The sequence below is a fragment of the Balearica regulorum genome, chromosome 1 (genome assembly GCF_011004875.1).
Source record: "Balearica regulorum gibbericeps isolate bBalReg1 chromosome 1, bBalReg1.pri, whole genome shotgun sequence".
NCBI classification, from domain to species: Eukaryota; Metazoa; Chordata; class Aves; order Gruiformes; family Gruidae; genus Balearica; species Balearica regulorum.
Genome location: NC_046184.1, coordinates 8567861 through 8678982, shown reverse-complemented (window position 1 = coordinate 8678982; position 111122 = coordinate 8567861). Strand labels below are relative to the sequence as shown.

The following is a 111122-nucleotide window of genomic DNA, read 5'->3' as shown; positions in this document are numbered from 1 at the left end:
AAAGTTTGCACTGAAAATAAAGGCATTGTGTCAGATGAATTCCACCCCCTAGAATCTAAATTGGCATCACTGAAGCTAATTTATAACAGGTGAGGATCTTACACTTCTGGAGTTTTCATTCATTTTGATAGCACTATTGAGAAACTGGCCCAACATCTGTGTCTGAACAGGTGTTATGAATACTTAGGTGGTTTGAAAGCCTCTTGCATGTGGATTTTCATCAAAAAAACAAACAAACAAACAAAACCCCAAAACAAAAACCACATTTGGAGCTCTGGATTTTCAGCCCCACCAAATGTTCCTGACATTCTTGTACTTTAGTCGCTTTTATCTTGAAAGCTTTTCACTACTTTCCATTGGATGTCCAGGGATGTGTATTACCTGATATTGCTTGATTATTCAAGTATCCAGTTTCAAAACACAGCAAAACAAAGAAGAAAAATATCAAAGTCTGGCAGAGGCTTTGCACACCTTACCGTCATTCAGAAGCCATAACTTCAGAGTACCTTAGCTCTCTGACACAAATCAAGATCACAGAAAGGTTTGTGAAAAATTGATCACTTTTTATTTATTGGCTGAGTGGAAAAATAAGACTCAAAAAGTCATAGCCGATCAATCTGAAGTAAAGAAGGTTTGAGGGTTTTTTCTCTTTATTCTTGGTATTGGGGTGGATTGGTATTTTTTTGTAGGAGAGGTGTTTCTTTTTTAAGCCTTGACTGAAGTTTGAAAGCAAAACCAAAATCCACCATGGTAAAGCAAAAAATTTTATTTGTCTTCAAGTGATTGTTTTTCCTGAATTAATTGACCACAACTGGTTTTAGTCATAGCCAAAGAAATTTCAAAAGGAATTGACTTTTCAAATTGAAAAACTCTAGCACCTGTTTCAAAATTATCAAAACCTATTTAAAAATATCATGTTCTACCTGAACAAAACAAATCCTCCAAAAAAAATCAGTGCAAAATATCCTGTCTCCACCCAGAAGTCTGAGCTCTGGTTGAAGAGGTTTCCACTGCAATCCTTCACCTAATGAAGATGAAAGGTAGAAGCTATTTATCCAGAGCCACCTCAAAGCTTCTCAGCAACATAAGAAAAGCTGAGTTTTGCCACTGCAAGAAGAAAAGTGGCCAAGGCCAGGCTGGGCTGTTCTTGCAATAGGAAGGGGATGGGTAGGAAGCAAAGGCTGGGGGAGACCTAGTGTGCCAATCTTATTGCTTCTCCTGCCTCTATGGAAATGGCAGTCAGAAAAGGGCTTCTCCTCAGCAGTGCCACTTCCCTACACACACCAACCCCTCCTTTAGAGGCAACAATGACGACTTCATCACTGCCTACAACTAGATGGAAAACAGAGCACGTTATCAAGGCCAGGTCAGATGGGGCTTTGGGAAATCTGGTATAGCAGAGTGTGTCCCTGCCCATGGCAGGGGGGTTGGAACCTATGATCTTTGAGATCCCTTCCAACCCAAACCATTCTATGATCCCTAAAGAGACTGACCTTCTAGTATGTTGACATTTTAAATACAGAAGGAGGCGAGGACAAGAATGGGCTGTATATAACATCAAAGCTCTCAGAGGCCACTCTTGCATGTCTTTTATTCAAGCAAACAGCCACACAACCTTGCTTTGGCTTTCAGGTGTTGGTAGAGCACCAACCTCACAGTACATGGGACCTTAGTGTTTTCTTCCTGATGAGGTCCAACTCTATGCATCCAGAGAAATAACCGAAACATGGTGGCTGCTTATTATCAACTCAATTCTCACATCTCCCTTGTTCCTGCTGCCTGTATTCAGTGTGGGTACATACAACCACGTGGCTAGGGATGTCACCATACATTGTGAAACACACTGTATATTTTAAGATGAGCCTGACCTTTTATTTCCGTTCCTATCTATCTCCTTACATTCTTGCCAAAGCAGCACAGTTCACAAGCATTCAAAAGCAGCAAGAAATAGAAACAAGGGGATTCAGCGAAAGAAGTATACAAGGAGAAAGACTAAGAGAGAACACCAAAGATAAGCAGAACTTCCCAAGATTTCCCTTGAAGTTATCATTCCCTGTTACATTACCTAGAATAGCTCTTTAAGGCCTCCATGCTTCATGATGGCTGGGGAATGAAAGGATTGAGAGCAGCGCTGCTGAGAAGGACTTGGGGGTACTGGTGGATTAAAAGCTGGACATGACCCAGCAATGTGCACTCCCAGCCCAGAAAGCCAACTGTATCCTGAGCATCACAAGAAGTGTGACCAGCAGGTCAAGGGAGGGGATTCTGCCCCTCTGCTCTCATGAGACCCCACCTGGAGTACTGTGTCCAGCTCTGGGGTCCTCAGAACAGGAAAGACATGGACCTGTTGGAGCAAGTTTAGAGGAGGCCATGAAGATGATCAGAAGGATGGAGTACCTCTGCTGTGAAGACAGGCTGAGAGTTAGGGTTGTTCAACCTGGAGAAGAGAAGGCTCCGGGGAGACCTTATTGAAGCCTTTCAATACTTAAAAGGGGCTTATAAGAAAGATGGGGGCAGACTTTTTAGTAGGGCCTGTTGGAATAGGACAAGGGGTAATGGTCTTAAACTAAAAGAGGGTAGATTTAAACTAGATTTAAGGAAGAAATTTTTTGTGATGAGGATGGTGAAACAGTGGAACAGGTTGCCAAGAGACATGGTAGATGCCCCATCCCTGGAAACACTCAAGGTCAGGTTGGACGGGGCTCTGAGCAACCTGATCTAGTTGAAGATGTCCCCGCTCATTGCAGGGGGAGTTGGACTAGGTGAGCTTTAAAGGTCCCTTCCAACCCAAACTATTCTATGATTCTATGATTATACAATTCTATGATACAGACCAACCAGCAGCATTCCTTGCTTAGGAAGAAATGTCATCTCCATTTGCATGTCAGCACCAGTTGTAGCTGCTTTTACATTGAAGCATTTGCGTTGGCCACTGCTGGAGATGAGTCAACAACCACTGGCTCTTAAATGGCAACATCTGCTGCTATCTTGTCTGATTATAATTAAGTATCTCCATTTTATGGGTACTGCTGGCTCTTGCAGGACAGACAAACCAAAACCTGCAAATTTTCCCTCTTACTAGCTAAGAGTCCCAGAACCTCTTTTTCAAGAGCAAATAGTCAAGTCCTTTCTTGTAGCTTCAAGTAGCTCCTTGAAGCTACTCAGTAACTTCCATTGTGGCTCTAAGACACTTAATTTTCCCAAAACCTAGACTTTTAATCAATCGTATATTACAAACATCAATGAATGTAATCAGAGCCATGATAGAATACATTCTTTGCACATTTCCCCCGAGCAAGCACTGTCAAAGCTGAGACAATAACATTCTGCTAATTTGCCAATAATTTATACAGAGACACCACTAAAATGTGCTTAATCCTCAAAGAGGCTCAGTTGCTTGACTCCAGATTTCAAAGAAAAGCATGCAAATGCAGCAATAAAATGCATTCCGTTTAATCAAGTGAACACATAACAGACTGATTCACATTGTTTTATGGCATCAAATAACAGTTTCTGATGTGATTCCATGTGGGAGAAAAGGAGGGAGGCTGCTGCAAGTATATTTTGGCAGAATACTGGAAGAGGTCACAGACAGCTGATTTCTTAATGAAATGTTAAAGGCTTCCAAAATATGTCTCTTATGGGAAATGGAAACTTCCCCTCTCCACTATGTCTTTAACAGAAAGAAAAGTATAGCAAAAAGTCAGCTAAAATATACCCATTTTAACTTGCTTAATTGTTGGAAAATGCAATTTTCTTATTTTAAGGTAAATAAAGTCTATAGTAGTGGTTTGCATCCCACTAAGCTAGCACTGCACCACATGATACGCTATTAGATTGGCTGGAAGAATTTTGAACAGTATAATGAGAAACCATTTGGAAGCAGAGCTGAGAAGGGTCATACAGCAAAGTCTGTTAGAGCTGACAAGAAATGCCACTATCTGTTTTATTTGGAAAATAAAAGAGAAAGGGAAGGGAACTAAACAAACACTCCATGGTATTAAGTAAAATTACATATAGTTCATAATACTTAAGGCATTTTGACATTACAGAGATATGGGTCCAATGATGAGGGAAGAAATCATGTTCTGGAGAATGAACTGTAATTATGGATTGGAAAACATACGGAGAAAGAAGGGAAAAATCAAAGGAGATGTAGACAGAGGCTATTTGATGGCAGTGAAAAGCTCTAGCCACCACTGCAGACCTGCAATGTTCAGAAAGGTTGCAGTTCCACCAAACATCTCAAGTCCAAAATTTCAAATATATTTTCACTTTATTTTATGAATGCCCATCAGATATATATCTTCAATGCTACAGCACACTAGTTGAATAAAAATCAACATAAAAACCCTCTTCATAAAAGATCCAAGAAGTGAAATCCCAAAGCCATAACCATTTACTCCGTGAGCATATCATCTTTGACAACCATATATAAATGACATCATGACAACAAATACAATGTACAATAATAAGTGTGCAATGGTACAAAATATACAAAAAGGAATGTGTATTTAATATACATTCAACAATACCCCATAAAAATCTTTGTTGGGAAAGTGAAGTGCCTCTTCAAGAACAACAAAAAATGTACACCACTTCAGTTAAGATGCCTGAAGTATCTCCCATCAAAAGAGTAAAGCCTGTGTTCTTTGACTGGAGATATAAAATAACTGAGCTGAATTTTCCTTAAAGAAAAAAAAAGAATCTAAACTTCATAAAATTTTTGTCCACATCTATAGTATAATAAAATATTTAGAGTGCAGAAAATTCAGTTTAATTTAAATTTTACTTAAAAGTGGGCCCTCTTTTATTGATAGATCTAGCTCAGTCATATAAAACCAAAAATCTATATTTCTTATAGTAAAAAGACCATTTCTGCCCATGTGTCTTTTCTGGTTTTGATGCATTCCACAATTCACATAATTTTGCTATAATGGAAATATGAGTCTGACCGGAGGTCAATACAATAATCGTTTCTCATTTTCTCCTGGCTTTATACAAGTCTTGCATAATTTTACTCAAACATTTTTTTGCCTAAGTTTCAGATTCCTTTGTGTTCGACCTCAATGGGAATTTCAGGAAATTATTACAGTGGATATTACAAAGATCACATGCTTATAATGTGGCTGATTTTATGAAAAAGTCCACCTAGACTCCAGTTTTCAAGGCACCATTTTGTGCCCTCCTTCCAAAGCTGGTACTTGCACTGGCAGCAGAAAGCATTTAGATGCTGAGCTGCACAAGTACATAACCCACGCTCAGCTCTGCTGGGCATCCGTCCTCATTCCTTGCGTGGGTCTAGGAATAAAGGCGGCTGAGTATTTCTAATAAGCCTCCCAACTGACAAAGCTGATCCCTGATCTCCAGACGTAGAGTTTCTTGCTTTACCTCCAGAGTTCAGGCTTTGTTGATTTGCAACCCAGGGAAAGGTGACATATTGGTAGCCCAAGGGAGGGTATTGAAACTGCCAGCAACCTCTCTTGAAAGGACAAGCTTCCACAGAGAGGAACAAGTGCAACTTGCACTGTAGGTATCACTTTCCTTCTCTTCATAGAGTCTGAGCCTGCTACTGCCTACTAACTCATGGGCCCAGACCTACAATTCATACAACAGCAGTTAACACATTTAAATTCAATAGCACCAGGTCTTACCCCAACCCTGAAGGCCATGATTTAGGTATCAGAATGGGTTCAACTTGCAGGTGCAACACCATGCCTCTTGTATTAGAGGCCAACACAGACCATCCACCCCTTCTAAGCATTAAAATCAAAAGTATTTTCCAAAGTTCAAAACTCACCTGAGGCTCATTCCGAGTACCATTCACAATTTTGATTTTAAGAGAGACTCGTAGTTATGCTACTAAAGGACAATACGCAACCTTTGCAGGAGGTTTCAGGCCTCTCTGAAAATCATATTTTATGAATACGCGTAGAAGGAGTGATAGGAAATGAAAGGTACCTATAAATCGTATGGCATGCCTGAGCAATGCCCAGGTGAATGCAAAAAATTTGTGTTATTTGCAGTACATATATCTCTTCCTGAGTTGAATTTCATTCCCAGTATGGAATCCAAGCATCTGCTTTCTTTTTTGGCAAGGTACTCAATCACATGGTAAGGCAATCCAATTTTCTGGTTTGCTTCCTGTCTTCTTTCCTCCTAAATAGCCAAGCGTTTCTCACCAAGATTACCACTACAATGTGTGCCAGAATATGTTTAAAATATGGTCCTGTAAAAATAGAAAGTAGGTTTGTTTCTTTGAAGGCAGCATTAATTCTTCATATATTCTGGGATCTTGAAGATTTCAGCTGAACGGATTCGAAATGATCTTCCTTTTCCTGCAATGGAAAAGACATGTTGCCATCAACTGGGATTCCTCAAATCCACTCCAACAGTTACTACAGCCACTTCTTCTCCTAATACCTCACAGCAGCCTTTGCCAAAGACTTCACTTCATTTCTACCACAGTCATTAAGTGCACAGTCTGACCTTTTCTTATTTAATAACACTAATAATTCTGCAAAAATTTGTGAAATCACCAAAAATCTGCCATATGTTGTTCATACAACACACACATATGTTGTACTTACTTTAGAGGGTACAGGAAAAGTTTGCATTTCATACTCATAGTATAAGACAGGAAATCAGAGCTGGGGAATTGCAAGGTAATCATATCTATGGTTATTATTAACTATTAATATGTTTCCTACATTAAAGACAACGGAGCAAAGCCTGCGAATGTGAACACTGCTGTCTCACTCCTGAATTCCCATCCCAAATCCTCCTCTGGGAGGCCCACAGGACAAAAAAAAATCTACAAATTCTCTGCTGTCTTAGAAATCAGGGTTTCCTTCTGGTTTTACTTGCTGGGTGACAGCCTTGGCCATCTGGCCGGCAGGCATCAGGGTGAAAAGTGTGGACGTACGCGACATTGCGTGTGTGAACAACCCAATGGTCCATGCAGAAGCAATGAATGAAGGAGCCCTAATAAAACCACTCACTAAAAAATGCTGGTTCTTGCTTCATGTACCTACCTTTTATACTTGCTGATATACACAAACATTTTGGAAACTGTTAAACTAACCTCATGATCTGATCTTTAAAGCCATGTCCCTCAGAGATCAGGACAGCCTGATGCAGACGTGAGAAAGAGCAGGGGAGAAAATTGTCCCATGCTAGCCTACCGCAGAGTCTATAGTTCTTGTTCTGAACGACCTGGTATTGTTATGCTGGAGACAACAGATGGAATTAGAACAGCCTCCATTCTGAAGCAGTTTCATAATTCTTTAACTTCTATATTCTCATTAAAAATAACAGTCATTTCTTTCTATATTACAGGCCTAGACCTGAATTCCTTGGGTACTCAAAACCACTAATAGCTTCATGAGATGTTTTGCTTCATAGAAATGCCATTGCCTGAAGCTTGAACATATAGTTAGGATATTTCAGATTTTTCTTTATCTCTCAGTTTACATTTCTCCTCTTTTTCTCCCCTGTTTTCCTCCATACATTTTTTTCTGTATTTTACATGCATATGCAGCAGGAGATGAATTTCCTCATCTTTTGCATAAATGAAAACTGATGCCTGTAACATTTGTTTTGGAGAAAGATATATTAAATTCCAGTTATCTGCAGGGATACAGGACACAGATTTCTGTAAGCTAATGAGGTACTGGAAGCTGAGTTTGCCAGCTACGATTATCTAGCAGGAAAAAAGGAGAGAATACTCAGGGAGCCTGCTAAAATGGATATAGGAACTTTGAAAAACTCTTTTTGAGTCCAAATAGACATTTGAGAGGTCTGAATACCAAAGTACTAAAGCTTACTTTAAAGAGATGGGAAAAAAAAAACCCACTTCTCTCATGCTCTTGTCTCTATACTTCTAATCAGGAAGGAGCCAGTGGTTGGTGCTGCAAATGGAGTCAGCAAAGCTTTTACAGTTATCAGGCATACAGTAAAACATGACCCTCACCAGCAGCACTGGTCATTACACTCAGCCAGAGCCAGACAAGCTATTTCACGGACAAAAAAAATATCATCAGTATTTCAAAGTCAGTCCCTATAGGATTCAATATGAAATCAACTTCCATTTTTGCAATACAGCCATAAAATTTGATGCGATTTGATTTTATTTACATTTTCAATATTCTTAATATTGAATTAAGAATTAGTATTGAATTTCTGCCCCTTTCCACAAGGAACAATATTGATTTTGCAAGACAAATAGTCAGGCTGGGGTCAAGGGGAAGTTCCGCATATTAGCTGTGTAATGGTGACATCTCCTAGGAGGGAAATCTGGGAAGCAAGTAGCGTGGAAGGAGGACAGCAGTCTAATAAAAAAAGTAAAAGAACAAAGAGAAGAGAAAAACAAGAGAAAAGAAAGGAGGCACACAGGTTTTAATTACATTGCAATCAGTCACAGAAAGGAAAAAAGGAATAAAAGAAAAAAATCTTAACATTCAACATTCCGAAATACTATTTGGACAAGAAACAAGAGAGGGACTTTAAAAAAAAAAATGCGATCTTTTAAGAAACCTTCCTATTTTGAAACAATCCTCTTCAGCAAAACTGTTTGAAAGGGAAAATGTCATCCACCTTTATGCTGATCATAATGGATGCCCCAGCTGGACTCCCTTAAAGAAAACACTACCCTCCCCATTGACTGCAAGGCATTTGGGTTAAAGACCAAAGTGCTTGCAGGATCTACCATGATGGTCCTCCTTTGCTCCTTTCAGAAGTGTTCGAAGGACACCAAAGACCTTTGGGCTATGAAATCAGGCAGAAATCATCACATGTGCTGCAGAAGAAAATGCTTTTTGAAGTTGCTTCCCACTGAAATGGAGGAGGTTGCTGTATTGGGTAGCAGGCTGTGGCTGATGCCTCCTCTTCAACTGAATCCTTCAGTACTCAAAATTATGGTTCCCAAGTCAGCCATGAAGCCAGCCCAGGTAAGCTGCAAGCAGCTGGCTGGTAGCTATGTACCCGATGTTAATTTGCTCTATCTGTAATAGCTGTGTTTGCCTCAGCAATGGAGGTGGCTGGTAGGAACCCAGGAAGAGAGGTTCCTCCCACCATTAACCACTCTTTTTAGGTATTACCCATACAATAAAGAATGCTATTGAAAGCTCTCTGCAGAAGAGGGAGTATTTACTCAATACCTTGCAACATTTCTTATCATTCTCCATACTGTGGATTTCAGCAGATCGGCTATGGACTGGGTGATGTGTGCGTGGGAGGCTGCACAAAATTAGCATCACAGCCTCATCACGTCCAGTAATAAATAAAGGTAATAATTATTTTTAGAATTAATAGTAGTAATTACTACTCACCTTCGTTGCCAAGGACTTGAGCTTCCCCAGCAGTGACTGCTTATTTGAATATACTATTTCTTCTTCATTATCTTCTCCTTCCATTATAGCACAGCTGTCAGCAGCTGGCAGCTCACACTCTTTCGAGTTCGCTGTCATCACTAATTTGGAATATTTATACTCCAACCTGAAGATATAAAGCCAGACAAGCTAGATTTTTTATTTTTTTTTTTTTACAAATGTCCCATATTCAAGGTTTTTGTAATTTAGATTATCTGCAGTCCTTCCACATAGTTACTTCTGAGGTATTTACTGGAAATTAGATATTTTTTAATCATTAAAAACATGTAACTAAAATAGTATTAAAAATACATCGAGCTCCTGCTCTCCAGATTAGCCCTCTATCCTTATAAAAGAAGAACCATGTTTTCCCAAAAGACCACAGTAAGTCGAGAGGATTTCCTGCATGAGGAGTGTAATCAGTGTGCTGGCTGGGGCAGCAGCAGGTCTGACTTCAGCCTGTATCAGGATTTGCATCACACCCCTGTCCAAGGGGCCTATGGGAGAGAGGAGAGATATGTAACAGCGTGTGGTAGGAGGCAGCAAGAGGTGGGGACCATGATAATGGAGTCCAGGTTTGGTGAAGCTGGATGTGCTATGGGGTGATGAAATCCCATGGAGGTGGAACGATGTTTTGAAAGTTTATGGTATGAGATTTGGGAAGCAGAGGACAATGGGAATGGGAACAGTCAGCATGTTCAGTCTGAGAAGCAGGGATCTCTTGGGTGTGTACCAGACGCATCCTGCCAAGCAATACATGGTCAAGAACCCTATTTTAACCCAGCTGAAAGGGACTAATCAGACTGAAGAGATACCCTTTTGGTCTTCAGACCTTGAGAAAGCCATGTTGCTTCAGGATATGAAGTCAACTTCAAACTCTTGGGGGTTAAAAAGACAGTTCCTGTTGCAAAATTATGCCATAACAAATTACAGCATATTTCCTGTACTTTCCGCATTAGCATTTATGATAGCCACTGTTGGCAGAAGACACCTCAACTTGGTGGATTAACAGACTGATCCAACATAGCATTTCTCATCAACATTGTCATAAGGTCAGATCCATGAAATGTCTTCCTATTCACTATATCAAGCTTTTAGCTAACTTTTATACGGAACACAATTTGCAGTACTTACTTCTGGTTCTTCTTCCAAAAATAGCAGGTCAAGGCTATGAGCAAAACGGCTGTGAAAGCACCAACACCAGCTCCAACTTTTAGCCAAAAGTCCACTGTTTCACAAGTGCTGGTCCTTTTTTCTGGCAAGGAAACCCCTTTAATGCAGTGCTTTGGTTCATTCCATACATACAATGTTTCCTTTCAAATGGAAAACAGAAAACACCAAAAAGTAAGCTGCTTATAGGGAAAGAGATAACTATTTAGAGTGGAAGCAAACAAGCTGCTCTGAGGTAGACAACCTAGACATCTTTTCAATGAAAGCAAACCAAAACATGTACTTCAGGTGTTCAGACTCCAGATTGAGTCATATTGTCTACTCAACTGTCCTCTTGATTGTGCCTGCAGATTCAGACATGCCAAAAGGATTTCCTCTTCAAAATCGCTCTTCACCTGGCACAATACAGGTTGGACAGCAACTGTGAATGTGTTGTGCCTGCATTGGAGCTGTTGATGAACAGGACAGTTCTGAATCTGTGAAAGGACTTCCTAATATTTGACTAGAGAAGGCAGCAGCAAAAAAACTGCAAGCAAGGAAGGATGAATTTCTGAATTGAAATTCTGAATCCTTTCCTAGCCTGCCCCTCATGTTTATGGCTATTAAAGGATTGAAGTCCTTTGGCACTCCATACTTCACAAATAACTTGCCTGCATGTATAAATGCATGTAGAATTAACCCCCCTACCCACATAGCTGGTCAGCACAAGCCAAGCCAGGTATTCTCCAGGAACCATGCTGCCATTGGCACCAATATCCCTGAGTCTCAACACAGCACCTCGCCAATAAGACTTGCACCCAGACAGTTCAGAGTCTGGGCTGACATTTCCCAACTCTACCTGCACTTACATATCAACCTGCACAGCAAATTTCAACAGAGTTCACGTTATACCCAAATGAACCCATCTGACTTGGAGACACGGGTCCTGTACCTGAAATCCTTTTTTGCAGGCTCCCTCAATCTCATGGTAGTCATGCTCCGTGCAGAGAGGGCAAGCTTCTGCACTTTCCCATACAAAGTAGAAAGTGCATCCATCACAGGTGCCCGCGGGGCATGAGCTAGGAGGAGAGTAAAGCTTGGTTAGCACTTATGAAACGCTCTGGGGTTTGCACCCTCACTCCACATTCTGCTGCTGAAGATTGTAATGGTAAGAACAACAAATGGGTAAACATCCAGCAAGTCAGCAGATGGAAAAATCTGGGGGAAGAATTTTTCCCAGTTTGTAAAATGCTTTCTCAAGTGAAAACAGAAGTTGGGCTGTCAAAGATCTAAAGTAACAGTGCAGTTCCTGGCAGTGAGTGCTACTCATGCACCTACGATGAAGAGAAGAGAGAAGAAGAGAGAAGAGAAGAGAAGAGAAGAGAAGAGAAGAGAAGAGAAGAGAAGAGAAGAGAAGAGAAGAGAAGAGAAGAGAAGAGAAGAGAAGAGAAGAGAAGAGAAGAGAAGAGAAGAGAAGAGAAGAGAAGAGAAGAGAAGAGAAGAGAAGAGAAGAGAAGAGAAGAGAAGAGAAGAGAAGCAAGCCTTGGAGACCAGCAGAATTACCCCAGGGTTTCATCAACACAGGCTAGCCCACGTCTACTGCTGTTCTCCTGCACCGAGTGACTGTTCCACACGAATGCTACTATCTGGTTCCTGCTGTTGTCCTAATGATGTCTGGGTGATTTCGTCCATATGGAATGGACTTGTCCTGTCATGGTTAATTACTAGAAAGATGTTCACCAGTTAATGCAGAGATAACAGCTCATCTTAGTCTAAGAAATACTAATGACCCTATTTTGTATTCAGCCTGCAGAGGAAAGTTGCACTGGCAGTGGCAGGACATTCACGCAGCTTTTGTAACTAACAATTACATCAGATCTAACAGCAGCAGTGGCCAAAAGTTCATGCAAGAAGCTAGGTGAAATATATCCATGCAGAAAAATTGATTTAAAAGTTTGTTTCTATATCATCTGGAAATCTGTTATTCTGATCTGAAGGACTGAAAAATCCACAGCCCTAAAAGCCCATTCTGGCTTATCCTGATTTGAGTAACTGTCAACTATCCTCTCTGGATTATGGAACATTTTTTCAATGTACATGGCAAGAGCGGTGACAGACCTTTCTCTGCAGCTTCTTTCATCTTATACTGCAACTTCATATAATACTAAACATCATGTTTGGAGGATCAAGGAGTTACAATATTATCTGATGTGTATCAGATATCTCACTGTTTGAAAATAGTTCTCTGTCTGCTGAGCTAATCAAAGGGGGCTAGGAAGGGAGAAGTCAACAGGAACTGAGAGAAGTTACATCATGTCAGCTGTGTGCCATTTCTGCCCGTGCTCACACTTTTAAAAGCAAGGTAGATTACTCCTCCCTCACTACGGGTGAGTTATCACAGCTCATATCATGTTTAACCTACATTAGGACATCTGAAGGATTTTCACATGGCCGTTGATAGCTGGTGGCTTGTCACCCAGCATAATTTGTAGTGTCAAGTCCCTAAGAAACAGGGGTGAATATCTGCAAAGGCACAAACATCAATCACTCCTCTAGCACCTGCGAATCAGATGCCTCCTCGCCTTCATTCAGGTGAGCACGGTTTACCTGTCCCAAGAGGGACAGGGATCAAAGAGGATCCCACACTTCTCACACTGTTAGCTTTCGGGAAGGGGACTTCACTTTCGGGAAGGAGAATCAGTGAAAGGGTGATCAGCAGATTAATATTACTGTTCAGATGGACTAAGGAGGGTTATAAGAGTTGAGGGTAACTTCTGAAAAATCACAAGGTGTTGCTGAAGGGTAAGAGAATTAATTATTTTATTGTTTTTTCTCTGTGAGTTTTCAGGTGCAGGAATAAACAGTACTTTGGAAAAAAGAAGTTTTTTGGAGTCACTTGAAACAGAGTGAAGGGAAAAAATGTCAGGTAAATTAAACACAACTGGTACAAGGCGTTCAGGATAGAAACTCGAGTGATGAGACGCATAAATAAATACATATAGAACTTGAACTAGACAGAGTCAGGGCTCATAGAAGCATTGCAATAGCCAATTTCATTGTTCCTACAACAGGTTGCTCTTTTTCCAAAAAAATCACCTTGTCCACGACCACTGCTGTAGGTCAAGGAAGAAAAACCACCTCTCAAAGCTCAGATCAGGCAGTTTTAATCAGGAGGCCAAAGACCAAAATAAGGATATGAAGTACAGGAGAAGTGGAGACAAGAAAACATCACTACATTTGCTTTTGGTTTTAAGCTTGGAACAACCTGCCTGAACTCTAACCTCTCTCACTGCACAGCCTACATACACAGCAGTTAGACTGCTGGGAGGAGGTGGACACGTACATCCTTCACCTAGGAGAAACAAGTGAGACCTCCTGGGTGGCTGATGAGGGAGACAGCACTCTTCATTGCTGTTAAGTGTAAAATTACTAATGAGTTTTGTAAAGATTTCCTGAGGAGAAAAGGTTTTTTGGTGCTTCTAGGATATAAGTACTTAAATACCTGGGCACAGAAAGCTCTCCTTGGTCTGGTTTGTTGGGGTTGCATCTCATTGTCACAACAGTTGCACGGCCATTTTCACAGGAGGTTGTCACTGTTGAAGACCTAATGTCAAACAAGAGGAGAACTGTAATACATTTCCACTACAGGAAACACATGTTGCTGTTTCATAGGTCTCTGTCTATTCACGCAACTGCAATACTAAAGAAATGCCCTTTACCACAGCACTTTTGCCTTTGTCAACTGGAAGAAAAAAAAGGACCAACAGAAGCAGAGTAGGTTTCACCACTTCATTTAAATCTCAAAGTGCTCTGAGATGCCACTCAGGAAACTGCTCTGTTTTTCTAGTTAGTTTGAATTCTGCTGAGCCAAGGAATAAGCCTACCCTCAAAACAGAATAGAATGATTAAAAAAAGAGAATTGCTGGTGCTGTGGTTGGTGTGTTACTCTGCTGGACAGTTTGTTTCTCCTTGCCCAGGAATCTGAGATCACCACTGTCCTGAAATAGCACCAGGCAAGGACAATTTAAAAAATGGACCTTATTCCAACATGATAGACATTGTAAGACAAGTTCATAATATACTCAAAGTAGGGTCACTGGTGTGGGGTTCAGTTTGCAAAAGCAGACACATAATTCAAGTGCTTACATATGCACCAAGTATTGATATCCAAAGTGCTATAGCCAGTTAAGATCTATCACTAAAGCCAACATAATCTAGAGAGACAATCAGTAGAAAAAAATAAAGGTATGTGCCTTAAGATAAGCTGAATAGGCCCACAGACTCCAGAGTCCAAGCTTAAAAGCCCAGTTCACATGAAGACACCAGCATGTAGACATCTTAATTGAGGTGATCTTTGAGCTAATTCTTACCCAAGCTGAAGTATTCTTTTTATGGAGAAAAATGAAAAGGAAAAGGTTGGAACAATTATTTTTAACCTTGATGAGTTCATTTTTGTAACATCAAATTAAATACAAATGAATGTGAAAGAAAATATGCAACGGGAAGTGGACATGTCGAAGCCATATAGGAGAAATTACGGAAAGGAACATGACACTGTAAGTGGCACCTGGATGAATCAAAGCTCTGGTATCGCTCTCTACAGATCAAGTGTAATTTAGATTTGAGTAAAAAGTGTTTTCTGATTTCATAAGATGTTCTTCAACATGCCAATCAATATCAGCCAGATACTGATTGAAGCGATAAAGATTAAAGGTGCATTAAAGAACTCCCCTCACAGTTTTAGTTTCCTTTAAACAAATTTGACGTGCCAACAAACAGTATTTTTACCTACTTGTAAAAGAAATGCACATCAGGTATTTTGCTTGGAGAGGGAGGAAACATATCTGTCTTCACGCTGATATTTTCCAGTATTGTTTCAATAGTAGCTCCTAGAATTTGAGGGGGGAAAAAAAAAAAAAAAGGACCAAGCTAAGAAAAGCTAAGAATAGATTTCTGAGGGGTTCACATATAAGATTTTCTCAGTCTGCAAGGTATGGTTCTCTCTTAATAGCATTTAATAACATTACTATACATTATACACTTTCTTCTAGTCTAACTAAACTTTGCAGATTTGTATGTTGCTCATACATCTGATTTCCTCATACAGACATAACAAAATAAAAAAATTAATAAAGCAACATGAGTTTAAATAAGTTTTAGTCTTTTGTGTGAATTTAAAGCAATCATGGGGTATTACAGAATCATAAAATAATTTGGACTGGGAAAGGACCTCTGAAGGTATCTGATCCAATCAACTGTTCAAAGCATATGCCTTGAATGTATAGCCCTTACATATCATAACCATGTAACATCCTGAGCAATCTGCAGTATTGTGGGAGAAAACCCCAAAGATGCAATGACAAGAATCAGAAGGATTACGGAGTCATAGGCAAGCCTTGATGGCACATTTTGGAACAAATGACAGGCTAGTGTGTAGAATAACACAGCTTATACAGGTCTGCATAGAGTTTGGAGAAGAGCTGAAAAAGAGGAAAATTCAAGGAATTCAGGTTCTTAGAGATCCTTCCAATCCCATGGACCAAAGAGGACAGAAAATATTGGTGCTGCACTGCAACATTTCAGAAGAAAAGGGAGCTGTACAAACAGAGCAGGCTGCATCCTTCTAGCAAGGCAGAAAATTGCTAAAACAGTAAGACAAAGTGGTAGCAGCAGCAACTGGTGGGAAGATGGAAAAGACTGAAGAAAAGAAGTTCTCCGCTTGCTCTTGCAACAGTTCAGACAGCCTAGCTGAATTCTTGGGACTTTGATGTAACTGGCATTACATGTGGGAGGACGATTCACACAGCTGGAAAATCCATGTCTGGTTATAACCCTTTTAGGTAAATATAGTAGATAACAAACGTGACGGTTTGCACTAGACACTACTGCCTGGTGTAGTAGTAGTAGGACAAGTCAGAACATGGGATTGCACAAACACATGGATCAATGTACTCAGTAACATTTCCCAGGAGAGCTTGCAGGTGAGGGATGGCTACAGAGCATCACATCAACACAGAGAGCAAAACGAGCTGTGCCACAGCAGTCATCAGGAGCATGTGCAAAAAGATGACAGGTTATTGTGGAGGGGCATCCGTTCTGAGAACATGGGCTGACATCACCAAGGATGATCATTTCCTCTTATCAAAGATATAGAATCGAACACAGGGTAACTTAAATTTGGATTGCAACACAATGGACAGAGATCAGTTACTCACTAGACTGGAAGATGATAGCTCCTAAGGACCTTATTATATTCAACAGAGACAATGAGAGAATATTCCCTTCTGATATGCAGTACTGTAGAGATGACATCTCAAAGTGCAGTTTCTCAAAAATAAGAACACTAGAAGTAAAATCAAGTGTGAAAAAATATGTCATTCTTCAGAGGATATTAATTATATGGCTAAAAAGCCACAATGACTCTCTCAGGAATGACAATAGCTTTGACTAAGAATCCACCTTGGATCAGAACAGTGGTAAAAGAGCAATTTAAATAAAAACATTGGCACAAGCTTAATGGAGGAGGAATGGTGAATCAAATAAAATAAAAAGTTATGAGTTACAGAAAAATGATAATGGATGCTAAAGACTTCAGGGAAAAGCCTGTGTTTGGCAGCACTAGAAAAAAATGTAAGTTTGGAGCTTTTTTTAGAAACATTAGAAATAAAAGTAGATCTTATGGATAGGAAAAGCAAAATTTAACTATTTTAAAATGTAACAATTGTGACAAAGAAAAGGCAGCAGAAAAGCTTGATATCATTTCTCTGTATTAGGAAAAAATCAGAACTATCTCCTTGCTTTCCAAGAGAATGACTGAACACCTCATTCCTTCAGTGGCAGGAGAGGATATTGGCACCTACTTGGCAGGCATGCTTATAAACTAGCAAACTCAAACCTAAGAGTGACCTTTAATAGAGCTTTTAATTATAAGGAAATGTCAGAAGACTAATGGAGAGAGGATATGGTGAGCCAAATTAAAATGTGGCTAACACAATGAGGGCAAAAAAAACCCAGAAGTGGTGAGTGGAAGATACGTTTCAGTTAATGGCTAGATACACAATGAGTGACAGTCAACAGGAATTTATGGAGAACAGCTCTTGTTGAACAAATTTGATTTCATTCCTTAAGTGCTGATGAATTTGGTTGCTAAAGAAAATTAAGTAAATTTATCAAGTATTTCACTAATTACCACATGATATTCTAATTAAAAAGTTAGCAGTGCAATATCAATTAAGCGCACACTCTGGATTAAAAATTATTTAAGTAACTAATTATAAAATTATCTGGCCATGGGAAATTGTGATCAAATGTGGTATAAATCCAGGCTTCTCTAGGCATTGATATTGGAGTCCTAAAATGCAAGATTATCATCAGGGATCTGCAACTAACTGTATAATCAGTGTTGGTAAAGTGCGTAGATGAGACAAAGATTAAGAGGAACAGGAATACAATACAGAGCAACTTGGCTCACTTGGTAAATTGGTCCCAATCAAACTAAACATACTTTAGTGCAGACAAGTGCAGCAAGGGATGAAGGCCACTCCAAAGGAACAGAGATTTTTCCCCTTAGAAACTGTAACTCCGAAAAAGATCTAGAGTGAACATCAGATGCAAGAAGCCATCATGAAATCCCATGAGTCTGGAGCAAGAAGGGCTCAGGGATTCCATCCTTCCACATAAATACAAAGAGAGGAGTGATTTTTATTGCCATTACAGTGAATTAAATACTGGAATAGTATTTCATTCTGATGCCCATGCTTTAAGAAAGTGTAATAACAAGTTACAGAGGCTGCAGAAAGACCCTCAGAAATTATTCAGATGCTTGAGAGAACTCCATGATAGCAAGAGACTTAGAAGAACTCGGTCTACTTAGTTTATCAGAAGAGCAGACTGGGGAGGGTGTAATGATTCCAGCACACAAAATATTTCTCCAAGGAAGAACATGTGGGTGTGAAATGAAGAATAACAAGAAGCAAGAGCTGAAAACTGAAGCCAAGGCAAATTCAAACAGGAAACAAGTCTGTTTTAAAACAAAATACGGAGACAGTGTTTGACCAGTGGAAAGAAAAATACCCATGACCGTTGCAAAGCTTTTATTTCTTACAGTCTTAAAAGTCCAGGTTGAATGCTCTTCCAAAGATGTGCTTTTGTCAAACATGAATTTCTGGGCTCAGTGCCAGGGAGAAAGTACAAACACTCCGTGCCTGTAATAGATAGGTGAGCAGACTAAATGACTTCATTGTCTAATCTGGCCTCAGACTCTGGGAACTTGTGAGCCCGAGCAATGCAAGACTTAATGATGTGCACGGTCTCATGCTGCCCTAAGCCTCCTCCTTCCTCACCTAATTATGTCCCAGCACCAGCTTCTTCTGATATTGTCTGAGTGGGGACTTGGCATGGGCAAAACCACTTGGACTAATCTGTCTACCACCATGACTGGTCTTGCCCTGCATGAAGTGGGTAGGAAACATGAAAGAAAACCAGTGCTTCTTAATTACATTCTCCAGATTTTTGTGCTGAAATTCTATGCACCATGGGACCCACTACACCAAACATGGGGAAGAGCGAGTAATACAGGCATGGAAAACAATGAACGGAGCCCTTACTCTTCTCTTGCAGCCATCAGCTGAACTGAAACAGCAGCAAAAAGCTATGGCACCTGTCCAGACCTGCTTCACAGCTCAGGAACAAAGTGGAGCTGAATCATGGGCTGCCCCTTCGCTCTTCCCCAAAGGTAATGCAGCACGGCTGAGCTGAGAAGGATTTACTCTGCAGCTCTAAATATACGAGAGTACATCCATGATGACAGTAAGCAGAAGACAAACCATGTACCTAAGAACCTGTCAGCAAGGCTGTTGGACTGCAGAGCCAGGGCTGTTCGGAAACCCTTACTGTCCGACGGGATGATGGTGGACTGACAGACAAACGCTCCCACAAAGTTGGAAAAATCTTCTGATTCTGCAACCATGTCCTTCAGCGTAACATCTGTGATATTGTCAGTGCAAACAGCCATCTTCTTACCCTGCGGACAATTAGGAAAAAGGGAAGCTATTGGTGTTGACAGGACATGAAAAAGTTTGGGACAGGAGAAACTGCAAACTTCCTGATTACAAGCTGGATGAGTTTCATTCCTCCACCTTAGAAACAACTTGATGTTTCTATCATGAGAGGGAAAAATTGCAACAACAAACTGTGCCATTGTGAAAGCTCTGATTAGAGCCTTGTACAGACCCAGAAACACGGTGTCACCTCTTGTATGTGTCTTATCAGAAACCTGTGCTATGAAGCACTCTTCTTTGTTTATCTTGACAGCACAATGTTTACTTACAGAGCATAACAAAATGGCTTGCAGAGGAAAAACTTATTTCCCTTGCCTTTAAATAATATACTGTAGAATACCTATTTTGGGGGGGATTTAATCTAGATAAAATATTTTCAAAGCACAAATACATGAAATCCCTAAACAGATATATAGCCTTCAAAGCTGCATTAATGTCACAATGTCAAGACCAGTGCTAGAATCTCAGAGCAACAGTACTGAAAGACAACTCACCAGGCTCAGTTGCCCTGACAAAATGCCAAGCACTTACGACCTAATCATATGGTTGGTACTACTGTAGTACCATCATAGTAGTTTGGGAAAATGAAGACCAGATCCACAGGGGAGTGAACATATCTGTACCTTTGTGGATCTAGTTGTCAGCAGCTGTAAGCCAGGTGGTACCTAAACACACATTTAAGCCTAAAAGTATGCAAAGCACTATAAAGAAATGTGTCTACTCGTTTGCCTCAATTCACGCAAACCCTTTGGTACATGGGAGACTTCAGAACTTTACAGGGCTGAACATTAATGTAAACTACCTGCACTGGTTTTCATGGGACAACGCACACCACTGGTACTGCTCCAAAACTTCAACTTATGTATGTGACAACATGCTCTGGTACAGTCCAAGCCCCAGACAGAAAAATCTTGACCTGGGGCAGAGACTGTTTGCACTCATGGACTAAACACATTTTCCCACCACTTTAAAAGGCTGCAATCAAAGTCAGCAACGGGCACCTCAGCCAGTGGCAGAGAGCAGGGTGACCAGAGGTTCTGCTGACAGCAACATCTCCAGCCAAGTCACGAGGGAAACATATAGAAAGAAGTTGGCAACAGAAAGACTGAGACTCTTCACTTGAGTTCCTTGGTGGAAGCACAAAAAGGTCAGGGTTGTGACCCAAGCGACTTAAAGGCACAAGAACTAAGAAAAGGTAGGTGTGTGATAGGGTTTTTCTTCTGAGCACTATTTATGCATAAAACACTGTCATCTCTGCTCTGGAAAATCACTTGGCTACTCAAAAGCCCTCTTGCACTGCCGAGCAAGCTCCAGAGGAAAGTGTCAGTGTGTCAGTCACAGCTCAGCTGTAAGGAAATCCTTGTCCTATCTCAGTGTTATCCCATAGAGCATCAACATGGGCAGCAAATGCCCCCAACCCTCAACACCAGCTGAGCTCACCTCGTTCCCACACAGGCTGATGTTAAAGAAGTGGAAGAACTTGGTCCCTCGGGAGGTGAAGCTGGGGCCACTCATCAAGGAGCCCACCTGGCTGAGGTTGCTAAAATCGTAATTCAGGCTCTGGTTATCCTTGATGTACGACACCAGGCAGTCACTGAAGCAGGCAGAGTGGTCCTTCAGAGAAGGAGAGGCATCCATGAAAGAGCAGTTATGGACCAGCAGTAAACCATTCACCTGGGAGTTAAGGCAAGTAGGTGCAGGCAGGACTGCTCTCCTTGGTAAGGATGGAGGGGAACTTTGTCCTATTCCTGTAATTCACCTTTCCCTTGGGAGAATTCCCATTCCTGTTTCAGTTCCTTGCAATTAAATATCAGGAATTTAATGTTCTCTAAGCCTGGCCTTTCTGCTGACCACTGCAAAAGCCAAGAAGATGCAGTTTCTTGCTCTGTTTTGTTGTGGGTGCTTTTAGGATTCCAATGTCTGAGCTTAAAGCCTTGTAGATAGACCAGAACATGGTCTCAGTTACACTTGCATCTTGCAAAGGAAACACAAGAAACAGCTCAAGAAACAGGGACAGGATATGAACCCAGCTGAAGACAAGCAGAATACGAACAAATTGGAGCAGTTCTTCAAGTCCCTCTGCAGCTCCTTGCCAAAGGATGCTGCACATGATAAATGTTTATTTAGGCTTAAGGGTAATTTCATGTAAGAGGAACTTGTTACAGGTTTCTAAAGGCACAGAAACATCATCCAGCTGAGGAAGTCCCCGAGTTTAAAACAGCAGGAGTCTGAGACAGTTCTAGGTGGAAGTAACGTATACGCTTCCCCTGTTCTTACACTGTCCTCAGTACAGCTTCTTGAAATGAACCTTTTTTTGAGCCACTGTGGTCAATTTTATCTTCTTATTGCATATTTACAAACAGAAATTAAACTAGGGACATATTTGGAAGAGTGGGATCGTTGGTTATAATGATACTCCAACACTCACAAGGCATATACCTGTAGCAAAGCACTAAAACTGGCCCTTTGAGTGCTTATATACCAACTTACTCTGTCTTCCCATCGCTCAGAGACACAGTTTCTGTACCTTGGTGCTCTTGCTGCCAGGCCCACATGGGATGCAGGCCTCCCTGCCATAGACCTGGTGGATGGACAGGAAGGTATTGGCTGGACACTCCTTGCACTGGCTGGTCTCCTTCTCAATGTAGTGTCCCGCCGGGCAGGGCACACAGGATGAGCCAGACTGCTCGGAGCCCAGCGCACAGGCCCGGCAAGAAGAGGCCACTCCATCCACTGCGTTGGTCACTGTGATGGAGTAGATCTTTGCCATGTCATTGATGAACTGTCTGCTCTGGAACGAGAGCCAAGGAAATCACGCTGGTGTCATCACATCACTGCATTTGGACACTAGCCACAGCTCTGTGCACAAGCGCACTGATTCAGGGATCGACTTATGCATGTGCCTGTCTTTCAACATGGATGGTTTATCCACAGCTGCCTCCCAAGGGCTACTATATGGTGACAGCCAATCGCCCCTTGCAAGTTGCCTGTGAGCTTCAATGGAGGGCAAGAGCTCTGGCAGTGAGTGTCCAAGGAAAGCTGTGTTGTAAAGCCCTGTACATGAAGAAGTACTTACATCTTGGCCCTCGTTTATTCTCTGAAAGGCCCAGGTGAATGTGAAGGAAGCATTTTTGGAAATGATGTGAGTGTAGGATTGTTTCTCTTTACTTCTCTCCCATGATTCCACCACGTTGGTATTTTTCCTATTAACATCCTATAAAATAGACATAATTTAAAAAAAAAAAAAAAAGTGCAGCCATACTACACTAAGCACCAGTGTTTTATAATATAGAGATTAATATATATATATATATGGGACTTTACAATTGCATTTAACATTTAATAAAGAAGAGCAAACATATTTATTCTGTTTTCCACCACTGGCAATTTTGTAATTGGGAATGGGTGTCTATTCCAAAAGATGCCCTAGTTCACACCACAGTTAAGTTCGAAGTCTTATAGCAGCTTACAAACATTATAAGGACAGATTCAGCACAGTGGTTCTTTCAGATTTGAAATTCTGTTTATGTATAAAACATGTGGGTACAAGCGAACAGAAAGGGGAAGGCCAAAATTCAAAGAAAAATTGTATTTTCCGCCATCTTCAGATACCCACTTTGTTGGCGTCTCTAGTGAAACAGAACCAAGGCCAATAAGACAGCATCAAAGTTGACACAAGAAAAAACTGTTCAATCTATGTTCGTGCTTCTTATTCTCCCTCAGCTGTAAATGTTCCAGTGAAAGACGCTTTTCCTTTAAAACAGATTCCTTTAAATTATCACTAAAAGCAAGTTTCTTTAAATTATCAGCTAATTTCCAGTTAATTCTCTTTAAATTAAGAGCAGATTCCTTTAAAGTACCACTAAATAAATAAGAAAAAAGGAACAGCTTTCCTTTGCAACGGAAGGGGTAAGGGAATCGTCGCAGATCCCGCCACCTTCCTCAGCTGATGAACTTTCAACAAGCAGACAAGGAAAGTGAAAAACATGGCACTCTGCTTTCACAAACAAACATCTGTCTGCTGCCCTGCTGATTCCCCAGGTCACTGACAGGATCAAGTTTAAATTTCCAAATTTTCTGTTTCCCATCCCTCTGTCCCACATCTTGACCTGTGACTCTATTAAACTTCTGGAGGCTAACTCAACCGCATGAGAGACACTGAGAATGTTATCAATCGGTTTAACGGGGCAAAATTTGGCTCTTTGGTGTGCAATGATTTCTTTTAAATTAAACAGATAACCAGGCACCGCAGATATTAAACTAATGTCATACTTAATCTTAGCCATAATAAACCAAGTGCAACTGATCACGCCTATGTAGAGGTATTAAAGTGACATGTGCAATACCAGGCTCAGTCGTCAGTCATGGAGAGAGAGGTCTCACTTACCGCCATAAAGTACAGCACACAATCTGCTGAACAGATGGTCTCAAAAATAAAAGTAATCCGTCCTAGTTCTGACCCAGTTGCTCCTGTCATCGATGTCGGAGGTCTGTTTAACAGAGAAGAAACAAAACATTTACAAGGTGCTCTCCAGACAGGCAGCAGTCAATCCTTCAAATTGCTTTTCGCACAGTAGTGAAACCATCGAAGTCTGATCACATAAAACCTGCCCTTGCAGAACTGCGGAAGCCGGGTTTGCACACTGGCTCTGCACCGGGTATTGGGCACAGCAGGATTAGTTTTTAGGTGTCCGATTTCTTCATGGTACAGTTCTCTCCTGATGACCAACACCCAAATTTGACCGTATTGGTAGGGAGTCTTACCCCTTAAATGCATTACGTGCTTTAAGTGATTTACACTGATTCAATTGCATCTGCCCTCCACTGGTGGGAGACACAGTCAGGAGTTTCATGGAAACCAAAAGTATTCAGGGTGCTCCCCCGTAAAGTACTAAACAGTAAACTGGGACATGCCGAGCTTTTCCACGGATATGTTTCTTGCTTCTCTTTTATTTTCATTGCTGTTTGCCCATATGGTAAAATAAAAATCAGGGTTTGCTCACTGGGTGTAAGACATCACAGCCCCCCTCAGCTGAGATACAGTAAAGGGAGGGTGAAGTTCATTTTGCCACACCTTACCTGTCTTAATATTTGGCACCTGGTCTGAGCTAGGAGTTTAAGCTCGCTCTTTTGACAAAGAGATACAAACACCTCAAGCAGCTAATTCATCCTGTCTGAGGGTCCAGCAGAGATGAGATGTCCTGTTCTCCTGCAGTGCCTGCATCTCCAGGGGAAGCACAGGTTGTGCAGGCTGGTTGGAGCCACAGTGCAAAGTAACATGGGGATCTGTAAAATACCTTCAGGGCAGGCACGGGTACCTACTCCATGGCAGGTGAAGCTGGTTACTTTGGGATAATTCAGAAACAGAGGAATAGGAATATCTTTTCTCAGTTTCCAGACAGCCAACTGGCTGGCATCTCAGACTGGAGCAAACATTGCTAAACCCCAAAGTTTTACAGAATTGTCTGCTGCAATGAGCTGACTGGGGACACAGGAATAAAATCCGAATTTCCTCTTGTCTCTCATTCATGACATCATTGCACTTCAGAAAGGAAAACTCGGTTCATTCCAAGGGTAATGTGAAATAGGTGTAAGAGGCAGAGATAAATGAGAAATAGATGAAAAAAAATCTTGTTCCTTACTTAAATCCTGGGATGTGCAGGTTCAAGATAAGATAGTCATTGTCAGAGCCTCCTGCCCCACTCTGGATGTGGTCACCAGCCACCTCCCAACCTTCACAGGACAAAAAAGAGAAAAAAAAAATATTCAAGAAATGGATGGGGTTTGGGTCATATGGCTAAAAAATATCTGTGTTACCATCCTGTTTTAAGCAATTCAGTACTTCAGTACAATAATGCTTTTGAATGCAAAATATTAGTAATTGTATGAACTGCTGATTTTATAGGCAAATGTCACCTTGAAATCAGCAAAGCCATTGAAATTCCCTGACCTGTGCTGTGCAGCTCAAGGTGGACAATCCATCTGATCTCTTTCAGCCTTAAAACAGATGAATCAATGAATCTATGTGTTAAACATTAAGCATATACTTCAGCGTGCCTCTGCTCAACAGATATAATTCAAAGCTTGAGTTACATCAGCCTGACAGGGCAGATCAGACTGAGTAAAATCTTTGAGAAGGCTGGAGGTGGGCGAAGTCCTGAAAGGAACGATTTTCTCCAGTGAGCTGTGACTGCTCTCTGCTGCAATCTTAGCACACGTGCAGAGAGAAAGCTCCAAGTGCTAAATGAACAAAGATCACAGCCTTTAACTAAGCTTTCCAAAAGAATTATGTGTGACCTAAAAGGGCATAGTTATGACAAAACGTGAAAGGAGATAAACTAGAGAGAAGTCAAATAGTTGTTGGGGATATTCAGATGCATCAAAGTCTATGGTGGGATAGGTCCTTGGCCGAGGGCACATCACATAGGCTGCAGCTCCTGCCCTCTTCTGGTATACAAGAGGGTTTTTTATTTCTTTTTTGTGCTATTTAGTGACACTCTATCCTACAGGAATATTCAAGCCTGGTGCAATTAAAGAGAAGGATGGAAACTCGGTGTTGTGACTCACACAGTAAAGAGCATACTCATTTTGACGGGTGCTCCATTACAGCAGTGATCAGTGCAGGAGAAAGACAGGCACATAACACTGGGAGTTTGGCTCACCGTTCATCCCATCGCACTTTGAGTTGCCGACATTAAAGCAAGACGTCTTCATGTTGCCTGGCAGGATGTTCCACCACTTGTATTCAAACCCAAGAGTGGGTTCAGTCCCAGCAGGGCAGGGTCTGCACTCTACAGGGCGAGAGGGCGGGAAAGGTAAATCACAAAGCCAAAGCACATCTCAAACAGTGTTTTAAAGAACATAGACATTACTTTTTTACTCTCTGTGGCAAGTAATGAGCAAAGAAAATAATTTATTTCTTTATAATTAAACAGCCAAAGACTTATCAGGACCAAAAGAGTGGAAATGAGATCAGTATTTTATAAAGTGCAGATCATAACCTCGTGGTAAGTAATCTGCAGCTGATCACCCAGGCCACACTTCCTTTTTAATGGCTTCAGCTGAAGTTTTGATCATACTGGTAAAAACGAATTCCCACAAAATGCTGTAGGTAACCAATAGGTAGCTGCGGTAGGGCCAACACATCTCAGAATCAACAAGCCAGAGTTTAGGCAGTGTTGGCAGGGTACTCATTTGACAGAGCTTAACATGAGATTTTCACAGGGAAGAACTTGGCACAGGAGAAGGGATGAGGAGGAATTACTGACTGTAAAATTCCTCCTCAGGATCCCTTAAAATAACCCTCAGGATGTTTATATCAGCTGAGAAATGTATCCAGTACACAGCAGGTCAATTTAGAGCAGCAATCCCTGATAAGAAAGGACCTTAGAGAGAAAACAGATATCCAACTCCCTCTCTCCAGTGTTATTAAATAAGTATTTTATGCAAAGTGAACTCTGGCTTAAGATTATGTGTCATTAAGCTAAGTCACACACAAGCAAACAACTGCTTTTGGGGACACAAGCACTTTTTTTGTGGACTCCTACCCTGTGTCCCATCCGAAAATGTGCCCGGTGGGCAAGGGGTACAGGAAGATGAGGCGTTGTTGTGAAAGCCAGGATTGCAGGGTGGACAATCCTTCCTCTCTCCAGAAGGAGGTAGGGCCAACGCACCAGGGAGATCCTCTCTGCAGATCTTGGGTTCGATCCATTTGTACATGATCTGAGTCTGGAAGGAGAAGACACTGAGCTCACATGGTGTGTTAGGATGCTTTAGGACTAGATGTACCAATCAAGGTTCCCCCTTGTAAATGAAATTAGGGTATTCCTAATGTTCTAAGCTAAAACCAGATGTTGCATATCCAGGACAATAAAGGGAAGGGCAGAGAAGGGAAACAGAAGTGACTGGGTTCACAAGTGATTCCAAGATTTCAGGCCTTAAGAGCAAAGCAAAAATGTGAAACTTGAAACTATTTCTACTGTTCACTCCTATTTATCTAGTGGATTTTCCCATGAAAATGTTTCTGAGGAACATCAGAAAAATCATTCTACCTGCATAATCAATCTCTGCATTTTAACCATACTAACCCTAAATATAACTTCTGCTTTGTAAAATCCCTTTATCGGAAAGGCACCTGTTAGCAGAGAATATCAGAAGTTCTGTATTTTCTCCATACTGGCCTGTTGTTTGCAAAGTCCTCAATTTCTCTGCAGCCATTTTCACCAAATGAGCAAATGCCAAAACCACACAGGAACTCTCCCAACCCCTCTCCAGTTCCTCCATATTACATAAGGAGCAGTCTGTGAACACTAACATGAGTCAGTCCTTGGTGTTACCACATACAATGGTATCACCTCTCTGCCATCACCTCTCTTTGACAAGACACAAGTTTTCTGACTTCAGGAAAAGGCTTAGGTGAGATGCATCACCCATGGGGTTGGGTTTCAAATGTCATCTGACTTTCAGTCTATCCCTGAAAGGCTTTATTATCTCAAGACAAAAGTTAGTTGAGTTCAAGAGCTGAGAAACCCACCTGGCAAGACTTTAACTTGGCCAGAACTCTCCCTCCAGGTACTTCCACCCTTTAGTCCCAGCAGTGCAATCAGGGATCCTTGAGGTCAGAGGTATGGGTACAGAGGTCAACATGGGAAATTTCACCTGATGAATTTGGTTCAGGGCCCTGAGCACATGCCCCTGCCATCCCAGGCATTGAGCTGCTTGCGCTCAAGGGTAGCCCTCTGATAACACAGAGCTGTTCAAGAAGTATTGACCCACTTTGAACCTGTTTGAAAAAAAAAAATCTGGAAGAAGCCTCAGTGCAGGCTCAGGCCTCAGCTCCTGGGAGATGCAATTAAGCTGAGGTTCTCGCCCTTTGTCCCTGCCTGAGCTGTGTTGCAGCCATGCCTATGCCAGGCCATGTTGATCCAGACCGACCCAGAGACTCGATGTCCTGGCTTGACATCGGTCCTGCCTCGTGACTATAGACTTGTCTGTCAACCTTGGCTGAATCTGGCCACTGACACTGGGTCTGCTTTGCCTGTTTTGCTCAGGCACTGTGGGACTGCTCCTGTGGTCAGAGCGGCATCTGCCTCTGCTTGCCTTGCTGTCACACTCGGCTCCTGGCTCGCTGTCCCTTATGGATCAGTCTGCCCTTGCTGCTCCCAAACACTCACAGGATGTTCTAGAGTATTGCTCCAGAAGTGCTTCAGCAGCATCAGTGTGCACAGCATTCAAAATAAAAAGGATCAGAAGCTGGTGAAGCACCTGTGTGGCTGCCCAGAGCCCAGACACATTGTACACACCAAAGCAATCCTACTGCATCTCAGCAGAAAGGGGTCAGGCAGTGCCCACAGCCACGCAGGTGAGGGTTTCTAAGACTAGGGCTGAAGCAATCAGCCTGGGACTTTTAAAGCAGCAAATAGGTGAAAAGTCAATAGGAGTCAAGTGCCTAAATCTCCTGAGGCCTTTTAAACACACGGAGTGGGGACAGCAGGAGAGAGACAACAATCTAATATCCAGTGAAAAGCCTGGCTGGTTTTAGTAAGCCATGGATCAATAGGCCTTTAGGCTGGTGCTTTACAGCCACTGTCCACCTGAAGATGGGCTGCAGAGTCAGGCCCTCTCACTGCACTGCATCCCATGGAGAGATGGCTGGGGAGTACGGCAAACCTGGACTGATGTCCAGAGATGCAGAGCACTAAGTGGTGAAAGCAGTCCTGAAAATCCAGCCAGTATCTGTGCATCTATGACACATGTTCTTGTTGCAACTGGAGGATGAAGGGGGAACCACAGAAAGACCCACTTTGTATTCTGATGACGTCCATCAGTGAAAGGAAAGGCCACTGAGGAGGCAGGATGAGGGTCAACAACGGGAGCTTATTCAGTGCCAGGGACCCTTGAATTGCAGAGCAGTGACAGGGTAATCCGCAGGAGGCTGCGATTAAAGCAGTACCTGGGGGTGTAGCAGTGAACGCTGCTGCTAATTCCTTGAGTCATTACAGGAATTTAATAGAGCAAGAATCAATGAGTCAAGACCAGGTTGCAGAGTGTGCCTGCTCTGGGGCTAAACTCTTTGATGCTTCGTTATTAAAGCATATGAACTCTCAGCTGCATTTTGGAACTGGCTGACCAGGAGACTCCAAAATACTCCATCCTGCCAGCAAATATTAGGCCAGCAACCTACAGGTGCTATGGATTTTGACTACTTGCCATCCCATCCGGATCTAATAGAGATGGGAGAGGGAAGAAAAGAGACAAAACAGGCCTGACCATGTGTCCACACCTCTGTGGGCTCCATATCCCAGTAAATAGGAGTTTCTTCTCCAAATCCCACCAAAATCCCCATGTGACTGCTGGGACAAAAGGTAGGAGAGCTCCAAAGCCAGGCTGCTCCACCAGCAGGTTCCCCTGTGAGAGACCCAGACCTCTGGGTATAATGGTTTACTTAGAGTCCAGGTATTTTGAGGCATCCCATGAGGCAAGCACATTATTAGCTGCTAAGTTGTGCTGCTGCACATGAACAGGCTATGTATATACCATTATTCAAACAGATCATGGACTCTTCTTTGACACTAAAGTCAAGGGACATGAAACACATCACACCTATGCAGCCAAACACTCTTCCACCTGAAATATGTATGGTCATGTCCGATGTTCCTGTGCCATGGAAGCACCTGAATCATGCCAGGGCATTGCTGGCACAGGGTAAGTTGGCATAAGGTAAGAGTATGCCAGGTAAGATTGCTAACAACTAAACAGCTGGGTCTGTTCTGGGACAATAATTCAGCCTGTGCTCCAACCCTGCTTTTTTATGAGCATGGAGGTATTTTTATGAGCACCAGTGGCCCAGTCCAACTAATCACAAGTGCAAGGAGCTTAGCATTTCACAATGACAGATCCCTTAAGCAGACCCAAGACAGGCAGATTCTTACAGATGGCTAAATGTTGGAGAGAAAGCAGCTAAAGGACAAGTCCAAAGCCTCAGAAAGATTCAATTCTGGAAGCAAAATCAGGAAAGTGATTCTTAGAATCCCTACCTTGTTTTCAAATCAACAGATCACAGCAAGCTCAATGAGGTTAAAAACAGTATCATGCCTTCTACTTACTTTTCCTTCCTTATCACATGGGGTATGGATCTGGAAAAAGTCTTTGTTTGTGCATGGAGGACGCTCTATACACGCACTGGATCCCTCATCTAAAAAGAAAGGGTGAGGAACACGATGTTAAACTATCAAACGGTCTCTGGAAACAACCATAATGAGCTTAAAATCTGGAGAGTAAAGTGAGTCAGCAGAGAAACACAAAATGAGAATGAAAAATCAAACTCTTAATGGAGTCTACGTGAACCTTCCCCTGAACTGAAGGAGAGGAACAGGGAGAATACCAGCTATGCTTGTAGTGTCACACTGAAATTCAGTGATTCACTGTAACCAGGGAGTCACTCAAACCCCCACCCCACCCCTTCAGCTTCAAGCAGTAATTTGTGTGGTTTGCCAAGCATGGAAATATGTTCTCACTTGATAAGGAACAAAAACACTCTAAGTCATTAGAAACTTCCTTACAATATTACCCCTATTTTTCCTCTCCCCAGATATTTTTGCAAAATTCCCATTCCCATCATAAGCACAGGCACAGGTCCCCAGGCATTTGCCATAATCTGTAGTAGCAGATGTTATGGTTGATAATTGATTCTTCAAAAACTTTCTTATAGAACAGTTACAAGGAGGAAAACTGAAGACATTTTGACCCTTAAGAATGTATTTTGCCCGTGTTATTTGATGATCACCAGCTAACCACAGCTGGGAATGCAGAGGATTTTGGGGACTAGGGTTTGCAACGAGATCACCACATCTTGCAACCACAGAGGAGGCAGGGATGGGCCAGGAGAGGATCTGGAAAGGAGATTCCTCGAAACATGACAAGTCTGAAGGCAGGGATGAAGCCAGTTCAGGGCATCACCAAACGATAACAGAAATTACCACGAGAGGGCACAGCACGACTGTCATTATCCTTCAGCAGCGCTCATAAAGATCTCCAACTCTTCACGTCAGCATAGATGACCTTAGCCAAGATCGACTGTGGCCCATTATGTATATATGTGCCCTCTGCAGCTTTTGGGAAGTCCCATCTTCATTTCCCCTTTGCATATCAACTGGAGACTAAACTTCACTGCTGGATAAAACCATTCTCACATCTGCGCACAGAAACAGCTTATGATCTTACGTACTCAGACTCTCCTGGTTTTGCTTAACCCATTTGATTTATGTACCTGCATAATACATTTCTTCTTTACACTCGGTGCACTCTTTAGCTCCTTTTTCAGAATAAGTATTTCTTGGACACACCTGGCAGCCAGATGAACCTGGTTTGTCACTGAACGTACCAGGCTTGCATGCGAAGCATTCAGACGTATATGCAACTCCTGTAAGATAAATGACAGGTAAAGCACTGAAATACGGAGAGATGTGCTCCATAACTACTGCCTGCCTGCTTATGGGGGGAAAGCAAGCCAGCTTGATAACAGAGCTTAAAAATCACAGACTTTCACCACTCACTGTAGGCACTTTGGCTTTGCTGACTCATAGTTTAGGTCTTTAATCTGTTCTCCTTAATGCAAGTCTCACCCATTTAAGAACCTTATATGACACTCTAAGTTTGCTTACACTTAGAACAGGACCAAAAAAGCAACCCCAGATTAATTAAATTATTTAAATAGTAATTTAACTGTCCCTGTTATGATATATATGTATCTATTTATCACTGTTGAGAGGCTTACCAATAAGCATGGTCCTTCTATACTACATTAAAGAAAACCTGTTTATTCCTTTTTCTCTCTTTATTTGCTAAGCCAGTCTTCTCCAGTAGACGGCATCATTTAACAGCTAAATTAATTTTTCAACCTTTCCCTGACAGTGTGAAGTTTTGCTGTTTTGTTTCTACACTTCAGAGGAGGATTCAGGGCACAAGGGGGCTAAAAAAAGCCACTTCAGTGGCACACCAGTAGAAATGGCACTTGGCAAACACTGTGATGAAGGAGTGAGATAAGACCTAAAAGGTAAATATCACTTACCTTCAATTGTGATGTTTTTCACCAGAACTGGTTTTACTACTTTGGATCCCATGAGAATCCCTGTTGTTCTCCAGTATAATATATTGCTACCTGATTTCAAAGTTACCTGCAATAATATATATGACAGTTAGCAGGCATCCCCTCACCAAGAAATTGTTTTATTTCTTACTTCCATTACTCAGATTTCTTGCATCCTACCAGCAATCCTGGCTTTTCCTGAGCTGCTTAGTGAGTCAGAAGTAACGGGGCGACAGCTGGGCAGGTGTTGTACAGACATCTCTGAGGAGTGCCGAAGTGTGCCTTGTAAAAAAGCTTCTCAATGCCCCAGTTTTATGGAAAAACACCAAGAGCCGTTTCTGACCTTGTTGTAAGCAGAACTGGGAAAAAGCTGTTCCTGCCTTTACCCAGCTGCCCCTGGCACTCAGGAGCTCTTATCTCTAGCTCTGTTCAGACATAGTTGATCAGTTTGTTTCAAAGCCTTGAGATACACATGCATAAAGAAACCCAGCATAACCCAGAGTTCAAAAATCCAGGCTCACAAGTGAATTTTGCTTATAGGCTTTAAAAATCTAGGTCTGCTGCATCCAACACTACAGCATCATGATCAGTAAGCCAGGCACAAACCATGAATGTCCCCAGCAGCAGTCCCATCCCTCCTGCTCATTTCTGACCCCAAACAGCGAATGAGATGCAGAAAACAACCCAGTTTCCGACTGCTTTGACCTACTTGTCTTCATGGTGCAGTTCAGTAAGCGGCTGCACGACTCCTGTGCTGACACAGCAAGGGTGGTGGGTTGGTGGCACCATGGATGGGATAATGGGAAGGAGGAAGGCAGGACCACTTCTTTCAGCAGCAGTGTCGGTGCCTGCTGCCTTCAACTCACCTGTGTAACTACAGTATCACCCTACTCTCTAAAAGCAGCAGGTCTGCCAAGACCCTGCCTGGCCTGCAAAGCTGTACCATATCTGCTAGCCCAGTACAATATGACTGCTGCCAACACAGTGATACTGGCCTGAAGGTGTTGTATTTTCACACAACAAGAGGGATAAACTCTACCAGCATAAGGGTCCAGGATAATGAGCAGTGTGGTACAGACCTGGCAGGATGATAGTTTCTGTTCACCCAGGATAGAGTCCAAAAATTCAACGGAGTGGAAATACAGTATATTGTATCTTCCACTCCCCAAACAGCTACTATCCGGGGCACAGAGGAGAGCTGGGTTACCCCAGGTAACGGCCGAACTGGGACCATATTGAATGAAACATCACATTGTGTGGTGTAGAGACACAAAACATCAGCTCCGGTGCAGCAGGACTAGCACGCTGAAAGCAGAGGCTGCAGCAACTGGAAAACTGGGCTTAGAGGAGCCAGCATGACAGGATTTGCAGTGCAGACAAAAGCCTCAGGGAGAGCCAGACTAGTCATCTCACCCAGCTCGGGTGCCTACATTTCAGCCAGGCATCCAAGCGATCTTCATAGTCAGTGGAGACAGTTGCACATCCCAGATGGCACCATCTCCTGTGCAGACACTGTCTACATCTCCCAGCTCACCCAAGTCGATGCCCTGGCTTTGGATCTACCTCTCAGCCTGTGCCACTCACCCCTCCTCTCCCAGTTCTCCTGCCTCCTGCTGTGACTCGCACAGGGCTTGCACCTGAGCTAACAGGCACTGCCAACCAGAGCTGGCTCGGGAATACGGTTTCTCTCCAGGAGAGTAAGCACACCACGGGAAACAGAGACCAGGCTGCTGTCTATGACCATAAAACGCCTTTATCTTCTAGCATAACGTCACCTATGCTGGGCCTTTGCTGGAATGGCTCTGGGAATTAGGATGCGAGGGTATAGTGGAAGCCAGGCGTCACCATGAGCTAATGAGTTGGTTTACACGTGGTCTGTGCACCGAGCAAACTCAGCCAGCTGGGTCACAGGCCAGCCAAAAGGCTGCTGCTCCCAACGTGGACATGCTGGTATCAGTGCTGCAGGAGCCACCCTGGTGCTGCCAGCTTGCTTTTTAACCGGGTCAGTCACCATGGAGCACAAGCTGGGTGCAGTCCAGCTCTTCTGCACACACTTGAGAATAAAATGCCCGTCCTGCCTGCCTCCACACACACACACCGCTCCCGCCGCTCTGCTGAGCAACAGGGAATAATCTCGTCTTCTCATGAGCAAACAACTGTTGTGGAAGATTTCAATTACAATCACGCGGAGTGACTGTGGCATGCGGATTTGCATAAATCTATTTAACCTCATAAAGCACTTGATTCAAAGCCCAGGGAAATCAATATGAAGTCTTGCATCTATATCGTTTGCTTTGGGATCAGCCCCTTAGAGATCCTGGTGGCTTTGCCCACAGTACTAGCAAAGCTGTGCTGCTTCAGATGCATTCACAGGATCTGGCCCTTATGTGCTCTCTCCTCAGAGGAAATCACAGACATTTATAAATGGGAAAAAAGCTTCATGAAGGAATTTTTTGCACACTTACAGAATGAGAGCCCCATTCCCCGTTGTCTGTTAGCTTCACCCACTTGTCTGCAGTGGACTCCATCTCTTTGCACTGGTCATTTTGTATCTGTTAATTGAAAACACAAGATCAGTGACGACAATCAGATGCATCTCTCTGTCAACATAATCACTGCTGGCAGGGAATGATAAGACTCAGCTTTGTTCCTGTTGTCTACATATTTAGGAGAGCAGCTGCCTTATTTGTGGCAAAAAACCACCAACTTTCAAAACCTGCTAGCAGCTTAACAGTGCCTCCAATGACCACCTCTGATGCAGATGGAAAAAAAGAGCAGGAGGGGAAGATCTCAGCCTTGTCCTCTCTGGTCAGACTTGGATGCTAGGCATCTTGCCTTGGCTGCCTCCTCCTTCTCCTGATCCCGCCAAGACCCAATTGTCCAAAATCCAGAGGCTATGGGCTTCTAAGTCAGAGGGGAGGTAGGAGTGGACAAGCCAAAGCTAGAAGACAAATTGCTTTTCTGCACCCAATATCTGCTATGTCTTTGGCTCCCTGCCACCTTGTCTCACTAGGGATGATAGTGACATTATGAAGGGAGAGGCAACACGCCATGGAGTCTGCCCTGGCAGAGGTGTAAGGTTGATTGTCCCTCACCCAGGTCCAGCACAGCTCAGCAGCCTTTCCTTGCAGCAGGGTTTGGTGCATGGCCTCACAGCGGTCCACTTCTTACTTATCATAACTGTCTTCTCTGAAGAAAAAGTATCAAGTCCCTTTGAGGTATGAGTTCAATTACCCAGCTGTTATTCCACCAGGGAGAAAGGCCAGTTCTACACTTTCAGAAGACCTGGGGTCAAGCCTCCTCCTCAAAGTTGCTCCATGTCAAGTCTGAAATAAGTTGCTTAACCCTACATCCTCCAAAGCATCTGTGCACTTAATTCCCACCTAGATCAACAGCACTGAGGAAAAGACATGAGAAGAAGCATCTAAGCAGAAGGTAAATCCCTAATTATCTTGTGCAATATCTGAGCTACAGCATCTTTGTGCCTCAGCTCCCATTTGCAAAACGTAGATAAGAATATATAATCTATTCTCACAAGGTGTAAAGGGCTTCAATATGTGAAAAGAGCCTGGGAAGGGCAGGCTGCAGAAGCACTGGGTATCTAACAAGACGCATCTACACTTGCTTCCCACACTTGAGGGCATCTCCTCACTTACCCTCAGACTAGCAGTGCAGCCACCTGTGCCTGGCAAGCCCCAAAACTTCACCATTTCCTGGCAACCTGCAAGCCACTGCTACTGAAATGCCACTGTCCAGAGCTAAATTGTCATTGTTTAATATATTTAACCACAAAGACATGCTGGAGAAAAAAAAATTACTTTTAGACGAGTGTTAAATATGGTTTCCTGGAAATACTGAGGCTGACTAGGAATTATTTACACGGGCATGTCTATAAAGGACTGCACCACTCACTGCTTCTTGAACAGGGAATGATAAATTTAAGGAAGTGAATGAGTAGGATATAGATAAAAGTAATAATCAGAAAGCCATTTTCAAAGCCAGTGCTCAGAGAAACAAAATATTGCTCCATTGCAGGAGCAGATCAGTCAGTCAGTCAAGCAATTGGAGCTAGGATTCATAATCCTGGTACATTCATCTGACAGCAGAAATCACATTTGCTGCATTCTCTCCATGAAGGCAGGATAGTCTAATATATAACTGAAATGCTAAATAATATTGCCTGCACTGCCTGTTATCAAAGTACAATAGATTGCATTGATGTAGCAGCAAGAGGGCCCTTCCACCATCTTACTTTTGTCTTCCTTTCCCACCTTTACTAAGGATAAGGATTCTTTGCACTTTTCTCCAAGCTTCAAAAAATATTAACCAACACCAGCTAAGGCTTTGCACTCTGGTGAGATACCATGAGCCATGTTTTTTGCAAATGAAAAACAGAGCTCACCAGACAGGGAGAGAGGCAGTAACAGAGAGGAATGAAAATTTCCAGTCATCTTCTGCTCTGAGCTTCCCTCCCATTAAGTTTTTTTTCTGTCCCAAATGGCAGGTACACCATGCCAGGGAAAGCAACGCAGCTTTTGGTGGAAACTTCCAAAGCATCTCAGTGATGTGGGTGATCTGCACTGCAATGGGGAGCCTAGTGCTGGGGATCCACGGGCTCCCTGGACCCCAACCAGTCCATCCACGTGGGCAGAGCAGGGCTGTCCTTCCCATTTAGGTCCCTGCTGATCAGATTAGTTTAGTAACTTGGGTACAGCATGGTGTAAGCCCAGCCAGGCTGCTCCCATTTCACAGCTAATGACCTTCAGCCCCTCCATTTCGCAGTGTAGACATATCCTCAGAGCCTAATTCCTGCTGAAAATCATCTGAATTTTTACTCCTAAATCTCTATGGAGAACTGTTGTTTCTGGCTTTTTTTAAGGACCACCTTTTTGTCTCTTCTCCTGCTTTTCTTTTCATCTCAACTGCTGTGACCCAAATTAACCTAAAACTAAAACTAAAGCATACTAATGCCTTGGACCTCCTCAGGTCATGGATGCCTACCTTGGAAGAAGTCTTTTTAAACTTCAAGTTGCCTCAAAGGTATCTCAAGTCAACCACCCCCAAACTGAAGCACCTACCACCAACAGTTGCCTTGTGCAAGGCTGGACGAACAGGGGCAGTAATGACCCCTAATGGAAAAATCCCAGCGCATGGTAGATAGGATCAGCTTAACTTGAGTTTTGAAGCTGAAATTCATTCCCAAAAGGCAGCATAAGTAGCAGAAAAAAAAAAGATTTTTTTTTTTTTAATTATGTTCAGCAGTAGCAAGCTACGGACATATGGGGAATGTAAAGGGAGGAAAAAGCTGTTTCCGATAGCCTTTATCAGGATTGAATTCTTACAATATAAGGGTGGATTCATCATATAAAAGGCCTTACAAAAAATTCAAAGAAGATGTTGTTGTCAATATACTGGTATTCGAAGAAGACAGAACCGGATTTCTTCAGGTGCACAGCGTAGATGAGAGAAACTGTACAATCATCCCTGTTTGACTCTATGTAATTCCCTCGAGGTGTCCACGAAGAGCTGATGAACATAAACAAAACAAGCCTCAGCTGAGATCACAGACACTGAGGAGACTTTTCTTACACTACTATACAAACACATGTTACTTAATAAAGAACCCAGAATCCCACAATAGTTAACTGCAGTGAATTTATAAATTTATTTCTAGATTCCCATTTATTTTTCATGTAGATATAATATTTTTCATTAAAACTGTGCATGGAAAAAGATAAGGTACTAGAAATTTAGGACTCAGCCTATATAGGAAAGGTTCATTATCCATAGGTCCAACATACTTACAATTATGGTCAGAAACAACCTTCTGCAACCACCATGGGTCTCTAAATAGGCTGTGAAAGTACCTTTTAGCCACATTTACTACACCATGACCCTGGAGCTTTCCATTTACAAATAACAGCAGCTCCAGGCTGGTCTTGACTCATTAGCTGCTGATGAGCCCGAGGAGACCATGATGACAGCAAAGAGATGGCTAAAAATTTCGCTTTCCAGACACTCTTGTTTGCCATTAATAGGGCTGGTCACCCTCTGGAGAGCTTAGGTGAGCCATTAAGCTGGCTTTGTGCTGCTGAGCTGTCTCAGGTTCACCCATGGCTACGTAACCCAGATACAAACAGAACTTACTTGTTGCAGCTGTCGGCTTTATTCTCAGCCGAGCCAACCGCTGTGTCCATGAAAGTCGCCACGTTGGAGAATCCTGCCGGCAGCTCATCCCACTCGTCAAACTTGATCCCACTGCCCAGTGAGTAGGTCCCCTCTGCACATTTGCTGCACACCTGGTTCTTCATCTCCAGGTACTCGCCAGAGGCACAGGAGAAAGCTGGGGAGACAATCATTTCCAACATATGAATGGGGAAATTAACCCTAATTAATTTCCATTGATTTTTTTACCACTCAATTAAGAGTGAACTGACACTGAAGGAAACCGAACAGGAATGCCCCAGTCCCAGGAACACAGCAGCTGAACTACCAGCGTTGGCTGCAAAACTGAGATATTCACCAGTGCCTGTTTTTTCACCGACGCAGCAGCACTGAAACCAAATCTCAGATGACAGCTCCTGATTTGTGGTTTGTCTCCATTGGCAAAACAAGGTTTTAGAAATGAAATTTCTACCCACAGACTATGTCCAAAAGCAATTTATGAAAATGAGGACTTGTAATACAGTTCTCCTCACCCTTGCTCACCCACCTGTTACACCATGAACTCTATTAAAATCACCAGCACCTGAAAGCCAGAGCAGACTCTATCACCCACCCATATAGTAGCTGAGAAGAGTGCACAGCATCACACTGACGCTAAAATAACACTACAAACCTCAGCTGAGAGCTGCAGACCTAATCCAAGGCTTTCTCCACATTTCTCCTCACACAGGCTGCCTACAAAGCCTTGAACATCTTCCCTGATAGACCAGGTGGTCTTTTAAAACACCACCAATGGGCCTGTGTGTTGTAAATGAGGATCTTTGACAGGGCTGATATTAGCATGCTGAGAAAATAAACACTGGTTGCCAGCACAGAAAAGACAGTACTAGGGGAAATGTAATTTAGAAGGAATGTTCACAAAGCGCATTTTTACTGATGTCTCAAAAATTACTTACTCCAATTAACTATATGTCCCTGGTTCCAGTCTCTATCTGTTAAGGGAAGAATATTCCCATTATATAGAGGAAACCTGGACAGCAGCTGAAGTCCTGTATGCCCATGGAGCCCTGTGTCCGTGACGGGATCATAACTCCTGCCCGGATGCTCATTTCAATGTCCAACCATCCCGCTTTCCCCCAGCCCCATGCTGTATCATGTCCTCTCCGAGACTGAACATCCTGGATGGAAAACAAATGAGCGCTTTCTGCAGAACATAATATTTCCTATGTTGCTTGCAGATTTTTAAACTTAACTGTGCCAGTCTAGCCAAAGCAGGATTCAGAGCAATGCACACAACTCGCATCCCAAGAAATGGTGGGATTTTTTTATACTGTTTCACGCATGCCACATTGTGCAGTGCAAGACATTTCATGCACTCACTTTGAGAAATACAAACTCACTAGTCTGAGAAACTGTAGGACGAGACCAGACTGCTAGCCAAAGTGGTGAAACTGGCCCAAAACAACTGAAGCCAGCTGAAGTCCCAGCATATGCAGTTCCATAGATATGCTGATATTTATCTAACTGCAGAAGAACTTGTTTGATTGTAAGTACTTTGATAAAGTCATGGCTGCCTAACACCAATTTCCATCTGAATCCAACTGCAGTTCAGGCTCCCATTTCTGTGCCAGCTCCCGCAGCATTTCTTTGTGCAATTGTCCTTGACGGGCAGCACTGGAATGCAGATAAAAGGTCCATTTTGATGCAAAGATCTGCCAAAGGGTCATTTTTCCATCTTGATCGTATCAGTGTACTCTGAATTTGAAACAATGGACTTCAAGCCAACAAATCTGTTTTTCTAACCCCATTGCTCACTGGTGATGGACCAAGAAGGAAAGTGGGCAGGAGCCTAGCGGGGACGGGTGCTGGGGTGGGGTTACAGAAGGAAAACTTGCCGCAATGGATTACTGTGAAAGACTGACAGGCAACAAATCCACCCTCAGTGGGGGCAAGTGGTTTTCTGTGGGCAGTGGCACGTGATACAGCAGTACAGCCAGCATCCCATCTGGCTACCTCTGCGAACTCAGCTCAAGCTGTAGGATGTACCTGCAGCTGGGGTCAGAAACACAGGTTTCTTCAGAGACCCGGAGAAAAGTAGCGAGCACTTCCCCGTGTGTCTGAACTGAGACCGCATCTTGTACAGCTTTCCACCTTAAATGCGTAAAGACGTCCTGACTCACCGCCTTAGCACTATTAATAAATCCTGCTTTATTTTTTTCTTTTGAAGGGTGCAGAGAGAAGCCATCAGGAAGGGAAGCAAAAAAGTGAGCTCTCTCATGACATATTCAAATCCTTTAACAGTTTCAATGTTTTTTAAAGAAAGTTAAATAGCAAGAAATGGAGAGGGCTGCTTAACCACATGTTCCAGATTTGTGAATTTCAAATGAGGAGCCACTAACTGTGAGCTATTTGCTGCCATAATGAAGACGCAGAAGGCAGCAGAGCCTCCTCTTCGATTGCAGTGAAGTTGAGTGGAGATTATTGCTTTAACCAAACTAATGTCTTTTAACTCCTTGCAGCCCGATCATTTTAGAGAAAAAAAAGGGTATAAGAGATCAGGCAGGCTGCCACACAGGACACTGCCGTCCATCGCTCACCTTCCAGGAGACAGATGAACCTTTCTCTTATTTAAGTGGGGAATTACCTTCTTTCTCTTTTCTAAGAATTGTATTTCAAAGGCAGAAGCATTTCCCGTCAAAACACATAAGTCTGCAAACAAACTAGCTCTGAGCATGCCAGCTGCTTGCCAGGTTCAATTTGGGGCTGAACGTGGCTAATAGCAACATGAACCACTTTCGACATTGGAACAGATGCATCGTTTGGTCTCGTTCCAGGCAGTCAGGAGCGGCTGGAGGGGGATGGGGAGGAAACACGGTGTGTGACGAGCATGGAGATGGTCTCCTCTCCCAGTGTTGCACAACTTCCTCTTCCAGAAAGGGGGGAGACCAAAAGCTAGGCTAAACCCTCTTTAATCTAAACAGCATCAATTCAGGAGTCTGTCCCAGCTGGAGAAGGGCAGGTTGTGGCCATGCCCAGAGGGACCCTGCAGAGCAGATGTCCCCTGCGATGGGCCAGGAGGCACTTGCCCGGGGTGGGGACAGGGCACAGACAGATGATCCATCCCAGGGCATTGGCACTTTGCCTTGCCTGTGGCTGCTCCATCTCACCAAGACGTAGCTGAGCACAGATCCAGCACTGACCAGGGACCGCTTGTGCACAGAAATGTTTGACATTATCGCAGCACCGCTGTATTTGTGGGGGTGACACAAGATACTGTCACTTGGAAGGATAGCATCACCCCATAGAAGGTTAACGTGTGATATGAAGTTTCAGGGGTCTAAATCATATATTTTCAGGTGTGTGCTCTGATTTGTCCTCCACTAACCCCTCCCTTTTTCTTCAGACTCCAGAGGAAAAGTTAGTCTCCCTGTTTAGCAGTAGCCTTTGTGAACACCAGATGCCCCCAACCCCACAGACCATTTGTTTAAGCATTTGATACTTAATTTTCAGAAAAAAAAAACCCATCTCTATTGAATAGCTGCTTATATGTCTACCCTGTTTCAGAAAACAGAACTAAGGCTGCTAAATTATGTAGGCAATTCTGAAAATCTTTCCCAGAATCAACACTATTGATCTTGTTTGGACAAGTGCAAGGTCCTGCACATGGGTCAGGGCAATCCCAAGCACGACTATAGGCCGGTCGAGGAATGGATTGAAAGGAGCCCTGTGGAGAAGGACTTGGGGGTATTGATTGATGAGAAGCTCAGCATGAGCCGGCAGTGTGCGCTTGCAGCCCAGAAAGCCAACCGTGTCCTGGGCTGCATCAAAAGCGGTGTGACCAGCAGGTCGAGGGAGGTGATCCTGCCCCTCTACTCTGCTCTCGTGAGACCCCACCTGGAGTACTGCGTCCAGCTCTGGGGGCCCCAGTACAAGAAAGACATGGAGCTGTTGTAGCAAGTCCAGAGGAGGGCCATGGAGATGATCAGAGGGCTGGAGCACCTCTCCTATGGAGACAGGCTGAAAGAGTTGGGGTTGTTCAGCCTGGAGAAAAGGCGGCTCCGGGGAGATCTAATTGTGGCTTACCAGTACCTGAAGGGGCCTACAGGAAAGGTGGGGAGGGACTGTTTATCAGGGCGTGTAGTGACAGGACAAGGGGTAATGGGTTTAAGCTGAAGGAGGGTCGATTTAGATTAGATGTTAGAAAGAAATTCTTCCCTGTGAGGGTGGTGAGACACTGGCACAGGTTGCCCAGAGAAGCTGTGGATGCCCCATCCCTGGAAGTGTTCAAGGCCAGGTTGAATGGGGCTCTGGGCAACCTGGTCTAGTGGAGGGTGTCCCTGCCCATGGCAGGGGGTTGGAACTAGATGATCTTTGAGGTCCCTTCCAACCCAAACCATTCTATGATTCTATGATTCTATGACATGACTATTCCCTCTTCCTCTCTGACTGCAAACTTTCCTATTACACCTTTCAAACGTCAGTTTGGGTGCTACACACCGACTTACGCAGAGCAACACACATCGTGAAGACTGAATTTGATCTTTCTCTCTGTGAAAAAACTGTGAAATGCATTAAAAAGTTTCATGACTTGCCCCATCATGGGCATTTTTAAAACTGGGAGAACCTTTTCAGAGGCAGTTAGGAAGAGGATGACATACTATGGTGCCAGATAGATCGGTGCCTTCAGTAGCTCCACTGAAGCTAATGTAGTTATTGGTGGTTTGCTGCTGCAGCTTTTTTAAAATAAATACAGAAGGAAAAAAGAATGTTGTGGTTTGTACAGGCGACCAGTCTTGGTCACAAAAGATGCTGTAAAGTACTGTTAGATAGTGCCACAGGCAGCCGCACACATTCATACAAGCAGCAATAAAGCTGACACCGGATTCACTTCATAAAAAATTAACAAGAGCTGCAGTACTAATACCCACCAAAACCGTTGTATAAGTCTTGTCAAATAGACCTCATTTCATTCTTTAAAAGGATTACAAGTCATTGATAAAGGTGACTGAGTGGATGTAATAGACTTAGGGTTTCTAATACAGTTAACTTAGTTTTGCATGTCATTCTGCAGTACCACACAATACCAGTACGGCACATCTTAAATGGACTAACAGATCTCAGAGAGGCTGTCGGTGGGAAGCCATCACTGAGTGGGGAGGAAAGGGGCAGTTGTGATGGCTGTCCACATTTTTATCAACGATCTGCAGGCAAATAGCAAAGGAATGGTATTAAAATTGGTGGGTGAGAGACTGTTGTCAAGTCTAAGCCCACTCAAAGTCAGTGTGTTTTAACAGACCCAAAGGTAAAGACAAGGTGCTGAAGGCAAGGAGTGCTGGCCCTGCCTGCAGAAGGCTGAAACGTATTCCGGAGAGCAGCAAGCCAGAGCGTCAGAGGGGACCCGCCATTCATCAAGAGCTTCCACTGTCAAGATGTGCAAAAAGACACTAGTGAGATCTGTGGAAAAATTTGGAGGTGGAGGTAGAGATGTGCAGGATGAAATGTGTGTGTTACAGGCAAGAAGATTGTTCTAATACTGAATATAGTTGTGATTTGGCATTTTTAAGAGGTCATCGCAGAACAAAAGGACTTAAAATGCTTTTAAAATTAGGGGTAATGTCTTGCAGTGAAAGATCTGAAGTGCTAGGTCTATTTAGTTTATCAAAAGAAAATTGAGAGTCAACTTGATTAATATATAAGCATCTCCAAGGGGAGAAAACACAGGATCCCACTGGACTCTTTAATCAAGCAGAGAACTGCTTAAGAACTACCTCCTGGAAGCTGAACCCAGACAAATTCAAATTGGAAATAATGCACACATTTTTAGTAGGAAGAATGACTGATTGCTGGAACAATCTGTCATAGCATGTGATGGACCATTTGTCTCTCAAGTGTTTCGTACCATAACTGGACACCATATGGAAGAAAAGCTCACGCCAGGTATGAGTTATCAGCCTCAGAATCAGCCTAGCTATACGCATTTTAAAGTGAGGTCAAGCTAGCGCAGCTAATTAACCCCCCTCTTAAACTCTGTAAGTGGAGACCAACAGTATCTTACCTCCCTCCTGGGACACCCCAGGGAGGTGGGGCATCCTGAAGCAGGAGCCTTGCCCACTGTGTAACCACTTTCCAAGGAGTGCTTGCTATGGATTACTTTGCAGATCTGATAGCACTTTACAGTCACTTTGCAGACATGGAAACAGCTCCCCAGAGGGCAAAACAGACCATAAACAAGCTTGCCTCATTTGCCCTTTGACTGCAAGGCTCCGGGGTCACCTTTTTCCTTTTAGTACAGATGGGGCTCTCCCAGTGGTTTTGGTGGACTAGGATCACTTTTAGTTGGCACATTTCTAGTAACTGACCCTAACAATCTCATGTTGCTTAACTTTCTGACGCCAGAGGTCAAGGCGAGCTTATCATGAACATAGTTGGACTAACAGAGTAGAGCCTAACATGTATATGACTACTCAACTTCTGAGGTCTGAAACCTTCTTCTGGAGTGTTTTCTCATGTTGAATATCTGCCAGATATTGCCACACTGTGAGAGGGATCAGAATATTTGTGATTTTACCAGAGGATTAATCAAAGTTGCCTCAATGCCCTGCATCCTCCAACACCAAATCTATAATATATTCAATTGCTTTCCTCCTTTATGCAGCCCCGGCCACTCAGTCTTACACCTTCCCTCAGCTGTCTACCCATCCCACACCACTTGGACCCACTACTTCCACCTCTATCAGTCATTTCAGCAGACATTTTTCTCCAGACATTTCCTACTTATGATACCTAAAACCATTTCAGCTCCCCTGTTTATTCTGTTGCCACTGACCATATGCACATTCATGTATATCCTTCTGTGTCCCCCTGGCTCTCAATACACTACAACTTAAAAAAAAAAAAGATACAGGACTGGATTTTGCCAGATTATAACAAGGAGGATAGCAATGGAGCAATTCTACCCAAACCAGTGAAAATACACAGGGAAAATAATCTTGGACACTGGCTTTCCATCTCTCCCCCCTCCATTGCTATGTTGTTCATTCAAAGCCCCACTGCCTGGGATTCAGGTGTGATCCTGCCATCTCCTGCAGGCAGAGTCTGGGCTGAATTATCTCAGCCTCCCATGGCTGAAGGTGAAAACTGTAGCTCAGAAAGGACATAGGAGGATGGCAGCATCACACAGTTGTCCCTCTGAACAGCTGCTGGGTTAAGCAGACACATGCCACAAATCTGGAGAGGAAGATGTGGTCAAGGATAAATACATAGAGGCATCTGTTTGGTGATTCTTTGGGACATTGTGGTCCACACAACATGGAATCAAGGACCAACCAAAATATGGGACAAGGAGAAAAAAAGAAAGCCAAAGGATGAGAGGAAATCATTGCTCCATTATTAACGTTTCCTATAATCTCAGCCAGCTTCAGAATGTCTTCCGTGAATAATTTATATGAGGCTTCTCCAATAGACTGTGAATAATTGATGTTCGTTTTCTTCAGTCATTATATCCCAATGTGTTACCAGGAACCAGACTGAATCTTAATTTAAGTAAAAAAAGTCTGTCAAGGCTGTTTAGGCTTGAAATGTGATCACACTGAAAGCTGATGTAACTTGGGGAAGAGTACCTTCTGTGGAAAAGACCCTTCCTTTTCTTAAGAGTAAATAATTTTTCCTTTTATCCAAGAAATTACAAAATAGAGCAACACTTTTTCCAGTTCACCTCTGACAGGAACAGTACAATTTTCCCCAGCTGGCCTGGCACATAGGACAGTTTTATCATCACTTTTATTTCATCATTTGGACACTGAAAGGGGTAGTTCTGGAATGGGAATACTCAATAAATTCATGAAAATGTAGCATAGAGTGGAGGAAGGCAGTCATCACCGAGAGGCTAGCAAGCACATTTGCTGCCAGGTTTACAACCATCCTAGTGGCTCAGTGCTGGAGATGGCAGGAAACATGCCTCGAGGTGTGTGAGTAGCTCTCCAGGCCCCACTGACTCCATCAGGTTTATTTTCATTGCTCACCAACCAAAGCAGTTGGTGCAAATGGTTTCTTGTGCCATTTGAGATGTCCTCTGCACGCATGGACACATGCACACACACACAGTGCTTGCCTCTCATCCCTCTACCAAGCCATAGCAAATCTCAAGGTCTTGCCAGCTGCCTTCCTGTTGAAAGAGAAATCAGTGACTCAGAGGAAGCTGTGTTTAACTTATTTAATTACATCGTGTACACAAATAGAGGGAAGAAATCATCAAAAGACACTAAGGCCAACCTTCCTCTTAGAAGTCCCAATACACACATCCACATGCAGTTCCTGGTAACTTGCTCCAGGAAATAAAATCTGTGGGTTCAGTGCAAACTCTTCTACTTTTTTAACTATTTACCTAAAAGAATCTGTGCTTAAAAAAAAGCCAACAATGGACTTTTTCTGCAAAGACAGTGTATTGCTCATGCACAGAGGAAAAAATCTTGTAAAACTGGGTTATCTCTCAAGGTAACAATATACATTAGGAAAACATCCGGATGGAAATGCCATGGCAAAACGTAGCCTCCAGCCTCAGTCCAGATGAGAAACCTCATGCCATCAATAGGACTCACCTACCTGACTTGAGTTAGGAACCTGCATTAGCAGGGATGCCATAAGAGGAATAGGAATAAACATCTGCCTGAATGCTTTGCTAAATCACAGCCTTTTAGTAGCAGCTCCCAAACTGTGCCATGCACACCACTGCTGCCTAAATGTCTTTGTTTCATGACAGCCTTGCATTAATTCCTCAGCTTCACAGTGTTCCTCAGAGCAGCCTCTGCTGCTGTTTGCTAGCTCCCTCCCCAGTGGGAAAGCTTTTGCTTTCAGAACAGACATAAAAACTTTCCTAGGGATACAAAAGAGACTCAGGTAAAACTGAGTTGCCCAGTCCTGCAGGCAATACACATCATACAGTGCCCCTATAAAGATCATGACTTTGAAATCTACTTCTTGCACATCTTGCTGTTCATGTCAGAGGTGGCTCCAGAGACAAAGTTATATTATGTTTTTCTCTGTCAGACATCCTTAATTGCTAGATAATACATGACAGGTCAAGGGCCAAACCTATAGCATGTTGAGAAATTCTCAGATTCCCTGGATTTCATGCCCACTAAGAATCCACTTTTTTGGCACTGAGGTTTGCGAGAGCAACCTTCCATATGTGCCTCTTATATGTTGACAGGCAGCTTCATGGGAGCCATACAAATGTTCAAAAGAGAGGGGAGAAGGGAAAGTGTTGGTCAAAATGATGGAGGACATCAGCATATACCATTCAAGCAATCTCAAGGGAGAAGGAATGAAAGGGGAGATCTTCTGAATACCTTTTTTTGAACATTGTCTCAAAATAGGACTTTCCTACAGCTCAGGATACCCAACAGCATCTGTCACCTTATGTAAGTATATCTATGTGCATATGTCAGATCTAAATGACATGGTTAAACACCAGCAGCCATTAATAGCTTGACCTCATTGTTTCTTCCAAGGTGAATACCCAAAGAAACAATGTCTGAATGACATCGAAAATGAAAAAAAATACTAGTACAAGGTTGATGAAGACAAAATCCAATGCTTTTAAGCCATGAGAAAAAAATGAGAATGGATACATGCCTAGTCATCAGAGCTACGTTGATGTCACCATATTTCCTCCCTTCAGTTGAAACAAAGAAATCCAAATCACTTCAAAGCCCATTAATGAGACCAGAAAATAATTTTCAGTGGATGTCAACTAAAAAAGGAAAAAAACCCTCCCTGATGATTTGTTAGGATTCACGTGTTTGCTTCAAGAGGCCATAACTCTGGACTTATTGAATGCCTATGAAAAGTAGTTCTTAAATGCATTCATCTATGAAGACAACAACACTGTGGTGATAACTTTTTTTTATTACATAACAAACTCTCTTGAGATAACACAAATAAATGTGACCGTGTAATAAATAGCACCGTTCTCATGGGATTATTTGTATGTACATTCACATCCACATATGCGATAATGTAAACATTAAAGAAACTACTAAAACTTATCATTGCTATTTTCAAGTCTCCACCAGCCAAATTTCAAAATTCTAAGTAAAGCTCCAGAAGAACCAATTCTTTAACACAAAGACTACACAGAATTTGCCTGAATACAAATCTAGTTGACAATGAACAGATGTAAACTTTAAGTCAGAGGGCTGTAACACAAGCACACAGTTTTTGCCTGACGTATATAATTCATTTTATATTATCCATCTACACAAATATGTGTGTGCATATACTGTATGTTATAAAATTTGCAGATGAATTCCAGGGAGTTAGGAGCAGACCCACTTCTTACCTGCTTGGTATACCCAGTCTTAGTAGAGACCAAGACAACATCAAACTCAAAACCTTCCATTTAAGTTTTCTGTTATGAAAGCAGAACATTAAAACTCCTGCAGATCACTTAAATTGTCTTGAAGCATTATAAAACCTACACGCCTTAAAAAGGTCATTTGCCCTAATTGTGTCTAAAGTGCACTGCGATTAGCAGGAAGATCCGTATCTCCTCCTGTGGTATCCTAGGAGCAGATTACACAAGTTAGAATAGACTCAACAAACACAGCTCAGTAACAATAAATCAGGACAAATTTTGCTCTCAGGCCCCAGTAGGGTCCATTGTAATTAAGGACAGTCTGTTTTCTGAAGTCACTGGAGCTTTTCATGTGCTTACCATTTGGCACCTGCTCCCACGCCTCACCTCAAAACTGATTTCTGATTTCAAAGAAGTTGCTCCCGCCTTGGTGGCACCAGGTGAAGGTGCAGTTTGCTAAGCAGAGCCATTAATAACTCCACAGCAACTCCATTTGAAATTGCTCTCTTATTGTCACTATAGTTTCTTTATTATAGACATAAAGCCACTAAAATTAAGATATTTATGAGATAAGGTGCAACTTATACTTGTTTAGGATGGCAAAAAAATACCTCATATTCTGTGGAATAAGAGAGCTAATATTAAAAAAGAGTGTGAGATCAAAATGTGAACCCTTTAAACCCTTTTTGGTCACAAGCTCTGCTGAGAGGAGCGTATCAGTGCTCCTGGGCACAGCAAGGGCACATTCTGAACCAGATATTTGGGTTGTACTTGAGTGAAAGGAGACAAAGAATAGAGGAAGGAAAGGAGACATGGAAGGAAGGAAGGCTCCAAACTCAGACTTTTAATTTGAGCGTAAAACATGCAGCATATGGTCAGGCTGGCAGAAAAGCCTGACTACGGCCACCGAAACAGACTGCAGCACAGTGTCCATGAGAACACGATGCCAAGTCCTGCTCCCACTGCCAGGCCCCAAAAGGTCCCCATTAGACATACAGCCCCTGCACCAAAGCAAAGGGGTTTCAGAGACACCAGCCATAAGGGGGTGCAGGCAAGGGCTTAGCCCCCAGAGCAAACTGCTCCCATTGACTGCCACAAATATTTTCCATTTTAAAAGCCAAGCAACTGCCCTGATGGCAGTGATGCTTATCAGCTAAATTCCCTTCCTGCTTTCAGGCTCATGAGGAGATCAGACTGAGATCTGTAGTAATTAAAAATGAAAAAGACCAAATTAGTTAATCGCATTCCCGACTGTCAAGAAGAAATAGAGTGATTCAGAGGTCTGGATTTCGCTGAGGGAGGCTCTCTGCCCACCACCCCCCAGTGCAACACTCCTTGCCTCCACATACATACCCTACCTCCAAAACGAGGGGACATCTTAAATGGGAAGCAGAGGAGAGGCACACAGAGTAGCTTTAGGCGTAATCAATATTGCCTTTTTCCTAGCCAAGATCTTTGCTGCACTTTTAGTGTGTCTCTTTGCAAGATCCCTTGCAACCATGATGTGGCAGCATCAAAAATGTGACTCATCTCTGAACAAACACAAGCCTGAGAGAGGTGGCTGAGCAGTCTGGCATGGTCGTGCCATGGCTTGTCCAGAAGCAGCCCGGTCCCATGGGGTGAGCATTGAGGTACCACATCATGCTGAATGGCAAAATGCAGACTGACACCCTGATGTGAAGTATGAAAGTGGCGATGGCCGCAGCCCCACAGGGCAAGGACATCAGAAAAAAAGAGGGGAGTGAAATATAGAAAGCAGCATGTTGTCCCACTGCATTGCAAGCGAGCTACTGTGCTGCAGAGCTGCTCCCGCACCTTCCCTCCCATATCCATGGTCACTGCATAGCAGGACCTCCTACAGCATCATAAACATCTATCATGTGAGGTTCCTTCTTTCTTCCCAACTCCCACCTGGATGGGAGAGATGTGGAGGGGAGGGTAGCAGGACAGGAATGTGAGTCATCATGGTGCTCTGTGCTCATGGCAAGATAAAGGAAAAAGACCCCTTCTTCTTATAACCAGGTCATAAAGCAGTCAAAATATGACAGTCCTTTCTACTCTGAACCCCACGACTATTTCTCAGAATCATTTACCTGTCTCCTCTGCAGGTAAACTTTACTGATTAAGTTCTTGAAGACTCAAAAAAAGGGCTGAATCTTGACATGTTTTGGACACTACGGCCATTTTGGGTAGCACTGGCAGTTACTCTTGGTGGGTCACAGTCAGCTGTGCTTTGCAGGTCGGCGTGCACTTCAAAATGCAGCAGAGCGCACACATACCCAACATAATTTTAAATGGGTTCATTCAAATGAAAAGCAGTAAAACACAGCCTCCTGAAAACGAGCACATCTCGAGACACTGACTGAACTCCGGTGCCACAGTTAGATTGCTCCAGATACGTGAAGCACCTGAGCTAATACATTTTTAGCAATCTCAAGTGTCTTTCCACTCCACTGGAGACCACAGTCTAGACATACTTACAGAGATGATTGGAGACATTTAACATATTGTTATACCACCTTTCGAATTCCTTGTTCAGGCACAATTTAAAGAGAATGACTGCTGAGCATCTGGAAGCGGGAGAGGTTGGCACAGTATTCTACAGATCCAAAATTAATGACAGCCTGCAAGTCACTTCTGTTTTCAGGGAGCAGTAAAGATCGATAGCAGATATTCTCAAGTGGCAGGCATTTCTGAATGGATCAAAACAACTGCAAACAGTACATTGTGAAGTCATCAGCGGTGGCAGATGTGTTCCCAAAAAAACCCACTTTCTCGCCCAGGTTCCTCCATATCCATTGTGTCCTAACTGCCACCAAGGACCACTGAGGGCTCTGCCAACCTCAAGGAGACAAAAAAAGCCCTAAGAGCTCATGCTGCTATAAAATTGCAGCCCTTTTTTAAGAGCAGACACATAGTTGGCTCACTATATCTCAAGACTAGTAGCTACCAACCAAAACTTCTGAAGATAACAGATCTCTAAAGCCGGAAATCATCCTACCTGAGGTAATTGTACTGTGGTCCCTTGTTCTGCTGGCTGAAGGACTGAAAGAGATAACTAAAGGAGTCCAGGACTCCACCAAATGTCAAGATGAGCCCCAGTGTCAGTATGCTCTGGCATAGGGTATGATCTACAAGATGTAGGAGAATCTGAATAAATTTGTAGAATGTCCAGAAAGACTCATCTCAAAGGACATGGCATAGTTATGGTATTTCTTGATAGGCCTTGGGATAAAACAACACTAGTCCTATGACAAAAGGAAGGCATCTCAAGGAGCCATTAATTACTTGGTGAGATGCGTATGCAACCCCTGGCCAAATCTGTAGCACAAATCTCACTGTACACGATCGACTGAGAATGTGAGTTATAGCAGCCCCAAATACAGAACCTTTCATTTTCCTCAGGCTACAGAAATTTGTGCTCTTAGTATAAGACATCCTTGGTCCAGCTGCTGTGTTGACAGATGACACAGAAGCCACCAGGTCAGAGAATATGACAAGTCAGGAAGGAGATGTCTGTCAGCATTTTCAATACAACTCATCATCAACAACAGACACCCACGTGCAAACTCTAGAGCTGGAGGGCACATAATTGTCAAAAGCTGCCTCTCCAGTATATCCCACCCACTGAAGAATGGACCGTCAGCCAAACTCTACTCTGGTTCAAATATTCTGCAGTCAAAACCACCATGTTAGCAAAGCCGAATGGGATGGGTGCTCCCTACACATTCCTGCAGTCATTGACTGCTGTTGACAGATTCATGTTTTCAGCCTGAAAGATCGGTTGTTCTTAAAGAAAAAGGTGAAAGGCTGAGAGATGAGAAATCTAAAATTACTTTTGCCATCAGAATACAGCCAGACATCTCCTGAAGCCAGATAATCTACTACAGACACACAAAAAAGACAGAACTACATTAACACTGCTGCACTCCCCAAAGTTGAGAGAGATGAGATACGAAGGGTTCAGTTAAAAAAGTCAAATATCCAATTGCTTCTCAAACCAGCTGAATTGCCATGGGACTTAACAGCAACACTAAAAGGAGGAGAGACAACTACTGAGATGAATTTTCCAGTGTATTTTACAGAATCCTGCACTTTGGTGTATAATATCACAGCCAATCTACCAGGTAAAGTTTTCCCCTTGTCTAGTAGGGTGCAAATACAGAGAAGCCAGAGATTCACGTATTGTTATAAACCAGTTGAATTTTCATTGGAACTGATTTAAGACCAGGAAGGCACACAAATAAGAGGAGATGAAGAGGGAAGTGCACCATTTGTAGAAATCTGTAACAGAAAGTTGAAGAGAGTGTAATGTTGTTGGACCTTAAACCATTTATCACAAGATTCAAGAAGAAATAGTGTATATCAGAAAAAATGACATATCTATGTACTCCAGAGTACACCAAAAGCGGTTGTGCAGCAGAAGGGATAACACTATCTGCTCCTTTACAGTGCAGACAGCAAAAACTAACAGGCTTGAAGTATAACAAGGGAGATTCAACAGCAGAAAAAGCTGTAACAAGAGGGAAAATGCAAAGAAGAAAATAGATGAGCAAGTACCTGGAGAGCTTGCGGGCTCTTCATCACCGAGGTCCCTGAAAACAGTCCAGCCAAACATCAGCTGTGAATGACAAAGTCATTGCTACTATAGCTATTTGGGCTGGAGAATGAATTATGGGATCACCTGAGGTGCTTCCCAGCTCTATATTTCTGTAATTGAAAAACACATCCTAAGGATACACAGAGATTCCACATTTAAAACCTTAGAAAATAAACCCAAATGCCAGCAATGATACAGGCGACTTCTCACATGATGCTTGCAAATATTAAGACATCTTCCAGTGGTCAACGCTGCTACAGAAAATATATATGTGACTCACACTGGAATGTATGTATGTCATAAAGAAATGAACAATAAACCTTTACAGGAGGAGAGTCAAACGTGAGTAAATCTCACTTCTGCTACAGTAGAACTGAAAGAGGAAGTCAGGCAAAAACACCAGGAGGCCTGCATGCATGAACAAGGAGCTCCTGGACAAACTCAAACACAAAAGGAATCCTACAGAGGGTGGAAGCAAGGGCAGGTAGCCTGGGAGGCATATAGAGAAACTGCCTGAGCAGCCAGGGATTGGGTTAGGAAAACTAAAGCCCTGAGAGGGTTACATCTGGCCAGGGACGTCAAGGACAACAACAAAAGCTTCTATAGGTATGTCAGTGATAAAAGGAAAACTAGGGAAAATGTGGGTCCTTTACGGAAGGAAACTGGAGACCTGGTTACCCCGGCTATGGAGAAGGCTGAGGTACCCAATGACTTCTTTGCCTCAGTCTTCACTGGCAAGTGCTCTAGCCACACCACCCAAGTCACAGAAGGCAAAGGTAGGGACTGGGAGAATGAAGAGCCACCCACTGTAGGAGAAGATCAGGTTCGAGACCATCTAAGGAACCTGAAGGTGCACAGTCTATGGGACCTGATGAGATGTATCGATGGGTCCAGAGGGCACTGGTGGATGAAGTTGCTAAGCCACTATCCATCATATTTGAGAAGTCATGGCAGTCTGGTGAAGTTCCCAATAACTGGAAAAGGGGAAATGTAACCGCCATTTTTAAGAAGGGAAAAAAGGAAGACCCAGGGAACTACAGGCCATTCAGTCTCACCTCTGTGCCCAACGACATCATGGAGCAGATCCTCCTGGAAACTAAGCTCAGACTCATGGAAAATAAGGAGGTGATTGATGACAGCCAACATGACTTCACTAAAAGCAAATTGTGCCTGACAAATTTGGTGGCCTTCTACCACAGGGTTATAGTGTTGGTGGACAAGGGAAGAGCAACTGATGTCATCTAACTGGATGTGTGCAAAGCATTTGATATTGTCCCGCACAACATCCTTGTCTCCAAATTGGAGACATGGATTTGATGGATGGACCACTTGATTGGTAAGGAACGGACTGGATGGACGCACTCAAAGAGTTGCGGTCAATGGTCCAAGTGGAGACCGGTGATGATTGGCATTCCTCAGGGGTTGGTATTAGGACAGGCACTATTTAATATCTTTGTCACCAACATGGACAGCGGGATCAAGTGCACCCTCAGCAAGTTTGCTGCAACACAAACCTGTGTGCTGTGGTCAACACACTGGAGGGAAGGGATGCCATCCAGAGGGACCTTGACAGGCTGGAGAGGTGGGCCCATGCGAATCGCATGAAGTTCAACAAGCCCAAGTGCAAGGTCCTGCACGTGAGTCAGCACAATCCCAAGCACAACTATAGGCTGGGCGAGGAATGGATTGAGAGAAGCCCTGAGGAGAAGGACTTGGGGGTGTTGGTGGACAAGAAGCTCACCATGAGGCAGCAGTGTGCGCTTGCAGCCCAGAAAGCCAACCGCGTCCTGGGCTGCATCAAAAGAGGTGTGACCAGCAGGTCGAGGGAGGTGATTCTCCTCCTCTACTCCACTCTCGTGAGAACCTACCTGGAGTACTGCGTCCAACTCTGGGGTTCCCAATACAAGAAACACTTGGACCTGTTGGAGCAAGTCCAGAGGAGGCCACAAAGATGATCAGAAGGCTAGAGAACCTCTCCTATGAGGACAGGCTGAAAGAGTTGGGATTGTTCAGCGTGGAGAAGAGAAGGCTCCGGGGAGGCCTTAGAGCAGCCTGCCAGTACCTAAAGGGGCTACAGGAAAGCTGGAGAGGGACTGTTTACAAGGACATGGAGTGATAGGACAATGGGGAATGGCCTTAAGCTGAAGGAGGGGAGATTTAGATTACATATTAGGAAGACATTCTTTATGATGAGGGTGGTGAGGCACTGGCACAGGTTGCCCAGAGAAGCTGTGGATGCCCCATCCCTGGAAGTGTTCAAGGCCAAGTTGGATGGGGCTTTGGGCAACCTGGTCTAGTGGAGGGTGTCCCTGCCTATGGCAGGGGGTTGGAACTAGATGGGCTTTAAGGTCCCTTCCAACCCAAACCATTCTATGATTCTATGAAATGATGTTGCTGTTGTTCCTCCTTTTTTCAGATACAATAATTTATATCCCCTAGTACAAATTACTGAGAAAATAAAGCACTGCTGAGATCTTTTGTGAAGAGAATTTCTAGAGCAAGGAGGTGTGATGGGAAAGAGTATTCAGACTGGGAAGCTACAAAAGAGTGAGGGAGCAGTTGAAATGTGTTTGCAGAGCAGCAGTTCACTTATGTCCCCAGATGCAAAGAAGTGTTTTAACATTGAAAAAATTGCAGGACCAAGTGATATGAGAACACTTCAAGTTGTTAAAAATAAATACATAAATAAATAAAATGCAAAAGCTTCATCATGAAAATAACTTGGGCAAATAAGACAGATACATTACTTATGCATTCAGCTTATTAATTAGCTAAATAATGCAAGTAATGAGAATGTGGACACTATGCAAATATAATTTGGTCACTCCTGGTTACCATTTTGGCCAATACAGCTGCATGGTGTAGCTGCAGATGTAGGAATGAATAGGAGAGCTGCAGAACTTAAGAGTATGGCAGCTCAAGACAAGCAATCACATCTCTTCAAGGGGTGTTGTAATAGACCTGCCTTGTCTGTGACTTAGCATACAAGGGTACCTGTAGCAGATATTGAGCTATACAACTACACTGCAAAGACAATCCTTGCTCCACAGCTCCAAGAGACAAGAAAAAGGATTGGAGGGGAAGGACTAACTCGAGGACACTCAGGACATCAGTGACAGAGCTAAGAAGCGATACAAGGGTAAATAGCACAAAGAGCTGATAACGGTCTGTAAAATGAAAAGTGTCAACATACTGCATTCCTTCCCTTTCACCGGGTCGGGTAGTCCAGAGCACTCCACCGACGGATTTGGGACAGCCACCCTCCATCTGGAGCCACTGCTGTCGCACTCTGTGTACTCGAAGTGGTAATCTGTCTGCAAGCAATTACAAAGAGTTTCAGTTTCATCATAACATTTGCATATTAAGCTCATTAATCAAGACTGGGATTAGCAAACTCAGTTATAATTAAACCAGAAAGGAAGTAGCTGGCATGGAACATACTGTGCAGCACTCTCACTGCTTTGATGATCACTGTGTATCATCACAGAGCAAGCACAAAGCACATCGGATGCTGCGCAGCACAAATGCTAAGGCACAGGGTGGGATTTGCAAAAGCACTTGAGACTTGGGACACAGATTCCACTAGAATTTTTTTCCCAGTCTGTTGGAGCAGGATTGATCCCAAACTTCTGGCCATCATGGTGTCTGATCTACAGCAGCCAGCCAGGATTTCTTTTTGGTCAGTGGAGCAAGCCATAGCAAGAGCACAAGTCATCCCATGTTAGGCTGGCTGTCTACGATGGATGGGATGAATCACCTTCTGTGAGTGCCTTTCCCTCTTCATTGATTTCAGAGGAAGACCAAATTGGGGAAGATAAACCCAGTGCTGGGATACCTCTGAAAATGCCATCCAGGGTCAGCTCTGAGGAGTGCCTCAAGGCAGAATGATGGTGTGAGGGGACATCAGCCCCATGGTCTCTGTGACCGAGATAAGCCCTGAGCAGTCTAAGTGTAAAGCAATAAGAAACTTCCTAGCATTAGCTAAGAAAGAATATTAGCTATTTATCTTATTAATAAGATTGATTCAGAACCTACATACAATCTAGACTCATATCTAGTTACATTTTATTTCTGTCTTTGTAGTTTTGTTTCCAAATTCATAGCCCAGAATTTTACTATTAAAATAAACCTCAGCAACATCTCATTCTTGAACCAGCTTGGTATCAAGATAGAGTTTGGGTGAAGCTGGCAGGATTGGTGCATAACTTCCTTCAGAGGGAACTGAACTATATTAATATGACAAATACCAGCAAGCTCCATGAGATGTCTCCACATGGGCAAGGTCACCTCCAGCTTCTTTGGCAGTCAATAAAGGGAAAATGTTGACCACATGCCTATTTTAGACACTTGCTGCAGAGGGTACAAGGAGATAACACATGTTCTAGAAACACCTCTTTCTCTCTACTGGCTACAGAGGGAGACCAGCCATTTGGTTTGGACAGAGACTTCTTCACTTCCCCAGGGGAACCCCACCTCCAACTCTGCACGGCCCTGCGTGGCCCATAAAAACAACACACAAAATCGTGGGACTGAGGAAAATGGAATCAGTTTTAGCCACAGGCTTGAGGTTTACACAGCTTTAGGGCAGGGTAGTGGCGTGGATCCATAAAGTTTGGTTGGTTCCTTTCAATTTAGCTGGCTTCTCCTAGCAGGACTGGCCATGAACCAGGGAGGGGGAAGGCAGTGGTCATGTCTGCAGCCCAAGGCACAAGCAGATGTGCTCCTTAGCTGGCATATCTCACTCGCACTGCAGCAAAACCCACCCATGAAGCAGCATAAATCTGCCTTCCTAAAGATCTGTGCCACCATGACTGCAGACATCAGTCCCTAAGCTACGCTAGCCTAGGAGGAGGTACTCTGCGCACACAAGGATTATTTTGGGGTCAATGTTTTCCTGCTCATTCTATGACCCCTTGCAGTGCCGACATCTCACATGATGGAGCAGAAGAAGGGGAATCAGGTGGATAAGGGTCGGACTATGCTGGCTCTGGAATAGATTAGTTCATCCCTGCCAATATTCAGCTGACTTACAGGGAAAAGACTTGTATTTCTCCTCATTTACTTATAGAAAAACAAACAATACTGAGTTTAATACTTCTCCTACTGTTACCATAGCTCTCCAGAGATGTTCAGATTATAAAGTTCTACCTAAACACCATTAAAGCCTTTGCTATTTTGCATCTAAGTGCAACTAATAATCTGATTTCTCTGGAATTAATATTTTCATGGCTCAATAAATGTCTTTGTGGATCAACCTATGGTTTAGAAACCTATGGTTTAGAAACAGTGGAAAGGAAAAATATTTGTCCCAAAAATAAATCAAGCCATAAGAAGATACTATCAAACCCAGAGCCACACATGAAATATGATATACCACACTCTCAACTCTACAAATACATGCAATTAAAATATGCATTTTTCCCCTTTCATCTCATTATACAATCTTCAAGAAACAGAAAAAAACACTCCTGAATCATCTCAGTATGAAATCTGCCTATAAGGCAACCAGAATACATAAATAACATATCTATAATAGATCCATCTCATAGCTCATATCACATGAGAAAAAAAATGATTAAATTAAATATGTAAGATTGAAGTGAAGCAAAGAAAAGGATATTGAAATGTTCTGAATCTGACTCATTCAGATCTCTTTTCTATTTCATATCAGGTCAAAAAAAATTATACAGAGCAGTTTGGTGTCAACAATCCGTCTTGCTCTCATAACCACCCTCTCAAAATACCCTTCAGGGATGTCTAGCCAGCATGCAATTCCTCTGCAGCCAGAGGGGGTCTCAGAAGTGGTGCAGCTGGGAGGGACACATGCAGTGCAGGATCATAGAATCACAGAATGGTTTGGGTTGAAAGGGACCTCAAAGCCCATCTAGTTCCAACCCCCTGCCATGGGCAGGGACACCCTCCACTAGACCAGGTTGCCCAGAGCCCCATCCAACCTGGCCTTGAACACTGCCAGGGATGGGGCATCCACAACTTCTCTGGGCAACCTGTGCCAGTGCCTCACCACCCTCATCATAAAGAATGTCTTCCTAATATCTAATCTAAATCTCCCCTCCTTCAGCTTAAGGCCATTCCCCCTTGTCCTATCACTCCATGCCCTTGTAAACAGTCCCTCTCCAGCTTTCCTGTAGCCCCTTTAGGTACTGGCAGGTGCTCTAAGGCCTCCCCGGAGCCTTCTCTTCTCCACGCTGAACAACCCCAACTCTCTCAGCCTGTCCTCATAGGAGAAATATCCCCTCTAATGGTTGCCTGACTGTCAACTAACACCGGAGATTCAAAACTCAGGACAGTAACTAAAATTATAAAGAAAAAAAGGTTTCTGCTCTTTTTCCAAGTTCAGGCAAAAGAATCGGGTCTCAATCTCTCCTCTTCCATCCCTCCATGGAAATCTCTCCAGCTTTAAGCAGTCACGTGAGGATTCTGGAGAGATGGACCCAATAGATGTCCCTCAGTCTGACCACCCCATCCCTATGGGCAGCTACCTGTGTCCACAGAAAAGTCCCAAGACTCACAAAGAAGGTTCTACAGCAGAACAAGGGTTCTTACACGGTCCCTTTCCATTACTTTTTTCTCTACTGTGCTCAGTTCCCTTATGGAAGAAGAGGATTTTTTTTGTTTTCTATCTGACCTTCAACTCAATTTACATCTGAAAACCACTCCATGAACTTGGTTGTTCCTCTGGTAATTGACTGTAATGGAAACCCCACAAATTAATTTCTACCCTTGGTCACACACTCATAGCTCCAAAATTATCTTCCAGCTACCAACGCTTAGAATCACAGAATCATAGACTCACAGACTGGTTTGGGTTGGAAGGGACCTTAAAGACCATCTAGTTCCAAACACCTTGCCATGGGCAGGGACACCCTCTATAAGCTCTTCCCAGAGCCTTCTCTTCTCCAGGCTGAACAACCCCAACTCTCTCAGCCTGTCCTCACAGGAGAGGTGCTCCAGCCCTCTGATCATCTTCGTGGCCTCCTCTGGACTCGCTCCAACAGCTCCATGTCTCTCCTGTACTGGGGCCCCCAGAGCTGGACACAGTACTCCAGGTGGGGTCTCAGGAGAGCAGAGTAGAGGGGCGGAATCACCTCCCTTGACCTGCTGGCTACACTTGATGCAGTCCAGAATGCGTTTGGCTTTCTGGGCTGCAAGCACACATTGCTAACTCATATTCAGTTTTTAATCCACCAATACCTTCTTGTCAGCCAACACCCCCAAGTCCTTCTCGTCAGGGCTGCTCTCAATCCATTCTCCACCCAGCCTGGCCAGCATTACATTAACCAGCTTGGCTACTTCTAGTGGGTGCACGGAGCTCTGGTTCAGCTAAATGATCCAACATCTCAAGCTGGCTTAGCAGCCACAGTGACACTGTCCTCAGCACCTGGCATAGCTCTGCTCCATCCCTACGAGCTGGAAGCACGCCTTGACTGCAGCACCACGTGATGTATGCAGGCACTGGAAATCACCCATTAACGCTGCCTTACTGGGCTCTGCACTTCTAATCTACCTCAGCAATTTGAACTTCCAAATATAGAAGGCTGACAGAGGAGTCTCCTCAGCACTGGGACACTTACAACACCTTTGCCTCTCACTGAAAAATGCCGTTGCATTATGTTGGGATTTTTTCTCCTCCCTGACAGAGAAATTTCTTCACCCACCAGTTCTCTGAAATTAATTTCATGGCAAATCCATTGCCAGATGTTATCCGTTGCCAGCTATTACTCTGGTTTTGCTTTCAATATTTTTTCCCCACTATCATACAGACATATAGTATCTTTAAATTTGGCCATGGGCCTGTTTTAATTTTAACAGTAATTCTGACTCTGTTTTATTACTTCTCTGGGCTTGGCCTTAATATTCTAAACATGTCCCTCCCCCAGTTCAGCTGTTATTTCCTATAACATTTCCTATTTTATTGCTCATAATTCCTAGGCTTTGGCAAAACTGGTTTGAATTTCAGACCCAAAGAGTATGTTTCCATAGGAAACTGTCTTTTAGGAAAAAATTAACAATACCTCATATAAGGTTAAGCTTACAAAAAACCAAAACCATTTTCTAAATGGAAAATTGGTGCTGTTCCAAGAAGCCGCTCAGAATCAATGTGTAGTCCTCAGCATTAAATTTCAAATGAAAGGTTAACAGTAACCTGAAAAATGCCGCCAAAAATAGGCAAGTGTGTTTGTTTTACCCTGTGCTGAATTTTGCTTTATTGTTCTCGGAAAATTAGTGAAATCACATCCGCACTACCATGCAAAGCTGTTATAAGAAACTGTCTGACATACATACGCTCTCTTTGAAGGACATCGTGTACAAAAAAGATGCCCTCGTGCATGCACATGACGTCAAAGAGATGGTCTACTGGTCACAGCTCTGCCAGAGGGAGAAAAAACCAACAGAATTTGTCCAGCGTCCGAGGTTCAAAAAGCATCAATACAGGATCGATGGTGTGGGCCAGCCACCTTCACATGCATCCTGTGCAAAACTCCAGCAGACATCTCCTGGCTCCCTGGGGGCACCTGCACCTCCCATCCCGCAGCCCTTCTCCAGCTCCCAGCCCACCATGAGCTGGCTGAGCAACACTTCAGCAAGGCATGTCCCCTCCAGTGTGTCCTCCAATTCCACTGCCCCTCTGCTCATACAACCCTTGGCTTGATTTTAAGTGGCACCAAGTGCTCCTCCTTCCCCAGGTCCCCAGACCCAGTGCATGTAGCGTTAGACATCTCCAGACCTCTACATCTGAGCGAGTCATCTCACAGTCCTTTACAACAGTTGACAGACACAGGCATTTCCAGAGCACAGCTCCTGTCATCTTAAAGTAAATGCCTTTTCAGGGCATTTCTGAAACTCTAGAAGTATCGTTTTCCTCTCCATTGACTGGAGAGCTTTCTCCCAGGCAACCCCTGTAGGACTGAGCTTTCTCCGTGACAAATAACAACACCCACTTCAATGCCTTTCCAATTTTTCTGCATCAATCTTTTCATTCCCTCCTTTCACCTAGATGGGAGATGCCCTGTGGCCCTTCCCATTTAACTAGAACTGAAGGGCAGAGAGGGCACAAGCCCTTACAGCCAGTTCCCAATGCACCGAACACTTGATCTGAGCAGAAAACAATGGATGAAGCCCAAGAGTAATAAACATTTACCATATCTGTTATGAAATATAATAGCAAAAATCTCTTGCAAATTAACAGCTTGCTCTGCTTGTATTGTTTTCCAAGTACAGACATCACTGAGCCAAAAAAAAAAAAAAGCTTCTACTCTACCTGCCACAATATTACTAAACAACAACTCTCAAGAGGTCTGTCACTTATTCCTTCCCTGAACTTGCACTGCTTGTTCCACTGATACTTTTCCTTAACCCGATTAACTGCACACAATGCTATTAAAAGATATTGCTTGCCAAAAGGGGCATCCATAATCTTTGCAGACCCATGTGCTATCTATATTTACATGTGCAGCAAGGATTAGCTGTGTATTTCTAAAAATTTAAAAAAAAAAAAAAACACACACACACAAATAAAAGCCTCTTTAAGGAATGAAAACAGGAGAAGATAAGAAGCAAGTTGAGCCCCACTGAGAACTTTTGTGATCCCCCCAGACTGAAATGGAGACAATATTTTCACTTCCCTGGTACACCAAGACGTGATATCCCAAAAGACCGCAGATGTAGAAGCCCGCCAGTCTCCCTGCGTGGCTGTTTCCCCATGTCTGGCCTCTGGCGTCAGCACACTCAGGGACCACGCTTTCAACACTTTGAGGCTACTCCAGTGCTTTCAAGGGCTGCCTATCAGTCACTTCTCCTAACTCAGGCTTTGAAAGAGGAGATGCAAGTTCCCATTTCTTATTAGTTTCAGGCTTCTAGCCCATCCTCCTCTTTTACTGCACTCATTATTTTTAATTATATCCTCTGGCATCAGTAAATATCCCTGCCTCCTCTCTGTGCTCCTATCATCCCCAGCCCATGCATGAGCAGCAGACCCGTCCGTCAGCAAGGCTCCATCACACCACTCATTCAGACCTAATGCCCCGCTCCACAGCTCTCCTGAACGTGAACACGTTCCTCTTTAATCTCCTTTGAAATTACTTATATTAGCACTTTTCAGCTGAAAACTTGAGCCAGGCTTTCAATTATTTCCATCTGTATTCCTAAATCCCCAAATTCCTAAAGACATTTATGTGTATCCTGTCACATTTCTCTTTCCGGACTCCTAATTCATTTGCGGCTTTTTTGGCAGTGAGAAACCCAGCCCTAATTGCGTTACTTAGAACCCCACAAGGCAGCCGCATATATTCAGACTTTCTGAATATGAGGTTATTTGCATCTTGAGCCTAATTCAAGCACCAGGTTTCAACAACCAGAAGCTGAGGTTGAAACACTGCCAAAGCCATCTGCAAAATAAGGATGAACTGAAGAGGTTTACTGAATGTAAGCCAAAATTCAGCAAAAATGTATCATCAATATTTGTGAGGAATCAGAATAAATGACATTTTAGGTAAGTTATTACATAACCTGTTTAAACATAATTTCCAGGATTCTAACCCAAATGTATCAAAACAAATGTCTAGTCCTAGGCCAGCGAGTGGAGTGACCTGCAGTGGACAGATCTCTGCAGAACGATGGGGTAAGTTCAGAGAGCCATGAGCAGCTCCATCAGCAGGAGGAGGACAGAGACAAGCCTTATCAATGTTTAGAAACAAACAGCTGACAGAAGAGTGTTTGGATGAATATTGTGTCCCAGTGGCAATTACAAAGGTACTGAGCTCTCATACCAATCAGTCAAAGGACTTCCTTTGCCCTTGGTCAACATACTGCAGCATGGATGATGCTCAGCAGAGAGAGGAGGTGCTTTTAGCACATCTCAGATGTCCAGAGCAGGGCACGTGAACTGTACTCATTTCTCCCTCCAGAGCTGGAGGAGCTAGCTAGCCTAGCTTGGACACATGTTTCCATGCAAGCATCTGAGGTTAGGTGGGACAAGTCCTTCCCTGTGTACCTCTTCACCCAGCTGCGACACGCTGGGCTGCCATTTCAATTTTGAATGCATTGGTGCAGCCTCTGAACAGCTCCTAGTCCAACCCACCTCTTAACTGAGCCTCACAGAGATGCTTGTCATAGAAATAATGATTTTTAAAGTAAGGGATAGCAGGGCTAGAAGGAAACTTCAGAAGCCATTTAGTCCATCTTCTTGGACCTGTACCTAAACGATTCCTGAGAGAAGTTTGCCTAACCTCTTAGAAAACCCCCACTCGGCTAGATAAAATGATGATAATGTGCACAGACCATTCATCAGGCAGCTAATGAAGCAATCATCATCAAGGAAGCTAAGCAGAAGAGCTAGGAGAAATATGTGGAGGTGAAGGGTTTATTTGTTGAAAAGTGCAGCCTAAAAGGTACCTTTTCAACATACACAGAGATTCAGAGAGCATGGCTGGCACCAAAGGCTGGCTATGCCCTCCCAAGAAACTGCATTTACTATACTACACTTTTTTGTTTGTTAAGGACAGTGCATTCCCATGTGACACAACATCACTTGCATGAAACCTGAGGGCTGTGCTCTGAGCAGTGTCTTCTCTTGGCCTTCAGCCACCCTCACTCTGGCTGAAATCAGTGGAGATTGCACCAGCCTCACCAGGCACCGACGGGGTCAGGCACAATCATCTTTCAGCAGAGACGGTGTGCTTTTTCACTCTGACATTTCTTCAGCCTTTGCCAAATCTCTTTCAGCAGCAATGCAGTAATGACTAGGAGAGGTTTTATTATCATTATCTTATTTATCCTTTCAGTCACTATTTTCAGTCTGAAAAGGTCACGTCAGCCAGCAGCCCTTTGACTGCGAGAAATTTACTTTTCTTTTAAATAAAACTTCACAGACAAGCAATGTGTAGCCCTAGCCCAGCCATCTTTGAAATTGTCTGGGATTATTTATTTTTGCAACCTCCAGAGACAAGTAGACTTCCGTAAAACAGCGGATCTTTCATCCAGGGCCTCATATGTTGCCCAGCTAAGTCAATAAAAGATATCCATTGACTTCAAAGGACAACAGGATGAGCCACAGTCAACCAGCTCATGTACTTATCACCCTAAGTTTTAAATAACAGAGGATGGGCATTGCCATCCTTGCAAGTAAAACTCTAGAGAAAGCAAAGATCATTCTGCCTTCTAAGATCATCCCATTGAATTTCATGGGTGGAGATACCAAATACAGAATGGTGCAAAACGGCCCTCGAAAAGATTATTTTCAGCCAAACTATTCGTGTGGAGGCATCTCCAATGATGGCTTAAGAAGTTAATAAGGGATATTGGGCAGTTTGCCTGCCCCAACCCATGTTTTTCCTCTCACCATGTGTCAGCAGTACAGCTTAGAAGATCCTGATCGATCATAAAGTCATTTTTTTTCACTGAGTTTCAGCCAGAACAGCTCCCTAATCTGGTTCATTGCACGTCGTGTGACCGCTGCTGTGCACACAGAGGAGAAAGTGTCAATGGGTGACCGAGGTAGAAAGATGGTGAGAGGAAGAAAAGCAGGGAACAGGACTGACCTAATGGCCACACAGACTTAGACTGGGTTAAACTGATGGTGAAAGTGCACCTGGTGTCTCCTCTCCCAGCTTTCACAGCTGTATTATTCAAGGGTTTGGGTCTCCCTCTGGCACCACAGAACAGTTTAATGAATATGGAAATTAAAACAGTATCTAGGGATACACATCTCCACAGCCACTCAACAGAATTTCCAAATGCACATTCTGGTTCATAGCAACAAAGCCTTACAAATCTTCATCAAAGAGAGATATTTTAATGCCAATCAAGCCATAAAAAATAGAGAGTTAAAGAATAAATTTTGTGTTTTAACTGCACCTGACTCCTGTTTTAATATTTCCCACCCACACACTTTACATAAAGCAATTCACAGGAAAGCCATCAGCAAGAAATTCAGACATGACAATACATGCTTGTATGGTATCTTAAGTCCTACTTTTTTTTTTCCCTAAAGGAGAAAGCAGGAGTTAAACCCTCCCACCTTGCTCCACTGTCCTCCCATAGCTTGACTTGGGTAATTTGGAGATGCAGGAGTGAGGGCTGTAGACACATCTCAGATAAAGCACGTGAGATGGAAACAGTAAATGGCACCTTCTAAAAACAGCAGGAGATCTCAAATCCTTCAGCAAACAGGAGGATTAAGGCTCTTTTATAATGCATAGGCAGATTTGTAGGGACCAGAGTCACAAGTCCTCCTCTTTGGTCAACTGCTGGCTTGCTGTGGAGTCTCAAAGAAGTCTTTGTTCAACTGCCCTACAAGTATAATCTCATTTTGCATAGCTGGAGATGATACTAGATGATGGAACCAGATGATCTTTAAGGTCCCTTCCAACCCGAACCATTCTATGATTCCAGGATATAGTTCTCTGCAGATTATTTTGGGAGCCAGACCATTTTTTAGTGTCTTACCTAACATCAAATTATGAGGCAAGTCAGGAGTGGAATCCAGAAGCTGAGTCCTTAAACAGATAATACTTCTTACTCTACAGGCAAAGGGCAAAACCACAAAACAGATCTAAATTAACTAATATAATTCCACAGAATTTCACTGTCTGCATAGCTTCAGAAGAAGAAAGGCTTGGAGCACTTAGTTTCTTTATATTTAAGACTCTGTAATAGGCCAGTTACTGGAGCCTTGAAGAGTCAGGATAGAGCTTGTAAAAACAGTGGGTTAATAATCTGTTGCTGTGTCTCTGACAGGTCATTCCACACATAAGAGTAGCCAAACACCCACCAGAAAGAGGGCATAAGCTGTCAAATAGCATGGCACAGAAAGCCACAGAAATTTCCCCCGTTTCTCCACCAATACATCCTTGTCATCATCTGATACAAGTCTCAATCATTTGCTTGTGGGCTCCACTGCCCAGGACTATGAAAAACAGCACTGGTTAGTTCCTTTGGAGTATGTTGGGGTTTGAATAGTCAAACAGGAGTGGTTCAAGGATCAGGAAAAACATTTTAACACATGCTGATGCAGGACTGGATTGAGGAGTTCCATCTTCTCACCAGAAAACTTTTTATAATATCCATCCCGATCTCTCCAATGTCACCAAACTTTTTAGCTGAAAGTTAATCGTCTCAAGGGTGACACAACTTTCTCAGGTCACAAATAAATTTAAATGATGCTATGAAACTGTCTGGCATGTTTCCAACAGCAAGGATAGAAGAGAAATGAGAAAGACACGTTCAATACCCAGAGCTTCCGCTGCGAGGAAAATCTGCTAGACGTGATCAATTAATTTGTTGTAATAAAGAGCACTGTAACCTGCTATCGATCATTTTTGTTCTGTGCTTTGTATCAGATGAATTTCTAATATATGCACATGTCAGGGGACTGAAAGGAATATTACTCAGCGAGTCTTTCAATTGGCTTTTTTAACTACAAATCATGTGATAATTTTGTTAACAGGTCAGGGATGTGTTAACGATCTGATGACATTTCATTTATGACTGTTGTCTAGGTAGGGCCTCCAAGGTGCACTAAATACAAACAAATAAAAAAGCAGTCACCTTTAACTAGTGCATGGGCACGTACACACCTGCATGTGCATTTTCATACGCACACACAAGAACTCACACAAGGATATCTCTGTCATCACTTAGCCCACAGGCTCCATCTCTCCTTGGCTGATAAAATTTGGTACAGCTCTACTGTCTGCAGCAGAGCTACACTGATTTACACCCATGGAGACTCAAGCTTCTTGTTTATTTTTTAACAGAAAGCCAAAGGGTTGTTAAAGGTAACGCACAGGTCTCAGGTGAAATATGGTGTATTTCACTGCTGCTCCACGAGAACCCCCCGATCGTGCAGCCAGAACTGCAACTGTTTGTCTCTGCTTTCAAACCCTTCCAGCAATGACAGCTAATTAGGTGCCGCAGAATTAACTTTTGTCTTCTACTGTGTGCCGGTGGTGACTAATTGCATTCAAAGAACAAATCAGAAAGCAATTCCAAGCATGCCAGTAAATTCTACCATGAACCAATGTAAGGAAACTCTGTAAGGAGCCAGACAGGATGGGATTGACCTCATCAGGACATGGACGGCAAGGACGACAGAGCAGGAGCTTTATGTCTTTCCCTATTCTGGAATTAAAAAGCAGCTCTGAGAAAGTGCTCCTTTCACGATGCAACATCTCACCACGGCTGGGGCACTGGGCACAAACGCTGCTCCCTTCCAGGGTTCCATCATGGTTGCCCAAGGTCTATGGCATGGGCACATCAAGGCCATGCCCACAGTGCTCCAAAGGAGGGTTGTAGCTAACTTCTGCCTTCTCTGCTTGCTCACACCCACCAAAACCCTGTGGCAAAGTCCATAGCTGGATTTCCTCGTGGGATTCAACGAACCCATTTTCCTTATCCCCTCTCCCCCCAGATGCTTTTATGCTGTTATATATCACTGAAGTGCTGGTACTTTGGGAGGAGTATTAACATTAAATATAAATATAGGCATTACAACCAAAGCCATCTGTTCCTTTCTGTCGATTACAAATCTCTCCTCCTCACCCTGCTCTACCCCAGCCTCATGCTTCTTCCTGCAGCCTGTCTCTGCGACACCCCGACAAATACGCACATACGCAAATTTGACCCCAGTTACCTCTGCGCAAGGATTCAGATCAGCCTGACAAGGGATTGCCAATAGCAAGGAAACAAGTATCTGAGCTAAGATCTGTAGAACCGGATATAAAATATCCTGATGTACATTGAGAGGGAAACACATCACGGGGGCAATGCAACTGCCCATTCACAGCATCCTGAGGGCTTCAGCATGGGCTTTCACCTCAGCTACACGCAGAGGAACCTGGGACTCCAGGAAGATAAAAATCACGCTTCAAGTGAAGCACATGCTGCTCTGAATTCAGGCGGTTGCCAGCAGAATGAGACCTTAACCTGGCCTGAGACAAGTGCAGGGCTTTGGAGAGCTGAAAGGGGTACAGGTGCCCCAGAAATACAGGAGGGCAGAAATATAACTTGGGACAAAGCAGAAAGGCATTCAGACCCGCACAGTAAATCAGGAGTGAAGGAAGCAAGGAGCAAACAAAGGCTCTTTCCCTTCTTTTAAGGATTGTGACCTAAAGCTCCAGCTAAAACAGCTGCAGTAATACTTCCCCGCAAGCTCCACATAATCGCTTTTCCCCCTTTCATGATTTCTATTTCCTATTTCTATGCAAAACTCCCATGGGAAAAGGTCACAAAAGATTTGGACAGAGATAGTCTTCAGCAAGCAGAGCAGAAAAAACAATTTACAACCCTTTTCCTGGGGCGGTGACACCTCTTTTCCCTTCCTCTCAACATTGGAGATGCCAATGAGAGTTTTCCTAGCCTTGTGTCCTTGCCAAGCCAGACCAGCCTCATCCCTCCTGCAAAGAGCAGATGCCAGACTCCCCATCTTGTCCCTGTCCCCTTGGCCACCCCTCAGGATCGCTGCTCATGCCTGCGTGGGGTGGCCAAGCTGCTCAGATCAGCCCCGGGCAGTAACAATAGCTCAGGAAAGCTCAGCTCAGTTCCTCTTCAGGTAGCATGGAGCAACGGAGCCAAAACCCAGCAAACAAAAGCTCAATCAGTTGAGGCCCGAAATAGAAACAAGACCACGCTGACTGTCACAACAGAGCGCAGAAAGAGTTGCACGGGCTTGATTGCATGCAAAGCTAAAAGAAACATAATTTTTGTTTCTGGGGCTGCAGAATTTGCATACGACTCCCTCTGAGTTTATCAGGCATTTTCCCTGTGTGAGGAAATAAATAAGCATTATTAATTCTGACCCAAAAGCAGGAGAAACTCCTCGTTAAACAGGAACTTGTAGAACTGAAGGCTCAGGCTCACTGCGCTGCTCCACAGTCATCAGCAACAGTCAGGCTCCATGTCTTTGCCACGCAGCTGGAGGAGTTGCAGCTAAGACCATAACACTAAACCATACAGGAATCGACCCAAAAAAGCACCAAAGGCAAAATTCAAAGCAAGTCTGAAATTATCAGAACAGAGCAAACCTACTGCTCTCCCCACAATTGGAGCATCACCTGAGGCATGGGGACAGGGAAAAACCCAGTACACGCTTAAGTCGTTCTCCGTTAAGCAAAGTTTTTCTAAGCATGCTGGAAGTTCAGCATCTGAAGTCTTGACCAGCTCATGACACAAACATTGACATTCACCTAGCTTGCTGCAAATTCCTGTCCAAAGCAGGATCTGTCTGCAGGGGTTCGTGTTCCTACTCTAATTGGAAAATGTGAAAATCTGAGGTAGTGGTTGCACCATGCCCAAATATTTGAAATGGGTGAGAACAACCCTGATGGCAATATCTGCTCTGTACCATTCTTAGTTTCTAGATCTGAGATCTGAAATGACAGCCAAGGAAAAATCTTATCATTCAGTGTTTAGCCTATAACACAGAATACCAAAGCACACCTTGGGCGATCTGGTGTCTTTATCCTCATAGCACTTTCTATGGAAGATTACTGCCGTTATCCTCAATTTAATTCTGCATAAGCGATAAGGTCCAAGTTCATATTTATTGCCCCTATCCAGGCACCTATTGCTACAGCAGCTGGGCTCCTGACTAGCTTAGAGTTATGCCCCAAGTGCTGTGACAAGGTGACACACTAGAAAATCAAATGCAGGTCTTCTGAGGGTCTAAGGACTGGATCAATCTCCTCCTTAATAGCATCCTAAATCTGTACTGTTGATCCTGCCTGAGGGACTGGTAGAAGAGAGGTGCTTTCACCACAGGAGGAAATCTCCTTGGAGCAATCCCCACCATGGCAATCCCAACCAGCACCTCGGCAGAGTTCCAAGAAGCAGCAAAATAGGAACATTTGGTCCCATTTCTGTCATTCTGCAAAGCCTTCCTGATAATCCATCTGTCTTCTTGCCAAGGAAAGCTCATCAAATAAAATCATGGGCATGGGCTTCTCCAGCCAATTAGGCAGATAGTGCTGCTAAACGTGCTTTTATTGAGCAAACATGCTTCTCCTTTCGAAGGCAGCGTGTGCTGTTCAAGGGCACTTGGCATGCAAGATGTTATGCCAGGCCACCAACATCATCCATCTTATGAGCATGATGGAGCCAGCACAAGGTTAATGTAGTCTAGATGTAAAAAAAAAAATAAAATAATAAAAATAATACACTGAAAGGCAACGTGCATATAAAGCAGCTGATTTCCAAACACTGTTAACTCTGCATGTCTCAGGCAACGCTGGCATGGGTTTCCACAGCATCTTCCCACCACTGACCATAGCGCAGTTCACAAGCATTGAAGTTTTAAGCGAGACTCAACATTTAAGGAGGGACAAGTGGAAATGAAGAGACATCATACGGTCATCACATTGTACCTTGCAGTGGGCAACCAAATGCATTCTTAACTGGCTCTGAAAATCAGAATTAAGCACAGGCGTAGCATGATTATGTTTCCATTTTTCTCCACAAACTGTACCTATATCAACAGTATCAAATCTGCCCCAAGCTGGGAGTCTGGAAGTTTGCTGTCCTTGTTTAAATGAGTCTAAATGTCTCCCTTCACTGTCCAAGGAGAGAGGCAGGGTCTCCAGAGGATGGTACATGTCATCTCAGAGGAGTCTCTGCCACCTGAGGGTCTTTAAGATGAAACCACTCGGGATGTCAAAGTCATTCACTCTGAAGGCTGGAAGGAGGGAGGGAAGGATAAAGAGTTGTTTGAGTTGTGGGGTTTTCTCAGTTGAAAAGCAAAGGATATTTCATTCTGAAATATCAGTCCAGCAGGAGATGGCTTGCTTTCCAGCTTTCCAGCTCATTTAAAATACTGCAGACTGCAAATTTTGTCAGGACTCAAATATGACCACGGCACAACCCATATGGCAGTTCCACTTCCACATGAGCCAGAGAGAACCCAGCCAAAGCTTCACTGTGTCAGATGGAGATACCATCAGTACTAATTCGTCATAACACCCAATACAGAGATAACCCCAATCAACATGGTTTGAGGGTCTCCTGCAGCACTCAGGGAGACTCCAGGGACAGAGCAGCCCTGCCAAGTCAGCCAAAGCCACCCCATGCCTTTCCAGCCTGCTACCTTCCACGTGCCTTTCTCTATGCAATGTCCTATCTTATTTATTCACAATTTGTCACATACTAAACAACTGTCTGCCTAATGCCATAATTCAGTGTTTGTAATGAATCGTCGTAATTAGTCTGCTCATCTCGACTACAGCAAATCAATATACAACTATGCACCACTAGGCACAGAGAGAGAGAAATAATTATGAGTCCTCCACCACTGGCTGAGTATTTCAGACACATACATGTGGGCACAGAACCAAACACAGTAAATCTCAATTACAGCCCTTCTACGCACCTCACACCTCGGGCAAGACTGGAAAATCCAACAAAAGAGATGACAAAATCAGTGAATCTCCTAGGGGTTTCCTGCAGAAAAAATAGCTTTACATCCATGGGATTCACAAAGAGAAGGAATAAAGCGCTAAATCAAATCCTCCATTAGCAAACCTGGCTTCACCACTCCCTAATCATCTGCAGTCTCCACACTGGTCTCTTATGAAGATCTGTGACCATGTAAAGTTGTTTGGCTTTTGTAGCCTTTCAACTCCAGCCTCTACAGAAGTTTTCCAACCCCACAATTTAAAGGCTGAGACATTTCTTTACAAATACATAAGCACGGGGGAGAGCAAAAGTCACATGCCAGCAATGAGGTTTCTTCCCTTTCCGAAAGAGGAAGTCCTTCTTCTGTGTTGTTCTTTTGGATGAGGGATGCTCAAGTGAAGCAAGCTGTTACAGCCAAGATTCATATCCCAGGAAAACTGTTGTCTCTGATGGAAAACCCTGACTAGCAGAGAACCACAGCTACTCTGTCAGGAGCCATTACGATGAAGGATTACCAGCACAGGCCATCTGCCTGAGCTTGGGGCTTTGCTTTGCTTTTTTTCCTTCCCTTTTTTTTTTTTTTTTTTTTTTTTTTTCACTGTGTGATGCTGCAGTAAATCCTGACAAAATTAAACCCAGGAGTGACCGATCCGTTTGGGGCCAAGCTGCCCCCAGAGCACTGCTATCCCCACCCCACCAGACAGGGAGATTAAAATCAAAAAAACCCAAACCCCGACCTAGTGATTTATGAACGATGATTCAGCACATTATGAACTGCATGGCGAACATATCCTTGTTAAAAAACATAAACAGTGTCAAACAGAAAGGAAGGCTAAATCAATAGCCATGATTTGAGCCGCATTAATTCCAAATCCTTTTCACTGTGCAAATACATTACAGTGATTCACGGAGACAGCCTCAAAGAAGTAAGCGTCTCTGCATTATTGCGCAGCAAAATGTTAGGTGCTTGGGAGTCATCCCAGGCAGACAGATGATGGTATTAGTGATTTAATTGACCCTTACAGATAAAAACGCATATGACGAATGGCAGGGCCATCAGCAAGCAGCGGAGCGTGCAGAAGCCGTGCCAGCAGAGAGCAGAGGAGGAGTTAAGATGTTTTCCCCATGCTGGCAGAGCAACACGGCTGTTTGCTCTGTGTGAAAGCCGTGGCTGGGGAGCAGAGTCACTGAAGGATGCCGCTGGGTTTAGGTATGGAGAGGCATGACCATCCCCTGGGGATGGCCTGGTCCTGTCCACATCAAGGACCACGTGCTCCTCCTGGAGACCACAGGGCTGTGTTACAGCAATGGTGGGTGATGGATGCCCTGTAGAGTGGAAGGAGAGGGTATAATTCCAGGATTATATCTAAAGAAAGGAATTGCTTTGAAGAAGGTACCTGGTGAAGAGCCACATACTGACAGTGCTCATCATGGAGGTGCAACCAAAACCACCACTCTCATGGTTTTGGGAGGTGCCTTACCAAACTTTACCATTGCAATGGAGCAGAAGATGCCCTTGTCCTGCTCACAGACAGGACATGGAAAATGTCCATCATTACCTGAGGGTGGAGATACAGGCATGCTAGAGGGTAACAGTGTACACCCTGAGCCCCCTCCTTCTCCCCCAGCCGCCACGGCTGTGCAGCGAGACCCGGCGTGCTGCGGACCGACAGCCAACTCCAATCCTTGTAATCCCCTGCCCAGAACCAATTTGTAAGTGCCAGTGGCTCGGTCCTGCCTGCGGCCCCTCGGCTGCCGGGAGCTGCACACCCACACGCCAGCTCCCACCGTAAGCAGTCCCAAATGGAGGAACGCTCTGAAGAACCAGGACCTACATTTTGTAAACAGAGGTGGGTGTGACTGGACCATTAAATGTCATTCCCGTATCCTGCACAGAGAACAAGCCTTTGTATTTTGGAATAGTAATAACGCAGCTGACTAACAGCTGTTTGTACAGGGCCATTGCACTTACACACTCAGCGTGGTTTTTAAGGAAGGAAAAATGGTGTGAGTGATGCGACCAGGCACATAATCAAGTTCTAATGATTTTTTTCTTCTCCAACCACATGCTACCCAAATCACAAGCTATATCACGTTAGATGATGGTAGACAGAAGCAGAAAGCAGTTTTTCAGCGTCCTTCCTTGCCCATGGGAAACTTGTCACTTAGCAAGGTCCCACCTTTGGGTTAGCAGTGATAAACTCGCAGCCTGCAAGGCACAGACGACCGCCTGGCTGATTTAAGACATTTCCACTCACAGATGCTTCACCCACCTGGGTCCTGAGCTGTAACAGAGGTCCCACAGGGGTAAACCATCTGAAGACACCCTGTGTAGTGCAGAATGTGAGTTAGCAGCTGAACACCTCAATCTCTGCTGCCATTTGGCAACAAGCGGAGAGCAACATACTCGAGTAACCGATATTGTGGGCTGTGCATCAGTGTAGGGAGTAGGATGGTTTCCAGGCTTGGAGGCAGACACACGTGGAGCTGTGGAAGGTGAACCGTGAGGCTGTACGCAGAGCTGATGGGGAAGAAATTGCCCACCGAGCTGTATTTGGGGTAACGAAGAGGACTGTAGGGCTATACAGGCTCCCTAGGGGAAGGGTGCTCACACAGTTGGGGTGTTTGCCGTGTAATTACTTGTGTCTGGAGCTTATGGACTTATACACCCCTAACTGGGTGGCTCAGAGAGGAAAATTACCTTCCATAATCCTTTCATCCCAAGAAAAAAAAGTACTCTTTTATAAGCACATTCAGTCACATTTAACCAGCCTCCCCCAGAAGTCCTGATGAACCAAGGTGAATTCATGGAAATGAATGTGAGCCTAAACAGCTGAAAAATTACTTTTCATGATCAGAAATTTAGGCAGGAAAGAGAGGGAGGCACAGATTTATTGGCATATCAAACCCTATTAAAAGTCAGGAAATATATAATAGTTCTTAACCACTGGAGCTCAGGTTGGGGGGGTAGATGCAGGAAGATCAGTCAGGGGAGTTTGTGCTCCCTGTTCCAGAGAGACAATCAAATTTCCAGCAATTAAACAATTTAATTTTCCAAAGCAAAGACAGCGATGGGTCTAAATTAGGGTTATGATATATGAGAAAAATGTTAAAGGCAGCAGCTTTGGTGGTCTCTTCTTTAGGCAAATAATGTACTTTCCTTAGCAGAAGGCCACGAGTTTCTAAAGAAAACCCTCCTGGATTTAGACCGTGCTTTCATGAATACCCATTCATGTGAGAGAGAAAAGACTTGTTTTAGAAAGGATTAACTCCTCAGGCCTAACAAGCTTTAACACATGACTTAGGATCCTCTGAAGATTTATGCAGCCAGGAAAGGAAGAGGGGGAAAAAAAAAAATCAGACCCCTGGCTTTTGCAGGCCAATAGGCATCATGGCTGAATTAGGTCTGCCTAACGCTTGGTTAAGATCTGTAGCCTCAGGCAATCATTTTCTACTAAATAGATTATATTCAGCACAAACACAGCACATTTGTAAGCTTAATGCTAAGAAGCTACATATGAAAAGGCAGAAAATAAATTGTTCTGGGAATAGGAGCAAGGGGAGAACTATAGGAAAAATAACCATTTTTAAACTTAGGAGAGGAGGTGCTTAGTATTTACCAGAGACAATGATCATCCCTCAAAGAACATCTTCTTACTCCATAAATACCTCCAGGATACACAGATCCTCTCCTGTTCTCCCACCAAAACGAGGTACACAGTGATGGCAGGGCTTGGGGAGATGCTTTCCCAGGGCCCCACGAGCTTCCAGGGCTCCTGCTGCTGCTGAGATGCTCCAGACCACAGTGGGGCAAGTTTTTTACCCAGGAGGACCTCATCTGGCCTTACACCATGGCAGCAGCTCTGGCTCAGAAAGGTCAGTACGTATGGAAAGGAACTGGCTGGGAGTTTCTGGTTGAAAAAAATGCTGTTTGGAAAAGCATCAGCTCCCTGAGATATTTTGTGGGAAATGGCCACATTTCTGTAAAATTCTCAAACTGAATCATTTTAAAAAATCTGTATTGTCCACGTGTCCTCATTAGTCATTTTATATATAGATTATCCACTTTTTCACTCAATGATACAGAATACTTTAACCTCCAAGTAGACAAACACTTAACACCTAGCATTGTCTTTTCCAGATTTCTTTTTCATTTTTTAGTTAAATAATAAAGCTCAACTTCCATAGTGAACGCGCTGCTTCTGAGCTTCCAGTGCTTTTGCTGAGCAGGGAAACGGCTGGCTCCAGAGAAGTTCAGCTTTTAACTGACTCAGAAAAGGGCCACCATCCAAATCCACTAAGTCAGTAACTATCTTTCAACCAATTTCAAGCAGGCCAACCAAAAAAAAAAAAAAAAACCAACCCTCACTCAGGACCAAACCATACAATACACCAAACTCCCTTCACTTCCACGGTGTAAGAAAGCTGCACCCTTTAAAGGATGAAGCCCTGAAAGGGCACCTGGGATTTGATCCACAGGTCCTCCTGCCAGTGGGGATTTGGCACTCCCGTCAATTAGTAAGAAAAAAAGGTAATATGATCTCTCAACAGAAAAATAATGTTTGATAAAACCTGTGTTACTTGTTTCTCAAATGACTAGAAGAGTCCTCTGTTTTGCTGGAGAAGCAGCTCATGCTTTGCTATTTACTGTCTAACTGCATTTGCCACATTTCTGGAGTCCTAAGTAAGCCAAAGTGAGCAGAGCAAAGCTGACAGCAGTACCCCTGCTCTGTCAACCTATAAATCTAGTGTGGACAAACAAATTAAATCAGAGAAGGAAAAAAAGGAAAAAATCTCTTTTAAAAGAAAAGTTCTCCACACAGAAAAAAAATATTTTAAAATAGACTGGAGCAGGACAAACCACCCAGCCCAGATTTCAGCTGGGCTTTTGACAGAGCTAGAGCCACAAAGAAAAGCAGAGTGGATTGCACTAAAAATTGGCAGTCGTTGTCTGCTGATGGGGAAATCGGTGGTTAATGGTCACCTGTATCTTTTACTGGTGCTCTGTATCCCAACAATCCAGAGTGGAGATGATGAAGGTTATGGCATCCCACCATCGGAGGAGCTCATACCTACTGTGCCAAGTCACATGCCGTGAAGATGCCATTCCTTCACACACCATGAAGATGCCATTCCTTATGAGCCCCTCAGTCAGCATATATTGCTATTAATGTCAACAGGAATTTATGTGAACATATGGGGATGTAGCCGCAACAATCATCAGCCATAAAGTGACAAGTACGGGGAAGGTTGTCCAGACATTTACAGCAACCCCCCAGCACTAGCATCCACAGGGAACCAGCTTCAGGTGCACCAGGGAAAGGGCTGTATCATCTATAACTCTGTGCGATGCTGAGCGTGCCCAGCACCCACCAAGAAATGTCCTGCGACGCCACAGCCTCCCTTCCTTCCCACAGTCTACAGCAACCTCCTTCCCACTGAAACACGGAGCAAAGACTTTGTGTATGTGGCATTAGCAAGGGACAAGAGGAATATGACCCCCAAGAGATTACTACTACGGTGTCTGGGACAGGGGTGTCCGCACCCGTGGAGGGCAAGAGAAAAGGGACCCATTTCTCCCCACCTCACGCCACTAAAAGAGATCCCTCTGTGGCAGGAACCAGCTCCAAGAGGAATCACACAACTGGGGCAAGAGAGGTGAAGAGGAGGAGAGAAAGGTCCATCTCCATTCACTGTTCCTGAAATGCTCTGGTGAAAAGATTTAATAGCAACATGATCTTTGGTGATTTCACAGTAATTTTACATAAAATATGTTTATAAAAGTCGTCAGGTCTATCGCCCACCCTTACTTCTTTGTCTAGCTGGGAATACACAGCATGACTAGACATATAAGGACCGACTGAATACAAGGTTTATTATAGCCTGGAACTGTTCATACATCCTCATAATTTCGATGTATTTTAGTCTTACAGCATCTTATGACACTGGTGCAAAGCCAGCTATAAAAAGAGCAGCTCTGTGTTTTCATCGTGAAAAAGCTACGATGCAGCTACAGAAATGAGAGCACAGGCTGTATGTGAGAGATAGAGGGAGGGAAGGACACGGAGCAGTTCAAAAAACCCCTGAATTCAGTGGAAAAACTTCCTCTGCCTTCAGCACACTTTGAACCTATCCTCCTTCAGTATAAGTTGAGGGCAATTTGCATTTCAGACTTTTTTTTTAAATAAAAACCTAAAAATACTGGTTTCAGAGCTCAGAACTGTCCTGGAGTTCAGCTGAGGAGAGAAGCTTTCTTGTTTCTTATCAACTTCAAGGACAACTTCAATGCTTTTCAGGATTGCCACACTGCAATTTGCAAATATCTATGAATTTCCAGGCTCCTAGTCCAACTTGGCTTCACTTGTGGTTTCTTATCAGTTTCCTGTTAGTAGTAAGAGTTTCCTTCCTTGGATTTCCCTAATGTGATTTTTTTTAACTCCAAAGTATGAGTCAATAAGCAAATTATTCCGTTCCTTTAGCTTGATTTGAATAAAGTCTTGTAAAAGTTAAAGAAATAGAAAATTATACATTCAACACAACACAACCTGTAGCATGTCAGACTTTGTATCTTATTTAGACTAGTGAAAATGTTCTCTAAAACAAGAGTCAACTGTTTACGGAAATCAAGGGTATCTATATTAAGCACATTTGTACATTAAAAAACCCGTAAATGCTCTGTAAATGTAATGTTCTGTGAAAGCAATGAGAGCTTCCAATGTACATCATAGTTTGAGTATAAATGTAAAGGTTTCACTCCACATCTAGAAACAACTTTGCATTTAAATCTTTGGTATTATCACCAAGTTATCCTTCCAACAGAACAGAATCTTGTTGCCAATATTTGTCTTTCTCTATCTTTGTTGCCTGCGTTCTTGTTCTTTAAACAAGAGACTTGCTCTATTTTGATAGCTCCTATCTAGAGTAACAGTCTGCAAAATGACCCCTCGTGCATTTACATCCAACTTTACAAAACTAAATTTCTGCTCCAAAGAGCAAGCAGTGAAAAATGTTAAATCACAAAAATTTCTACAACTGTCTTGATTAAAAGAAATTTCTTTGGTGCAAAGCCACCCTGTTACATCTTTACTGAAGCTACAACTGGTCACAGTGCTTTTTTCCTAGAACATGCATTCTTCAAAGGAAGCTACTGAGTCAAACTCAGTAGCAAAAGGCAATTTCATTTCCACCACTAAAGTCAATGGAGTTTTCTTACAGCTTGATCCAAGGGCACATTTCAAAGAAAAGAGAGGGAAAAAAATCCATAGGCTTATGAATAGCAGAAATCTTCCCCAGCTTCCTTCAGGATTGCTTCTCAAGGTTAATTGGTCTTTTATGTAGAGATGACTTGCAGGAGCTGGCTCTTTATCTCTGTAAAGTTCAGTTCATAAAATCATTTCTAAACCCAACTGTGCTATAGCAGGGGAGGAAGCACAAGGCTAGTAGAGAAAGGAGATAAATGGAAGTATTATACGGAGAAGGAAGAAAGAAGAACTAAGATGGAGGCAGAAGGCAAGGTCCTCGCTGCCAAAGAGAAGGTGGGGGGCTGTTTTAACTCTAGGGAATACATTAGAAAGAAGGAGAAATATATTCCCTATTACACATTCACACAGTAAACTAGGCATAGGCAGATAATATTGCAGCATGGTTATATGAAGTCAACGGGACAGCTCACATTTATGGTTGGCTTCATCTTACAATGCTGAATTTTACATTGAGCTGGTTTTTCTCCAATGGGATTTTTTTTTCCTTTTTTTAGCTTTTCTCTCTGTTTCTGGGCAGTGGACAAAGGCAGCAGGTAGAACAGTCTCTTTGGCTGCAAAACACAACATCCTCACAGGACCTTGGATGCATTTTCATTATTAATTTAATGATCCTGAAACGTAAACACCACCTGTAATTGGCCCTCCATCTCCACTATTGTGAGAGGCAGGCTCATTAAAGCCTTCCTGGCTTCAGACACCAATGGGAGCTGTATGTCAGGAGAGGACAAAGCTTTCAGCCCTCAAGCAGCCTTAGCAACGTGGGGTGCCGTCAGAGCTGGACCTGAATGGGCGCACACTTCATGCCGGCTCCCTGCATCCACCACGGCACATACAGGTGCTTTGATACGGCACCATGAAAAAGTTAAAAGCTGTGTCAAGATTGTGTCAGTATTTGTCCTACCTGCATTTGCAAGAGTTTTTAAAAGACAGCAGTTCCATCAGCAGTGTCCCTCTGGACGCTTGTATTTGATTTAGAAAGTCTAAATCCACCCCATCTTCCTAGGAAAATATTTTATGCCACACCTTTGTTCCCCAGGGAAAAAGAAGAACCTTGGAAGGCCTACATCGTTGCCACCACAGGACGCAGAGCTGGACTCAGGAGCCCAGGAACCAGTCCTGGTCATCCCGGTCATCTCACATTGGTCACCCTGTTAGAAATGAGATGTCTTCACCTCGTGCTGTCTGTATTTCAGGCAGTTCAGCTTCAACTCAGCGCTCGGGGGGCCATAAACAGCAGAACAAAACTGATGCTACATTTTATGCCTCCATTACAACCACTTACAAGTTATTTGAATTTGAATTGAATTTTTGAATTGAATTTGAATTGAGTTTGAATCAAATTTAAATTTGAATTTATTTTTTCCCTAAGCTATTTATTTACACCATTTATTACTGGTATCTTTTATTATTTCTTCAGGAAAAGCCACCAGGAGACAGACTGTCACTGAACTGATCTTTTTTCACTGTGATACGTGACAAATTTAGCCTGTTATGTTGTCACTCTGTATCCCTGGATCTCTTTAAACATTCCTTCTTTCCAGGTTTCTGCTTTCCACTGAACACATCTTTTAGATTATTTTTACTACAGATACTTGAATTATTCACTAGAAGTCATTTTTTCTGGTTAATATAATCCTCCTTTCCCTAAGAATTCATTAGAAAGTCATTTTTTTATTATGGGTAGATATTAGCTAACACGCAGGAACAGAGTCATTTGGGGGAGCATTCTCACTTGCAATTACACAGGAGAGCACTACAGCATGGGTCTACATTTCCATATTCCCCCATTTAAACCCAAAATATAGAGTATTCTTCTAGTACCCATACCGGCCTCTGAACTAAGCATCTATCTGTAGGCACTGAGGGATCAGGCGCTAGGATCTGTACACCTTCTTACCAGTTGCATGCCCTGGTACGTGTTGTATTGGAACCTTTACAGGAGAGATGGAACATTTAAAATTAAAATTATCAAACATGCATGTAGACAAAAAGTTGTCTAAATATCCAGGGATGGCCTTTGAAAGGCATGTAGGAAAGAACTGGATTCCTCTTGCAAATTTGGCCAACACTGGCTCAGTCTCCTTCTGAGTAAAGTAATGCAATTCTGCTGTTAAGACGCATCCAGTCGATGCACTGCGTATGGACAACTCTTTCTCTTGCATAGAAACAAGGAAGAGTTCCATGTAATTTTTCTTGGTGTACACCTAAAATCCTAAACAAAAAATAAAGCAAACACTGAGGATGTAAAAATCATTTATCGGATGCTCTGTCACTATGTTACACATTTAGCGTTCAAATATCTCCATGCCATGAATTCTTCCTTTTTACTCAGTGTTTCCTATACCTACCAGTTTAGTACCACCTACACAGTTTCTGAGGGTAGTTGAAACTTACTCTTATCAAAGGAAATGTTAAATAGAAATGTTTTTTTGCTCTGTGAACTAATCACTCTGCTATGAATCTCTGTCTGGACATGTCACTGCTTTGTTTATAGCTCCTCGGCCACTTACCAATCCACGCGATAGGATTCAAAGCACAGGCTGAATTTGTTTTATGAGCAGGTTTCAGCGCAAGAGTGCTTTATCACAGGACAGACATAAATAACATGAGCTGTAGACACCCCCGTCTACTGATTTGTCTCTATCAGAAAAAGTGATGAAATTTGTCTGACATTATTTGTTCCAGTGAAATCCATGATTTTGCTATTTGCTAGATAATGATTTTCTCTCCTCCGTTATTTGTTACACTGTTTTAGTCAGGTTTATGCATAAGTGATACCAAGACTGCCTTTTTTTTTTATAAAAAGTACAGCACTATTTTTTTCCATTTCTCAGAGTTTTCCATTACTCATTATCGTACCAAACTCCTTCTATACACTAATTGAATATTTGTTTTCTAGAATCAAATCATCCTTCCAATTGTTGTACAAGCTCTTTGCCACTTTCTAATTATTTTCCATAAACGTATTTCACAGGTGAATATCCTTGCATCATAAAATACTTAAGAAATTATCAGTAATGGAAGGAGTGTAAAGTAAACATTATTCTCTCTTCTCTAGCAGTCTAAAAGCTCTCTCCATTTCCTTGATATATTTTGGCCAACATCACCTATTTTATATAATACATATAATTCCTCATTTTTGTTTGCTGTTTTTCCCCTATTAGTCAGAGATGCCTCTTTATTTCTTTATCTGGTTGTTTACCTTTCCCAGTGCAGATATTTTTATCCCCACTGGTTTGACAATACCATTGCCTTTATTTCTTTTTCTGAAGAATTCTGGTTAGCTGGTCCATAATATTTTAGGAATAAAAACTTATGTCCTTTACTGCCACTGCATTTTTTCAGCTACTCCCCAGTAGTCCCAGTCCCAATAAAACCACGGGCAAGCTGTATAGAAATCCCTGATGCTCTGCCCTTGGAATGCCTGCAGAGCACTGGGCATTCGCAGCAGGAGTTACCAACCCAGCAGAGCACTCTGGCCATGCTCAGGTACCACCAAAATCATGACCAGGATCACCAGTGGATCAGGTTCTGCAGTCCAGTTTTGCTCTGGTCAAATTTTTTTTTTTTTTCTTAAGAAGAAATTCCAAGTCTTTCTGAAGCACAGGTCATAGAAAAGCATCCTTTTGGTGCTATCAACTGCATGTTGCAACACTCCAAATCAAAAAGTCCATTGAATTAGATCACCAGAGAAAAAGCACTAAATGATAAAAGCAGCACGACTCAGGCTGCACTCCTTTCCAGCCATTCCCACCCTATACCTCACCATGGAAAATGCACTGCAACCTGAAGAAAATTCATGTCCAGCTGTATGAGAAAAATCTGGAAACATTTATATCACTTGAACATGGCTTTCTTAGCCCTGGTTTTCCTTTTAGACAGCTGTAGGTAACAGTTTCACTATATCCCAGTCGGTCTACATTATTTTAACCTGCCAAAGAAATTATGACTACTGAAATCGGTGGAGTTAGGCTATGAAATCCATCAAAGACCTGGTCACTGGCTTACAAATGAATAGGGCAGAGATTATTATTCATGGCAAGAACATAAATAGCTTATAGGCTAATGGAGACTCTCTTCCCACTGGCCCAATAGCATCTAACCTAATCAAATAAAAATATAATGGGAATTTTTGACGGAAACAATTTCTTGAGTCATGTTTCCTAAAATGATGAAACTACTGAGCAGTGATGACTGCCCACAACACCATATACATAGCAAGTCTGAAGCTGTGCCTTCCTCTTAGAAGCAGCAACCTTCCTTTAGCAACACACGCTTCATTAAGGAGGTACAGAGACAGACATAATGACTAATGGCCTCTACTCAAGCAAGTCATCCCACTGACTACAGAGAAATTACCCATATGAACCAGAGTTGCTGAAAAACACCATTTCTCATCAACTGATGCTTTCAAACATATTAATCTTACCACAGCTGCTCCTTTTTAAAAATTGTGAAAAGATTTACTGATGGTAAAACTGGGTTATCTAGCAAAGATTGAGAGCCTGAAGGCTGTGGACTCCCCTTTGGCCACGGAAAAGAATGGGAAGCCACATAGTAAGGCCGGTCTATAGCACAAGTGGGTCTGAGCATCCCCAGGTTAATAGGGATGAGCAGATCCTTCCTCAAGTGATATGGTCCCCAGATGACATTCAACACTGAAAGCAGCATCCCTTTTGTTAGTGCCTGTCGTGGTTTAACCCCAGCTGGCAGCTATGCACCATGCAACCTCTTGTTCGCTCCCCACGGCGAGATGGAGGAGAGAATCGGAAGGGTAAAAGGGAGAAAACTCATGCGTTGAGATCACAGAATCACAAACTGGTAGGGGTTGGAAGGGACCTCTGGAGATTATCTAGTCCTACCCCCCTACTAAAGCAGGGTCACCTAGAGCAGGTTGTACAGGATCATGTCGAGGTGGGATAAAGATAAAGACAGTTTAATAGGTAAAGCAAAAGCCACGCACACAAGCAAAGCAAAACAAGGAATTCATTCCCCACTTCCCATGGCAGGCACGTGTTCAGCCATCTCCAGGACAGCAGGGCTCCATCATGCGTAATGGTGACTTGGGAAGACAAACACCATCACTCTGAACATCCCCCCCACACCTTCCTTCTTCTTCCCCCAGCTTTACATGCTGAGCATGACATCATAGAGTATGGAATATCCCTTTGGTCAGTTGGGTTTGGCTGTCCCGGCTGTGTCCCTTCCCAGCTCCTTGTGCACCTCCAGCCATCCCACTGGTGGGGTGGTGTGAGGAGCAGAAAAGGCCTTGGCTCTGTGTAAGCACTGCTCAGCAGTAAGGAAAACATCTCTGTGTTATCAACACTGTTGTCAGCAGGAATCCAAAACAGCCCCATACCAGCTACTGTGAAGAAAATTAACTCCACCCCAGCCAAAACCAGCACAAAACCAGTACTACTGTCATGGAACTAAAGTTTCGGCAGCCACAGCATCCACCCCCCCAGAGCCATGCTGCCTGGAGAAAAGGAAAGGAGATCAAATCCCAGAGAGACAGACACGTTTTCCATGAATTCAGGAGTGTTTCTCTTCAGGTCTGTAGGACTGGAAGGATTCCTTACCCACTGGTAGGACTGCTTATCCACTCCATGCTTTTCTCCTCGACTCCTTCTAGAGACACCTAAGATTTTTGCATGCCCTCCTTGCTTTTCCTTGCAATACCATCCAAGAAGACAGAAGAAGAACATGTTCAACCCTACACCCTTTCAGAAATTGAAGCTGCTGTTGAGAATTTAATTATGGACTGTAATCAACGTAGCAAACTGGGATGCAACCAAATGTTAAGATAGGGGTAAGTGCAAAGCATAGGCATGTCTCTTCCTACACTTTACAGTTCACGTGCATCCACAATTGAAGCTCTTCCTTTATAACATAAAGGGATGATACAGTATCACATAAAAAAGATATGTTTTAATTACCAATAAATCACCACTTTGATCCACCAAAAATAATGGTGGGGGGTTTTTCAAATTTTTATCTCCTCCAAACCATTATTTCTACGAAGTTTGGTGCAGCGTAGTAGTGTTAACATGATTTTCACTAATTAGAATGTATTAATGTTTTCCAAGCACACATTACCCTTTAAGTATAAGAGCCATTTCTATTCCCAGAAAAGATCATCTTACCTTGACATTTCTAATTAAATGAAAAACGTTGCTCATAGATAAATAATAAATGAGAGTGCAGATGCTCTTTTCTGCATGGCAGAAGGGAATAAGGAATTACTCATGAGTGTGTTTCCATATAAAACTACTAGACCTGTCCACAATATGCACATCTGGGTACCATAACAACTAGAGATTCACTGACTCATTTTCCACCCACTTTTCTCCAATATCCCACCTAATCCATTGCATGGTTTTATTTTTCATCCTGAGGAGTCCTGTGATGAGTAAGTATGACCAAAATGTACATTTAACAACGAGTGCTGTTTGTTCTTTGAACTGTAGGTAGTTTTGGTAGTCACCTTGAGTTGTGCATTAGTTGTATGCTTTTTCCCTGAACGTGAGAAACTGCTGTAAGTAATCAATCAGAGATATTTCCATCATTTCACCAGCTTGATTACTCATAATGGTATAGAAGAGTGAGTCAGGACTGTGACTCTGTATTAAATATCTGGGAGGGCTGAAGATAACTGGCTTATGAACATTCTCAGTTTCACTCTCTTGGAGATTTCACAATACAGACTTTATGCTTTGGCTTTGCATTAGGAAAAGGCATGTTCATTAGTGTTTAGAGCAAGCACTGGGAATAGAGCTTACAGCTCCTGATCCGCCTTCTGCCTCCAGCCTGATCTGTTGTGTGGCTTTGAGACAACCACTTGGCTTCCCACTTAAATCTCTCCATTGCTAATAGCCTAAAAGCATCCTTTTTTAAAGCCCTTTTTTACAGGACACAGATATCGCAAGACACAAGTATATGTGCACACTTAGGTTTGTTAATGTCCTAATGTGCTAATGGTTAAGAGCTGCAGCATATTGTGTTATGCCTCACTGCTGGAAACATGGAAAACTCAGAAGCGAGGCACAGTTATTTATAGGCTGCTTAACTTCCAGACAGTACTGCAGGTTTCATTCCATCCATCACCCTGTACAGTCAGAGAAAACAAATAGCAGCAAATCCTAAACCATGCACCTATAATAAGAAAATTCAGATGCAGACCCCAATTCTCCCAATCGTGTTGGGAGCTTGCATTCCCCTGGACATCTGACGGTCTGAATCAACCCCACTGCTCTCAAAATCATGAGGGCAGCTCACATGTCCACCGTGGCTGCAGCTGCCTGGCCATGGCACAGAGTCAGGTCCCGCTCCGGTGGGCAAGCACCTTCCCGACGGCATCAGAGGAGGCTGGAGCAAAGCAGAAAATGACACAATGTGCTTCTCATGGAAAATTAAGAGAGAGAAGCCTTGCTCCTAAGAAATGGTAGTAATAAACTGCTAACATTATTTAACACCTTTTCTTCTAGCGTTATTGGCTGGAAAGTTGTTAAGGCAGCAACTTAGGCTTAGTCACAAAAGGGTATAATTAAAATTTCACTATAGACTCATAATAACTGAATTCACTAAGTATCCAAACCACTTCTTATCTGAACGTTCATTCTTGTTCAGATTGCGGAGTTCAGCACTCCTATCGGTAATTCTAGCTCCTTCTTAACTTACTCAGGGAGGGTCAGGGTTTACATTGGACTTTGTGCAAGTCCCTTCCCTCCTCGTAGGCCATGCCAGCGTGCGGGAAGGGAGGGAACACTGATGCACCATCATATCTCCTCAAAATAATTAGCTCAAAGACCTAGAGATTGATTCAAAAGGCAACATCCAATAACGGAGAGAGAATGAGCCATCATTAAGTCTCCGGTTTCAGTATCACTTAATCCTAAAGGCAAAATAACAACAAACGAGCAAACAATTTCCTCTATCATTTCATTGTTATTACTTCTCCAGTAACAGAGAACAGGACCGGATTTTACCACTGCTAACTAACTCTGCTACTCTGGGAAAAAAAGGCAAATACTGTGCTACCCTGCGTAGGAGGCTGAGAAACTGAGATGCCAATTTTCCTCTTTTGTAGAATTAGAGGAAGAAATTATATCAGGCCATAACATTGAGTGAAAATAACAGCTTTGACAGTGAAATTGCCCAAAGGCAGAAAATTGGTGCCCAATTCTAGAGGGGAAACATTTGAGATAAAATAGTGAGGTCATAATAATTAGAGACGAAGACCTCAAGACTGTCAACATCCCTTTTAAAAGCACAGCTAATTAATCCTCTAATGACGAGGTGTGTTGGTTTTGCGTGGCAAGGTTTTGGTAGCGGGGGGGCTACAGGGGTGGCTTCTGTGAGAAGCTGCTAGAAGCTTCCCCTGTGTCTGACAGAGCCAATGCCAGCCGGCTCCAAGACAGACCCACCGCTGGCCAAGGCCAAGGCCAAGCCAATCAGCGCCTCTGTGATAACATATTTAAGAAAGAGAAAAACAGTTAGAGAGAGCTTTTTGCAGCCAGAGAGAGGAGTGAGAAGATGTAAGAACATCTGCAGACACCAAGGTCAGTGAAGAAGGAGGGGCAGGAGGTGCTCCAGGCGCCGGAGCAGAGATCCCCCTGCAGCCCGTGGTGAAGACCATGGTGAAGCAGGCTGTCCCCCTGCAGCCCATGGAGGGAGGATGAGGGGGTGTAGAGATTCCACCTGCAGCCCATGGAGGACCCCACGCCGGAGCAGGTGGAGACACCTGAAGGAGGCTGTGGCCTGTGGGAAGCCTGCGCTGGAGCAAGCTCCTGGCAGGACCTGTGGATCCGTGGAGAGAGGAGCCACCACCAGGTTTGCTGGCAGGACTTGTGACCCCGTGGGGGACCCACGCTGGAGCAGTTTGCTCCTGAAGGTTTGCACCCCGTGGAGGAGACTCACGTTGGAGAAGGCCATGAAGGACTGTCTCCCGTGAGAGGGACCCCACGCTGGAGCGGGGGAACAATGAGTCCTCCCCCTGAGGATGAAGAAGCAGCAGAAACACCGTGTGATGAACTGACCATAACCCCCACTCCCCGTCCCCCTGTGCCGCTGGGGGGGGAGGAGGTTGAAGCCAGGAGTGAAGTTGAGCTCGGGAAGATGGGAGGGGTGGGGGGAGGTGTTTTTAAGATTTGGCTTTATTTCTCATTCCTCTACTCTGTTTTGCTTAGTAATAAATAAGATGAATTCCCTCTCTAAGTTCGGTCTGTTTTGCTCGTGATGATAATTAGAGAATGATCTCTCCCTGTCCTTATCTCGACCTGTAAGTTTTTTTTTCATTGTACCTTTTCTCCCCTGTCTAAGGTACAAAGTTACAACCTCTCCCCTTAGCTGGTGGGCTCAGGGAATACTAGGATTATTTTACGGCAGGTATTACAAACATCTCCCGATCCAAGTGAGGTGTTTCGGTAGCCCCCAAGCACACAAACCCTCACGTGCTTTGCTTAACCTCTCCCAGGCGGTGAGGGGGCTGCCAAAACCTCGGGGATGGAGGGACTGGCACAAAACTGCTCCTCCATGGCTCAGAGCTGCTGATGGTCACCGGGGTGGTGGAGAAAGCAGTGAGAAGATGCCATCCATCAGGGCCCAGCACAGAGGTTAGTGTTAATCATGGGGACATTTGCATGGCTGAAGCTAAAAATGCAGTGAAATGTAACCAAAATCAAAGCTTTGAAGAAGCTTCAGCCGTTAAGGATCTCCCTAAGAACTCCAGTTGGTTTTATTTACCTCACTCTGAAGGTAAAAATGAAAATCTATTTGGATTAAAAATAGATAAACTCTGAAAGAATTCAGAATTTGTCCTAAAAATTGCCAGGATCAGGATAGAAGTAGTTCAGGGTTTTGTCCAAATGAAAAATAACATAGTAATATTTTAACAGGAGTCAAGCATCTTGTGAAATTGCAAACTTGCCATAAGATGCTTGGTTTAGAACTACAAGCCAAAAATTGACCATCTCTGCCTGTACCTCTTGGTACATCTGTCTACTGATTGCAGGCAGCTCCATCGCATCAGGGGATGCAGTGCTCAGGCACTTCGCCACCAGAGAACCCCATCTCTAAGGCCTGGTTTTATAGCTCCGACCCAGGCTCTCACCTGGGTGCAGACTTTCACACTACAGGTTTGGACACCTTGAGGACACACCATAGCAACAGATGAAAAAACAAGGATAAGACTTTCAGAGACCAATCTAAGCCCACACACATTTCAATCAGCAGCAGCAATTCCACCCATTTCAATGGAAACTAAACCAGATCAATATCAACCCCTTTGTAAAACCCTTCCTCCCCATCTCCCCAGGACTCCAGACGTCATTTTTTTCCATCATTAAAAAATGCACCATAATCAAGCCAAATAAAAGGTCCTGAGGAAACTCTAAACCTTGTTCTGACAACATGCTGAGAAGATGCAGCTTTGCAGGCTGGAGTAGGAGAGGGGCCCGGGCTGGTTCCGCTCTCCATCGCATGGGCAGGGATCTCAGCTGCGAGCAGGAACCCTGTAGTACCACGTAGCACCAGCTCAGCACAGGAGTATGGGAACATCATTATGCAGAGGGATGAAATGGCCATTTTTCAGAACCAAACGGGAACAATCCTCTCTGAACTGCAACTGGATACACATAAACATTATTCTTCATCTGCAGAATAAGGCTAGAAGCTATCTATCTGCTCTGCTACAGAGCCACTGCAAGAGAGTACGTACAGCTTACTGTGAGGCACTGGAGTATTGCAGGATGGGGTCCCCATGTAGGTACCACAGACATTCCAGAACTGGTTTCCCACATAGTCTACAATCATTTAAGGCTCTGATAGCACCAAAATCCATTTATTTTTTGTTTAAATTAATTTTAAATTCAATTCAATAAATATTGGTCAGCGGCAATAACACAAATCCTCATGTTGCATAAATGACAAGACTTTCTGCTCTTAAATACTCTGATAACACACTGTGTTTTGGATGTCACTGTGGTAAATGAACAGGGTTATACTCTTCCCCACCTGCTACTCACCTCAGCCATCCCCTTCCAGTCCTCTCCCATCAGCAGGATGACCAGCTCATGTCATCCCTCCTTCACCTGCATCACTGAAGATGAGTCAACGCAGCCCTCACACATTTTTAAACTCAGCCCAGAGAAGGGTTGGCAGAGAGATGGAGATGCCTTTTGCAGCCAGCAAGCCCCAAGCTTGTCACAACCCTTTCTACAATAATGAGTGCTTTGAAATCCAACAGCATTCGTCGGATTAATAGAGAAACTTTAGGAGCAGGGAGACATAAGGGGCTGCCTAGTGAGGAGAATATATAATGTTATATTATATAATTTACTTTATAATATAAATTTCTAGAATTTTGGTGAAAAAAACCAGCCCAGCCTACCTCCAGCCAGCCAGTCTCCAGGATGAGGGAGCAGCTCAGCTGCTGCAATGGGCTGCATTACCCATCCCTACCTCCTCCTCCTCTACAGCCCCTGCTCCTGCCAGGACATGATGTACGCCGTTCTCACCTGTCGGTGTCTTACCAGACATTTAATTATTGTTCTTTCCAATCCCTAACCTAATATTTTGTTAACCTTTGCTAACCTGAGATGTGTCAACTTGCCTTTCAGGATTCCCAGCACCAACTCTGTGTATTTCTAATACACACTCATCCAGTTATAATGCTTAAACCACTTGGGACCTTGCTCTTCCTAATCCATAGGACCTTTCTCAAATGGTTTTGCGGTCTAAATACCACATTGGATTTGACTGTAAGGACAGATTTTACCATTTCTGGCCTTAAATAACAACTGCTTTGGAGGAAGTCAGCCACTTTGACTTTGGTGTGGAGCAAAGAAACTGATGCGATCATTTTATCACAGCTCTCCCACAAAATTCTTTAAAACACTTTACCCTTTGTAAAAAGATGCTGACTGCAATAAGCCACAGCCAGACCTTACTTGTAATAGACTTGTCAGCGGCACGTTGGCTTACTGTAGGGTAGCAGCATGTCATCTGCTGTCTCTGAACTGTAACACCGAGCACTTACACAGCCTTTTATCCTCATAAAGCTCTGCAAATATTAGAAGAGCCCAAAGGAGAGTTCAGAGCCTTCCCTCTTGAAAATTAACCTCTATGAAAATGAATTCACTGTAGCTAAGTCCCTCTCATTTCTCTATTTTCTTCCCAGGAGTGTGTCAGTGAAAGTCCCTGGCACCAGGGCTCTTGGAAAGCAAATAAATCCTTCAGCATGGGGTGGCCACTCCAACACCCTGTGAGAGGACAGAGACAGAGGCAAGCCTGATGTCCATTCACACTGCACCAAGGTTCAGTTTCGGCTCTCCAGGAGTCAAGGCATGCGCTTGAATGTATTCACATAGTGTCCACACATCACACCCCTCATACACCTCCAAGACACAACTTCTCCAGCTCTCTAACTCTGTCACCATCCACCATTGTTGCTGGACAAACACCAGCAGAAGAGGGATGGATCCATCTCACCCAATTTCAGCCACCTACGTGGTGGGACTCCTTGTGTGGTCAAAAAGCACATGCGGAGGGTGGACTTAGTACAGGATAGGATGGGATGCGGGTTGGAGATGGCAGTGTTGCCCACTGGAGAAGCACCACTCAGAGAAATGAATCTCACTCCCTTTCACACACTGAAAGAAGCCACATAACTCAGATTCTAAAAAAAAACCCATGCTGTCTGCACATGTTAATTCAGATTGGGGTTTTCTTTAACAGAAAACCTGACCATTACATTCTGAACAGGCAGAAGTGGTTGACCCTTTCAAACACTGCTTCGAAAGCTTGCTTCACACCTTAATTATCCCATAACATTGTGGTTTCATCTCAATTGACCACTCTTTCTTCTCAGGCAGCTCTTCGGTGTCATTTACACAGGCTGAAGTTAACTCCACATCTAAAGCAAAAATCCTAATGATTTCTGTTATCACATCACTGCCCTTTACTCACCACAGTCATCTTTTCCCTTTCTCACAAGAGGAGGAGGGGTTCAAGACTGCTAAACAGCGTAATGAAACAGAAGACTGTCCGAAACAGCCACTCTGTATAAAGCTTCACAGTCACCAACACCATGTTACAATAGAGCCCAGAAGGTGGACAAGTTTGAACGTGATATTATGTTCATGGATCCAGCCTTCAGAAAAGAGGGCTGCAGTGAGGCATGTCCATCCAGTCAGGCTCCATCCACAGCTTGGAGGGAGGACTCAAGACTTCCCAACTCCTCAGTTTCCCTCTTAGGACAGCCAAGTTGCCTACACAGCCTGTAGCAGAGACTAATAATACAGAAATTAAGATTTAAATTAAGGCAAGCGTCAACAGAAAGGTGGAGAATCCCCCTTTGACCCAGGCTCTCCAGGCGATCAGGAGGACATTTCTGATGAACCCAGACATTCGGTAGTTGTGTTGTGGGGCTTTTAACTCTTCAGTCTCAAAGCCTAACAAACTCACTTGCAAATCTCTACTTTTTCTCAAAAAGATTTTAGACAAGGGTGATTTTTTTCAGTAAGCTTCTAAATCTTCTGAAAAAAACAGTCAGATTAAGTGAGAAAATTGAAATTAAGAACATGGTGGTCAGCAATTTTTATAAATACAATTATCTGTGTTGTCCTAATGTTACTGAGTCATCCAGTCTTTAAGTCACCCAGTAGTAATATTTGGACAGGTTTGATCCTGTGAGTATTTTTCCATTAACTGCTTTGTATGAGTTTTATAATTCTCTTATATTTACAGCCAAATAAATATAGTTTCTCAAAATGAGAATTACTTTTATTACTACCAATCTATACATGACAACTGTTCTTTACTATTCGTGACAAGAAAATCTTACAGTTTAAGGGTTATCCATGAAGGGTTGTTTTTTGCGGGGCTTTTTGTGGTTTTTTTCTAAAAGACCCTCACTCGCTACAAGCATCTAAATGCACATGTAATAGTATTTTAAGGTTAATTAATACATGGTTAAACTTCTTCTATGACACTCTCACTATCTGTGGCAGCACATCTGTGATTATTCCACACTACTCTACAAATATTTACCCCACTGCCTCATACCACTTTGCTTCTGCCAAGTAAGAATCAACTTTTCTAGGAGTTATCAGATCCCACTGTTTTCAGTCTTTTCAGTGATAATGCCTTTTCCTGAGGTTATCTCTTGCAAAGTGGGAAGCCCTATTTCAATATTCAATAAAAATATTTTAAAATAATATTTTTTTTTCATTTGTTATTGCTTGTGAGAAGAGGTTTTTCAGGTCACTGCATGTGCTAGTTTGTGGCAGAGAACAGGATCACAGTGGTACTGGGCATATCTTCACCTCAACCCAGAAAGACCATTCCTCTAAACGCCTTGCTGAAGTAGGCTCTCAGGACTTAAACCTGAAATATTGAAGCCAAGTAGCTTGAACGATCAAGCATTAACAGAGATGTTAGGCTTAAGGAAAAAAATGTCAGGTTTAATGCCAATATTCACGATCCCATGCAGGCCCATCAAAAGTAGAATTAATGGGCTACAGCTTTTTAACTATCAATATTTATGCATTCTATCCATAGCTTAAGTACTTGCTTTGTTAACTACTGGGAATCTATCCCATATCCACTCTCTTATATCAATAAAAAAAAAGGATAAAAGAGGTGTAGTGCCTCACACTTTTGATTTGATAGTATTTTCCCTCCCTCACTGTCACAAATTTCTACACACAAAACTGTAAGGGGGAAAACCCACTAAATCCTCATGTTTTGTTGTTTGGTGTTCAACTGTCAGAGCACAAAGTAAGCCGCGTTGCAGAGAGGACGATGACACATCGACTCTACGTGCCACATTTGTGAGGAGTTTCCACATCCTGCTTTAGCCAAGAGCTGCAGTTGATGTCCATGCTGACTACTGAAGGGTCTTCCAAGACCACCCACATGGTGACACTCATCTGTCTTCCCTACGGCAAGGAAAGCTTTGGGTAGCAGTGGAAGATGTTCCCCAAAGTGCTCCGAGACGCCAGGTGCTCAGGCACAGCCTGCACAACCTGCACAAGGTCACTTCCATACACACAAACCAGGTTTTGTTTTCAGGACAGTAAATTTTATTGCCTATTATTCACAAACATCAACTATACTGTAGGTCTTATGCAAATGTTGCGTGCATATGGACACTAGATAAAGCCACCCACGGGATCTCAGTACAGCATACTCTAATTCACACACGCTGGCACTGTGTAATAAGCCAAAGCATCCTCCAAGAACAAGATTCATGTTTCACTGCAAATATGGTTAGGCTTTTTATTCAGAGCTATGCAGTTATTACAGTTGAGAAGGCCTGACAGTATCAAAGTTGATCACAGTTCTAATTATAACTTTTAATATGCCGGATTTTATTCATTCCTCCTCCTTTGCAACCTTGATGATTTATTCCCAGCTATTCAAGGCTTAAGACTCATAAATGAAAAGAGAAGCTTCTATTTTTTTGAGTATAGATGTTACCGACTGTTGCCTATTCAGAAGGTAATCTGTACATAAAGAGTTCAGGGTATATCTATTTAAAAGCCCAGAACCAAATCCCAAGAGGGCAATTACCTAAGGTGCCTGCAGCATCCCAACAGATGTATTAAAGCCACAGGGAAAATTGCTAGGCTTTTGTTTGCGAAGGAGTCAAGGCCATCAGGAGGTTCCAGATCTGAGATGGATAGCAACCAGATGAGTCAACTGCTTCAAGGAGAGTGAGCATATCTTCACCCCAGGTGGTCTCCACTCAACAGATGTAGAAGCTTTCCCCAGGCTTCCCATGGGCACTCAGCTGTCCATCCCCCAAGGCTACTTTTTCCTTTTTATTTCTGCCCCTTGCCCTCCTTCTGAACCCCTACACCAATGCTGTGCCAAATTTCGGCAGTTCCCTAAGCACCAGCCAAGTGAACCCACTTCTTGTCATGCCTTGTCACATCCTTTATCACATGTAAGACAAGACGATAAATTTGGGCCCTTTTTTGTATTCTCAAAATAAAGGACACAGCAAAAACCTCACTTTGGGTGCTCCTGAGACAGTGTAAAGTCAACAAACTAGAACTACATTAGGCATAAAACAGCTGAGTACAGTAAAATAATTTACCTCAAATGAGGACCTGAGTTGATAATTTCAGTGGGAAAAATCTCTCTACGTACTTGAGAAAAATAAGACAGATGCAGCAAACGTTAAGGTAAATATTATAGCATATTTATCTGTAAAGCTCCTCCAATCTGAGTGAACCATTTAGCACAACATAAACATTTTTGGGCATGTGCAAGTGCATCCTAGAGCCTGTGCATCTCCCTCCGTAGGGCCACTACCTCACCGAGACACTGCTCTGAACCAAATTTAACTTCTGCAGTTACAGTATCCACAGGGAAAATACATCTTCAAGGATTCAGTTCACAAACTATCACCAAACCGCCCATCTCACCCTCGCAGGGCTCCTGGCAGGTTCATGTGGAGCAGTATAAAGGTAATACGATTTCACAAGTTGTCCACTTTAATCCAGTGAGAACCTGAACTATGGCCAGATTTAATCATCTGAAGAATCAATATGTGGCCCGTTTCCTCTCCAGTAGCTGAATCCCACAGCAACATCCTGTCCAATCTGCTACACCAATTAAATTTGTAAATGCATATAAAAGCACATCATCAGATGATAATCTTAAAAAGTCCACTGGATGTACACAGAACAAGAGGTATTTGTATGAAAACCCACAAAAGACAGCATGAATCTGGCAGCAAGCTGACGTAACATTAAAATATTTTTAAAGAACACCAGTCAATGCATTTTTTTTCAACACTGCACCTAAAGGAAAGTCTTCGGTTTACTGGAAGTAAAAGGTTTAAATTCAATAATATACCTCAGTTATGTCAGAGCATTGACTCTCTGCAATTCACAGAATTCCCTGATCTTAATCCAGCACGGTATTTAAGCATAAACTTCATCTTAAATAAGGCATTGATTTTCAAACTTCAGTGGAATTATTCATGTGCTTCAAGCCAGGCATATGCACAAGTGTTTTGCAAAGCTTCCGCTCCTGCCCCTCTGCTGTGGGTTATCAGTTTCCATTAGGCGTGTGAGTTTTTCATGCAGCAGTAGGCAGCAGAAAAATATTAGAAAAGGAACGAGGCTGTTATTAGAGGGAAGTCTGTGTGATGTTCGCTCATCTGATCTGGTATCATTTTTCTGCCCTGTCACCTCCTCTACAATTTCCTACCAAATGCATTTGCTCCACATTTCCTTTTCTCTCTTGGGAGATGTTTCTATATGAAAAAATATCCGCTAGCTATTTGGCTGGCACAGGGCAGGAGCAGGTTACAGCTGTGAAAAGCCCAGCCCTCATTGCCTCGTCACTATTGACCCAGGCCTGCGTGCTCTTGGTGTGTTCCGCACTCAAGCCATGGGGATGGATGGGGCTGGCTCAATTCTGCGCTCAGCTTTTCCCTTTCAGACCTTGACTTCCTCAGAAGTTGAGTTTTAAGTACAAATGGGGAGAGATATAGTGAAATAAACCTTCAATGTGGAAGGGATTACCCCAATACAAAGGCTCCCCTAACAATATATATAGTCCCCAAAAGAAGAGAGACAAGAACTACAGGTATTAGTCACTTCTGGCTCAACACAAATTATTTGCACTAGAACCTGAACTCACATAATTTCTTCAAGACAGGATTTTAAACAAAATGGTCACATTGACAGAAAACTTTTTTATAACCAGGACTTTAATTGTTGCATATAATATTACAAACTAGAGAGACTCATAACGAGGAAAAGGTGTGCTTCTTTCACTGAGCCTAATTAATCCTCAGGGAGAAGTAAAAATAGAAATATTTTTATTGACTTTAAGCTTTGCCAAAGCTGCATTTACTTGTATGAAGATCATGATCAGATTCTGCTTTTTGCAAATACAAATTTAACTCAGGAGTCTTCCTGAGTGGGGAAAAAAATGTAAAACCAAAACCCACCAGACTACAGAGAGGCTGTTTCCTTCTCCCAATAGTTGTTCTTCAGCGTATGCTTTGCTGCCAATATCACACAGCATTTTATTTGTTTGCTGACCAGATGGCTGAATATTTTCAAACAGGAAAAAAAATAAGCAACTCATAGCAAATAAGACATTTTTTACAACTTGTAGCTGAATCTTCAACAATACTCAACTTTGGGAATGCTGAATGTTTTTATGAATATTCCATTTAAGAAAAAAAAAAAAAGACAAAAAAGAGACTGATGACACCTGTAACATCAGAGGGAGGTCGTATTTAGGAGTTGCTGACTTACAACCACCTGTCTCAGGATAGGACCGTGCCCTTTGTGAGGGCTCAAATGTGTTATGTGTCTGAAATAACCCTGTTCATTGAACAAAGCAAGATCTTAAATCACAGCCTGACAAGAAAAACACGTAACTATATTCTTATGAGGAAGTCTCATCCAGTATTGCCCTCTTGGGTTGCCTCCAAGCCCAGAGAGTCCATTTCCACTGCAAGAATAACTACTAAATAAAACCAAGGACAAGCTAGCAGCTCAAGGCAGCCTGAGCGAAGCAAATGATGGAGAAAATGCATCTTAGATTTAACTCAACCATCAGCTGCATTCAGCTCCTAGACTCTTCTCTGTATTCATGCAGCTAACCCCAATCAAAAAGATCTCCAGTAGCAGGGTCTAGCCAAGCATTGCTCAGTGCACACTTCTTCTGAAGTCCAGATTTACCCATAGGGCTAAGGCAGCTTTTAAGGCAGCTACAAATCCAAATTTGTTACCGTTTCTAGCAGCCAGATGGTGCCTGGAGCTACGAGCTTCCCTCTCGTGTAGGACCAAGGCTGGGTTGAGGTGTGAGCTGGGGGATGACAGCAGTAGGCAGAGCTGCAGCACCATGAAACCCTCTTGAAGGGACAGAGTAATGGGTTATCAAAATGGCTATATCAGTCAAATCAATCAACACTGACTCATCAGCCCACAGAGCGGGCAGGGGGGGGAAAGGCAGGACAAGGAAAAGATCAGAGTTTTGCTCACACGCAGTTCCTGAGCTGTCCCTTGCTATTGATTGCACCTGTGAGATATGATCCAGTCTACAACATGGAGAAAAGAAATGCATTCACAGCTGGTTTTCCTGCCCAGGTAATGCAGTCAGCCTGTAATCATGCATGTTGTAAGCAGTCATAAATTGAACACCCGCCTTTTTGCACTGGGAAATTAAATGCAAGTACAAGGTCTAGCCCAATTGACAAACAGTTGCAATAAATTACAAGCTGATCATTACATGCAACCTAACATTACAAGTTAGGTTTAATCCTGCATATATCATAGACAAAAATTTACACTGGCATGAGCTTGGTGTTAATTATTCCCTGGATAGGAAGGGACTCCACTGTGTGATAACGCGTCTTCGGTAGGAAGCTGCCACAAGGCAAAACAATAAAACTCTTTACTCACAAATAGCTCTCCAGAACTAAGGACCAAGGCTGTACTCCTGCTGCATTTCCATTTTAATTCAGCAGTTCAGAGGCAAAGATTTAGGTCCCTTCTCCAGTATAATTAGGTCATTGCAGAGACCTAGCTCCACCACTGCCATGTCCCAGTCTTATCAACACACCTTCACCCCTGCGGCTTACAGAACACTGCAGAGCAACCTCATAGCTTGGGTAACAGCTAATGTAATTCAGTTACAGTGGAGATTAATTCTGCTGATGAGTCCAGATTCATTTTATTTTACTTTAGATAAGTCCTTTTCACAGTATGAAATGCTGGGTCTGCCCAGTGCTCAGTTACTTCCACGCCACCGGGATCTCATGCTTGGACTATGTATGGATCACTAGAGCAATTTTTCTGTTCACACTGATTTTCTCCTGTCCTGAAAAACTACAAGGGTGCTACATGCCTTCCTAACATGGTAGGTATCCAGACAACTGTACCCAGTTATTGTCATCCCATGACAACACTGCCTCCACTCATCTTTATTTTCTAACTGGAGGACTACTGAGGTGGTTCATCCACAGCTTCTACTGCAATGTCCCATTCCGTGCCGGCTTTCACAGGCAAATTCACGCCAGGAAGCACACTAACAAACCCTGGGGTGATCTGCACAGTTCAAAGACCAGAGCTCTTTGGGCTTGTCATGTTTAGCAGGCTAGAGACTGGCTATGAAAGCAGGATCACCCCAATAATTCACTTTTATTGCCAGCATGCGTGGTGCCCAGTGAGGTGCCACTGGGTCTCCCCATCAAACTATCTACAGTGTGAATGCCAAAGCTGCACAATGGCAAAGTTTGTCAATCAAATTGTACTTTCAGTAACAGTCACATAAAGCCTCCCAAAACCTCAAGCCAAACATCATTTTGCCACCCCATCAAATTCATACGACTTATTTAAGTGCCACAGGACCTTAAAACACTATGCAACTTAGCTCCAGTTCACTTAACTTTCCAGACTTTCGCTTTTCAAGATTCACATTTTCCAACTCCTCTCTGCAATACTGAGGAGCTGAGTTACCTTTTCTTTTCACCCCTTTTTCAATGAAAGCTGCGATTCCTGCACAACCACATGATGAGGCTTTAAGGAAATCTTTTCCCTTGTTTAGCAAAGCAGTTCAAGGGATTAGCAGGTCAGTATCACAACAGGCAATGCTGAAAATCAGCTTTTTTGGTTTTAATTTAAAAGCTGGAACTAAAAAGTGATGACTCTTCAGAGAAGTCAGCTAACATTTAAGTAGGGTTGGCTTTAAGTGCAGTTAAAAATACTGCAAAACCAAAAGATATGGGAATTGATTCTTTTTTACATTATGGCTCCTCTTAGCTAGGGTGAATGGGAATCTGATGACCGAACACAGCTATTTCAGGAGCAGTGCAGGGCTCGGTGCTGAACTATGTGACACCTGCCCTGTGCATCCCTAAAAAGGATCCCTTGATGCCAACAGGACACGTCGCTTTGATGCAGGATTGAGCAACGCCTCTGGATCCCCCGCCTCTCACCGTGCAGAGGCCAACACAGAGCACAGTGGACTTCCAGCCAAAAAAAGAAGAATTCAGAGTCCTGGTGAATCCTATATTCAGCACCAAAACCAGGCGTTAATCGACAGAGTCACCCTGTCTGGTCTTCTGGAAGAGGAGACGGTGGCCTGGGTTCAGCTGTTACTCGAGCGGCTCCAGGGGAGACAGCCATTCCCTTATTAACCGGGACACTTGACATTCATCGCAAGGCAAGACCTGCTCATCAGCAGGTCTGCAGGGCAGATGCTTGCCAAGAAACGGGCGGCGTGAAGAGCTGAATCGTTTCTCCACCACAATCCTACTGAGAAGCCTCCTCACCCCAGCATCCCTGCGATGCACATCAGCTCATATTCCCTCCATGCAAGCATAAATCCTGCTGTAAAGGAGCCTGGTTAGAGCCTCTGCTTCTTTCCTTTCAACAGAAGTCTGATTTATTTTTTTTTTAAATTGGATGAAATAAGACCAAACAAAAGAGAGAAGAAAAGAACTGTCTTGGGAAATCTTTCTTTTTCTTCATTTGCTTTAAGGAGCCACAGAGCCGGAGATAAAAAGCAGCTAACCAGAAACAAGCAGCATTTGATCAGCACTGTTGACCTGCCAGCAGGAAGGAGCCACGGATATAAAAGCCTGGGAAAAATCAGAAGTCACCCATTTCTGATTCACATCTCGCAAAAGACGCGGCACCACCCCTTCATGTGTATAAAACACGGGCAGCCTGTGTGAAGATCTTCCTTTGAGAAACTTAAGAGACTAAGCACAAAACCAGAAGGATTCCACATGCCACAAGAAATGCTATGGGAAATAAACACTTCAAGACTCAACAGCTGAGGCCTAAATCACCTTCACCCTTGAGTTTGCTACTAAAAGTCACCATTTTAGTTTTCTGGGATGGTACGATCAATTTAGACACCGATTTCTCTACTATTAAATGTATACTGTACTTTATCAAGCCAACAGCAATTATGTTAATGGCATCTTCAAGTTTTGCACTCCCTGTCGCTTCTTCCTCTAGCTTGGTTATTTGATGCATTTAAATTTTCTGACCGTATTCATTACATCAAAAATACCTCTCAGCATGTTCCGGTCAGTTCCAACCTCAGAGGGAAAGTTCACCCTTTCCCCAAAGCAGGTTTTTTCATCAAATTGGATTATAAGATTAGCATTAGTAACCCACAGTGGTAATTATTACATAGAAAATAGCTCTTTTGGCTGTGTCTACCCTGGTAACTAGAAGAGGGCCAGGGATCTGCCCAGTGTTGTGGGCCAGCTCACCCTGCTTACATGAATCTCTCTTCTCCTGATGCTCCTGTACTGGACAGGATGGACATACCCTTTCAACCAATCCCAAACACCTTGAGCCTCTTTCCTGTGGATTATCCCCGGAAAATATTTGCACTTCTAAGGTGGAATGAAATCTAAACAAATGAAAATGAAGCTTCCCAGCATTTTCACCACCAAATAATACGGTTCCTGTAATTTTTTGTAGGTACTTTCCAATAATCTTCAAGTATCGCCATAAACCATCTCTGTTATGTGTTGTACTTCTTGACCATAAAACACTAACAGATAAGAGAGGTTAATGCTGTATCAGCAAGGGAAAATGGGATGAGTGATTTGCCCTCTCTTTGTAGCAGCAAAAATTCTCTGTCAAAGAAATGTTATACTTAGGACTAGAAATTCACCTGACATCATTTTATTTTCATTGAAAGCCTACCTTACAGCCCACAAATATCCCTTCCCTTGCAGAGAGGGCACTTGCATCTCTGAAGCCAGAGCACAGACCTCCACAGCAGAGAGCCACAAGCCAGTTCTTTCACACCTTCAACATATACCTCTCTCATTTTCTTATTCCTACATCAGGAAATACAGTCCTCTTGCTATTATCTCAGTGTAAACCCAGACTAGCTCTATCTGACCAGATTTTTATGTTCTAGAACTAAAATAAGAGGGGACCAGCCTTGTGCCTGGTGGGTCCCAAAGCTTCCTGCACTACTTCTAGCCCCCCAAAGACTAAACACTGAGTCATCTCTGCCACTCACCCAGCTAAAAAAAAAATCACCCTTTTCCTTTTTCTTTTTCCTTTTTTTTTTTATTTTGGCAGGTTAGTTTTCAGCCCAATCAGCGTTTGCTCTGACTCAGCACACCGTGACAGGATTGTCAGCACCAACGCAGGGGAGCCGGCAGCCCAGCTGCACGTGTCATCCTAGATCATCTTAAATCAGCTGTGAGCCCTTGTCTCAAGCGTACAGCGATTACTGCCTGGCACTATTTATAAAAGTGGGCATCACAGTGTTCGTGAAACAAGGTCATTATTAGATTTGGCTGATGTTTTGTAATTGAAAGATTTTGGCTTTTTTTTTTTTAAAAGGAGGTTGTTAAGAAAAGGGCTTTTAACTATTTCTCTTCTTCTTAAAAAAAAAAATTCTCTTTCCAAAGACTGAAAACCAAATTGTTTCCACTACCAGCAGCCAAACCTAAACAGATTTTTCAGGTGCTAAAATGTTACCAAGGGGGAGTAGGAGGGACACTCTTTTCTAAGTAGGTGTAAGAGTTAGGAACATCACAGCCGTGCTGGATACCAGCACAGGACCTTTCAGTGGCAGCCCCTAGAAAACCTTGGCAATGTCTGGGAGACACGTAGGATCTGTTCCCTGACCTGCTCTCAAACACTGATTTTTTTGCTATCATCTCAAGCATGAGGCGTTCAAGGCTGCTCTTCTTGTTACCACCCCTTATCCATTCTCTACTTTTTTTTTTCTAAACTGGTGCTTACCGCTTTCTTCAGCAAGTATCGATAGCCACTTACACACATGACATGGAGAAGCCTGCTCTGATGGCATCTCCCCGTTGCCCACAGAGTGAGCCCTGAAAGTCCTGACAACCCCTGGCTCTGCCCCATGGTCGCTGCCGTCGGTGGGAGCCCTGCCAATGTCTGCGCTGAGTCAGACCTGCAGGTAAGGGTTTCCCTTCAACCGATTCCAGCTTTTCTGAACCAGGTCATCAGCTGGCAGAAAGCAATAAACAGTACTGCTAACGCTTTCCCAATCAACACCCGGTGGAAAACGTGGCCTGGAGGAGGCAGCTGATAACCCAAATCACTGCGGACACCCATCCCGGCACCCGGCTTGCTGATGGTCCCGACCAGCATCGTGCATGGATGTGTCAGGAATCCCAGCAGAGCTCCTGTCCTCACTCGCCCTTGCTAAATCTACACAAGCTATGAGGAACAAAGGGGGAGGAAAAAATAAAATCATGGGCTTCTTCATAGATGATAGATACTCATCCTGAATGATCACGTGGTGTTTGATGGTGGAAGAAATGCAATCTTGTGTTGGCTTAATGTCTGCTACTCTTTCAAGTTTATGGTCTGTTACAGCAGTTTCCACCGTGCCTAATTTTCTTATGCTTGAAACGTTACAACCATGGCTCCCTTTCTATATTTTATACCAGCATCTGTCCTCCTTCCCAGGTTTCAAATTCTGATACCTCACCAGTTTCTCCTGTGCTTCCCCCCACCTCCCGCCTTGGTCTGCCTACGCGTTGCAGTGGCGATGCTTTCTGCTGCGGGACCTGCATCTCAGCATCTGTCTTCTCACCTTTTGTGCACCTGTTTCCACTTCATCAACTTTATTGTCAGCAGTTTTATAGCATGGGGTTTTGCTCTTCTTTCCTCATCTTTATGACTCTCCATCACCACGGCAAATGGAAGCTGTACATTTCCCTTTTTGCCTCATAGACACAAGTCTGCATTAGCAAGAGGTGATAAAAATAATGTGATCTGTCTATGAATCTTTTCCACAGACTCTTCTGCTGCCTATGAACCATTCATAAATTAAGAGCCCAAGATCTTTCAGATCCCTTAGAAATCAGGGAACACTACATTGTGTCCTCCCCTGGTATAGAGAGCTCCTGCTTTGTTGCCAAAATAGCAAAGGCAGGTGCTTCAGAGAAGGGGGCAAGGGTACCAATAAGGGACAGCAAGGGAACCTACTTAGAAGGAGAATTCCTTCCTAAATGTTTAGCAATGGGCTAAACCTCTCAGAGATTTTAAGGCCAACAGAGACTAAAAGAATCCCAGAGATCAAGAAGTCCCTGAGGTTGTTTATAGCTACACAAAAATAAAAAGTATTACCTTTTAACAGTGACAACATTTAGCCTTTCAAGTACACAGAAAATCCTTTTATTTCTACCTTATCCTAAAGATTTGCATCTCGTTAATTTTCTCTATCCTGTGCATTAATGCATGTTCTTCTTCTCTCAAGTTATTCCCTTCTTACTTAGACAGCATCACCCTATGCTATCATCACTGTATGCTTATTAACACTCACGGTTCCTGAGTACTAATGATAAGACACAAAAACACTCTCACCTGTTTTATCCTTACCCAACTTCTTATTTCCCCATGAGCACGTGGGCTGTCTCTACAGAGCCACCCACAATGACCCCAACCCTTTCCCCAAGCAGATACAGTTCACTTACAACGTAAGAGTGTATGAGATACTCAGATTCCTTCCGGCAGACATCCTTGTTATTCCCGCCAGCGATGTTTGGTGACAGGCATGCTGACTTTTATCTAGGTCTGTTACGTAAGGTCCTTCCAAGAGTGACATGTATCTCCTCTCCATCCTTTACATGGAACTTCACCTGGCTTCCCAGGCTGCTTAGCTTAGTACCTAGTATCTTGATTTAGTATACTAATATACTTAAAATACTTCACACTTAACTTAGACGCACCCCATTTTTTTAACTGTTTCTCATCATGAAAATTGACATTATTTCAACATACTTAATCCACCGTACTTGACCCAGTTTCAAGTTCATGTTTCCCTCCCTCCTTAAGACTTCCTTGGCTTTGTCTTACAAGCGATTTTAGAAAAGATTTTTTCATTGTCCAAATAAATTTCTTCTATCATTTCTATCTTCTCCAGAAGTATTCCAGCAGACTAATACAAAAATACTTTCCCTTACAGAAGGCATTTAGCAATACCCCTTCCATTCACTTAGTCACCTTAAAGTTCTATATTTGGTTTATTTGCCTACTGAATCAGCAGGTAAACCATCCAATGTAGCACAATCCCATTTATTATCTGTACCAAAAACATGTGTTTGCTCTCGATCTGCACAGCAATTGAGAGTCGAACAGGGTATATGAGAGAAAACATTTCTGCCAGCAGCCCAGATACTCCGTATCTCTCTTTGCAAACAATTTGGCTGAATGGGAAGTAAGAGAAGAGTCACTCAAAGATTTTCTTATGTTTTGAAAAACAACAGAGGGAAAGGAAAAATGAAATGAAGAAAAGATCCATTTAGGCTGAGTATCAATTACAATGTCCTAAAAGCAAAATCTGCTCAGATTTGGGTGAATCTCTAAGGGGAAGCCAAAGAAGACTCAGTTGAAAAGTTCAGGAAAAGAATCAAACACTGGAAAATAAGATGTAACAAAGATGTTTTCTGAAGTGGCAAGGGGGTGAGCATGAATATCGCTTCATTTCCATCATAATAGCTGAATGGGTATTTAATAAGAGTGAAAAATATGAGTGTCATCAACTCCACTCAAAGTCATAATTCATGCAACACATGAAACGTTTGCATTAGTATCCCATTCACCACTGGCGTAAGCAGAAAGAGTTCACCAAGCAGTTATTCTTCTACCACTGTCCCAATCCGAGTTACCAAATCACCAGAAGTATGGGATACAGCAGTGGGTCTCCCCAGCTTCTGCACCCCAGAGGTACCCCAGCCATCCAAAGCCCAGAGCCTGCCTCCATCTCTTGAAGATGCACCTAACACCTTCAAACTAGCTGCCAGCATCACAGAGCTCAGCAAAAGCTCATGATGTGAATGGGCATCACAGCCTGCACCAAACTCTATTATGCCAGAAGCTCACAGGCACATCAATTTACTCCAAAAACTCATGGGAACAGTCATTTGAGCTGCTCGTACATTTGCTTTGCAGCACAAACATACCTTTCCTAAAGTGCTCAACTACTACAGTCCCTGATGAAAGAAGCCAATGACAAAAAGGTTTCTGGAAACTATTGCTATACATTATTATTTTTACTATCTATGTTATCAGAGCACCATGGAGCCCCAGGCATAGCCAGAGATCCCACTGCTCCAAATGCTGTACCAGCGCAGAAATCTCACAAACTGGCAGATACCCATATTTCTCATAACAGTGAGTAAACAGAAAAACAAGCTGTCAAGGAAGGAGGGGAAAAAAAAAAAGGTGCAGCTAAAGAAAAGTTCCCCTATAGATTCAAAATGAACTACTTGCCAGTGCATTAAGCCTTGTGCTTTTCAAGCCTTTTGGGTACAAAACGATGAGACCTTTACCAAGTCTTCAATGATTGCAATACCCTATAACAGGCTGTGCTTTCTCATTTCCCGACTTCATCCCTATCTGAGTCTGCCCAAACCAGAGTCAATCACAAGAGCAGCTGTTGTGATTTTAATGGCAACACACTCAGATCACTAGAATTAGGCTGAATTAGGGCAAATGGCAAAGTTTTCAGACTGACACATAACAGCCAGGTATTAGCCATGTTTTACATGAACTATTAACATGTTCTTTCCTTTTGTAAACCACCTGATCTACTACCTTTGTTCTTTGCAAGCTTTTTCCCGCCCCCCCCCCCCTCCATCCAGACATGTTTGTAATTATATTCCCTGGGACATACGGTTGCACGGCTACACCCACACACCAGCACAAGTAACGTACAGCTTTTTAATCATGCGAGTGAGGGATGTCTCTGTCTCAAAGAGTATTCAAGTGAAACTAAAGTAAAACGACATTGTCCAACCTTCTGAAAAGAAAGCAAAAGCACTCAGGGCCAGATCCAAAGGGGCATAGAACTAGAGCTCAGGAAAGAATTTGCACACCTAAAGCCCGGTATGTAATGCTAAAAATACCAGCTCTATGTCTTTGGTACCTCTGCTGAGATTCAGCTGTCACCCTTAACCATCTGCAGAGGTTCATTTTTTTTAAGTGAAGACTTTAGGATGAAATCAGCTCTAGAAGGTCCTGTTTTCCTTCACTAGCTGAAAAGGGAGATAGGTAATTCACAGCAGGCAGCTACATAAATCCCCCTCTCTGAGGATGATCAGCATTTAGGAAAAAAAGCCACCGATCTGGGTATCCCACATGTCCCTCTACTTCCAGATTTCCCATGCTAGACCAACACTGAGCTCTCCCACTGAGGCTCAGCTACTTGGAAGACAAAAAGTAGATTCAACAGGCCAAGAAGGAATATTCCCCAGGTCAGGGATGCCCTCTTTCACCACAGGGAGGAGACACGGGCTTCTGCACCCCCAGCCGAGGAGGTCCCACACTGCGATAGCCCCCAAGCACGGATCAGGACCCTTCGCCGGCCCAGTGCTCTGATCCGGCTGCAGTCACTCATCCCCAATTCAGTCTGAGCATACACAAATTTTCTTGCTAAACAGTGCAATGGCAGTAGAAGAGGGGAGGAAGCTCTGTTCCCGGAGCATCCTCGGAGGGGTAGAAGAAAGGAGACTAACTGCTGTCAACCCACTTGCAGGTTTCTGCTTGCTAGAGCAGTGCCCCAGCCACTGAGACCCGTTGGGAAGGTGGTACCTAGCCTCCTCACCCCCACACCTACATTTAAAACACAGGAAAGACCCACTTGCTCTTTAAAAGTAGGAGAGATGATCTCCCTGAGTGTAGGAGTGAGGACAGAAACCCTGGAGCAGAGGCTCAGCCTTGGTCCCCTCCATCGGGGCTCCTTCTGGGCCACCCAGAGCTGGCCCAGGGCTGGGCATCCCTGGCCGGCAGGCTCAGCTCCCCCATCCTGCACAGCCCTGCTGAGCGGTCCCTGCTCCGAAGACACCGAGTCCCTCCTGTTTCGGGGTTTTACAGCAGGAGAGAGGCAGAAAGTTTCTCTCCCCGTGTCACACAGACGGCTCAGCTCTAGGACACCCCGGGCTGACACGGGGGGGTCGGGACAGCTTCACTACCCCCCTCCTTACTCTCCCCCTTTTGCACTGATTTAACACGGTATTTAGAAGAGCAGCGATGCCAGTCGAGTTCCCCTCGTTTGGAGGGGGGCTCTGCTATTTCCACGCACCGGAGGGAGCAGTCACAACCGGAGTGTGTGTGTGGGGGGGGGGTGCTTCGCCACCGACGGCTAAGGGAGCCGCTCCACGCGTGATGCGGGGGGGGTGAGGGGGAGGGTCGGCCGCCCCGCAAAACCCCAGGCAGAGGGTCCTTCTCCGTGGGTCCGATCCCTCTATCGTCCCACGAACAGCCTCGGGGGGGGGGGGGGGGGCAACAACAACCAGCAAAACCCCCCTCCTGGGGTACCACCCTCCGCCCGAGCCGCTGCATCCTCCCCCCCCCCGCACCTATGGATAGGGAAAACCTCGAAGGAGGAGGAAAATCTCACCTCTTCGCAGGGCGGCAGCTGCAGGGCGGCCGCCTGACAACCCAGCAGCCAGCAGCACACCCAGGCGCTGCCCGGGTACCCCCGCTCCGCTCCGGCCCGTCGCATCCTCATCCTCATCATCCTCATCCTCCGCCCCCGCCGCGGAGCAGCCGCGCACCCCTTCCCCGCACCGCACCGCACCCGGGGGCGGGGAGGAAATCACCGCCCCCTGCCCCTGCCGGAGACCTCCCTGCCCCGGCCGCGGCCGGCGGGTCGGGCTGGCCCTGGCCCTGGCCCTGCGCCCCGCCTGCAGCCGGGCATAACCCCGGGGGCTGGCACGGACGGCAGCGGCCCCGCCGGCCGCCCGCTCCCGGCAGCCGGCACCGCCAAAGCCGGGAGGAGGAGCCGGGAGGAGGAGGAGGAGGAGGAGGAGGAAGGCAGGCAGGCAGGCAGGCAGGCAGCGCAGGCGCACGCTGCCGAGGCTCGTCCAGCCCCGGCGCGGCAAGCGGGAGCGCGGCAGCACCCTCCCAGTTCCATCTCCCCAGCCCCAAAGGCTCTGGGGTGGAGCGGCACCGGGGGGTCAAACCGGGCAGACACCGCCCGGCAGCCCCGGCCGTGCTGGGGGAGCACGACAGCACCCCCCGGTTGTGCCTCCCCGGCCCCAAAAGGCTCTGGGGTGGGAGCGGCACCGGGGGGTGAAATCCCGCTGCCCTGGCCCTCCCGCGGGATGCTGGCCTTGCAGCCCCCGTCATCCCTCACTTGGCTGCTGGCACCTCCGCTCCCCATCCTTTGTGCATGGCAGCACCAGGCGATGCGGGGTGCTTGCACCTATCTCCCTGCTCCTCCAGTGCTAAGGATGTCCGTGTCCCCCCTTAAGGTGGGATCCCAACAGGTGGGATATGCGGTGGACCGCTCGTCTCCTCGCCAGACCATGACAGCGACCCTTCTCCGTGGCATGGGAGAGCAGCTTATTCGTGGCCTGACCCAAATCATTATTATCCCCAGAATTATGCAGACTGCTCCTTCAGTGGTTGCCTTTCAGTCCAGATTTCGTCTCCCCTTCCCCAGCAATGTCCGGCTACTCATCCCTAATGAAGTGTTTCACTGCCTCAGGTACTGACGGTCCCCTGCCTCCCTGGCATCTCTGCAACCCGCGCTCTTTCCTGTTCCCTCCTTTCCGCCTCCTCTTATCTAACCAGCAAAACCCAGCACAGACACAGTGCTCCTCATCACCAGCACATTATGTTCCTGTCCCTATTGACCTACCTTTTCGAACTCCAGTACATAGCCCTTTTTTTTTTTTTACT

General features: G+C 43.7%; 1 protein-coding gene across 2 annotated transcripts; it reads right to left on the bottom strand.

Annotated features, from left to right (window-relative positions):
* Positions 1-4257: 4257 nt before the first annotated feature.
* Positions 4258-110209, bottom strand: ELAPOR2 (endosome-lysosome associated apoptosis and autophagy regulator family member 2). 2 transcript variants are annotated; one of them, XM_075770463.1, is made up of 22 exons: positions 109837-110209; positions 56976-57096; positions 38811-39006; positions 38042-38189; positions 35129-35215; positions 32646-32751; positions 31845-31997; positions 30682-30770; positions 27124-27304; positions 26239-26367; positions 25219-25309; positions 23964-24066; positions 22653-22790; positions 22104-22367; positions 21017-21190; positions 19350-19539; positions 15310-15406; positions 14020-14121; positions 11470-11596; positions 10503-10681; positions 9330-9495; positions 4258-6338 (listed from the first exon to the last, which is right to left on the bottom strand). In XM_075770463.1, exons 1-22 carry the CDS (start codon positions 109960-109962, stop codon positions 6279-6281), a joined length of 3027 nt encoding a protein of 1008 aa, XP_075626578.1. In that variant the 5' UTR covers positions 109963-110209; the 3' UTR covers positions 4258-6278. The 2 variants fall into 2 exon arrangements, with proteins under 2 accessions (XP_075626578.1, XP_075626654.1); XM_075770539.1 differs by lacking the exon at positions 56976-57096.
* Positions 110210-111122: the final 913 nt, after the last annotated feature.

Excerpts from the sequence above, each read along its gene's own strand:
- ELAPOR2 (XM_075770463.1), bottom strand. The coding sequence starts at position 109,962 with ATGAGGATGATGAGGATGAGGATGCGACGGGCCGGAGCGGAGCGGGGG. Across the intron at positions 38,190-38,810 it reads AAAGCCGACAGCTGCAACAA|CTCTTCGTGGACACCTCGAG; the intron begins GTAAGTTCTGTT and ends TATGTTCATCAG. Across the intron at positions 25,310-26,238 it reads AAAGTGCGATGGGATGAACG|GTTGGGAGGTGGCTGGTGAC; the intron begins GTGAGCCAAACT and ends TGTCCTGTGAAG.